This window comes from Osmerus eperlanus, chromosome 1 (genome assembly GCF_963692335.1).
Source record: "Osmerus eperlanus chromosome 1, fOsmEpe2.1, whole genome shotgun sequence".
Taxonomy (NCBI): domain Eukaryota; kingdom Metazoa; phylum Chordata; class Actinopteri; order Osmeriformes; family Osmeridae; genus Osmerus; species Osmerus eperlanus.
The window spans coordinates 20,870,500-21,014,678 of NC_085018.1; the positions used below are offsets into that span (position 1 = coordinate 20,870,500).

The following is a 144,179-nucleotide window of genomic DNA, read 5'->3' on the forward strand; positions in this document are numbered from 1 at the left end:
TCACGCTGTTTCCTGCCCACTGGAGCAGACACCAGGGGATCCCAGGCAGACAGCCTGCCTATGGAATTAAAGATGGTTAAACGGAAGAGTTCATCTACACCTGCACACTGTCCCTACTGGATACACCTCAAAGGTCTACTTATATAACAAAGCATGGAAATGTCCTTTTCCACTCCTCCAACTTGCGGGTAACATCTTTCAATTATCTATTTTTACATTTACATTTAGTAGACGCTCTTATCCAGAGCGACTTACAGTAAGTACAGGGACATTCCCCCGGAGGCAAGTAGGGTGAAGTGCCTTGCCCAAGGACACAACGTCATTTTTTTGACACGGCCAGGAATCGAACCAGCGACCTTCTGATTACTAGCCCGATTCTCTAACCGCTCAGCCACCTGACTCCCTTTTTAACCTCTCATTGTTTAATTTCCTTGTGTGTCATTTCTAATGCAAGTTTTTTTCCGTATATATTATTTAATGCACAACAGTTAAAATGTTTTTGTTATGTTACGATGCATAACACATTGTGTATAAGTGAATTAATGTATAGGAAAAGGCCATCATTGATTTGATGCAACAGAGATTTCCCAGCATAAGAGAAGTGTGTCTTACTGTGTGGATCAGGGATCATACATGGATCAGCTCAGTGATGAAGGTCCATATCTGGGATACAACAGTCAGTCAGCATTTCCAAACAGCTGGAGACTGAAAGTAGATTGACACTTTAAATCAGGGCTCGGTTCATTTGATAAATAGCTTTGGTGGATTTACTTTGGAACATTGCCTTGACACAGTCCTTTGGGAAAGCCCTTTGCTCCATTATAAATTCTTGAGCAAGGAACAGTATATTCAGTCAATTAATTAAACACTCTCCTACTAGGTTTGGCTCAGGAGATTCGAAGAGAATCATTATCTGAGAGAGAAAATGAATGCCTCGGGTTAACACAGCCCTCAGACCTTAGTAGTAGGACGTTCTGGCTTCTTATCAAGCAAATAACAGACAATGGCCAAAATGTTTGAACCGTCCACAGAGGCACCAGTATCTCGCTCACACAATTTTTTCAGAAGTTGGTGAAACCGACTCGAATACGTGGTGGAATAATTGCATAGCTTTGGCCGTTTGCAATCTCTTGATCCATGGAACGAAGACACTTCCACCCATAATCTGTGATGCCTACCAATGTTGCCAATTAAGCATTTGTCGCTAGATTTTTCACCTTCCCTAGCAACAAAAAAATCTTATCTAGCGACTTTCCGCGACTCTGACTATCTCCGTTTGTTGTGGAGTAGCAGCAAAATAACCTGTTAGCTACCTCAGACATCCACCCTGTGCTAGCGATCACTTAGGATTCCCTCCAGTGCTATTTAGTGGCATTGACTACCCAGAGCACCTCAGTCCAGCAGAGGTCATTTGGAGGTGAGGAGCATTGCCACTGTGGCCCTGGTGTGTGGTTTACCGTGAGGGTAGAATGAGTGGGTAGCAACCTCCTCTTTCCACCACACTAAAATGAGTTTTGTTCTCTTGGGAGAATCTGTCATAGACAGGAAGAGTGCCCTGTGCTGTGTTGCTAGAGGTCCTGAGGAGCAGTTTTATTTCTTGTAAAATAAATAGATAGAAAAGTGCATCCTGCAATGCAGCTGGCCTGTTTGTGTCCCAAAGAAAATAATTGAAAAACGGCAGGCATAAATAATTTGAATTAAACATGATTAAACAGAGAAAATATCTATCAATTTTTTTTAATTTAAAATGGATTCTCTTTTGAGCCAAACTCCCCTCAGGTTTTTGGAGGGGAGAAGAATGCCAATTACACACCTGGAGAACTCTTCACCAATCAGTGAACATCATTAAAACACAGATTAAATGTGTGTTGACTCCCAAAGAATCATAATGATGGAGGAGCTGTTTGTTAGAATCTCAGGTTGTATTATAGAGAGCCGCCATAAATCTCACAAATGGGATTTGTAATTGAACATCTTTATCATTCTCATCATACTGTCCTTCAGGCTTTGATGTCCGTCACTTAAAGGCCTCTCAGACAGGCCCTCTGCCTTAGAACTGACTGGATCCCATTCACTGATTAACCAGTAAGGTTTTGGAGGAGTAACTTGATCAACGGCCACATTATCCAGAACCCCATGTGACGGTATCCTCCTCACTCTCCTTTGTTGGCCCCACCCTGAGTGTTTTCTTGCAGCTGGGTTGCACATGTCTGTTTGGGATGGCGTCAGGGAATGGGAGACATATGCTGTTCCACATCAGAGGCGGCATGGTGGAGGCGAGGGCACGATGACAGTACGCATGGCTTGTTCCACTGGTGACCTCGGAGTACCCACGCTCTGCCCACACACCATCTACCTCCAGGCTCTTTCCTCAACAACAATAGGCCATTTTGTCTTGCCAGGCTGCAGACGCTGTGGAAATACATGTTCTACTTTCTCTGTGAAAATGGACTGCACTACTTGTTTACAGTATCTTTTTTTTCTTTTGGTAACAATAATATGTGTACATCTTAGCATACACATAATTCAGGTACATGTACAGCTAGTTTTCACTCAGCATTAAACAGCAGAGTTTACACCGCAAACAAACTTATACATATATTTTACTGTGTGTCATGTCACATTAAACTAATTAGCCTAGTTTGAGCGAAATGTCAGCACTCTTTGGCACACATGCAGAGCTTGCACGAAGGGAAACTGAAAACATTGAGTGAAAGAGATGGAAGGAGAGTGTGCACAAATACACAACAACATCAAAATGATGGAACCAAAATGGAATCCAATTTAGAGCTAATCAGCGCTGTGCTAAAGTAGAGAGGATCAGAGGTGAAGTGGAACGGCATGTCTGATAAGATTTCGTGTGCACACATCACAACCATTCTAGCCGTTCTGTGGAGAAGATTGAGATTGTTTGCTCCGGTTTAGAAATCACAAAAAGGACGATCTTATGTGGTTATTTACCACAAAGAACTCATTGGTATGAATCAGGGATTACATTTCACACATATCTTCTTGGTGGCGTGGGTGTTATTCAATAAGAAGTGACCATGAAGTGTTCAATGTTTTGTTTGATTGTTTGATCATTTATGTCTGTTTTCTCAGTAACAGTACATTGTGGTATCATGATAAAAACTGATTGATACCAAATGTCTACAGTTTTACTATTTAAAATAAATAGTTAATGTCCATAAAAGCATCAGTTTTCCTACTTGTTGTATTCCTATCTTGACTTGGGATCATGTTAAACATGGCTCTGTGGCTTGTTGCTAAGGTGAATCAGGTCATCCAACAGCACCCTTGCCCTCATCGTTCTCTCAATAGCCCACTCACAGAGTCACTATTAATGTCTCCACTGTCCCCAAGAGGGCTCATACATCATTCTCATATTGGAAAGAGTGCACATTTAAGTTCATCATCACCTCTGTATTACACCAGGGGCCATTTCTCTCTTTCTATCCTGATTTATGCTTTACTAATCTCCACAGAAGCTGCTCCTATAGCTTGTAGTGTAGTACATGACCAGGATACCGAAGTGTCCTGTTATGAAACACTGCAGATGAGCTTCTCCTAGGGGTGGGGGGGTGGGGGAGGTTGGGGAGGTTGGGGGGGGTCTGCCTACCTGCTGCTGCTATGCCCTGGGGACCACTCTCAGGTGGGGTCCATTATCTTCCTCTCATCGTTGGTTTGGATGACTCCAGTTCACAGCGTGTTTGAAGGCTGGTTTGTTTCAAGACAGTGCTGATATCAGAATCAGAATCAGAAAGGGTTTTAATCACCATGAAAGTTTTCACAGACAAGGAATTTACTTTGGCAGGAGGGTGCATACATTCAACATATAGGGGTAAATCTTAAATAAGTGGTGTAAGTTTAGACAAGTACAACTATACTATACAAAAGGTGCAAAGTCTAATTAACTAATACTAACTAATACTAAGGGGACAGGTATGTAGAATAAAATACATATAAAGTATATGTGGTCCTGCTCAGTGGTGGTGCCTGGTTGTTCTGATCCACATGGTGGACCACATTGAATCAGGTCTTGTTTAATACCACCCATACACATCATAGGCTGGTTATTTACCATTGGTTAATTCAGATTGTAGAGGTAGCCTGATTGTGTTGCAGTGGCTCAGGAACATTTTGGTTAAACAATCACCGTTTAATGTGGCCTGGCAGTGTTTCGGGTCGGGGTTTCTTGTTTTCCTGTAAGTAATTTGCACCAGGAAAACAGTCAGGAATAAATCTCCAGCTGTGATGAAAGGAAGGGGATTCATAATTCATAGGGTTGTAAATGTAGGCACACAGGCTATGTGGTGTTATGTAATAAAATACAGAATAATGATATTTAGGAATATTTTATCATCCTCTAATAGAAGCCAAGATGTTCTAATGAAATTTGGAATGAATTGCTATACATAGAAAGTTGTCATTATATGTCATTATATCCTTATGCATAAGCCCTCTTACTCAATATACAGAGAGATAAAAAATCAAGAAACTAAAATAACAATGTGCTGATTTTTTGGGTAAGACAAGACGTCCATGTATCCAGTACATTTGCCAAATTTGTGGGGAGAGACAGAAACATACATGTGAAAGATGGAGGGAAAAGAGAGAGAGTGAGAGAAGCAATAGCACCCTGGGGAATAGGGAGAATATTCCTTTGTTCTTGTGCCACACAGAAAAAGGCCACATCAATGAAGTTGACTGTTTCCAGAATAAATATATGAAAAAAATACAGGGAAAGAGTGAGGGAGATCCGTTTGGGATTCTGGAAGGGTCTCAGCCCTCTCCACCACTCGACCATCCTTCCAGTGAACACAAAGAGCATTATGCATGAAGCACATAGGGTCTGTGAGCACGCACTCTGGCTGTCACCCTACTCTACAACACAATGTCATCCAGCCATCCTTTCTGCCACACAGTACTGCATAGCACAAGAATACATGTGGATCAATGAGGGGTTAAGAGGTGATAATCTCCCTCGTCCTCCTAGCAGTCATTGAAGTGTGATTAGAGCCAGTCACCTCTGAGGTATGACAGGGTCCTCTCTCTCACTCTCTTTGAGGATTCAAACTATGCAGAGAGTTTAAAAAGGAGACAGGATGTGATGTGTCGTTTCCTTTTGAAGTTTGAGGAAAGTGCTTTTGTCACATTTCTTAGACTACAGCAGTCTCAAGCTCAACATTTTCCCTGTGAATGTTCCTGGAGGTATGTATACGGAAGGGTAAAGCTTTGTTGTCACTTAAGGAAATATTATTACAGCTGTAGTCAAATCTGGCTGTGAACAGACTCCGATGAGTAAATAAAAACTACTGAAAAGGCGACAGGCACAAAGTAGTCTGAAAATGTTCAAAGCAGATATCGAGACCATGCAATTTGTGTTTGTTTCCCTACACCTTTCTCTGATTCAATAGACATCATCTCAACCTGAACAGTATTTCGCAATGCTTACAGTATCAAGTTCCCTGACTAGCTCATTGCTGAACGAGTCCCTGTTCATAATATGTTTGACATGACAGTCTTCAGTACCATGGGACAGTTGATTGTCTTGCTTTGTAAACTTCCAGGTTATTTACTCTTGTACATGAAGAAAGGGCACAGAGGCAACACCCACCTTTTCCACCTTGCTATAAACCAGCACCTGCCAGAACAAGTTTGCAAAGGGTTTCAATTTCTCAGCAGATTCTCAATAAACACCATATATCTTTGTAATACAGAGTCCCTATACAGATATTCAATAAACACCATACATCCTTCTAATGGATCTGCCAGGACAGAGCCTATAAGATGGGTGAGGTTTCAGAGGGGAAACACGCATGTCGCTTAGAATTCTGCCTCCTCCGCATCCAGGACTAGAGCCAGTTCAGACAAATATTGGTTTTGTGTCAAAAAGCCACTTGAAAGTTGGATGTGTTAATCTTCTTACTAATGGCCTTGTGAAGGGCTCCTTAATATTCTCCCCCCAGTCTCCTGCTACAGAGTGTGTCTCCACAAGGTTAATTAGTAGAGTGTCCCCTGAGGTTCCCCAAGTGATGTGGGCTTAAGATAGTGGAGGAGGTGCCTCCACACAACACTGGCAAACAAGGTTAATAGGCCCACCAATAACTATTTGTTTCCCTCACCATACAATGTGTTGCTTACTGTTCCTGCATCTGCTATCGAGGTGTAAAGGTTATGTCTCAGGGCAGGGGATTGTTAACCTAGACAGTAGCTATGAGGGGGACATTCACAGCTGTCAAAGTCAAAGTCCTTCAACTGTGACGTTCCTTAGCAAACTGGACCTTGATCACTAGCTTCATTACAAATAGGAATAACAGAGTTATTACAGGGAAACAGATTTTTTCTTGTAATGATCACTGCACACATTCTTCTGCTTCGTTTCAAACTAGCTGGTGTATTTCCCAAACATTCCTCAGCCAGGGACGGCAGCAAAAGGCGAATCAAAGAAATGACACAGAACAGAAGGACAGAAATGTGCTGAGAAATGTCAAAGGTCGTCATGTCACAAATGGCTTTGCATTCAATGTCCCACTTGAAATCTCCCCCTTGAATAAAGTGTGTCTGCTTGCTCTCTAAGGAGCTGTGCCCCGCAGGATCACAGGACTGCACATCCCCACCACCACCACCGGGATCTTGGTAGGCAATAGCATGGTTTAGCACACCAATATCCCCCACAGCACACGCCTAACTGCTTTGATATGTTGACTTTAATGTACTGTAACTACATAGTAAACCGTCTACATTTTACATTGCGGGATGGATGCAACATGGATCATGATAATCCAGATGGTACAAAAAGTCAAAAGCATTTGCTTCAAGTTTGACGTGCCGCTATCATGTTTACCATTTTGTCACTTAGCACAGAAGCCAACCTGTCACTCTCTCTCTCTCTCTTTCTCTTGCGTTCTCTCTCTCTCTCTCCCCTTCTCTTCTTTGGTGGCTGCTGGTACATGTGGTGTTATTCCCAGCCGAGAGAAAGGGATAAGAGAGATCCTGCTGCTCTGCTGAGGTCACAGGCAGGACTGAAGCTGGTGTGGTGCAGGTTTGTGAGGGAATGACAAGCAGAGGAGGAGCAGCTACAGTAAGAGTCTTAAGTATGACCCGGTCCCCCTTTGGTGATGAATGTAGCACAGCGTGCACTGAGAAGCTTGAGAGAGAATTTGGCTTTCTGACTTTCTCATATGCACTTCTAAGCAGTTTCTCTGCTTTGGCTGGCCTGGTGTGTGTCTCTGTGTGCTTGTTTGCGCAGCAGTGTGTGTTTGTGAATGTCTATGTGTGTCAAGGTATCATGCTTGGCATTGGTTCATGAATGCCTTGCTCCCCACCCCAGTAGGCCATGCTGTGTCTATGTGTGTGATATATTGGAGCCTAAAGGAACAGAGCCAACTCTTGAAGCAACACTTCAGATGTCACCTTTATACTTGTAATGTTGGGTTTGTCAGGTGTTTTTGCTTGTGACAAGAAAGCACACTTGGCACATCTACTGTCAAATAAGCTCCATTTCAACATCAGTCTGCTTGTAAGGTTTTGGCAGCAGTCAGGACATGGTTCCACTTTTGCCCACTTGTTAGCATCCACCTCCATAGCTAATCTATCCAACAATGCCCAAAATGACATCTTTATTTATTCACTCTTTTGTTTGCCCTATTTTTGACCCTACTCTATTCAAGGGTATTCAACACCAGATTTCAACTTACACAAAGACCTGTGACTACGAGAGTGTCAATCCATGGAAATGATCCTATTCTACAGGTGAACGGAGGGGTCCCAGCTGAAAGAGTATGGAGCTGTGGGAGCCATGAGGGTCTGGGAAGCACATCTCTGGGACATGCACATCTCTGGGACATGCACATCTCTGGGACATGCACATTTCTGGGACATGCACGCACCACTGCGGTATTGATTCACCCTTCCCTCAGAAGTTCACAAAGCACTCCCACCCTTTACCAATGCATGCTCCTCCTGTTCTAAGCACAATAGTGACAGTAGGTACAATAATGTTAAAGAAGGAATTCAAAGTTTGACAAAATCTTTGGAGAACTGGTCCTACAGTTGGGAGCTAATGAGAAGGGCTCGAGCTCATACACATGCACTACTGTGACATTGTGATAACTAGAAAGTAGTGCCTAAAAACGATGATTAATTATGTATGCCTTCTGTCATAGAATATCAGAAGATGTGCTAAGCAGGATGACCATGCGCTCTGCTGTTCTGATCTCTATCAGAGGTCTTAATGGTATCGCTCTCCCATTTTAATTTTTCCTTCAGGCAGCAGGTTTACTTTCCCTGTGACTAAGCTTCTAGATTCTCTGCCTGTTGACTCAGCAGTTAAGTGCATTAATTCCTTGTCTCCCTGACTCATTTGGTATTCAGGCGGACAGAAAACAAGGCTTTCCTCTGGCTGCCTAATGCCACATAAATCTGTAAGCAAACACATTATAAAACATAGTGTGAAACTGTAGCTTTAACAGAACCATAACAACTCTGGCAGCCATTTTGAAACTCTTATGAAGTGCTTGGAGTGCATATACATATATTCATGAAAGTATCATGGCACAGCCAAGTCACTGAGAGCAATTGGCAAGCTGAATCTTTTCTCTTCTTCACAGAGACAGAGAATGGGCACAGGAGTGTGGAATTAATGAAATAAAATGGATCTATTTGCATCGAGTGAGAGGAGACTGAGCGCTTTCCTGTGGACTGGGTGAGTGGAAGTTCAAGAGCAGAGTGTCTTTCATTGGAAAGAAAGGCTTTGGACAAACAGGGGGGCCATGATCAGAGGGGTTCATGGTGTCCAGCCGCAGAAAGGAGCAAAGAGGGATGGATGATTTTTGGTAAGCCCTCTCTCTCTCTCTAAACCTTGCTGGTCAGCCAGCTGAGGTAATGAGTTAGGTTGTCAATGTATCATTGAGTGCAAAATGTGGGACCCAAGATTATGTACTCTTTTTTTAACCTGGGGTCAGAAAATGGGGTTAACAGACAGATCAAATTGACAGTAAGAGAGAACAAATTGAAAAAGTGATAGATATAGGGATGAGAGAGAGAGAGAAAGAAAGAGAGAAATAAATAGACAGAGAGAGAGAGAGAGAGGGAGAGAGAGAGAGAGAGAGAGAGAGAGAGAGAGAGAGAGAGAGAGAGAGAGAGAGAGAGAGAGAGAGAGAGAGAGAGAGAGAGAGAGAAAAACTAAGAGTGAGATAAAGGGAGATACAGCAGACTCCACTGGGCAGGCCCAGAGTGTCAACCCCACGCAGCGAGCCCTGTGGGTTGTTAGTGAAGCCCCCCACTGCTCCGTAAGTGTGAGGGAGGGGGAGGAGCTGTGGCTCCCTGCAGCACTCTCAGTGCTTAAAGCCTGCAGAGTGGAAACTGACTATGGATTATTGAGGGAAACCACAAAGCACTTCAGCTGCCCCCACATTCACACTTTCCTCATGGGAAGGAACACGAGGAGTGGGAGAGATGGGATGTGCAACATCATTATCACCCTCTCACTGTTGGAAGGAACACAGGTGGAACAGGAAAAGTAGTTTCTAGGATGCTCTCAAAGGACAGGGTGAGAAAAGCTGTTAAATGTACACCAACTGTAACTTGTTGAAGTGTGTGCTACTCAGGAACTGAATGGAAACATGGGGTGGTATGCTCTTCAATATAGCTGTTTGTGGAATCAATGTGTTTGACTGGACATGTTTTGCTGACATACATCCATTTAGTTCATCTGTGGCCACTGCCCACATGCTCTCCAACCCTATACCCTATTCCATTCTCCCTTTTTCCTTGCACTCTTTCATTTCCACGTTCACTGGTAACTTCCTTCTTGCTTTATTTTCTTTTGATACAGTAATGATATGTAAAGATATGAAATGTGTCCTACTACATACAAATTAGGATAGTACATATAGGGTCCAGTATAACAAATACCACATTATTATAAATGGAATATTCCATTAGATTGATTAGAGAGTCAAATTGACTGTACATGCTTCCAAGAGAACATTGGTACAAGTGATAGCACAAGAACTTACAGAATTTTTCATCGTTCTCACAAACTGCACAGCTCTGATTGATAACAAGCATTGAGCTGGTAGGAGTTTGTTAATGAGAACGTATTTTCATCATGTGATTTGAGTAACATAGCATGTCAGGAGAAGCATGACGTTTTGCCCACCAGGGACAAAACACAGTCTTGTTCTGAAGGAGAGAACAACATCTAAATGAGAAATGTTGAATTGCATCAGTCAGGGGCATTGGTATTCTGACAGGCAGGTCCAACCGAGTGAAAAGTAAAAACCTAAAGCCTGAAATGTTCAAGTGAATCACCTGTCAATCACTCTAGTTGGGTTCGTCTGTTGAATTTCCATGAGTTAAGATCCCAATTTATAACAACATTGCGCCAAAGCAAAGGCATTATACTACATTAAACACCATTTGTTGATGGTCTCAAATATCATCAGTTTGCATCTTTACTTTGGTGTGACTCGTAACATCATTAAGTAGTAGAAAATGTCTGACACCCAAAAAGAAGAATTAATTTGGTAGAATGGATCACTGACGATCAAAGCCTCACAAAGAGTGCATAAACATACAATAAACATGAGGCAAACTCTTCCTTGTTTGCCATTGCAGAATGGTGCAAACTGACACATGTCAAATGCGGAATAGATTTCAATTCTTGAAAATCTATTTGTTTATTTGACCCAAACAGGGTTGCAGAAAACACATTCATCTTGTGTTTTTATCGTTCCCTCCTGCTGCCTTTGCTCTTCCTCCCTCATCTGCTGACACTGATGATTTCTAAGTGTGAGTGTCTCACTTCTCTCCCTCTCTGTGTGTCATAATCACTGCTCTTTATGATCACTTTGCCCTATTTGCCCTTTAAAGATGCCATGTGTAATGAGGGCTCTGGAGAACTGTGTGAGTGGGTTATTTGTCTATTCAGTCAAGCTCACACATCCTACGCATTCACTCATACACCCAGACTCCTTACATCTACTGATCAGTGTCTGTCTGCCTCACAAGGTCACTGTGGGGATTGAGCTGGATAAATGTGAGCAGATGTCTAATTCACCAATACTCAAACTCCAGGTTTTTCTGTCGCATGGCTGCTGATAAAAAATACTTTTGACCCTCAAAATTATGGCAATGATCAAAGTTAGATCTACACTAATATCACATTTGTAATTTTAGGCTACATTATAATTTTTGTATCTTTTGTATTTTATTACTTTAGCCTACATTTAAAATTGAACAATTTCTAAAGCGAAATGCTCGTGCTCTGTGGAGAGTTATTTGCCCCTGCTAGGTTTATAAACAATAAAAACGTTTTATCGTGCGTGATACACCTGGAACACGACTGGAACAGGAGCAAAAATCTGTTACAGGAAGTGAGCAATTCCATCAAAACACCCACTTCCGTCAGCCGACCTATGAGCTCTTTGAATTGGTAGCACATTTTTCTCCACTGCTTTCGTCGGCATTAATATGGCAGCATCCATGGCATCCCAGGCTGTAGTGAGAGCACTGCGTGAAACAACATCGAAACACAGACTATTTGACAAATTCAAGGTACAACTTCTTTTTAAAATATACAAGTTTTGATTCGCGTGTCACATCTGCTTGTTCATTTGGTTTTCGTTGGCTGTCATTGTAGCGAGCTAGCTAACTAGCACCATCTGCTTTCGTTTGACACTTACAGATCAAAGTTAAAACTGTGACGCAACCACATCCAACGTGGACGTTAGCTAACAGTAACAGTTCGTGCACACCCATACTGTACTGTTGTCTTGTTTGTTTTTATGCTAGCGTTGTAAGACAATATGCATTAATATTGTCCTCTTGGTCAAGTTTAGCGAGCTGAGTACAAAAGTATTGTAGCTAGCTTGCTAGCTGCCTACTTAAAGTTTACTTTTAATCTCTTGGATTGACTGATTTCTGGCTATGCAATCTGTGAGTCTAACTAGAGTGCTGCTTCCCACCAGTCAGTGCTGTATAGTGTGGTGACAGTTGAAAATGACTGTACTCAGTTAGTGCTTCTTTGCATGATTGGTAGATGCCATTGCACAGAAATCTGGAAGCTATGAAAGACAGGGGACTTTAGCCTTGTTCTGCCTTGCGTTTCCATCTAGATATCGTGTTCATCATGTCAAGGACAATGGGTTGCAGACAATGGGTTGAGGCTCAAAAGTCATTAGCAAGGCCAATAGTCAAGTTTGGCTATAATTTCCTCCACTGTTGCACAGTAGGTCTGCACAAACTCTGTTGTCCTGATAATGAAGGATCACTGACATACTTAGTGACAAGCAAGGGAGAGATGTTAAAATGTTATTCAAGTAGGTAAATCATATACTTTTCCTGTTAAAGTGCAGACATGAAACCCTTGAACCCAACTGAATAGTTGTGTTTTAGCTTGCTGATAGTGGCCCCGAGGACGAAACGCAACTCAGTGAACGACTGAGTAAAGGTCACAAGCTCACTGTAGCAGCTGAAACTATCCTCTCATGCAATGTTTTTTAGTATTTTTATTATTAAGATACATTGAAAGGTTTTCAAGTTAGTTTCTCTAAAGAAACATATTTTTTTTAAGGTAAGTTGCATAATCACAGACTACCATTTCACTTATACAACATGACAAACATTCCGGCAGTACTACTTGATCTTGTTGAACTGACTAAATAAATCATTAGCAGTAAAAAATATCCATATAATCAAGGGTTGTCTATCTGTTGATAGTCAAAACACATAACTTGTTTTGAAGGGATACAGAATGTCTGTGTGTGGTTGGACTTCAGTTTGTGAGACTACTGTGTGGTATTGTTCTTGTGCAAGATGATCTGCACAGTTTAGGCAAAAGTTAAACGTTTTCTGGTTGTAACAACTTACTTTTTGAAAAACTTGCCTTGTTGCATCTCAGAATCAGTTCTTAAATAAGGACCGGCCACTAAGCAAGTTTTTAAAATTCGACATAATTAATGGGTTGCACTATGATCCCTTACGTAACACAATCACCTGCGGTCTGCATAGACCCCCTAGTATGGTAGTTAGTCCAGAGTGCTTACAAAGCATATTTTTTCATCTGGATGGTATAATGAGACTGTAGTTGCTAGGGACTAGCTTTTAGAGGGTTCAGATAATGAGAAAGCACACAGTGCCAAGTTATATTAGGCAGCACACATCTTTATTTAAAATATCTTCTCTGGAGTTTTTTTTTGACATTTTTATGTAAAGATGATGGATGCATATGAGATTAAAGTGTCACAGAAGTAGCCTTTTGGTTAGCCTAAGGGTTCACCTCTTGACATAAAACACATGGTGTAGCATTGTATTTTTGCAGGTTTAGTGTTATAACATAGTAATGCTCTTTCTTTTGAATTATGTTTTATGTCTGCTTATGGGTTAAGATTAGTGTTCAGTCAAAGTGTTTCTCAGGGTTAATTTGCTCCTTGACACCTCCTGCCTCACTATTAGTGTTTCCACTTCATCTACATACCATCCTCAGTGCAATCTGCAGAAACCTGGCTGTGTGCCAGTGCTCCAAACAATTCATTGCTTTCCTCAGTGACCGAACGCCTTGACTTTTACGCCACCGCTTTGCCCAAGGGGTGAACAGTACAAAACCTCCAAAATCATTAACATTTTATCTTCTCTGGACAAAGCATGCGCTTCTGATACCGCCCTCCCGTATTTATGTGTTTGTGGCTGCTTCAGACAGTTATGCCTATATTCTTTTTCTGTGGCACACTATCGTAGCCTAGTTTGGTTGACAGACACGTATTGTCACAGGTTTGCTTAACAGGGTATTACTTTTGCTACGATTTTGTCAATAGCAATGTGACAAATATTTTAGATGGAAACTGAATGCTGTATGAGGTGAATCATATAATGGAATGTGCTGTTTTATTTCTTCCTAAAATCAAATCTGTAGAGTTCTTGTCTGCACAGCAAGATAATCCTCAGGGCTGTTTTTCGTCGCACCGCTGTACTGAATTTGTGAATGTTTGCTGCGATTTTGAAGGTGTCACAGCTCTGTGGCCCCATAGTGCTGCAGCCCTGCGTTGTGGAGGGGGACGGGGGGGACGGGGAACGGAGGTCTGCTCAATGAGACTCTGTCCTGAATATTTTACTGAGGGGGTGGAGGGCCTGAGCGCTGCGACAACTGCTGCTGGAACTTCAAACGGCAGCCAGCATCCCCATCTGTCTACAGCAAGAACACATTTCCATTTCCTCCCTGCAAGGGATACAGTAGACCAAGTTAGCTCTAACTGGATTTGAATATCGTTTCGCCAAGGTTAATAGTAATTTCTGTAGCTCGTAAGAGATGTTTAGGGTTTTTCAATCATTTAGACCGGATATAATCATCTGGAATATTTGGCAGCTTCGAAAGTGCGGAAGCAATGACATCAACCTTGGCAATCCTGTTCATTTTTCTGATGTGTGAAGTATTGAGTATTATGCTGCAATTACTCAAAGAAATGGCAGAATCGAAAATGTGTTCAGTTAAGAGAAAGGTAAAAATGTTATTTAGTTCTGGAATTTAGCTAGTTGGAGGTTAGGACTACCATCATATCGGTGCTTAGCAATGAGCCTTCTCACCTCACCTCGACTCCCCCAACTGTTATCTTTCCTCTAGACTTGGCACCTGTATATGGGGATTCCTACGATTGTTTCCTATTAGCTATGCTAATTGCTAAGGTACTATCTGTCAGTGACTCTGCCAGGGTTTGTTTTTCTCCTAAGCCTGTCTGCTTGAGATTAGGCCTCACCCAGCCGAAGACTTGCCGACGATGCGAATCACAGTGATCTTAATCCTTGTTCCATGCTCCACTGCTCCTGCCTCCCCTTTTAAGTTGACCACAGCCATGCACCCACAGGCAGATGTCACCCCTCCCTCCTCCATGCTCTAATGGAGCCTCTTAGCCCCCCTCTGTCATGGACAGAGCTCAGGCATGACCTTGGCTTCTGCTCATAACCAACCAGAAATGTGGTGAGGGTCGGGCCTTTCATTTATTGGATGGGAGGTGCAGGCAGTGAGTTAATTCATCACTCGTTGGCCATCCGTCCTCGAGAAATATGGAAATATCCAAATACATGGACTGCATGTAGGGTTGTCATTTCTTTCAGTGCATGGAGATTGTGTTTGCGAACTGTAACTCTTGTTTGGCGAATGAGTTTTGTGTGGTGCTCCACCTGCCTTGATTTGGTTGGTTTGGGCCATTCCATCAGCTCAGGACATCTGCTCCAGGTCATGATGTGGGTCCTGGATGTGACCATGGTTAAAGTCAGCAAGGCAGTCGACAGCTAGAGAAGCAGAGACGCCATACTGGGGAAGTGCCATTAGCAAATTGAACCAACTTAGAGTTTTTAATGAAGCCATCATCTGAGTTCAGATGGAGGAGGCGCATAAGGGTATCAGACATGTGAAGAAGTGTTGAACGCCACTTCTGTCAACAACTTCCAAATACTTCATTAATTGAAAGGAGCAGAATGTCTGGTTTTGTCCAGAATTACTGGAACTTTAATTTGAATTACAACCTAAATGTTTCATGGTGCATACTAGTGCTACTTTGGATGTTATATGCCTGTGGAGATTTACAGATGATTCACATTGGCCTGTTTGTGTCGCAAATTTAAATAAATTCTGCCTTTCTGCTTCCCATATCCTTAAGTGTGTGTGTCACCTCTATCACTACTAACTATGCAGCAGCTGTCTAATTACAATGCAGCCTATCTTTATGACTCAGGACCAAGTAGCAAACGGCCTCCTCATTAGTGGAAAACATTTTACTGCAGTCAGGACGGCAATGATTTTTATCTCGGAGTGTGCCAGTCTATGATTCTGGCTCAGCTTGTGTAGGCCTAAGTGGACACGGATTAAGGTCCTCTTTAAACTCTGCCTGGATGGTTAGCTAAATGGAGGGAGAAAGAGGCATGAGTTCAGAACCTGAATGGGAACAAATCAATTAGGTACAATCGGTGAACTGGCAATGTGTTAATTTCTTAAACATTTGATAATACCCCTTAAGGAGCAACCCGCTTAATTAACTCTGAGGCCATTCGTCGGTGCTAATTAGGTGGAGTCATTTCAAAGGGGTTAGGGCCTGGCTATGACTAGTAATGAGGATTTTAACCCTGTGAGACATATGGGGACGATACACCATTAAGAGCTATTCAGACTTCTCTGGAAGCTGACAGGTTTTTATGTAATTGGGGTAAAGTTCAGACCTACAGACAATTTATCTGTAAAGGTGTTTGGTAAATATATAAAATCACCGAATGTGCTCCTTCTAGGCTAAGTGGAGAATCGCTGCACAACTCGCCTAGCTTCTAGCATCATTCCCAATCAAAAAGTCACTAGATTAATTGAGAGAGTAGAGTATCTTTTCAAAAGGCAACTTTTTAACAAAATACATTGATTGTTGTCCAATAAGCTTCTCTTCCTCCTCCCAAAGCAAGGCCTAGTTCATACCGATTTGTGCATAACCCTTCATGAATACGCCTGTTTACAAGGAGATCCCCTGTTGGTGGAGAGCATCTGTATTTTCCAGTTATTTGACTGACGAATCAATTCTGTATTGAAGGTAGCGAGTGCGTTTGATGATGGTCTCTTCCTGATAAGGGAGTCTAGTCATCCACCCTGGCTGGGCTTCACTGTAGCCTCTCCATTACTGTCTCTGCTGCTTTGATGCAGCCCACGGCTCAGTATGCGGCAGGTGAAGGCATTTCTTATTCATTATAAAAAGTTAAAGCTAAGCACTTCATGAAATACTACCTCAAGATTTTGCATGTGAGGGGTGAATGAGCGATGAAGTTGGCCTCTGTCTCGGTATTCTACGAGGTATTGATTTTTTTCCTCTGCCGTTTTGCATGGTTCCTTTACTTCATCTATCAATGCTCGGTGTTAAACAGGTCAGTGTAACTGTATGCTCTATCCTCCATAGGTTTATTAGGAATGCCCTTTCCTCAATAAAACCATGGCTTTATGCGGGGTATCTCCAGATTGTCCAGGCCTGCTTGACAAGGCCACCATTATATGACATTGATAAGATGCTTACTAGGCTGTTTGTTGATTAGTGGTAGCACTCCAGACCATGGCAGTATAGCGTCTGTCTTACTGAGAGCTGAACCCACCTCTCTTGCTGTGTCAATCCTTTGTTTTGTGTTAATGTCACTGCCTGAGTAGCAAATCAGCATTGCCCTAAAGTTCTAAGGCTGATCGGTGAAGGTGATGGGCTGCTTTGTAAGCTTGTTCAGTAAATGAAGGCTTATGACTCTAATAAACGTCCCTGGGAATCAGAGAAGCCTATCAGAGTTAAATAAAACGGGGGACATTCTGACATTGAGCCTTCTTTTTAATAATAAATCAAGCTCCTCCAGACTATAATTTGACTCCATAAACCTTGAGAGGGACAAACTCTGAAAGGTGGGTCTTTTTCTTATGGTCACTTTGCACTGCACTTCCATCTGGGTGTGTCAGTAGGCAAACACTTGGACTACTCATTGACATTGTGTGACTCTCCGAAACAGAAACATACTGTGCATGGTAAGCTCTAGTCTGAGCCTCTTGAGAGTAGACCTGATGGTACTTTTTTCAGAAAATTTGACTTTGCTGAAAGCCATATGGAGAAGTAGGAGAGAAATCTAAGAGATGGGAGGGAGGGAGGGAGCGTTCTTCACCCGGTGCATCAGTGACACTGAGGGTGCAATGTGATGTAGCTGCTACCACAGCACTGACTGTCCTCTCCATGTCTTTGTGTACGACACTCTGAGCATTCTGTGGCCGTATGGCCGTGCGAAAAGACAAGCCTTACTCAGCGCTTTCCACTCCTTCAACAATAGTTGACTATGACTACTTTATTTAATTTTTTTTATCACTTTTGAATGTAAGAGCATGACTGAAGAGGCTAGCTTTTGTTAAAATACTGAGAAGCTGACGCTAAAATAGACGTTTGCTACTTATCCTAGATTAATGTAATTTATACGGTGTTTCCCACAGAATTAGATTATATTTGTGGTGGTAGGCAAGGGCGGAGCCAGATGTAGTAAACAGGCTTAGCCCAAACCTAGGTTCTAGAATCGTTTTGATGTGAGTGTAAATAGAAACCTCTACAAGTAATGCAAGCGAAATGTTCTAGTTTCACGTCACAATTGTGAATTGTGGACAATTCCCTTAGCTAAAGTCTGCAAAAATGCGGACTAACAAAAAGGTTGCATAAAGGGTTCAAAATGTCTGCGAAAGAGCCCTCGCACATTTGACAGGTGAACAGTCCTAAGTAGGGCTGTAGTCAACCAAAGAAATGCTTAGTCGACCAAAGTCTTGTCCTGCCCAACGATCAGTCGACAAAAAAAAAAAAAAAAAAAGACGCGATGTTTTGCATTTTGATTGACCATTTATTAAACAATTGTCATAGAGCTTTTATAAAACAACGAAAAAACAGCAATAATACATAAAACTATAATAATAATAAAAAAAATTGAAAATTAAGTGATTTTTTTAACTGCAAAGTGAGGAGCTCTGTCCTAGGTCTATAGTGACCGTCACAATCGCGCACCTGACCACACCACACGCTACAAAAAATATAACTGCTAAAACTGCCAAATAATGAAAAATCCTAACAAAAGCTCTTGTTTATACAGGCTGTATATTCTTCTTTACTTTCAAAGCTATGGGTTAACTTTTGTCCAGCCGATCTAAGCGTTTTAAAACAAACACAAAAAACCCAAATAGCCTAAAAAAACAATCCTAACAATAATAGGCTGTATAGTAGGAAGGCCTATAGGTTTATTTTCGTTTTGTTACATTATTAAGGCTATTTTCAAACACGTCAAGTGTACAGATAAAAACAAAAACACGTCAAGTGTACAGATAAAAACAAAAACATAAGAAAACACAATCTATTGAGTCAGCATAATAAAGCCGTTAAGGCTACTTACAGATCTGCAGGCCTAGTCCACCTTTTTTATGTTGTGGGCCAAAAACACTAACATGTCCACATTCTTGGGTAAAAGACAGCTCCTCGACTTGTTAACAATAAATCCTGAGCTATGGTAAATTAGCTTTAGGCCGCATAGCTTGCACTCCACAGTCTTGTCGTCTTTTTTTGTAAAATGCAGCCAGACAAAAGATTTAGATTTCTTGGACATTTTGTCGACTAAAGACAAAACACGTAGTGTTCTAACTGAATGAATACAGCAAAACTACCCATATTCCTTAGGCTACTGAGCGCGAAGCAGCAGTGCAGCCAGCCACGTGCGGTTCCCGAGTGTTCTACGTGGTGCGCTAAACTGTGGCGCTGTTACGAAATAGCCTAAATTAAAGCATTTAAAGTTGGGGATAAAACATAGGCTAATTATATTTTGAATACAGTAATATATAACTGCTTATAAAGGAATAAATATAAAAGAGTAAATCAATGAAAATTTCTTTATTGTTAAAAAAATAAAAAATAAAATGCAACTGGTCGACCAATGAGAATGTCAGTCGACCAAGACGAAATCGACCGATTAGTCGACTAAACGACTAAAGTTGACAGCCCTAGTCCTAAGCCCTCACAGACTTGGTGAGAACGTGCCTCAAAGTCTGTTAGGGTGGACATTGGGATTGGGCCTAACTGTTCGTAAAATCCGTGTTGATTCAGAGCGTGCACGGAGAGAGGGGGCTATTCACAGACGGGTCCGTTGTAGAGAGAGAGAAAGAACGTCAGGTGTCTGAGCCTGACAGGGAGTCAGGTGGCTGAGCGGTTAGGGAATCGGGCTAGTAATCAAAAGGTTGCTGGTTCGATCCCCGGCTCTGCTAAATTACGTTACACCCTACTTGCCTCGGGGGAATGTCCCTGTACTTACTGTAAGTCTGGATAAGAGTGTCTGCTAAATGACTTAATCTAATGTAAACGTGAGCAGGGCAAGAAGGTGCTGAGAATCCCCTTCCCATCTATGCTTTCTCAACATTGGGTTTGTTACTGATGATGAAGGCACTTCTTAAACCCAACAAGCTTTGTCAGTTGGATGAGAAAAGTGTATTAGTGGCCCGCCGCCCAAGTGATGCAACCTTGTTTTTAAAATAAAAAATAAAAAAGGTGTTTGCCATTACACTGTGCTCTTAACATTCTGTGATGACAGACTTCAAATCATTCAGCTCACTCCCATGAAAACAGGAATTATGAAATGCTTCAGAATCTTCACACCCCATCTGGAACCCAGTGACAAAATATTAGCGGATACACAGGACTGAATACTAAAACCTTTACAGTAAACATTTAGAATGTAATTAATCAAACCTAACTGTGGGGGTTTGTGATGGGGACTGTCCTACATGGAGGATCCTGTCTGAGTGTGTGGCAAGGCTGAAGACAAGGGGGTTTCTTTCTTGGTCCAGTGATATGCCTGGTTTTGGCAGCCCGGTAACTCGGGGTTGGTGCACCCCTTTGGGTGCACAAATCGTCATTAAATGTGTGTTGTTGTTGTGTGTTCTCATTTGTAATGAAGCTCATTTCAAGTTTTGTAGTGAGAGGAGAGAGGGGAGATGGGTTCACTGATGCATATCCTCAGAGGTTAAGTCTTCCAGTTGTAATTTCCAAGAGCAGAGTTATTGCCTTTTATGTTTTATGACTCTGCCGCAGAGGAACATTCTCAGAATGAATGAGACCTGCTCCCCGTGCTCTCCCTTTTGTCGCGCCACTTAATGAAGAATCTAGCACAGTTCCCTCCCTCCCTCCCTCCCTCCCTCCCTCCCTCCCTCCCTCCCTCCCTCCCTCCCTCCCTCCCTCCCTCCCTCCCTCCCTCTCCTCTCCTCATATGAACTGCCTGTGTGTGTTTATGGCTGTCCCTGTGTGAGGATCCCGTGTATGGCATCAAGCCGGCTGCAGACTGGTATTTAACGTTTCTGGCTAGGTTGCCTCCTGAGCGCTGATGAAGATAATTACTGTGGAGTGAAAGTCCCAGGGGACAGCAGCTGCCTGCCTGCCACCACTTACTACTGTCTCCTGGGGCACGCCGGCAGCACATCCCCCCCCGCTGCCACCGCCTCACAGAACTTATGACTTACACAAGTTCACCACTACCAAGGCCGACTACCGCTAGCTACCATCCTGGGACCATCCTGGGACTCTGTGCGCTTTCTTAAGAGATTTTAGCGCGAGGACAAGCTCACGGGTTATTTTTATTCCCCAAATAAATATAAGATGAATGTCTCTTTCATGCAGGTGATGTTCTGCATCCATGCTGCCTTTTGCATTGTCTTGTCAAAGTCTCGACTTGCATTTGTGAGATGAGATGAGCGGGAAAATTGTCAATATCTTGTGTAGTTGGTGTACAGTGTGAACAATCTGCATCTTTTTTTTTTTATGTCAAAAGAAGGCAAACTTATGACATATGGATAGGAAAACCAGCGTTACTCTACCAAATCAAGATGTGCTGCCTGTGATGACCTGTTTTAGTCTAACAGTGCATGAGACTTCACTATCACTTCAGTGAGCCCAGAATGTATTTTCAGCTTAGTGCGAGCAGAGTGCCTTTAACCATACCTGTCTGCATGTGCCCGCAGTGATACAAAAGGCCGGCTGAGCAGTGGTCCCGTGGCGAAAAGGCAGGCTAATCCAGATGCTATCTGGGAGTGTATGACAGTTGGAAGTGCTGTATCCGGGTCTCTGCACTGTGTTCTAAAGTGCTGTGGGTGTCTCAGTCCTCTATTGTTTGGCCCAAGGTAACTGTCAGTGCCTGAAGGGATGCCTGTAGCCCCATTTCCCATTCAGAAGCTGTTATTTTCCCAGCTTTTTCTTATCTCTCCTCCCCTTTCCATCCTTCTGCGCGCTCTTTGACAGAATAGCAATTTTTGATGGACCTGAACTAAGTGTAACCTGCCATTTCTTCTCCAACTGTTTAGTAGGTATGGCTGTGGAATCCGGTCTGGTGCTTCAAAGTTAAGGAGCATTAACTTCCCGTCTCTCCCACACTGTGGCAGTGCTGTCAGTTCACAGTGTTTCCCCTACCATTATATTGGAATGGTAGGCCCCTGGAAGGTCAAGTTAATAAAAAAATAAAAAAAAGATTTTTAAATAAAGCGCCAGATCACAAAATAAGGTTACCTTTCCTATAAAACAGGTCTATAGCTTGCTCTTTTATTAAACAAACTAAATGGCCTTATGTTATTTATCTTATTTACACAACGGCATGTCATTTCTGTCTCTACATGGTCCCCCCCCCCCAAAGCTGTAAACCGAGGGGAAACACTGGTTCAGATTCATGTGGACTCACTGCCCTGCACTAGGGAATGACTAATTGCTTTCCAAAGAATGCTCCATTTAGTGAAGCCCAAATATCTTGACATTGGTGGTGGTAGTGTTTCAGGATTGCCTTTGAAACAGGCGGGTTAGGACCCTTTCTCGTGGCCTGGGCTGGTGGCATTCTACCTGTCAGTCAAGTGCCACATCACGGGGCTAACCCCTGGCTGGTCCAATAGGCACACAGAACAGGGGAACTTGTTCCTGCTTGCCTTCGAGCTGTAGGATATGTTCTGCTAAAGTGAAGTGGACAAGTCAGGAAGGAGGGAGGGGAGGATACTCTTTGGTGCAGTTCAAGGAGAAAAGAAGGATGCACACACACAATAACTCTCAATCACACCCAGAAACACAAGCACACACACCCACACACACTCGGCACAACCCATAGAAATGCCCCCTCACTATCAACACACCAATTTACAATCCTCAATGGGAAATTCAGGTTTTTTGTGTTTCTTGCCCGACTCACAACAAGGTCAAGTCTCTTGTCTTTTCCTTTAAATAGCTTGAACGTCTTAATACGTACTTACAATACGTGCTCAGGAGGACAGCAGACGGCATTTCAGTGGAAGCGATGCTGAAGAAATTCATTTTAAGTGCTTAATGTGGGGCTATTTTAATTTCTGCCCTGCTATTGAACTCCTCCAGACTCCCAAGAGACATGCAGGTTGTAAACGTTGGCTGGCGTGGGACGCCGGGTAGGAAAGCTCCAGTCATGCACTGGGAAGTTTCAGAGAACGGAAAATGTTGGTCAAAACATGGTCTTTCAAAACATGGACAAAGTCAGGCCAAACAACATGACTCACTGATGGCCTACATTACTGTATTCACTAGTGAGAGAGAGAGAGGTCCGATCTGTACAAGCAGTCTCCCCTTTCTGAGAAAGCAGGGCATTTTGGTATGAAGTCTCTAGTGCTGAGTGAGTTAGAGGGGCCTGTTATGGGGAAAGCATGCTAAACAGACTGACAGCAGGAAAGGCAAGACTGTTTTCAACATTAGTGGATTACCACACAATGCATCCCACTGTGTGTTGAACCATCAGAGATGCGCAAGCCTTTCTCGCTTACGAGGAATATTTCCTTTTAACGAAGGACTACAATGGAGGATTGGCCTGGATGTAGGCACAACATATCACTGATTATTACTCATTCATGGATAACTGCCACGCATGCATTTATTAGGAAGGTTTTTATATGTTGGCCTCTTGTCAGCGCCAGGAGGTTAAACAGGGTTAGAGTTCCCAGTACTTGATGACAATGCGCTGCGCTACATTTCCTCATCCTCCCTCTCTCCCTCTTTTCTCTCCTCCTCATGAATGATGGAGAGCCTCCCTGCTCCGTTTGAAAGGCACGTTGTGGCCTTGTCAAGACCCTGGCACCCCCCAAGTCAGACTGCAGCCCCCACCGCCCTCGCTCCCTATCTGCCCTCCCTCCCCCCGCCCCCCTTCTCATGTCACCATTCATATTTAAAAAGGGGGACGTCTGCAACAGGACTTGTTGGAACAGCTCCTCAGTCTTATTTGCACTTGAAGACCTTTGCCTTCATTATTCATGGTGAGGGGAGGGGGGGGGGGGCAGTGGATCTGAGGGGGATTAAGGTTGCTGGTGTCACACTGGCGCTTTTATGTGGTGTTGTTGTAGTAACTACAATGGCTTTTAATTGACACAAATTACCTTTAAGTTGTAAGAAATCTGATTGTTTACACAGGCTCACGCCGCTATATGTTGTACAGCGCTGAAGCCGACTTAAGCTTCTTATGAGGACACGTCACCAGAGTAACAGTCCAGCCAAGAAATCTCCAGACTATTGAAATGAGACACACAATTAAGGACAGCACCCCAGGAGGTGAGAATAGATGAGGACTGTTGGCCTAATTATTTGGTATTAATTCCTGTTCAGACTGTGTTCCCCTGTCTGGATGTGCATGGTGCTCCTACATCAGTGTTTCAGTATTCCACCTCAAAGGCTTTCTAATCTTTTGACAGATGAGCTCAACACAGACCCACTTTTTTTATTTGTTGTTCATGTCGAGTGATGGCTGAGGGGAAAACCAACCTTGAACCCTGCTATTTACTTTGCATTCCCTGCTTCCTTTATGGTGATGGCTTTGTTTTCCTTAACGATGTCAGTATGCACTGTGAACGCTCAGACTGGAGGTAATAGGCCCACCTGACTGCACAGGGCAAGTCTAACCTTAACACAGGCACTGCACATTAAAACCAAATGTCTTTTTAATAGTGGCAACAGCTGGAGCTGACAGCCACTGTGTCCGCTGACTGAGCAAACGGCTTTAAAGAAGCCTGCTGTAGGCCTGTCTGACTGGAGCTCATTACTGGAGAAGCAGAGTGTGGAGGAGAACGAGGGAGAGGAAATGAAGTTGGAGGACGACAAACTGAAATAGAGCTGTCCTGACAGCTTTTATTTAGGTCCAGGTTCTACCACATGCATTTCTTTGTCCCCAAATTCTTTAGGAACAAGTTCTTAATTTTTCTTCTTCTTTGGTCTTTGTATAACCTATTCTACCCCCCCACCCCCCCCCCCGTGTGCTTCCTCCAGTGTGCGAGGCTGAGCTCCAGACGATGGCTCAACCTGCAGGAGTACCAGAGCAAGAAACTGATGCAAGAGAGCGGGGTGACGGTCCAGCGCTTCTACGTGGCTGACACAGCCTCCGAAGCCCTGGAGGCTGCCAAGAGGCTGGGTGAGTACCGGACAGCGGCCATGTGAGCACGTGCAATAGATAAACTATGTTTATAGCTCATTTGCTGTCCCCAGTTCTGTGATCGTAGCAATGCTCCACCCCCACATAACAGCTGTGGCTGGGCCTAATCCTGGCTGAAATGTTATCAAGTGTAATCAAGTGTTTATATGGTTTGTTTGGGGGGGGGGGGGGGGGGTCTTGTGACCATGCCCGTCTCATTACTCCACTCAACCACATGACTATGTTTCACACCCTTTCCATTTCACTTTCCCTCTCTGCCTCTGTTTCCCCATGTGATGTAATGGTAGCCATGCTCGTGCGCGCACGTACACGGTACACACACAGTGATCCTTGTGTACCAACACATGCCTCAGCCTTATATTTTATTCAGTGCTCTCACAACAACAAACTCTGCCTGGTGGAATCCTTCTTGTTGCCCAATGAGATGCGGGGCTCTGAGGGGCTCTGAGGGGCTGCTGGCTGGGTGTTGCACTCAGTGCCCTGGCCCTGATGCTGGCCAAGATAAACTGAGGAGGATGGGGTGATGCACTGTCTCTCGGTGACAGTCCTGCTTGTGACAGAAGGCTGGCCACGGCTCAGACCACACTTCCAGTCCACCACAGACCCCCTCTATCCTCAGCCTGTGGATGCTCTAATATCTGCTTATCCGCATGAGTTCACAAAACGGGACTTGCTGTCCTGTTGTGGAAATATCTGTGTGTGGCAAAGTTCTTTACTGCTGATTGCTCAATATGAAACTAGTGATTGCTCAGTATGATTGCGAGAGGCCCTGACGATGCCTTATTTGTTTATGCTTGTGTTTGGCTCTCTCTGTCCTAAATCCAGTCATGCTGTAGAGAGATGGGGTGGGAGAGAGAGAGGGAGAAAAGGATTGTAGCTTTTAAAATTTCATCCGGAGCCAACACAGGGTGGTCCTGTAGCTCCCTGTAGGGGCAGGAGAGGGGCAGGAGAGGGGCAGGAGAGAGGCAGGAGAGAGGCAGAGGGGCAGGAGAGGGGCAGGAGAGGGGCAGGAGAGAGGCAGGAGAGAGGCAGGAGAGGGGCAGGAGAGGGGCAGGAGAGGGGCAGGAGAGGGGCAGGAGAGGGGCAGGAGAGGGGCAGGAGAGGGGCAGGAGAGAGGCAGGAGAGAGGCAGGAGAGAGGCAGGAGAGGGGCAGGAGAGGGGCAGGAGAGGGGCAGGAGAGGGGCAGGAGAGGGGCAGGAGAGGGGCAGGAGAGGGGCAGGAGAGAGGCAGGAGAGGGGCAGGAGAGGGGCAGGAGAGGGGCAGGAGAGGGGCAGGAGAGGGGCAGGAGAGGGGCAGGAGAGGGGCAGGCTGGCTGTGGCTAAGAGCTTGGTCTGGAACGCCTCTGGAGAGGACCTGGGCTGCTGCTGCTCCACAGGGGGGTGGTGGAGGTGACCAAGCGAGACTCAAATGGTTTTATGTGTGATGCTGATATACCACTGCGATCCCTCCGTCCCTCACGCACGCACGCACACACACGTTCACACACATACTTCCTCTGCTGGGCTCAGTTAACCATGAAGCAGTGAAGCTGACAGCTCAATTGGGGCTGGAGGTTCTACAGGTTCATTCTATACACCAGCACAGCCTAGCAGAGCCTCCAAATAGAGCCTGATTGATTAGACCATTAACACTCTGGAGAAGTAACTTTGAGGGGCTTTTTTTAATATGAAGCATCAACTGGCTTCAATCAACCCCACGGCCTTTTGTTATGTGCTTGATTCAACAGCGGTAGAGAGTAATATCATCACAGATGGCCGATTCCTAACTAGCCAATCTCTCATATAAAGTGGAGCCACTTAGTGGCTCCCATACTGGGAGTGTTGAGTGCCAGACGCTTAAAAGGCCTGTTTGTTTGTCTGTGGACGGACAGACAGCTTCTCGCCTGCGCCGAGCTAATGACCCAGTGACACCTGTCCGATGCCGTCTGTGTGTGCAGGGAGAACAGAGGCTTCCCAACACCCCCTGCTTAGCCAGAGTATGGAACTCTAACTGTCCCACTGACAGTGGCTCGCTCTTTCTGTCTCTTTCTCTCAAACTTTTAAGCCGCATGTACGTCTTTCGAGGCTTTAACTACCTGTTTCCCATTTAGAGTTTGAGTGGCTTCAAGTCATACAGGATACACCTCCTGATTGGAAAATAAGGTGAAAACTTTCACAGATTCTCTTAAGTGTCTCAATGAATCAGACAGAAGGGTCTCCATGGCTTGGTAAATATGACACCTCATTCAGAGTCAGCAATGCATCACCTGGTGATGTTTGTCATTTGAAAGCCTGTTTGGCTCATGTCGCCATATGAATATGAAAGAGAGTGTCATCTTTTGGCAGCTTCAATAGACGAAATGCCTTATCGATAATGATATACAGTGCCACTCTATGGAAGGCTGAGCTATCGTTTCCCGCAACTGGAAATGTGTTTTCCAACAGGCTATATTCAAAAGCTGTGCAGTGTTTGATATCTTACAATTTTTTTTATATGATCGTACGTCACGCAATAAATATAGATTTGTTTGTATACCTCCTTTTCTTGATCTACACACACACACACACACACACACACTGTTTTCGACAGCCAATGAGCATGTGATTAAACAGGCCACTTTTTATATCATCACCCAGTTGACAGATGCATCATTGAGTAAATCTTGATGGATTTTTCTTCAGAATTGTAAATAAAACTAGAAGCCTAGCTTAGACACCTCATGGGCTGCTTGGCTCCAGTCCCCAGAGCAATGATTGACAAACCAGAGATTGAAGTAGAACATGGTGTGATTTATATCTCCCCCACATTGTTTAATGAATGAGACATGTTTGTGTATGCGCACCAACATACAGTATTACTTTTAGCACCAATCACAAATTTCAGCTGGGTTTCATTGTGGGGAGAAGTTCAGCCTAATGCTGTGTTCACACCGAACGCGAAGCAAGTTATTCGCGCGGCGAGATTAAATGTAAAGTCAATGCAAACACACACATTTGTGCAAATGAAAGTTTTCAACTCAAGCGAAAAATTTGTGTGACGCTGTATCGCGAAAGTTGATCAATGAAGAGATGTCACTGACGTTTTAGAAGAAATGGAGGGCAAGAGTATTTTAGCTGTCTGTGGGCACTAATTCCTCCGTCAAAAGACGCTACTTGGATAGTCCATAACAATATAAAATGCATACACCAGTGGTTCAACACCTTTAAACACAAAGCAGGTGAAACATATCATCACATTTACCTCGATCTTAAAATTACAAATAAACTGTGAACAATTTATTTGTATTACAAGCGCTGCTATGTGTTATGTGCTGCTCTACGGTGCGCGGTGCGTGATTTGAAAATATTTTAAACGTTTTTTTTCAAAACCTTTTGTAAACCTTTTTAGAAAAAAATATATCGATCGTTTTTTTTTAATCTATATTTTCTTGGAACCTTTAAAAAAAGTTCTATAAACTTTGTTTTCACGCACAGTGAAAGGAGAGGGGACAGGAGAACGGAGAAGACTAAAACAGAGTAGTGTAAAGCAGAGCAGGGTACAATAGAGTACAGTATAGTTTAGTAGAGTCCTCATCAAGTACTCATTAATGATGCAAACCTATTTTTGAAAAAGAAATCGCACATATATTTTCAACCTAAGTTTTTTTTCCCAAAAAACTTTTTAAAAACCTTTTTAATCCATTTTTACTACAGCCACACCAAGAATTGTTAGCCCCACCTTGAATCAACCTGGAAAATTGGGTATTCTATTGTGGATGTATTCACATTAAAATTCAGACGTTGATTTGAGCCCCACAACTGTCTGGATTACTTAAATAGTGTTGCAAATAACCTAGACCCATGTCAGAATGTCAATGCAAAAACACAAGAATTTACATTTTGTGACAGGTCAAGTACAGTTTGGGACAGTTAATTTTGCACTTCGGGACGGTCCTGTGACAGTGTGGAAAAAAGTTAGTTGCGAGCCCTGGGTTGACGATGAAAATAAAACGGTTGGCTATCAATTCTCGCAAATAAACGAAAATCAACGCCAAGCAAAAATTTGCTTCATTCGCACAAATAATTTGCTTCGCTTTCGGTGTGAACACAGCATAAGGTATACATCTTAATTCAGCACTGCATAGATTATTCTTGACATTTTATCTACATCTGTATTCATCATAAATCTGATGTGTATGTGAAGTGTAGGGTGGCTCCTCATTGATAGATTGTATTGTCCTCTTAGGGAAAAAGTGTCTGCCATGTGCATAGGGTCTATGTAGTTTGGTCTTTATCAAAAAGTCTAGGGTCTGGATTGCTGGTAGGATTCCCCACACATCCTGTTCTGTCAGGAGCACCCCAAATGATATCAGAATACAGCCATCTGTCTCCACTAACGTCATTCCTTCCACTCTAGATCCTGACGCCTGTAAGAGCCCTCCAGCGCTGTCTCTGCATCTCTCTCTTGCTTTCTCTCCATCTTTCTGCTTTCACCCTCTCTTTCTCTTTCTGTCAATGTACTTATCTTTCTCTGTCTTTCATCTCACCGCTCCCCACTACTCCTAACAGTTTCACTTTCTGGATTATTCTAAACAGGCAGAGGGGTAGAATCACAATTAACAGAGGTGGGAATCTTAATTCATTTTCACAGGTCTATGAATATTCAGTGTAAACACACTAGGTTTATGCATGCCAGGTAAATCTCATGTGTGCTTATTAGAAGGGTGCTCAGTGTGATATTTCTGTGTGTAGCCTACGAGAGAGACGGCTTGACATTAGCTAAATCTTTGATGAGGCAGGTATAATGTGTACACACTTCAACCCACTCAGCCATTGATGTGGTGATCCAGTTGTCTGGTGTGGTTACTTGAGTCTTTACTGTCGTCACATGGCATGAAACATCTTGTGTTCTTACTTATAGGGAAAGATTCAGGAAGTTACACAGCGAGGTTTGCATCAGTCCTTACATGATGGGCTAGGTCCAGATATACCGTTCCATGTTTTTATATAGATACAACTTCCATGTTTAAAGAATGAAACGGTTCTGACTAGCTCTGGGTTAGTTCCCAGTGTTCTGGAAGCCTGTCTGTTTCCTGAGGTTGATGATTCTGCTTGCCTCTCTAAAATCTCTCTAGAAATACCTTCAAGTATCTATTTTGAAGTTAGTGTTCGAACCTCGGATGCACAATGCATCAGTCAATCTTACTGAGCCATCTTGGTCACTTTTAAAGATGACGAATGGTTTGTTGTGATCCTAGTGCCTTGGGGGCAGTGCTAATATTTCTTGGAATAGTCTGTGGGATGGTGCAAACCAAAATGCTGGTTGGTTGGCTGGCTGGCCGGCTGATTGGGCGGCTGGCTGGCCGGCTCATTGGGCGGCTGGCTGGCTGGCTGATTGGGCGGCTGGTTGGTTGGCTGGCTGGCTGATTGGGCGGCTGGTTGGTTGGCTGGCTGGCTGGCTGATTGGGCGGCTGGTTGGTTGGCTGGCTGGCTGGCTGATTGGGCGGCTGGTTGGTTGGCTGGCTGGCTGGCTGATTGGGCGGCTGGTTGGTTGGCTGGCTGGCTGGCTGGCTGATTGGGCGTGGAGCATGGTTTCCACCCTGGGCCAGGCTGGGGCTGCCGTGTGACATCAGCTGGAGTGGACCATATGCTTCTCTTTCGACCCACCACTCTGTGGAGCCTGCACCATCTGTCACGTCCCTCTAGCACCACCACAACTTCCATGCCACCCTGCACTCACAGACCCTCCTCAGCCATGCGTGACGCTGGCGTAATCACATCCCTGTTGGTCCATGTTCAACACGTCTGTACAAACCACCACCATGTTCTCCCTGCATTATATATTTATTTACACCATTATTTTGAAATCACTTCCTTCGTGGAGGAAGGCAAAAGTCTTTTGAAGGCAACTAGCTGCCGTGTAGATGTTGTCTGGTGTCAGCTGGTTGGTCCCTCTTTTTTGCTCTGTGGAGAGATGAAAGACTTGCGGATCTGATAACTTCTCCCGTTTTTCAGCGACAGTAGAACATGTGCTGTTAGGCTTAACTTGGCAGTCCAAATGTGAATGTTTGTGTGAATCCCGATGTGTTTGCCACTGTGTTTGTCTTCATTTTCTGTTTGCCAATGAATATTCCATTTGTTCCCAGCTTGTGTGTTTGTGTATCTATGTTTTTGTTTGGCCTAACACTCACAATCTTTCATAAAGCTTGCAGCTGCAGCCAGCTACAATAACCAAACACACCCAGGCCTCTGAATCTTAATAGCATGTGTTTGAGGGAAAGGCAAAACAACATCCCACCGCTAATACAAAAATCTGTGACTTTATGGATCATAAAGGAGCCTAATTACCAGCTCTGACTTGTTGTTTCTGTGGTAGAACAATTGGAATGTCTCTCAAATGATTGTGTAAATCCATTCAGTGGAGTATGAGTTGAGTTTCAGGGACCTCACAAATCAAAATGTAATTTCAGTGTGCTGACGTCTGGATGGTATTGATATCGCGGGTGGCACATTACCGTCACTCACACTTTGTCCACTGCTTTGCCGATGCAGCACTTGTTCAGCCAGAAGGTATGGCACCATTATTTTGGTAATGTTGGCGCTAAATTGCATGTTTTATTAGAGCTATTCTATGCTCCATTGAGTAGTAAATTTGTAAGGAGGAATACAATGTTTTATTTTCATCTCTTACTCTCTGCAGTGCATTTTGTCCTTGTTTTTAAGTCCCAACATCTGGCCTGTTGCGCCCAGTGAGGCCCAGCCCCATTCTGTATCTCTTCTATTGAGGCCTTCTCCTGGGCATAACACAGGCTGATTAGGAACCATGCCTGGATCGTTTCCCTACAACACTAGAAACACAGAGGAAGAACTGGAGTAGTTGAGCCCATCTTGTGTGCATTTCTAGCACCACAAAGCCTTCATGTTGACTGAAGTGTCAGACCCATTCTCCAACCGTCCCATTCAGTATAAGTTTGAAAACGAGGGCAGGAAGACCTGCCTCTCGCTCTTCAGGGTGGGCCAAGTTCTCCTTCCAACGCCACCCTCCTCCCGAGGAACCCTCTCCGCCAACACTGCCTCATGCTTCTCAACACTTCAGCATTGATAAGCCCACTTTCATCTCCCCATCCAGAAAACAAGCCAAGGCCGCCTCTTGAGAAGTGCTGACAGTGGCAGTTAGCTCTGAGAGCCGCCCGAGTGTTGGCTCACTCAGGACCACTCCTCGTCTGCCTGAGCCAGAGATGTGGAGGGGATGAGAGGAGCTCCTGTAGCCATGTGCTCAGCTGGGGCGAAGGCTGCCTCATAGCTGGTGGGAGTAGGCAGGAGTGGAGTGTTGCACCAGCTGCTGTCACAATGGTGGAAATTAAATGGATCCTTGATCTTCAAGGATACTTTCCCCATGTCCTCTGCATTGTTCTGGGTAGAACATGACTGACAAAAGGGCAATCCTGTATACAGATCCTTTCTGTTGAATTGTTTGGTCTGTCTCAATGTGTTTAGAAGAAAATACACTGACGTTGGAGGCATGTGAAGTTTTTGCCTACATAATTGGCTATCCTGGGGGACTTGTATAACAGAACAGTTGAGATATTCCTGAACTTCTGTTAGCATCCAGTTCTGTCTAAACAAGTTGAGAAACTTCTGAGATGTTTATCGCTCCAAGAAAAAAGAGAGAGAGAGAGAGAGAGAGGGGGAGGGAGGGGGAGAGGGAGAGGTAGAGGGGGAGAGGGGTGTTTTGATTGACATGGATGTTGACAGCTGGTAAAGTACTCTCTCCTCAGGGTATACTGTGACAGTCTTGGTTTTGGGTCACAGACAGCGTGCACCCAACGCTCCAACTGTCCCGAGACTCAGATGGGACTTCCCTGCACGGGGAAACGTGTGTGTGTGTGTGTGGTATTCCTTTCCTTTATATTGGTATACGTTGACAGAGATTGTTATATTTTATCAGTAAGAATGCGACATGGAAGCTAGTGAACTCCTGCTGTCTCTCTCTAATAACCTAGAACAAGTAAAAATGTGTTCTGTTCCTGGAGAACCGTGGTGTTGTTGTTGACATGTTTAGGAATGCCGTACTGGAACCATCAATGTCTTACAGAGGTTTGTCCCCAACCCCCCCCCCCCCTCTCTCTCTCCATCTCTCCTTACCCGTCTGTCTCTCTATCATACACAGTATATCGGTGTCCTTTTTTGCGTCTCCATCAGACAGAAGGTGAATAAATGAGAGCAGCCAGTTTGTGTGGGGAGCGGCAGGTATCTCCGCCACGCTGCCCTTCTCCCAGCATGCCTCTGGGTGATGGACAGACTGACTCTGGCCCCCCAGAGGACCGACCTGTCACACAGAAAGACGGATGGTGTTAGGAGGTTTCTTGGCACCGTTACCTGCCAAGAAGACATGCTCCCGGGGAGAAGGAACTGAGGACGGGGCCGGAAAGGGACTCATTTAAGCACAAGGTCATTAACACAGACAGGATGGGGTGTGATGGCCACAGGAATAAATATGCAGTTATCTTGCACTTGCATGCACCTTTTTGGATAGCGGTGTCTCTGGGTATGCATACAAACACAAGCAACATGACTGTATCTCTCGAGCTGTATTTTTGTCTAGCAGTTCTAGGCATCCCCTTGCTCTCTCTCGTTCTCACTCTCACGTGCCGCTTTCGCTCTCTCTCTAAGCCTTCATTTTGCCGCCATCATAGTGGAGCTTCTTGGGTCACACCAGTATGGGGAAAGCTGCAGCTAAAATGAGTCTGAACAGCTGTAAATAGGCTTTCGCGGCGAAAGACTGTCTCTCAAAAAGCAGATTTCTCTAAGCAGCTTATAGTATTTCCACCTCCTCATTACACTGCTTAACCTATTCATGTTGTGGGGTGATACACGGTATTATAACTCCACTATTCACTATCGTATCAGCACGCTAATAGGCTGCTTGGAATAATGTGCGTTGTGATCCTCAAACTTCACTGGAATAGAACATGCTTGGAGACACTAGGACACTTGTGGACAGTGGGTCAAATGGTTGAAAGGAAATGAATCACTCCAGTAAACACCGCGTCATTCCTCCAGTGGGTTAGGGAAGGCTTGTACACATCCAGGGTGTGCTGTTGCTCATCACTGCTTCCTCAGGCATGGCATGGATGTAGACATGTTTTGGACAAAGATGTTTTGTAGTATAGAATTATAGTGTAGGCTTACTATTTACATTTAGTCATTTAGCAGACGCTCTATTTAAAATCAATCAGATAAAATCATCCATTGGTTGTAAATAGGAGTTTCTTTTGTAATGTGAATCTCCCAGAAGTGCTACCATTGTTCGATAACGGTGCCCTTAGAGAGAAAATAGTTATGGAAAACGAAACCATATTCACTTAGATGACCATCCATCCTTCCCAGCGCTGCACCCTTATCGTGACCCTCTGCCTGTAGTAAACAGGTGACCGCTGACTCTGGCAGGGCAGGGCCCTCTCGCAGTCTCCGCCCCGGCGACCCAGGATGTCATTAGTGGCCCTGTGTCTGGCGCTAGGTGGACATGCCTGTCTAACGAGGAATCAACTGTCATGCGGACCGTGACGGGTAGACGGATGTGACACAGTGGTCAACCCCCTTCCCCCCCACCGCCCAACCGAGCTTCACAAAGACAACATCATTAGGCCCGGCCACAGAGACAGTCTAAAGACACACAGAGGAGGTGGGTAGAACACAGCGAGGGAGAGCGGAGCTTAGCCGTCAAGATGAAACGAGTCAAATGCATCTTAGACCAGGTCTGTTCCTTGGTATATGTTTATCATTAGAAGTTCTGGAATGTCTAGGGGCTCCAGTGGCTGAGAGAGTTGGTGACCTGTGTTCCTGCACACCGTACGTCATGTTCTCAACTTCATTATAACAAGCCTACAACCTGCACAGAGAAGTGAGAGCAAATGGTTGAATATTTTTTTTTGCTTGTTTGTGTCAGGCTTTAAGACTGACCAGAGTAGAATGGATGACTAGTAAACAGGTTAGGCTGTTACACATTTCGTTACATGAATTGCAGTACCTTTTACAGGCATTACGGTTTTACCTTATTTTTCACATTATCAAACTGTAAGATGGGTTAACACATTTTCATTTGTAAATGACAGTTGGGTCATGCGATATGTCGCCTTGCCGTTCTTTTTGACAGGGTTGTGTGGTCATGTCTCTCCAGAACCAAACCCAGCACCTTGTGGCAACAGGTTAGTGTGGAGGTGAGCAGATGGCCAGACCTGGTCCAATAGTGTACTGAGATGAGCTGACAAACCTATCCAAGCTTTATTCATGCAATATAGCCTACAGGTTTTTTATAGTCTGTTGGATAGGCAGATAGGGGCTCAATAGACATCATCTCTATGCTATGATGTGAGTTGTAATATCATTAATATGCAGCCAAGTTCTTGGGTTTGTTCTAACTAAGCTGACCCTTCTAACAATAAACACGTTTCGCTGTGTATATCCATCCCCACTCCTTCACAGCATCCGCTGTGAGCTTTAAAGATGAACACCGGTGCATGGGTTTTTAGAAAGTCCTTTATCTTCCATCTGCGTTTCACAGTACTCAGAGGACCAGGCTACCTTCCTTCTTCCACAGCGGCTCTCTGTGTTTGTTTTCTGCCTCCCGAGAGACGTTTAGTTGGCCACGTTTAGCCGCCACATTACTTGAATTACATCAGGCCCACCGGGAGTGGGGCCTGGTCGTGTTTTTCCGTGCAGAAAGAGAGCCCGTCTCGCTGTGTCAGGGTCGGCTTTGGATTCGCATCTGCCTCGATCTTCCGTGGCGCTCCGTGCAGAACCTTTCCCACGTCATTAGATCTCTGACGAACAGTAGCACTGCTGCCGTCGAGCCCTGGGCGGCGGCTGTCCATGAGTAGGAGGAAGAGGAGGGAGAGGAGGAGGACTGTTTAGAAAGGGGAACAGACGATGACATGAAGCTTTGGAAAGGGGACAGAGGGAGAGACTGAGGCAGAAGTAACAGCTGTGATGCTGACTGCCGTCATTGGTAAATACGCTTCCAGTTCATTTGGGCTCATTAAGGGGAAATGAGTTAGCCCGGGGATGGCCATGTTACTCACATTACAGTTGATGCGATGGAAGATGTTGTACAATGTTCCTCTCCTCCCCTGTGTCCCCTAGTACGAACGGAAATGGAGAAAAATAAATTCTCATCTTGCCTTTTTACAAAGCCATGATTTAGTTATAAATGGATATGGATAGCTGGTTATGCAACAACAACCCCATTTCCCCTTCAGTAGGAGTGTTCTGTGATTTTTTTGTTTGAGACTAATATACTGTATGCCTGCTACCTTTAAGCAGGTTATTGTACTAGTTTACAAGTCACTGACTAGCTCTGGTAGAGAGCTGTCAAAATGCAATGGAGGATGGTCAACAAAATGGTATCTCGGATCTCCTGTAAGTTTGGAGTACCCGTTGTGAGCAGTATATCACCTTTTATCTCCTCAAATCGAACACTGGTAACTTTCAACCCTGCGTCAATACTCTCCACAAGTGACAGTGAGAACAGCTACCGGCTGCTCAGCACACAAAACATCAAACGCTATCCGGTTGCTTGGGAACTGAACCATAGACCATGCTTTGCTTTCCATAACAATATCTCACCCTTTTGTATCACATTTTTGTCAGGCTTCTAAAACAATATCAGTTGCACCTCCCTGCCTCCTTGTAAATCTAAGAAATACCTTTTAGTTATCAGTTTACAAGGCTCTTGAAGGCATGTCGTCCATATTAAGCAGTCACAGGGAGGTACTCGCGCTGAAGACGCACCTCATTTCACAAGGGATGTAGGAAGCTCTCCCCTACATGGAGCGGTGCCTGGGTACAAAGTCCTCCTACCACTCCTGTCCTGGTGCTGTCTCCCTCATTAGTGACCAGACCCTGTGTGTGTGTGTGTGTGTGTGTGTGTGTCATACCCCACACGACACTGTTGTCTATCAGCTCCGCTCGCTCCTGTGAACTGGAGTCTACGCATCACCATGCATCATTATCTGTTGTAAGATCTTCGTGGATGACTGGCCTACCAGTGGAGAGATGGAAGTAAAGGAAAAAAGATTTGCTAAGAAGCTATGGCAAAGGTGTGTGTATAATTACAGGCTATTTTCCAAGAGAGTGGTTTTATTGGATAACTGTTCATTCGTGAACAGGCTTAGGCTTATCTCCCTCTGCTGATAAATGTGCCTAATATGTTCCAGCCTATGTTCAGGAACCTAAGTCTGTCAAGGTATTAGTTCCCCGCTGTCATAAATCTGGGCTAAGTATTAGCATTTTGAGTGTGTTATCAGTTCTAGCTAGGCCTACTTGATCACCATTGTCGTGCAATAGGAATGTATACCTATCCATTACCCATGCATTATGAAGTCTAGGCTGCATCCCTCCTCTCAGGGGCTGTTGGAGTGCAGTCCTTCCAGCCAGCGTGTCTAGTCTGTGTTCAAGACTACGCTGTGCATGCTTCTGCCTGATACCCTGGAATGAACAATAGCTTCTGTCAGCTACAAGTGTAGGCCTCCCTATGTCAGTCCATAGTCTTCCTTATCAGTCCCTCCCTACTTCTCATGTAACCTCCCTGTACCTCCTCCTTTCTGCCTCCTTCATCTACTGCCCTCTCCCCAGTGTTTCACCTCTCCCTGGCTGGCATCACACCTCGCATGACTGCCTCTGCCCCTTCTTCAGCACTCCCCACCTTCCTCAACCAGTTCTTTAACAAAAGTAATTTCCTCTGTTCAGTTCTGCCCCCCCCCCCCCCTCCTCATGCAAATGCCCACAGGACACTCGACTTCATCTTGCTTTGAACTCATTTTTAATTTTGTGCAGTAGCAGTTTATTTTTTTTGTATTAACATATTTATTCATTTAAGAATTATGCACTCTCATTCTCTCTCTCCTTTTTACTCAATCCCTTCACTCTCTGTCTTCATCCTCCTCTATCCTTTTCTCCAGACAAAGCTCTGCTCACCCTTAAGAATACACTATTAGTTTAATCTCTGCCACCTTGTCAGAGACTATTTTCTTTGGGTTCCACTACTCGTATCATCAGCCAGCTGGGGTCTGGAGCCTTAACCATGTCTAGCAAGCTCATGTCTGGACACCAGTCTGATCTCCTCTCCGTCTCAAGGTCGAGATGTCTTTCCTGACGTCTTCAAAGGAATCCCTACGAATGTCCTTCACGACACACACACCACACACACACATCCCCATCTGTACACATCAATGTACCCCTCGATTGTGAATGGTTGAATTCCCTGTCTTGACAATACTATTTGGAAGGTACTTCCAACCCCTGCCCAGTGCCCCTGACGCTCCATTTGAGTTGTTCTCTCCTCCTGTCTGAGCGGAGGTGGTTCTCTCCTCCTGTCTGAGCCGGGTTAGGGGAAGGACGACAGGATGGATGTCCCTTTGTTGACGTTGTCTACATGGGCTCATCAGGCGCACGTCCTTGTGTTTGTGACAGATGGGGAGGATGAGGCATGATTCACATTGCAACCGTCCTGTGGTATAGCCGCTGTATAATTTAAGATGCTACTGTGAAGAGCCTGATGTTCATGCTGTCCTCCTGTTACTCCGCCTCCCCACCACTCTACCTAAGGGCCACAACGGGGACGGGGATCCAAGGTTTCAGAGAGCACACGGCTCTCAGGCGGATGCTGGGGAACACAATAGGCCTCCATGATGATGTGCTGTTCTGATTGGAGTGCTCTCATTGCTCTCCCTTAACCTGGCTGTCTACCCCCCAACTACACGCTATTCTGTCCTCTCTTACAATTATCCTTCTCTTTCCGTCTCTCTTTCAGAAGCAAAGGAGATAGTTCTGAAGGCCCAGATACTGGCAGGGGGGCGAGGGAAGGGCCTGTTCGATAGTGGCCTTAAAGGTGGAGTGCACTTAACTAAAGAGTGAGTATTCCTGGTTCATGATTGGCTGTCTCGGGGCAGGGACCAGAAAATGGCCTCTCGGGCAGATGACTGTGCTTTTCCCCTCTTCAGCTGGAGCTGCAGAGAAAATGACTATATGGCAGACTTGTCTTATCCCGGGCAACAAAAAAAAAAAGAGTACACGTAAATCTATTGTGGGTCAGGTGGCTGAGCGGTAAGGGAGTCGGGCTAGTAATCTGAAGGTTATCGGTTCAATTCCTGGCTGTGCCAATGACATTGTGTCCTTGGGCAAGGCAATTCATCCTACTTGCTTCGGGGGGAATGTCCCTGTACTTACTGTAAGTCGCTCTGGATAAGAGCGTCTGCTAAATGACTAAATGTAAATTATATTGATCTTTTTCTACAATCGGAAACGGTCTTGGAATGTACTGTTTTGTACTTGTAGTTGTTTAATGGCCACGTTAATGTCATGTTTGTGTACTTATACTTTTATAAGTGTACTTTTTTTTTTGTACCTTTACTGAAGGGGAGTCTATTCTATTTGATGCATGGTTTGTCAGGTGAAGTCTGCTGTCAGTTTTGCAGCATTCATGTTAGTTAGCGCCTCATTTATTTTAACGAATCTAATTCTTACCACCTATAAAAGCTTATCCCTGTACTGACACTTGGTACATTGTAAAAGTACATTAGTTGGTAAGATCCACCAAGATATATTGTGGCAAATGTACTCTACAATACAGAGGGAAACAGAAAGGTGTGTACTTGATTAAGGACAAACAGCCACGACATGCATCATTGTCACCCTACTTTGGAATAACGGGTAACTTGGTGAAAGTGAGACATCAGAAGTTTGGCCTCCCCAGACAGTGACATGTGCACACAGTTCATCCTCCTCTCATCTATCACGGGAGAAACACAACCCAAGGCTTCATTTGTATTCTGTTAAAAGGAGAGCGAGATGAGAGGAGGATGAAGAGACGTTAATGCTTTTAACTTTGGAAAGAGGGGCAGACTCATTCAAAGAGAAGTGCAGACATTGACGATTTGCACCAAACAACTCCTTTGTCTGAATGTTAGAACCTGGCAAGAAATGTGCTGAAGCACCTTTTTATTTAAATGAAAATGGTTACAAAAGCTGGAAATAATGAATCTCTTTGTACCTTCCCACACAATTTGTGATGATATTCTCATTTTTTTCCTCCCCTACTGTGCATAGTCTCTGTTTACAGATGCTTTATAAGAATGTATTGGACTGAACCAATCCCCTCTCTCCTGTAGCCCTTCAGTGGTGGGTGAGCTGGCCAATAAGATGCTTGGCTTTAGTCTGACAACCAAGCAGACACCAAAAGAAGGGGTGAAGGTGAAAACGGTGAGTCACCTCTGTAGTTAAACAGATCTGTTTAGCCTTTGTGTCTTATTTCAAGGTCATTTTAACCGTGTATTGTAGTTCTGTTAAACAGTATTTTTGATATAGGCGATGTCTAGTCTTATTCCTGTCTTAGTGCTGGGTGGTATGCGACTGTTCATTTATGAAGGCTCCTTTTTTCTTAGTTTTATTCATTGTCATTGTAAAAATAATACATGTTTTTCAGGGGCTTTGAGTCCAAAGTGTTAGTAAACAACTATTTGTGTGTCATTATTAAGATGGAATATTTCTTTCACTTACACACGGCAGACCCCTCCTTAAAAAAAACAAAAACAAAAAAAAAAAACACATTCCGACAAAACTCATTTCCAGGTAATGAAGCCATGTTGGCCTGTGGCTTGTGTATCTTTCTTCCTCCGTTTCCTTCTTCCTCTCTATCTGCCCTCCCTCTCTTTCCCTCTTAGTGATATATTGCCTTGAGCTCCCCATTAACGCTTGCCTTCGTTCCTGCCAGACAACCACAAAGTTTAGGGAAAGAATCAAATGAATGTCATATTTGCCATATTTTTTTTTTTAACGCTCCAGGAAAAGGAAGTTCACAGCTGTAAGATCAAAACGTAGTCACTCAGGGGAAAGCACAAACATACACACTGAAAATGTAGTTTACGAGATAAAAATAAACACAAAATGACACGAAAAAGTGTGATTGTTTGGAAGACATGCATCATATCCAATTGAAACTTCACCTATGAAGACCTAATGTCTTCTCTAACGTGATTGACACAGTGATATGGTTAGACTTCTAGACATGCACACAACTTTCACACTTGAACATGATTGACACAGCACATGACAGTGAGACCAGGTCCGGTCTGAGGTGAGAAGAGCAGAGTGATGTCGATGGTGATGGTAGAGAGTGAACAGGACCCAGCCACTCTGCAGCAGCTTGAATATATTGTCAAGTTCTGCTCTCCTAGATGAGAACCCCCCAGGTGAGCTGTCTTCCTGTCGTACTGAAGCCTTCCTCCCTGAGTTCTGTCATAGCAGCTACGCTGTCGGCTGCCAGGGAGGACAGTCGTATGGATCGAGAAGGAATGAGAGACGGGTTAAGACACATTCACCCTGCTGGCTCCGCATGCTTCGCTTTATCCCCAGTGCTAATTCTAGCTGTAGAGTAGAACAGTCAAGTTATTCTGTGGGTTGTAATGCAGTACATTCCTGTCAGTGTTGAGGTCTGTGGCTGGTAGTCAGTGGAGGGAAGGTGTTGGTCCGCTCTGATTGGGTCTGTGCTGTTCCAGGTGATGGTGGCGGAGGCTATGGACATCAGCAGAGAGACCTACTTCGCCATCCTGATGGACCGTGCCTGTAACGGGCCCGTCATGGTGGGCAGTCCTCAGGGCGGCGTGGACATCGAGGAGGTGGCTGCCACGACCCCTGAGCTCATCTTCAAGGTTCGCGCCAAACTCCTTATATATAAAGTGACTTCCATGTATGCATTTTGTATGACTCTTATTACGGTAAGAGGGGCCATAGTAAAACCAGCGTCAGAATTGTGGACAGTAAAGGCAGTCCAAGCTAGAACAGCTTGTCCTGCCCGCAGGCCAATGTCTGCGGGGTAGCGCACGATCCAGGACATTAGGATGCGCTCTCTGTCTCAGCCTGCATCTACTGCTCTGAGCTTTGGGCTGCTCACAACCTCCCTGTCTGCTGTCTGCAGATGTTATTCCATTATTAAACGGTACAGATGTTTCTCTCCACTCTCACCGGTGGCTGCTACATCAATTCTGCACAGTAGCATACTGGAGGATCCTGCCCAGTAACTGGCTGGTGATTCAGTCACTTGTGACTGCAGATGTTGCAGCTGCACATGGCCCTCTATTTCCTGACGGTAGTTGATAGGTGTTTACACATCATTTGATCCTTGTTTATCTCATATTCTGTATAGTCCTACAGTTCCTACCAGACTCATTCTACACAGACACATCTGTCAGTGTGGCAACACCGAATCACCTGAGTGGCAGTTAGGCCCTTTTGTTGCTCTTAAGATGGAGACAAGGAAAGAGGGAGAGGTTTTTTTTTAACTTCTTTTTTTTTTTTAGAAGGCCAGAGTTTCAGTTTGTTCTCTCTCTCTCGCTCTCTCTTTCTCTCTCTCTGTCTCTCTCATAGCCGTGCTTCTGGCAGCATGCCACTTCTTAATCTCAGCGATGGTGATTTAATGAACCTCCACTTTGTCACATTACCGTCTGGCGTTCAAGTTTCACGTTTTCTCTTCTCTCCAATCACAGGAACCCATAGATATTTGGGAGGGAGTTCGAGATGACCAGGCGCTGCGCATGGCTGGCAATTTGGGTTTCAAAGGACCTCTGGAGAGCCAGGTAATGGGGCCTTGAGAAGTTGTCAGACGTGCAGGGCAGAGGAGCAGCACTGCAGACACAACCCAGACCAGTCTGGATGGGCCCTGCACAGCCGGCTGTCTGGGGCTGTTCTGACTAGTTAACTAGGTCGGGGACACGGCATAGATAAATACACGCTTCATTTTGCAATTTTGATATTAATTTGATTTTAGGGTCAAATTTTGAGACGATTGTCTGGTAGCATCATATCTTTAATTAGAATTCCTCTCCACGAGCAGAGACGCATAAATCATTTTATTAGTACCGACTGTTAACATGCGGAAAAAGTATAAATCAACTTAATGAATGTTCTTTTGAAAACTGAAATGAAACATACTTTCCCTGGAACGTGAGCCTTCCCGGATATTGATTGGACATTTAAACAGCCTGGAGGAAGGGATAAAGATTTGCTGAAAGGTTTCCCTCTGAGTATTTTGTCAGACCTGAAGATTACCAAAAGTGCCTGAGTGTGGGTTCTTTGTGAGGAGCAGTTCTTGTAATGTTTTCTGTCAGATGAATTGTATTATAAAACAAGTGGCTTGGTTGCAGGCATAAAAAAAACAATCAATTAAGTGACCATGTTCTCTTAAAGGAGGGATTTTTATTATCCCTGCCGCTCTGAATAAGAATGGTTCTATAACAGAAGAACTAGAGAGAAAACGCACAACGCCTGCAGTGATAATACTTGTTGTCTATATTTATAATATATAGCACAAAATGAAAAAAAATGTTTCTTGAAGTTTAATTTGTTATGCATATTTTCAAAACATTCATATAGAAAATTAAAAAACAATTGTCTGTCTTCCTGTATACATAACCTCTGAGCGTCTTGTGCAGTTATTTTTTTATTCGATTATTTAATTCCAACACCTGTGCACACATTCTGTGTGTGTGTGTAATTTGCCATGTTTTATTTAGTGTAAGAACTCAGCTGAGTGGCCTTGGCGGCCGGCTGCTCAGAGCTGTATTGTCTGATAATGACTGCCCTCTGTGGATCTCACAGGCAGCAGATCAGATTAAGAGGCTCTATGATCTCTTCCTGAAAGTCGACGCGACTCAAGTTGAAGTCAATCCTCTTGGAGAGACTCCGGAGGGACAAGGTACTGTTGCTTTCTGCTCTTTTGATAATTCCATTGTAGAGAATAAATGTTTGCTTGCGTGTGTGTTTGTCTTTGTGTGTGTGTGTGTGTGTGTGTGTGTGTGTGTGTGTCATGGGTATGCTTACATTTTCTTCTCAAGCAGGGCCCCCTAATCATGCCCCCTCGTATTTGAACACAATATGAAGAACTATTTAAATATACTTGTTTTACTGTCCCTTACTTTGGCTGGTGAACCTAAAGCCTGAATACAAATTTTGAAACAGTCTTTAAACTGTAGTTTTCTTTTCATGAAAATTCATTCTGTGTTGTCTGGTGTTGTGAGATGAAATGGCCTCCCAGACAAGAACACAGCTGGTTTGATGTACAAACTCTGGTTCTTGGTTTGGTTTACGAAAGATTGACAAGAGAAGAAAGTTTTGTTGTCTGATAATTGCTTATGAATATTAATGAGGAAGCCATCTGAGAGATCTGTAGTGAGGAGTGCATGTTTCCTTGTCATGGGTGAGACATGGCCATGGTGAGACTAGCATACAAACACACACATACACACACACACACACACACACACAGTGGGACCAGCATCACATAGTCTGAGGATCACAGGGAAACGGGTGAATTAACATATTTGAGATTGTGGTTATTCTTCTCGCTGTCATCTATTTTCTGAAACTGAACCTACTTCATGACAAGATGTATTATAAGGCCAAATATTGGATTAATTAGTTGCCTGTATGTTTCTTTTTGTAGATCTTCCTTACAGTGGTTGGTCCAAGAGTCTTTTTCAGAGAATATTAGTTGAAGGATTTAAGCAGCCTAGCATTGGCGTTTGTGATAGCCTTCAGAGGACAGTTAATGTAGAGTGCTCAGTAAATACTAAAGTAAATACTGATGCACTTAACTTGCTGTGAAGGTAGTGCTCTGCTTAGTCTCTTTGAAACGCATGCACTTGTGCAGAGCAAAGGATGTGTCCATTATGCATAGCAGCTTCTGCCTCTGAGGCATAGTCCAATACATATACATGAGCATCAATATTCCAAACGTTGAAAGAATTAAGACTAATAGGGTGAGGTTACATCCTTCATTTCATTTATTTAAGGTGTTAGAGATGTTAATTACTTTCCACTGCCATATCCCTTTTAAAGTTCTAATGTGTCCTCTTGTTCACTTTCTCTCTCCCTGTCTTCGCTTTCCTCTCATCTCCTCGTCTTCCTCTCTTCTCTCTGCCTCTTTCTTCTTTCTGCTTCGTTCCTGTCCTTTCTCTTCCTCTCTCCTCACTCCGCTCCTCACTCCATCTCTCTCTCCTCTTCCTCTCCTCCAGTGGTGTGTTTCGATGCCAAGATCAACTTTGACGACAATGCAGAGTTCCGTCAGAAAGCCGTCTTTGCGATGGATGACATGTCGGAGAGCGACCCAACTGAGACGGAAGCGGCCAAGTGGGACCTTAAATACATTGGACTGGATGGAAACATTGCCTGCTTTGGTCAGTGGTGCATGTAGTAATGGAAAGAATCTACATCATGTTAGCACACCCTCGCTGGAGTTGGACCGGAGTGTTTACCTACAGTAATAGGATAACTGCAATGCTGAGACAAAATCCTAACTTTGTCAAACTAAGGCAGACTGGGCTTCTCTCCAGGCCAAATTACAACCAGCTTTCTAACTGCTCCAGGAGGAGTGCAGCCGTAACCAATGCTTTCTAATTAGTCATAATCCGCCAAAAAAGTCTCCAGTGAGCTGGATTGTTAGCATTCTCATTAAAACCCCCTCTCGTCATAAATCACAGCTTTACAGTGAGAAGCAGGGGAACCTGCTACAGTAAACTAGCTACCCTGTCGCCTGGTGAAGCTAGAGGACACTACCGCTCTATACCCTCCCGGACCCAGTCCTCCCAGACCCAGTCCTCCCAGACCCAGTCCTCCCACAACAGCTTCAGTCGAAGCTTTGTGACCCTTCGAAGTGACAGCTGATAAAGCGTGTTTCCTTTTATTGAGACTTCTGGTGGGTAACTTGCCAGAACCCAGCCTCAGCTCCGCGAGGTAAGGCGTGTAGAGGGAGGCGCGTTGGCTGCAGACAGGAAAACAGGCTAAATTGTTTGGCTGCCTCAGCACACAGCGGGGTAGCAGTCGCTATCGCTGTACTGGTTGATCAGATGAACAGCTAGTAACGCAATAGAGACTTTCTTTAATCAGCATTCCCTTTCTGAAGTCAGGAATGCATTCATAATCATATTTTCTCATGTCGCTCAACTTCCAAGTGTTAAATATCCTGATAAGATGATTTGGAGGCATTTGGAGGCGTTTAGGGCGGCGTGTGCCTCTTAAAGCTGTAAATCCTCCACGCTTTGGGATGTTTGTTCCTTCCTTAGTAGATCATTTACTCATTGATTTTACTGTGTGCACTTTTATATTAGATGTATTTATCCCTTGATACTGGTAATGTTCATTTTAATTAACTCCAGACTAACTATATATATATATATATATATATATATATATATATATATTTTTTTTATCTCAAGTCTTTTCTTTTAGGAATTTCTGTTTCAATTAGGATTCTAATGGAAAAATCTAGCTTCATTATTTCACAGGCAGGAAACCATTAGTAGAGCACCACAATCATTAATTGTCATCAAACTCGGGGATGAGAGAGAGAAACTGTTGTAATGAAGTCAATGTTTTGGGGAAAGCTTCTTGGTTTTCTGACTGCATGGCCTCTCCCCTATTAATATAGTGAATGGGGCTGGCCTGGCCATGGCCACTTGTGACATCATCGACCTCCATGGAGGGAAGCCAGCAAACTTCCTGGACCTGGGAGGAGGCGTCAAGGAGAACCAGGTGTACCAGGCCTTCAAACTGCTCACTGCAGACCCCAAGGTACCTCTGCACAGAACTGAACACAACCCCAGGACGGCCTCTTTCGGCTCGATAGAAAAGGATAGTTTTATTGAAAAACAGTCAAGTATTAGTCATAATCAGACACTACTCGAGCAGTTAGTCAATGTACACACATTCCCTGAAATCTCAAAAGCATCTCTGGTCTTGTTATCCTTACAGAGATCCGTGTCAAAGCTTAAGAATCTCTGCGACAGTCTCAGTGCCAGCACTCATTAGACCGCTAGCTGTAGCATCCAGTCTTGTTGCACAGAGACATGGGGTCTTGAAGAAGATGATTATACGCCGTCTTCTTATTGACAGGGGCATGATGAATCGCAGCTCAGCAACCACAATGAAATCACCCTTTTAATGACTTGTCTCCGCAGTCGGTCTCCCCCATGTGCACACACACACACACACACTCGTTACTTCTCGTCCCCTGTTGTATTTAAAGTCCCGGAGCGTCACAGGATGTGGCAGTTTGGGTCTTTTACAAGTGTGGAGTTGTGTGATCAGACTGGCAGTGACTGTAAACACTCTGAAGCTGGTGTCGGTGCTGCAGTGCTGCTTACATGCTGACAAACGACACACAGCTAATTCCCCCTCCACTGCCACTTCCACATCCAAGGAGTTACATGATTACATTCTTTCTGGCAGTATTTGTGGTTTTATGTATTATGTATAGAAAGGGGTGAATTTGAATCCCATGTGTGGATGGAGACTGTCGTATGTACGGGCTAGTGACAATCTCCTGCTGCATCAAAGGCAGGGAGGGTGTGACACAGATATATCAAAGGACCTGTTTTCCTGGTCATGATGATGATGTGGGATGAGTCGCAGTTTCTTCTAGATGTGTTTTCCTTCCTTTAGGAAGCAGAAACCCATGAACAGGATTCAGTTCAAGTTTCAAATCGAGCACTCTAGGTGCTCCACTTGATGTCGTCACGGTGACCTGGAAACAAGCGTGACGTAAATATTCCTCATCTCTTAGTGGCCGACTTATTCAATAAAATCTGTCCATTATCATGTTAAACAGGGTTCTAATAGAGATGTAAAGGGAACCGTTTTTAAAATCTGCTTTAGCTGGAAACACCTGGATGATTTCTTGCTCTGGAGAGTGAGGATCAGTGTGCTCTGGAGAGTGAGGATCAGTGTGCTCTGGAGAGTGAGGATCAGTGTGCTCTGGAGAGTGAGGATCAGTGTGCTCTGGAGAGTGAGGATCAGTGTGCTCTGGAGAGTGAGGATCAGTGTGCTCTGGAGAGTGAGGATCAGTGTGCTCTGGAGAGTGAGGATCAGTGTGCTCTGGAGAGTGAGGATCAGTGTGCTCTGGAGAGTGAGGATCAGTGTGCTCTGGAGAGTGAGGATCAGTGTGCTCTGGAGAGTGAGGATCAGTGTGCTCTGGAGAGTGAGGATCAGTGTGCTCTGGAGAGTGAGGATCAGTGTGCTCTGGAGAGTGAGGATCAGTGTGCTCTGGAGAGTGAGGATCAGTGTGCTCTGGAGAGTGAGGATCAGTGTGCTCTGGAGAGTGAGGATCAGTGTGCTCTGGAGAGTGAGGATCAGTGTGCTCTGGAGAGTGAGGATCAGTGTGCTCTGGAGAGTGAGGATCAGTGTGCTCTGGAGAGTGAGGATCAGTGTGCTCTGGAGAGTGAGGATCAGTGTGCTCTGGAGAGTGAGGATCAGTGTGCTCTGGAGAGTGAGGATCAGTGTGCTCTGGAGAGTGAGGATCAGTGTGCTCTGGAGAGTGAGGATCAGTGTGCTCTGGAGAGTGAGGATCAGTGTGCTCTGGAGAGTGAGGATCAGTGTGCTCTGGAGAGTGAGGATCAGTGTGCTCTGGAGAGTGAGGATCAGTGTGCTCTGGAGAGTGAGGATCAGTGTGCTCTGGAGAGTGAGGATCAGTGTGCTCTGGAGAGTGAGGATCAGTGTGCTCTGGAGAGTGAGGATCAGTGTGCTCTGGAGAGTGAGGATCAGTGTGCTCTGGTGCAGGAAGCAGCATACCTGTTTCCCCCCCCCCCCCCCCCCCCCCAGCAGTAGGGGGAGGTATGGGGAGACCTACATGATTGGTAGGGGTAGGGGGGTTGACATTAAACTGCTGTGTACCATCATTTGCATTTCATACAGGGATCTAGAGACTCCCAGCATCTGTGAAGGGAATGTTAATTATTAGATTATTGGCATGGTAAAAAGTCCCTCATTTGCATTGGCTGGTTTTCATGAATTCAAAAACTTTTTTCAAACCGAAAGATTAAATGGGTTTTAGTTTATGCTAGCTTTGGTTTAGGAGCAAACAAGCATAAGTGATGGACTTATGTAATATATATGAAATACTTGGATGTTTAATTATGAATAGTTATTCTCAAATTGATTGCTGTCATACCATACTAAGCACTCAGAAGATTATGACAAATTATCAACAAGATTGAGTTTCTCCCTTGAAATACTTAGTTTCTGTCCAGTATTTTGTCTCTCTCCCTCTCCCTCGCTGTAATGTTTTCCTCCTGTTTTGTTACCTTCTCCCCACCTTAACATGTACAGTTGGAGAGCAGAATTCATTAGGTAAATTGGTTGGGTAGACAAAGATAGAAGATGGAATAGAAAAAGGCACATGAAATTGGCACAAGGAAGATGAAAATGATGAAAGGAAAATGATGAAAAGAAAAGCAAAGGACAGTGGGAGGGGGCAAACATGTGACTGCTATTCAGTGAGAGCATAACTCCTGAAGTCCCCCCCCCACGCTACAGTATCCTTGGGAAATTCGGCAGGATTGCAGGCTTGTGTTGACATGCTAAAATGTACTAACCTGCTTTTTCATGGTCACATAAATGACAGCTAACATTGACAGAATAGTTGTATTATTTTTTTATTTATTTTTTTACCCCATATAACCTGTGAGTGGAAGGCTGTGCTCAAACCAACAACCAAATTGCCTTCTACTTAAGCCTCAGAGGAAATGGTGGATCGAGGTAGTGCCTTATTTGTTCATACATTTGGTACCGAAGGCTGTATTTTCCAGGTGAATCATGGACATTTCTTAGAAAGTGCAGTGCTGCAAGGCTCAGCCTGTGACGACTGTGTCTGTGTGGAAATGGCACCCGGGACATGGTTATCTGATTAGCAACATTGTAAAAAGGTGTTGTTTAAAACCCTTGTGCTGCCTTCGGGTCACAATGGCCCGAAGGCAGCACAAGTAAGCCTGGAATGATAAGAAACATGGGCAGTAATTGCTATCTGAACTGTAGTTGTGATCCTGAAGAAGATGGGCACAGTAGCATAGGCTTACTCAGCTGTTTGAACACTTAGATTGATCAGATATTTTGCGAGGTAGTTGTTTACCTTCTCTCTCTCTCTGCTCTCATGCTTCCCCCCTGGCCTGTATGTTCAAGGCACATGTGTACACTGGACAGTAGCTCCTCTGAAGGCATAAACATCTACTCAAAACCTCCATCCTCACCTTCAGTACACATCGAGCAAATGTGTGTGTGTGTGTGTGTATCGTGTCTTGTGGGCAATGTGGGAGCACCTTGCTGGTAGCATTACAGGAACCCTCCCCCCCTGCCTCCCTCTCCCAGGCCTGCCACGCTCCCCCACCAAATCACCTCCATTACCTCTGAGTACTGATGAAAGGTGTTATTGTCCACTACCTACCATGGACGGATAGATACAGCTCAGTGCATGCCAGCTCTCTCTCCCCTTCCCTGTGACTTTGATCTCCCAAATCCTGTTAAGGCCAAGGAGAGGAGCTCCCCTTTAGCTTCACGCCTCATCCACCCAGTCCCTCAGGAGCAGGGTCCAGCCACTGAGCCCGTTGTTGGCATATGGAGATGTCTGAGCCTATGGCGACTGTCACCGCTGCCTCTTTAGACATGCTGAGTCGCTGCCCAGGACAGGCCGCATTGTGACCAGTCGGTGGACTCGGGACGGTGGTAGGTGATTGGCGGTGACGGGTGGATCGTCTCGTCTCGTTGGCCACTCGGAGGAGCCGGGCCCTGCGGTCGTGTTTCCTGCGTGTCCTTGGAGCTGTTTTCATCCTCGCCTCCACCATCGCACATCTGAAAGCAATCACGCACCTTTCAAGCACTGGAGTATATATGTGTGAACACACATGCTCGTATACACAGACACACACACAAGCAGTACACACAAATATGAAACCCATTCACATAAAACAAACACCCATAACCTCATACCGAGGTCTGGTCCCCAAGGGACTCAAACCACCTGTGATCATCAAGGCGCCTGTGACGTCACACCTTGGCTCGCTGCTGGAATGGAAGTCCCTCCCCTGCCGCCCCCCGTCGAGGTAGCTGCCTGTCCCCAACGTCGTAAACACACGCAGCGAGAAGCCAGCGAGCCCAGAGCCTGGATCCTGCGCCTTAATGGAGTTCATCCCCCCTCAGCGCCCTGTTTTAAGCTGGGTATTAAAGAGGGTGGGCGCTTGAGGAACTGGCACCTGAGACCAGCGCAGTGGGACCTGGAACCAGAGGACAGGCGAGGAAGGAGAGGGAACACGGTAATGGCAGCCGTGAGGACTGGCTGTGCTAACACTCGTGTTTGTGTTTGGATAGGTTCAGATGGATTCTCATACTGTGGCTCTTGGGGATTGTTGGGACCTCATTTGCACCCTGGTCTGGTGTGTGTGTTTTTCATTATAAGACCAAGGCCCTTGGTACAGAATAGTCCTGTCAGAGGATTTGCTTACACTGCAGCATATTCCTACACAGCAAAGATAAAGCCAGGCTCAGACTGCCACATATTGTGGCGACTGTTCCACTCCAATGCCTAAGAGATCATTGCAGCCATTATGGCAATTTTTACTGCCAGAGCGTTTTTAGTTTTTTCAAGCTGCACTGCCCTCACGCCAGGCCTTGACATGTATCATGGAAATTAAAAACTGCGTGTGGCGCATGTGTGCCAAGATTTTAAAGCCAGCAGTCTAATGGAAGCAGAGCAGTAGTTGAGATCAGAATATGAAAGTGGTTTTACAAGCTAACGTGGAAGCAGGGAGAGGATCTGGTGCAAAGTTGGCGTCAGGTTTAGCGAGCCATTCAACAGTCCTCCGTAGCTGGAGATTATTTCATAGGAATTGTGGAATGTTTGTCTGCTCAGTCATATTGCTGCTTGACTCTAATTAGTTGGGCCAGAATGTTTTTACGAGATGAAAAATAGTACTAAACTGTAAGTAAAAAAACAATTCCCCCGTTTTTGTAAGACACTAAATATAACTTGGTATTTGCTTACTGTTTGCACTAGCGGGATGCATAATTACACTACTGAATGACAGACAGGTTTATAAACACTAAGTAGACGCTGGCAGTTTTCTCACATTGTTCAACATATCCTTGAGGAAGTTTTAGAGAATGAAGCTTGAAACTGAGCATGTCTTAAGCAGTCACAATGTGTTCCTCTGACGGGCAGCTGTGTACTGTAGCCCATAGCAACATGCTGCAGCAGGAGGGGTTTGTTCTGTTTTTCTCGCTCTTTTTCTCTTTCCCTCCCGTCCTCTCCCCTATCAGACACACACAAACTTTTCTCATTTCTGTCTTGAACTGAGTCTGAATCTGGATCAGGTCCAGCCCATGAGGCTGAGATGCAGGCAGAGGCTTTCTGTACAGCAGGGGAACCAGCTCTCTCCTGGACACACGCACTCTCCTGGACACACGCACTCTCCTGGACAGACACACTCTCCTGGACAGACACACTCTCCTGGACACACACACACTCTCCTGGACACACACACACTCTCCTGGACACACACACACTCTCCTGGACACACACACACTCTCCTGGACACACACTCTCCTGGACAGACACACTCTCCTGGACACACACACTCTCCTGGACACACACACACTCCTGGACACACACACTCCTTGACAGACACACACGCTCCTGGACACACACACTCTCCTGGACACACACACTCTCCTGGACACACACACTCTCCTGGACAGACACACACACTCCTGGACAGGAGACATACAGTATGAACAACCATCAATAGGCAACATTTTACACGTGCACACACCATGCCATAAAAAGCTATCCAGAATGAGAAATGGAGTTGTCAGCCTACATACATTTTCCCGGAGTCTGTTGAAGGTTAATTTGAAGAGGTGTAGAATGGTCCGGGCCCCTCTCTTCTCAGTGGACCTGACCATGTGTCAGATTGATGTTTCCTTCTGGGGCCAGGTGTCTCTCTATCTGATCCCTGTGGCTCTCATCACTTGACCTCTTGGTACTTGTCTTATTCACCAAGACCATCGATAGACGGGGCTATTACTTAACGCTCATGTATGTATTCGTATGGATTGGTAATGTATTCACCTGGTCTTAACACCATTCATCCCCCCTGTCCTGTCTCCTCTCCCCTGGGGGGTTCTGATTGAACAGTCTCCTGTCTGCCGTTTCTCATCGAAGGGAGATCAATAGAGGAACTGGGATTGGATCTGGAGCTAATTGAGCCCTCCTCACACATATTGCAGTGAGAAGCGTTCTGTCATTGCCAAGCCAAGCCTGCGCAGGGCCCTTTACAGCAGCCACAGAAGACCTTCAGAGCTAGCGGCCTCTGATTGACTGACCTTCAGGAGTTCAGGCAGTGGTCACTCGTCCAGAGGAAACAAAAGTGCCATCTGTTTTCCTGTACTGCTTGAGACTGTGGGGTAGTTTTTCCCTAACCTACATGGTGCGTTTAAACGTTTAAGTGGAAAAGAAGACTAGTAGCCCTGGCATGGTGAGAGACCAGTAGCCCTGGCCTGGTGAGAGACCAGTAGCCCTGGCATGGTGAGAGACCAGTAGCCCTGGCCTGGTGAGAGACCAGTAGCCCTGGCATGGTGAGAGACCAGTAGCCCTGGCATGGTGAGAGACCAGTAGCCCTGGCCTGGTGAGAGATCAGTAGCCCTGGCCTGGTGAGAGACCAGTAGTCCTGGCCTGGTGAGAGACCAGTAGCCCTAGCATGGTGAGAGACCAGTAGCCCTGGCCTGGTGAGAGACCAGTAGTCCTGGCCTGGTGAGAGACCAGTAGTCCTGGCCTGGTGAGAGACCAGTAGCCCTGGCCTGGTGAGAGACCAGTAGTCCTGGCCTGGTGAGAGACCAGTAGTCCTGGCCTGGTGAGAGCAAACGGACCCTGGGTGAAAGGACCCCTACTCTGGTCAACTTCTGGCCGTGCCATGCCTGAGAGATTCATGCCCCTTCACAATACAGCTCAATTTAATGGAAGAAGATTTCCTCCATCTGGACAGGCACCAGGGGTTCACCCAGCCGTGCCCTCCATCCCGTCATGCCCCTCCCCCGGCCTGTTGGTCAGCAGAGGCGTGAGGAGGGGGAGGGGCACTGGGGCGTTGCGTGTTGTGAAACATGGAGCTGATGGTGGGGCTGCTGAACGCCTCTCATTTCACGCGTCCTGCTTCCCATGTACACATGCTGGGGCCTCATCTGAGGCCACCCAGACACTGGGATGGAGTTGATGAGATCAGAGCCGGCTCTATGAGGCATGGAGCCTGAGATCAGAGCCGGCTTTATGAGGCATGGAGCCTGAGATCAGAGCCGGCTCTATGAGGCATGGAGCCTGAGATCAGAGCCGGCTCTATGAGGCATGGAACCTGAGCCCAGCTCTGCCTCCACTCTCCTGTAGTTCATGTTTCCTGTGGATGGCTGCAGGACCACGGATAGCTCCGTCTGTGTACGCCCACGGTGGCAGTCGATGCCAACGTCATCATGATAGAAGCCCAGGTTCATTGCGACACAGAGCCATGCGCAAGTAGCTTAATTGTACCGCTAATCATTAAAGCCAACTTTAACTGTGCCAAAATCTTGAGAGATTTTCTTATAAGGGGGAATCGGTGGATGCTGTCTATCATTAGCCGCTATATGACTCATCCCTAGGCACACTATCCACAGGACACGAATGGGGACTCCAGTAATTCAATAAGCGGGCATCCCTTTGTTTGAAATATTGAGGAAAACATGGAAGCTAATTTACCCGACACTACCAAGGCGAGCAGAAGATGAACTGTGTGTCTGTGCGTGTGTGTGAGTACTCTCCCCCTCCATGCTAATGTCAGTTAATATTCTCAGTCCTTTGGTGGTGAGGCTGTTTGTGTTGGACATGATATACAACACTCACACTGTCCTGTTGTCATCTAGATCCCCCACTACCCCTATGATCCTGGGCGTGACGTCAGGAAAGAGGCACCCGGACTCTGTCCTCAACCCCTACGCCTCTGCGGGCAGGGTCCATGCTTTAATTACTGTGATGAGCGAATGCCTGTCTGATGAGAGAGGAGGTGGCTCTCCCTGCATGCTCGCTCCACAGTGTCACTTCAGGTTTGTCTTCTGCAGGGGCATGGCTCAGAATGGAGAAGATCTCCACTGGAGAAGATCTCTCCAGTGGAGAAGCACATCTGGGCCCAGCACTGTTGTAACTGACACCCCAGGGCCTGCTTGGAAACAGCTCTGCCCTGACCAATCCACTTGTCAGTGTCCGGCAACATGCTCTCTGGAATTTGGACTAACCAGCTACCTGAATACAGGCCAGTAGAGTTTCAAGACCTGCAGCTGAAAAGGAAATCGGTTCACAACTGGTATTAAACGATCGTGCCAAAACCTCAAAATAAGGCTCATTCTACATGAGAAAGAGGTTGTTTTCTAAGGCTTGCCGTATCTCCATGCAGCGTATCTCTCCCCGTTACCTGTATCTCTCCCCGTTACCTGTATCTCTCCCCGTTACCTGTATCTCTCCCCGTTACCTGTATCTCTCCTCCTCCTCTTGTCTCCCCTGCTGAGGGATCTGCAGCTATGTATTCTGAGACGGGCTGGCGGCGGTTCAGAGAGATTATTGTCACTGTAATTGGCTTTTCCAGGCCTGATTTGATAGGAGCCTCTTGTCTGATCCCTCCACCTCTTTACCGTGGTAATAGAAAGACGACGAGGCCCACATGAAATGTTCGCCTCATCACATCTCTGGTAGAAACGGTCCGTCTCGCATTTCCCTGGTCAGGGTCGAGTTAGAAAACACAGAGCATGTGCTGCTGTTATTGCATTATTTCTACCAGTGCAGCTTGCCCAGGAGAAAAAAGAAATGTGGGGGAGTGAATGTTGGTGGAGCCATAATACTGTTTAGTGTTCATGTGCACTGCTGTGATACACGTCTTGCAACTGAGGAAAGTTCAGTAAGTAGATTTTTGTGTGTGCAAAAGTTTCAGTTCATCTGTATAGCCAGTACTGTACACATTTGACTTTGACTTTCAGACTTGAGTCCAAACCTTTTGTGTTCCCTGCACGAGTCTTTCATTGCTGCTCTGACACTGTTACACATGAGATATCATTGAGAATTAGTTTTTGTTCCACCCTGGTTTCTATCTGCAAGCTGTCAGACAGTATCTTATCTAGTGTCACATGCACTCCCCCACAAGTAAATATACTGTTGGTGCCTTTATCCTCCATGTTGGAGAGGAGAAACCCTACATGTCCTCTCACCTCCCCAGCATCTGCTCTGCTCAGATCAGATGAGAGCAGCAGTGACCAGGAGATGGCTGCCTGGCCTATCTCCTGCTCAGATCAGGACAGCAGACTCATGCGTGTCCAGCTAGCCTCTGATTTAAACATTGTTTTCGATTTGCTTTTGAATGAACGTCCACATCCTCCACTGAAGAGAGCGCTTGATTTAGGGTCTGACCCGACTGGTGTGGAACACATTTAAATCACCCCCAAATCTATAAGCTATCGGATGTGTAATAAGCACTTGCAAATAATGAACTTGTTAATCTTTCTTTAAGAAGATCTGGATGCAGCTAGTGTCTGGGATTTATGCCTTATCCACTCTCCCTCGATCCATCCCCTTTCTCTCCGTCCTCCTCCTCTCTCTCCTCTATGTCTCCTGGCCAACACAATCTGCATAGGGAGAATCGGACTGATTGTGGCCTAGGTCGAGGGCGCCAACCCAGACCTACTCACACATTAACTTTCACCTACTACAGATATCACCACCCCCCCACCCCCATCCAACGCCTTCGCCTGTTTTTGTAAATGTTGTTGTACTTATGTGCTGAGGTTTTTGTCTGTTCCCACACTGTACTCCTCTAGGAGCATTGTCTGGGTGTTGCCTTTTTTCCTCCTCTTTCCTCATGTTTACCTTGTCTTGTCTTGTGTATTAGAAACTGCAAGTGGCAGCTCGGATCTAAGATGGATTTGAGAGACCGCAGATAGTGCGGCTAGTTTAGATCAACACTTGTATTATTGTTTTGTTGATTTTATGTAAAGCACTTTGAGCTGCAATTCTTGTATGAAAAGTGCTATATAAATAAAGTCTTACTTACTTACTTACTCTCCCTATTTAGCCAACCCTGGATGAAACACAGTGAACAGAGAGTTATTTCAGCGTTGGCATGTCTGCCCTCCAGCCCAGCACAGGCCTGACTAGATCCGTTCATAGGTGCTTTTCACATTTCTCATTTTTCAGACTTTCTGTCACTACCCTGTCTGCGGGAGGGAGGGAGGGCTCCATTTGAAGCCCACTAGTGATTACACTGTCCATCAGCCACCAGGACGACCTGCTCCAGCCCAGAGGATTGATGTTTGACAGAATAATTAGAAAACTGTCTCAGGTTGTAATCACTGGAGCTCATCTTTGGGTGCGAAAAGCTTCCATTCGCCAACTCCCCTACCACCCTTCCCACCCCCTACACACACACACTCATGTGCACACAAACGCAGTACTGTAAACACACACATAAACACACACGTTCCCACGTCATTCGTAGCCGTCCACATCGGAGTGCTGTAAAGGAGAATGAGTTGTAGAATGGTGGAGGTGGGGTCCATGTGTTTAGTCTAGCAAAACTGAGGACATGTTTGAAGGACGGGGGTGGGTGGGGGTGCTTAGACAGCTGCAGCTGACGCTGTGGGAGCAGTGCTATGAAGATTACCAACGTAGCCAAACAGGAGTAGAGAGGATGTTGCATGCAGCCTGGGAAAACATTAGCCGTCTCTGGTCGAGGTGGACATGGTGTTCATTAATGTGGCCCCCAGCAGCCCTCCAGGCCCCCCCCCGGCTGGAAATGAGGCCCTGGAGGACGGCAGATCTTCCCTGCCTCCCGCTCTCCCCTCTGGGCTTTATTGGCTCTTCTGATCCTTCTAATACCTGAGCAAACCCTTAATGGCTGATTGATATGCTGCACAGTTCACCAGAGCAGCATCAAAGCAGGGAGGTCTAAATGTCAGCCTTGGAGCAATTGGTCATCCTCTCTGGAAATAAAGAGCTCAGGGGCTTTATAAAGATCAGCCTCATCTGTACAGGTCCACTCTGCCTTTGGGGGGAGGGGTAGGGGGGAGGGGTAGGGGTAGGGGGAGGAGTGGCTGTGTTAGCGAGGAGGAAAGACGGTCTAAAACATTCAATCACTGTATGTATCCGTGCTTGGCTTTTTGGAAATTAGACACTGATTGCGGCCATCTGTTTTGCCCTAGTTTGTTGGTTTCTGTCCGTTTAACGCCCGCTCCCCAGACCCACAGAACCGGGTGAGCAGGGGAGGGAGAGGGAGTGTGCAATATGTCTATTCTATCAATTTCTAAATTACTCATTTAGCCAGAGCCGAGTCGAGGATAGAAGTAGTAATCGCCTTTCAATAACTGCTGCGATTCATGCATTCTCAAGGATAAATAACAAATTAGTGGCATATATAAAGGGCCTCTATATTTAGAGCAGGGCGTGGCAAGGGGGAACATGTCATATCAAAATACCCCCCCATCTATCAAGATTGAAGCTTCCAGGGGTTATTTCATCCAGCCTAAATAGCCTCTCGCAACACTCAACAGAGCCAGGGAAACTGCTGCTGGGATCCTGGGCTCCTGCTCCACCACTGCCTGAGGGAGACCAGCGGGACTCTCCGGTGTCTCACAGTATTTCAGGATTCTAGGCCGTTGTGTAGGATTGCTACACAACGTCTCTCATGATGGTGGTGTGGTGTCAAGTTCTTATCCAAAGTGATATCACACTATATATATATATATAAATGCACGTAACACGTACAAGCATTTATAAATTTAGAATGGTGTTCACTGATCAGAACACCTGGAGGCAGAGAGCAATAAAGGTCTGTACATCCTGTTTGTGTGAAATCGTTTTTGGGAGGTGAAAATGACAGGCTGATTTAGTTATTTATATACGTTACTTGCATATTCTGTGTGCTTCATTTGGCCTTGTATGATTTTTCTTCTGTTCCTGTCATTTTGTTGGTCCAGTCTGACCCAGGGAAGGCTAAAACACCCAGTCTGACCCAGGGAAGGCTAAAACACCCAGTCTGACCCAGGGAAGGCTAAAACACTCAGTTGTTTAGCCATTAGCAATATACACTTTACTAAAGACTAGGGGTGTGTTTATGCAAACAGGGGTGACAAAAGAAGTTGGGGATGATTTGCCTTGCAAAACCAGCTGCCCTTTAGATGGCTCATTGGCTCCCAAGATCAGGTGCAATCTGAACTAGAATCATTTGGATAATTGACCTTCTGTGTGAATACATTACAATAAATTAATGTTGATTGGCCCATGTTGCATTATGAACAAAGTCAAAATGTTGGGTCTTTTATATTCAGCTGCCGGTTTGTTGTGCTAGGTCTCTGAGGTGATTATGTATGCCATTCCCTACCATTATGCATTTCTTCAATTTAATAAAAAAATAAATTCTTGCTTGGAGCAGAGCGCAACTAGGCAGAGCACCACAAGTTTACTGGCTGAGATTGGCTATGGGGAGAAATGTTCCTTTTTTATTTTTCCTCTTTGAGTAGCCTGTGTTCTTTTTTTGTTCTTTCCCAGCGAGGTGTGTGCGTGTGCATGCATATGTGTGTGAGCAATCCTTCCACTCTCCCCTCATATCCCTGTGAGAAGTGCAGTGCTGTGCTCGTCAGTGGACTCTTCTGGCCCTGCCTGTCTCTGTTGGGCCTGCCTCATCCTTCACTGATGGACAACCATTAACCCTTGGTGAAGGGGTTGAGGAATATTTATGTCTGCCTGTCAGTGGTGACGCACAACCCTCCTGGGATGAATAATATCTCAGCTCTACACGGTGTGCCATTGTCAACTGTAATGTACAGTTATCCTGGCAGCGTGCGTGCGAGCAGCGTGCGTGCATGCGAGCATGCACCAGATCCCGAGGAGAGCAGCAGGAGATGAGATCTACTTCCCTGACTGACACCTGACGGCACACTCTTGATAGCATCAGGAGAGGCACACTGTATAGCTGCAGTCAACTCCCCGCTCCGAGTTCTAGCCCTCTGTTTTCCACGACCCTGTCAGCTCCAGGTCCTGGTGGGTCTCTGTTTGTCAGTGAGGTCTTGCTGCTGTTCCACCTTCCGCTAGGTTCTCCACACAAAGCTGACTGAAGTCAATGCATCATGGCGAAGCTTAGACCAAATGGCACAGATGTTACATTCTTTAGGGGCCTTCATTTATTGCTACACTAGTGGTTCTGTCCGTGACAGGAACACACACTCTTCTCTGTGTCTCTCTCTCTTTCTCTGTCTCTCTCTTTCTGTCTCTCTTCTTCTCTCTGTCTCTCTTCTTCTCTCTGTCTCTTCTTCTCTCTCTTTCTGTCTCTTCTTCTCTCTGTCTCTCTCTTTGTCTGTCTCTCTCTTTCTCTGTCTCTCTCTTTGTCTCTTGCTCTCACAGTTTTCTAACTGTCTTCCTTTGTACTGAGGCCCTCTAGCATGAATGTGCTGTTCCCATAATGAGTCAACACAGATGTGATTCTGAACTGGACTTTAGGATTAGTTATTCTACTGTACTTCCGTCTGATTCCCAGCCCTGAGATGTAAAGCGTGGCGACGCTAGTCAGGCAGGAGGTTCTATCAGATACAGTATCTTCCACCGCCTCTGAGCTCTAATAGCCACTTCAAACCCAAACAACAAAGCCTCCAGCCAGCACACCGTGCTAGCACCATGGCAAAGGAAGAAGTGAAGTGCTCTTCACAATCTGCAACAAAGTGCACTACACAGCCTGTTCCAAAGTCTCCAAACTCTAGTGGACCCTATGGGCCTTCTGTTGGTTACCTACACCCTCAAACACACACACACACACCCCCTCAAACACGTTGTGCATGCTGTTGACTGCTGATGGGGCTCATGGTGTAGTAAGAATATTAAAAACTTGGCCTGAGGGGCGTTGTGATTTCATGTGTATGTGTGAAAGAGGGGAGGTCTCACCATGATGGGTGTGATGGAGCCATAGAAGTCTACCATTCACCTGTGAACCAATTTGTTTCTCCTGAAGCAATTTCTTTTTTTGAACCGTTTCAGATTTTTCCCCCTCACATGCTGGCTTCTGATGTCTGAGGCCTTTGTGTTGTGCAGGTATTATTTGTTTTCAGCTTATGCAGATATCGCCGTGTGCCATTTTGTTCTGACAAACAAATTGGAGAAATTGTCTTGATACTTAGGATGAAAAGTAATTTTGCATACCTCGCATTCCTCCAACTCTTTTGGTGTTATATGTATGGGTACATTTGGGTGTATTGGAGGCTGTGTTTCCACAATTGTAGTGTGTAGTATGTTTTTCAATGTACCTGTTTAAGTGTGTGTCTGTGTGGGTGGACTTGGAAAATGCAATCTCCTGCCATGCTTTTGTGTTGTCGATATAAGGGTGTGATGTGGGGGGAAATGGAATGACGGTCTCCGAGTGAAAGGACAGGGCGGCGATGGACTGGGAGGAACATCGCCGGGCAGCTGTCACAGAGCACGACCCCGTCACTCGCTCACAAGAGAGGCAGGCCTTGAGGCACAAACGACCCTCTCCAGTATCAATTCATAGGGACATTGTCCTCCCCCCCTCCCTCGACGCCTGAACCTCTCCTGGCTGGCAGCAAAACCATCTCTTTTTATGATTGGTTTCTATTCTTCTTCCGGGAGAGAGAGGCGTGCATGTCCTAGCTGCACACTGACCAGCCTCCTGGCCATTTATGTGGCCGGGAGACCTGAAGAACTCAGGGACAAGACGGTCGTCAAGGTTACATCGTCAGGGCCTTTTAGCGATGCGAGAATGTGGGCGTAGGGACACTGGCTGTGGAAGGTCACTGTGGAAACTCGAAGCAGGACAAAACAACAGCTTTGTTGTTATCAAATTGGCATTGATTCGCTATAATTATCTTCTGAGGATATGGGTGAATCATGTTACTTGGTAGAACAGCATTAAGCTGTTATAGAAATTTGATATATTTTCCATCTGATTATATAGTTTTCTACTATAGAATAGCTATCTATAGCTATCTAATAGCTATTGCCATCTGTCGTTGAAGGACAGTGTTAGCCATCAGACTATCGTTCTTTGGATTGTGTCTCCCACCCACCCCCGCCACATCGATCAGGCTGACAGACAGCCGTCAGGTCTGGAAGGTTCCTTAACATGAAGTGAAACTCCAGATGGCGGTGTCAAGATGGGTCTGTGTTTGTGACTCGACGTCTTTGACACCCTGCTTCATCTCTTTTACTTTGCCCGCGAAGGAGCTGTCATGCTTCAACAGGCTGGATAATTATTTCCCTCTTATCCCTCTACACCAGGCCCAATCCCAGTCTTCAATAGCAGTCAGGGAGTGTGTCGCAACCCTTCTCTGTCCTCTCCTTTCCTCTCTCAAAGCCTTTCTGTCTCCCTTGGTTTCTCACGTAGCCTATGTCTACCCATACTCTTATTATCCATTCCCTGACCTTCTAAGCTTATACAATTTAAGTTTCACAACTTTTCTAAAGGTTCTAGGAAAACGTGAAACTGTGTTGGTGCTCTGAGGGTTTTCCATGAAGTCAGACCTGGAGGGTTCTCCACAGAGCACACTTGTGACTGGAGATAAAATGTTATTACATCTCTAGCGGTTTTCCATGTATTCAGAACGAGTGAGCCTTAGCCACAGCTCGCTTTCTTCTTCTCTGCCCTTTCCTTTTGCGTTCACTCTTGAGGAGGCAGGGCTCGACATGAACTCATTTTTCTTGGTAGCACCAACAAAAGTGTAGGAGCACCCACCGAAAATGTCATATTGTCTTTTCGGCTCTTCAGATTTTGCACGCTAGTTAGCTCTCTGTCACGTGATAATGGAGCGCAGTGACGAGGAGTGATTGGGTAATATTAGCCGTCAATCTAAAATCTGCATTAAAGTTTAGAACGTAACGAAGTTCAGTTGTATAGAACGGTGGACCGGTCACCCTATCAGCTCACAGCAGGCACTGTGCCGTAGGCTAATTAGCGAGCGTTTGGTAAAGAAATGTAAACAGGTCGCACCATAACGATAATTTGCACTCGCACAAATGGTCCCGGATGATATGCGACCAATTTCGAGCCCTGCGCGCAGTCTGCAGTGTTGAGAAGTTCATCGCCTTCAGGGATCTTGCTAAATCTTCCAGCTAATCTCTTACACATCTCCAGTCCGGACTTCATCGATTCATATGAATGGACGAGGAAGTGAAGGCAGGTACCAGAGATGTCAGTGGAGCCTCTGTTTAGAAAACTGCTCATCTGAGATGGATGATTAGAGCCAGAGGACCTGTCTGGGTTTGGTAATGCTGCGTGTTAACCTCTGGTCCTGGGGCAGGGTTGTGGGGACTGGGTAGCCGGGCCTTGTGGAGGCGGTAGGAATAAACAAGTCCAACCAGGACAGGCGTTGACAGCCTGCCTCCTCCTGATAAAGCACAACAATAGTCCTAATAGGCCGCCGAGAGACACCCATTTCCACACAATCTGCTAGCCGCCAACAAAGGAGGAGATGCCTTTCCACAGACAGATTTAGCACTGGTCAACAGAGGTACCGTGTACGTTGCTAGCATGAAGCGCGACGCTAAATGTGTGTGCAGGTGATAATTGGGACGCCCCCCAGGGAGCCTGGCAGGATGGAGAGGAGAAACAATGCGATTTCTCCTGGGTTTTGATAATGGTGTGGAAATCACTTACTCTAAAGGTGGTCAAATCTTGTGGAACAGTTGGGTTTCTAAACGTAATCATGTACGTTTAGCTAGCCTAATACAGGTGATCAGTTTTATAGATGGCCGTTTTAGCTGTAACTCGTTCATTTATTGTATTCTGACCTGCTCGTCAGTGTTCACACAGTAATAATAATGTGTCCTCACTGCTGGAAAGCACGAGGTAACATGTTGAATGAGATGCAGGAAGAATCCTTTGGGGATAGGGCCAGTGAATGTGTGCATGGGGAATGGTCTGGGCTGCATTTCATTGTGTCTTAAATGCAGTTAGTGGGGTGGATAATGGAGGCAGAAAAGCGTGTTTCTCCAGTGAAGGCCCTCTTTGAGTTTGACGTGAAAGATGCTTGACAGGGTTTCGAAGCAATGACTGCTATGATCCTATTATGTGAAATTTGAATCATTCACTAGGGGCCAGGTATAACTCTGCGATTCCTTACACGCCAAAACACACAATGATTTTTCAAAGGCCCTTAGTACATTAAACTTGCTGCCTTTCTGTTCCACTCCAATGGATGGTACAGCTCTTTCAAACATTTATCCTGCCTCAAAATAGATGTGTTCAAAAAGGCACTCAGTTCACAACAGGCAACATTTTGAACCACATCTCATTGAGCGTTTTGAGAAGAAACATATTTCACCGTGCACTGCGATTGATCTTGATGTGATTTTGACACAGTCATAGATTAAATCAACTGTCTAAAGATTGAACTTTGGCTGTGGATGCATTGGAGCAGAGGGTTGACCCTGACTCTACCTCCTGTTCTCCCCTGGCTCTCAAGACGCACGTAAAGACTCTGGGCCAGAGAGGCTCGTCTGAGGAACATGCAGGAGAGCCTTCCAGCCATTTACACCACCAACATGGAACCCAGCTGTGATAAACACACTAAAGCATGACATAGTGGACGCAGTGGAGGGAAGGAGGGGAAGGCCTCCAAGTACCTCTGGGTCCTCCTTATCGGTAGTTTTGTTTATAGCACCTCGCATGTAATCACAGACCCGGGTTAGTAGCATGACTGTTATTCACTCAATGTCCACATTTTTTGTCTTGTTTCTTTCTTTTCATGACTGTAGTACATTGCTACAACTGGTAACCATTTTTCCTACTACTAGTGTAACCTGAGCTAGTGGGGAGAAAGTAGCAGTTGAACTAACTTTGCCTGCATGCGTCTAACATTTGTGCAACCCCCGTTCAACCTTAAAAGCTCTGAAGAATAATACAAAACTCCACTGAAGTGAAACCAGCTCTGGCTCATCCATATTTCTCTAAACTGCGTTTACTTGGGCGCAAGCATACATAAATCATGACTTATGTATCATTAATAAACATGGATGTCAATAGGAGACGCATGAATGGAAGAAATATTGGGGCTCTCAATAGAGACAGGATTGAAAAATGTGCTGCTGATAGGGGCAGAATAGGGCTTTTGTGAGCCGCTGTGGACCTAGCCTCTAAATCTCTACTGCCCCCCAGTGGAGGATCTCCAGTATGTCTGTCCATCAACTGGTTTGCCTTAGATCTAATCACTGGGCAGACTCACGCTGTTTTGAATCTGTCTGCCTGTCGGTGTATCCTGTTCATGAGCAGATGTTGACACTCTCCTCCAATTGAATGTCTCATGTTTGTGTTGGGTAGGCTCTCAGTTTCCAGCTGTAATTGGTCCATATATATCAGTATGGTACTGGTTCCTGTGCTGGTAGTTAATATTGATCCAGTCTTGAGAAGCTGTCAGGTAGGTCACTGTACCTACACTACAGGGCTTTGGAATACCCCAAGAGCTCAGTTGCAAGGCTGTGTTCAGAGGTACTTGCAGGATTGACAGATGTGTCTGTCTCTCCTATCCTCTCTTCTCTCCTCTCCTCTCCGCTCTTCTCTCCTCTCCGTTCTTCTCTCCGTTCTTCTCTCTCCTCTCCGCTCTTCTCTCTCCTCTCCGTTCTTCTCTCTCCTCTCCGTTCTTCTCTCCTCTCCGTTCTTCTCTCCTCCCTCCATCCCTCTGTCTCTGGGATTTTCTCAGTTTGTCACACTCGTAATTGGGTGGAGTTAGAGGCTGAGTCTGTGTAAGGAAGGGCCATATGTCTGCCGGGGGCGATGGGTGCCAGCAGGGTATCCCCCAGGCTGGCTTGTTAACACGCCCTCCTTTAGGAAGACCTCCTCTGGTCCTGCTGGAGATCACACCTCGCACGCTTCTCTCCCAACGAGCCGGTGCCAAACCGGGAGGTGTGGACTACGAGACTGGGTGCCTATCCTCTATCTCTCTCCCCCCATCCTCCATCCATCCTGTGTGTGCGTGTGTGTGTGTGTGTGTGCGTGTGCGTGTGCGTGTGCGTGTGCAGGCTGCCGTGGGTTTGCAGGGAGCTCTAATTGTGTGGCATCAGTCACACATGACAGTGATGAAGTGCACACGGCCACCTGAGCACCGTGTCTCCTCTGAGACTGACAGCTGCTCCACATTAATATGGCTGACAGTCACAGTCGGACAGACGCACACAGAGAATGTAGCCTATCGATTACATCGTCCCATCACAAGGACACGCGGTACCAGATTTAAATTAACAATACGGTTTTCAATTTGAAGCCAAATTGACGCGTACATGAATGAATGGCTTCTCGAGAGAACTCAATAACTGACTTGTCATTGGAACATTTTAAACTGCATTACATTTATTGCATTAGGTTGAATTGAACATGATGATAAAGATCAGATGGACAGAGATACGCAGTGTTTCTCTAAGCCCATCCTCTGAGTGTGTAAACATCATTACCACATTCTATTGGTACACACACACAAACACACACACACACACATACAGTTCATCCACAGTGGCGCCAGCAGATTAGCAGAGATTATAAACAAACAAGCAGGATTAATCCTGTCTGCTCTCACTCAACTTTCCACAGCAGTGCCCAGGGTAATTACTCTGTGTTTGACGAATCACCCTGGCCCTATCACACACTGACTGGCTCGCGGCTAAGCCGCCAGAACCTTTCTCTATGTTGGTATTCTTGTTTTAAAAGCAACTTGTAGACCTGAATTAGCCACTGTACAGTATCCTGGCTCTAGCTCTCTGACTGCATAGGTTGACACTCCTGTCCCCTGCTGTCCTGTCCCCCCCTGACCTCTCCTGTCCTCTCTCACCCCTGCCAGGTGGAGGCCATCCTGGTGAACATCTTCGGGGGCATCGTCAACTGTGCCATCATCGCCAACGGCATCACCAAGGCCTGCCGAGAGCTGGAGCTCAAGGTCCCGCTTGTGGTCAGGCTGGAAGGTGGGTACGGCACGCCGCCTCTCTGACGCTGTGAGCCGCTCCAAGCCTCTCACCCTGGTAGCGAGAGAGAGCTAGGGCATTCCTTGTCACATTCTGCTGGGAGAGTTTGTTAGTGCAGGCATTCAGACGGGCTCGCGGCCGATTGCGTCCCCTCTCACCTGCGTATGCTAATGAGGCGATGTTGGCGTGCGGGCTGGCCAGCAGGGGGACTCCTGGGCGCGGTGGCAGGGGCCAGCTGGTCATTAGGATAATTGGCAGGAAACAGCTGAGTGGCGTGTCCTGAGGAAGCAGGAGAGACTCTCTCCATTAGCCCTCAGCCCCTTCCTCCGTCCCTACGCACCCCCACGCTTTTTAGGCCAGGTAGCTGCCCCGTTTCTAGGACACAGTGCAGGATGAGAACATGTGCATTCAGCCACGGGTGACGTTATCAAGGTCACAGATGCGGTACGGACAGGTGAATGTATCGGCTCTCAAAAATAAACCCCCCAGCAGGGGGCCCGAACACTCGGAAACACCTGGAATCTTGAATGGAACATCCCTTTCTTGTACATAAGAACATCAGACAGTTTCCTGCTTCCATCTCCTGCAGGCAGCCCAGAAGGACAGAGCAGCCATGGGCTGTGGCTGTGTGTCCTGGTCGGGTCTTATCCACGCTTTAGCTGTGGTCATTACCTCTGGGGCTGCCCTCTGAGGGATTAGTCTGGATCAATCAGCAGTGGCAGCCAGCCTGACCACAGGGCTCCAGAATGGCCCAACACTCTTCCTCAGGCTCGGCCGGGATTAGCCCTGACACTTTTAATTGGCAGCTCCTTTTTGTGAATTCTTTGGGCTTGCTTGTCCATACACAGGGGGCTGGGGGACTGCTCGGGGAGTTCTCCACCCTGCAGGACCTCAGGTTTGGTGTTGCCACTCAAACACTCTTCCAGTCACACAGTTGTTACTAGAATGTGTTCTGCAGGAAACTGCAAGGAACTGCTGCCCCTCTCGGCCACTTTGAGAAAGAGTGTGTGCTGAGTGTCTTTAAACACCCCGCAGGGTGCAGTGATAAGGTGATTATATTCCCCTAAAGCCATTCATATTGATTTACAGTCATTCCACCACTGTCTGTCTCAGAAGCCAGTCTGCTTGCTGCCTCCTCGCAGGCAGGTTTGGGGTGTGGGGGCTTGGGGGGGTATAGTTGCTTTTCCAATGTAATTAAAACAGGACGCTGAGTCCTTGAGAGAGGTAGAGATGGTTCCCTCAGTCCTGACAGAATCATTATAGCTTAAATAGAGCCATCTAACTGCCAAGCAGTGGACCACTCGCACAATACTCACACCTGCCCACACACACTTGTTGGACGCACAGGCACATATCGCACACACTAGCAACCATATGGCATTGACAGAGTCATTACAACCCTAATAGAGCAAAATGCTGCTTCAGTGGGTCTTCACTCTCCAGCCACACAGACACACAATGTACTCACACACACACACACAATGTACACACACACACAACATACACCACACACAAACAACATACACACACAACATACACCACACACACACACACACACAACATACACCACACACCCAACTACAAATACTACTACCATGTTTGTGCTCAAAAACCTCTATTTGCCTCTGTCTTTCTCTCCCGTCACACACATTTTCATACAGTTTAAACATGCACACAAAAGAAGTCATTAGAATTGTAGATGTGGAGTGTCTGATCGCAGGTCCCTCCTCCTGGAGGTCCCGTACAAGGGTGCAGTAGTGCCGCCCCCCCAACCCCTATCATCCACGGCCCCCCAGGGCCCAGCCTGATTTAGAGACATTATCATAAGCAGATGGCGGCTCAGGGAGGGCTTGGGTCTCTGGCTTCAACAGCAGCTCCTCCCCACCCCTCCAGGGTCTCGCTCGGCTCCCCCTGCTGGGCACTTGCTGGATTCTGGGGGCCCCGTCCAGACACTAAGGTTAGACGGTGTGGCCCCCCGTCCAGACACTAAGGTTAGAGGGTGTGGCCCCCCGTCCAGACGCTAAGGTTAGAGGGTGTGGCCCCCCGTCCAGACACTAAGGTTAGAGGGTGTGGCCACCCGTCCAGACACTAAGGTTAGAGGGTGTGGCCCCCCGTCCAGACACTAAGGTTAGAGGGTGTGGCCCCCCGTCCAGACACTAAGGTTAGAGGGTGTGGCCCCCCGTCCAGACACTAAGGTTAGAGGGTGTGGCCCCCCGTCCAGACACTAAGGTTAGAGGGTGTGGCCACCTGTCCAGACACTAAGGTTAGAGGGTGTGGCCCCCCGTCCAGACACTAAGGTTAGAGGGTGTGGCCCCCCGTCCAGACGCTAAGGTTAGAGGGTGTGGCCCCCCGTCCAGACACTAAGGTTAGAGGGTGTGGCCCCCCGTCCAGACACTAAGGTTAGAGGGTGTGGCCCCCCGTCCAGACACTAAGGTTAGAGGGTGTGGCCCCCCGTCCAGACACTAAGGTTAGAGGGTGTGGCCCCCCGTCCAGACACTAAGGTTAGAGGGTGTGGCCCCCAGCCAATCATGACCATCAGGACCAGGACCGAGGAGTCCATCCCACTAAAGACATGGGGAGGATGTGTTCTTGTTGTGAGTGTCGTGTGGCCATGAAGACACCGTTCTTTGGAGCCGTGCTTTCTGTCGTCGGGCTGAGAGTAGGTCTCTGGCAGCACCTAGTGGCTGCATGTGGACTAGCAGTCTCTGGTACCTGCTCCTCACACCAGTCCAGCGCTCACCTCACCGGGGAACGCCGTCAACAGAAACACCCTGTTCCACAAAAACACACGCATACACACTCCTCTGTTCACTCACCTCGCGCGTGCCATTAATATTCATGGTGAGGGGTTCTTAGAAAGTGTTTACGCCGGTCATTTGTCCTGCGGCGCTGTATGGATTATTGATCTTGGTTTTTGCCTTGTAGCTTTCTATGTTTTTCACAGCCGCCCTCGGTAAGAGCGCTGTTATATCCACAGTGAGATGGTCACAGAGCACACCGGAGAGGGAGGTGTTCATTCCTGCAGACAAAGCTGTCCACTGCCTAGGAGCAGGAGGTCTGGTATGTGTCGATCCAGATCAGATTGATAGGTCAGTGTATCGAGCATAGAGTTCTCCTCTTTTGTCTGAGTGGAAAAGATGCCCTTTGAGATTATAGATTGGGTCGAGGAGAGCAGTGCTGTTTGATTAGGAAATGACTCCAGATACCTGGCTGCCACATGTGCACCTAACCATCGTCTTACTTTACTCTAATTAGATTATGCAATTGATTGTTTGGTGCAGCAGCCCAAGCAATGTGTTTAGAATGACTTATTATCTCACTGGACAGAAGCGATGAAATATTAGGAGCTAAGTGGCGGCAGTAATAGAATGCCTCGTGAAGCTACTATTGATTAGAACATTCAGGACTCCTGAGATTTCACATATCTTGTCTTAATTACACGCCAGGCAGGAGAGCTGAGCCCGCACACACACACACGCGCGCGCACATACATGCACACACCCCACTGACACCTTTGGTAAATGGGTGATAGGGTTGCAGCATATGGATGCTACACACAAGAGGCAGTAATCACAAAACACTGGGATTCAACTCATCACAATACACACACTTTGTAGATATGATTCATACGGGGACACCTGCGTTATGTAAATTGCCTCGTCCCTGCAGTCTTTTCCTCACCTGTGATATCCCTGAATCAGTGAACACCACTCAGACAGCTGTGCTCTTATGTTTAAGCAGTGTTTTTTTGTTGTTGTTTGTTTCCCTTATTTCAGAGAGCGCTCCTCTCTCTCTCTCTCGCCTCTTTGTTTTTCACTCTACTTCACCTCAAAAACATTAATATCAGTGATACGTGTTAGCTTGGTGTACATCACCTTTTATGGCTGACTAAAACCTTTGGGTCCTGAGTGTCTGCTTGGTTACAGCTCCTGTGGGTCATCCCCCTAACAGATGCCTTCCTGTGAGCCTGCTGCAGCAGGAGAGCCTTATCCTTCCAACCTGCTCCACCTCTGTCCATGTTCCACACCTGCAGCTCTCAAGGCTCAGACTAGAATAGCAGTGGCATGGCCATGTTGTGCCAAGTTGGCCATAGTCAGCGCTTGTTTTACACAGGAAGTTGCAGGCATATAGGATTCATTGTCAGTGATGGTCTTTGTTGCTAATGTTTGAAGTGTGTGTGTGTGTGGGTGTGTGGGTGTGTGTGTGTGTGTGTGTGTGTGTGTGTGTGTGTGTGTGTGTGAACCAGGGACCAATGTACAGGAGGCCAAGAGGATCTTGTCAGAGAGTGGACTGCCCATCACGTCGGCCAGTGACCTGGATGACGCTGCCAAGAAAGCTGTGGCCAGCATCAGGAAGTAGAGGATCACCAAAACTCCTCTGTTCAGTCCTACCCTCTTCCAGCCCCATTCCCCCACCCACCCCTCCTCTCCTGGCTTAACCGCCCCGCAGCCCTCTGGCCCTTATATCAACCTCTGGTGATTCAAGAGGATTCAGCAATATCGTCCTGGTGCTTCCTCCTCGTAAATGTCAGGTCATCATGTTTCAATGTTGTTTTAGTGTTGGCCATACTTAAATAGGAGGGGATATCCTGTTCATGTCGCAGATGCCTTTGTGTGCCATCACTGTGATTTCTGTAAAGGACAGTTTGTCAAACATCTCCTGACAGCAAACCTGGAAGGACTTTCAAAGAGCATAAGGCCTTGCTTATCTCTTCTGGTTTTCTATTTTGTTTGTCATCAGTGTCAAAAGGTTATTGGTGCTTTAGGAGAAACTTCCTGGGTTTGCCTTAAAGCCAATGCCTTAATTCCATGTTGTTTGTAAGGCAGTAGAAATTATCTTATTCACCCGATGTCTATCATTATTATATTTGAAATCAGGTGTATGAAGTGGGCAATCTTACAGTATTGCACTCTGATTTTGTAATTCCATATTTTATTGTGCTGCAGAGAAAGTTGATTTAGCAGGATATAACTTTGATAAACACTGTGCCTACTCCATGAAGGAAAAATGGTTGACAGGTAATCTAGCCAACACTTGACTTATTCATTCATTTATCAAATGTCGTTGTAATTACTATTTTTATAATCATGATTGTATATTGCCAGTTGAGATGTTGCTGGTTAACTGTGTGTGTGTGTGTGTGTTTATAATTTGAGAGAGAAATAAATGACTATTTCAGCAATCTTGACTTTGATTGATCTTTTGTTTATTTGCAGCTTCCCCTGTTTTATGTGCCTAGCATATCGGTAAAGGAGGAAGGAAAGAAAAAAGTAATCAGGCTATCAGTTCTTTTGAGGTTGAGTTCATTTGCAAAATAAATAATGTGAGAGGGGGAAAGAAAGCACTCTGCACTTATCTTTCCTCAAAGCTCTGGCCTTAAAGTGGAGTTTTCAGAAGTTTGTGAGAAATGCAGTTAGCCAGGACAGAGATAATCCTGGTTATACAGCACCAAACCTCATCATGTAGTACGTCATGAATGAACACCTCCCACAGCCTTAGTTAAGGTCTGTACTCCTTTAATAAAGCCCTGGAGTGCGGTCACAAGGGAGATGGTCAGGGGTGGGACTGTCCTTCATGGAGCCAGTTGGCGTGTGTGTCAGAGAGGGAGATATCAGTGAAATATATCCCTGTCAGACTGGCTGACTCTGATAGATTATCTGTCAGGGGATCTGACAGGACACCCAGACCCATTGGATCAACTGCCACCTTTACAAAACACACACACACATGTACAGTCACACTCGCATTGCCCAAGCTGATTTACTACTTTGCAGATACACTGAGACACGGCATATATTATGGATCAACTGCCCTGGAGCTACAATACACCCGTTAAAAACGACAAAAAGACCCTGTGATTGTGAATATAGGCTAGGTGTCCAATGTGATTCATTTCTTGTCATGTTTCAGACCAATCAGGAAGGCCCAACCTCTGGCTTTAGATATAGGAATATCTTGTGTGTTTTGGCCGTCGCAGGCAGTAATTGACCTCCACCTGGCATAGGAAGCTCTGGGTCCTCCCAGCTGGGTGTCATCTGGCAACAAACAGTGGAAGTTCTCCCACGCCCGGCCGACAGCCCAAGCTGTGCAAATGGGCTGGATGGTTCAATAATTGCCTTATTTCATGCTCTTCCTCCGGTGTGTCAGAAATACCCTCACTGATGGATTGGACGGTGGAATTTAAGGTTGTTAAAGTGGCCTTCTTTGGCGTTGACATTGTTTAATTCAGAACCGAGCTGGAGGTCAGTGGGAAAGGTGTGCGCTGATTTACTCGCCAAAATTAGTGACACTCTGTCATATAAATATAGATGAGGAGAAAAGCAGTGGAGGTCACCCACTGGCTTCCATCATTTACCCTCTGCTTTTAACTTGGCGAGCACCTCTCCTGGAGACCCTGCACTAGATAAGCAGCTAAGCTGTTACAGAGGATATTACCATAGTTTCTCTCTTTAATTAAGCTGAATTATTATGCCAGGAGTGTGTTCCTCCCTTTGACTCGCTTTATTTGTCTCTGTAATTGTCCCATTTCAGTTTCTAAAAGCTTTGCAAATTTTTTTTTCTTTTTTTTTTATCCCTCAGAATTGATGTCAAAGCGGTAATTGCCACTTTATGAAGCTGCCTTTTGTGTTTAACATGGAGCTGAGGCCCAGCATTTGTGAAAACCATCTTTAGACAGTAGGGTCAAGCTGGCCTCTCAGGAAACATTGGTTATTTATTGAGTAATTTGGTGGAAACAACTACTAATATATTAGTTCATAAAAAAGCAATAACATTTTAGATTGCCTACAGCTATTGTAACTCTTCTGTCGGGGATAAGACCTGTTCAGTATTTACAATTTTCTGTTGTCTTGCCTACTGACAAGATGGATGGACTTGCAAGAAGGCAAAGGTGTCGACTGGTGTGTGTGTCCTATTTATTTATTTTTTTTGATGTCGTGTTTGCCTTTATTGTGTGTCTGTTGGATGTTATGAGTCCCTGCAAACATTCCTCATGGCTGTGTCCTGTCCTTCACTTCCTAGACCATTGTCTCATTACAGGCCAGACACTTTAGAGTGCACCTACTGTATAGCCCCAAAACACTCCATAAACAGTCCCTTTCACTCCTGCACTCTAATTGTCTTTCTTCTAAATCAAACCATATAGAATTGGCTTTGACAGTTTTCATGGTCAGAAAACAACAAGCGGTTTAAGACTGAGTTCTAACATCAGGGGAGAGAGGGAGTTCTGAGACTGGTGATTGTGTGTTTGTCTCACCGGCTGGTGCTCAAGTCTAAACGTTGGCCTTGGATCACAGATGGGAAGAAAAATCAATTTCCCTCTCCTAGAAGTGTTTCTGCATTTGAAGGTCTTAAAAATCAATCTAAATTACCTCCTCTGCCTTTTTAACAAAAAACTGAGTTAAGAGGAGGCAGATTTAAAAGTTGTGATGAGACTGTCTGTTGAATCACCCTGTTGAATCATATATATAGTATATATATATATATATATATATATATATATAATCATATATATATATATATACACAATGTATACATGTGTATACACAAGGGGGGTTGAGGGGGGGGTGGTTGTCAGGTGGCTGAGCGGTTAGGGAATCGGGCTAGTAACCAGAAGGTTGCCAGATCGATTCCCAGCCGTTCAAAAATGACGTTGTGTCCTTGGGCAATTCACCCTTCTGTGTCCTAGTGTCCCTGTACTTACTGTAAGTCGGTCTGGATAAGAGCGTCTGCTAAATGACTAAATGTAAATGTAATATATGTATATTAGGCACAGAACATTGTGAACAATTTAGAGTAGAACATCCTTCAGACATTGTTGGGGATTCTGTAAATCCTAAATATACACACACAAAAAAAATAACATTACCCCCTGACAATAACTACGTAGTCTGCATGTTTCCCACTCACCGAACAGAAAAAAAGGAAAAAAACTAACTCAAAATAATAGAAAACTACAGAATACAAATAGTGTCTCTTTCTCTCTCTCTCTCTCTCTCTCTCTCTCTCTCTCTCTCTCTCTTTCAGTCCACTGTACCTTTTCACACACAGCTGTGTGTATTAACAGTTCACACACAGCTGTGTGTATTAACAGTTTACACACTCTCTCACTGTCAATGAGCGTTTAATGGTCCTTTATTAATTAAAAGAGAGAGATAGAGAAAGCAGAAGTCTGAAATGAATGCACCCCACCATTCAACCACGCAGCCTTTTCAAACATTTGTTAGTTCCCCTTTGTTTGATAAACTTTCTCCTCTGCAAACTTTTGACAGTGATTTGTATGTGTGTTTGTGAGCTGTCTCTGATCCAATTATCTACAAAGAGGTATCGAGAGAGCAGGCTTCAATAACGGAGGAATCTACTGATAACCTGACACTAATTAAAAGCTCATTTGGTGTGACCTCTGAAAAGCCTTCCTAATTAAAACAGAGGCAGAAGCAACATAATGCTGTTTCAGATTGCTGGGTAATTAGGCGGCAGGGCTTCCTGGTGGAGTTCTCAGCAGGTGTGTCTAGGACACGCTCCGGCACTCCACAGTCCCACAATGCACCCCTTTGTGCCACCCGGCAAATGAAACTAAAGGCTTAGAAGGGATGTACTGTTATGATGATAAAACAAAGCAGGAATACAAGACAATGTTAACCGTCAACTTTGACAATGTGTTGTGTTGCTTTCATCCAGCAAAAATTCTGCATTTAGTTTTAGAAATAATTTGGCCGTAACCTAATAGGTAAGTACACATGTTTAGTTAGGAAAGCTTAAGATAATAAATGAAAGCAGACAGATGTCAATCATGTCCAACATGGAATGACTTGTAAATAGTGTGGTGAGCCTGGAGGAGGTTAAACCAGTGTTAAGGTGACTTTGGTAGTTAATAGCTTTAACAGGCTCTTTTCCGTCTCCTACCTCAAACTCAGGGTGAATATAGGAAGCCTGTGTGTGTCAGGAACTATTTGGCATCAAATGAGTTTGACTGCAGCATGCAGCGTCAAGAGTGTGTGTGCGCAGTGCCTGGAAAAGTGGCCTGCCACGGGTGATTTTGGCGACATGATAAAGCAGGGCAGTAATGAGGAGATGAAGGCTACACACTCACAAACGCACACACCCTCGTTCCACAAGGTGATGAAGTTTGGCACCCTGGCTTGTGTGGAGATCTGGCCTGATGCTGCCTGCTTGATATTGCAGGCATTCTCTGTAATCACAGCCTAGATGTATTTCTGTTTTGTTTGTGTGGGCTGCGTTTGTCTGTATGCATGCGCGCAAGACAATAAAGTGTGTCTGTGTGTTTGTTTGGAACTGCAGGACATCCTGAGGTGTTTGTGTTGCAAAATATGTTCCATATGTTTGTTTGTATTTAGACGAGGAAATTATAATGGTGTTTATTAATTTAGAGAGCGTGCTGATTGGTTAGATTTCAATCAGTACGGTGCAACTACTGCATCTCATCTGTTAGTTTTTTTTCATTTCTGAACAAGCAATGAATGAACTTCATAAAAATCCTTAACACACACATTGAGGGGAACGGCAGGAAAAGCACTTCAAAAAGTCTGAGATATGTGTAATAGCATGACTATTGCAATTTCTGAGGCCCTGATTGCAGGAAAATTTGTTCACTTTTGACGGTAGTCAAAAGAACAGTTTTTAAATTGAAACAGCAGAGTATTCTGGGAACTCAGTTGGTTTTGTCCCATTTATATTCCACCAAATACAGGATTTAGGTCCCAGAATATATTTGTTAGCATCAGGACAGTCAGATAAAGAGTGGCATCATAATAAATGTGTGTGTGTGTGTGTGTGTGTGTGTGTGTGTGTGTGTGTGTGTGTGTGTGTGTGTGTGTGTGTGTGTGTGTGTGTGTGTGTGTGTGTGTGTGTGTGTGAAGTAGTCAGAGCACTGTGGGAGCAGTCTGGCCTACTCTCCTTGCTGAGGCCATTACTTATATTCACTGGTTATTTCAAACACTTCCAGTAGTAAAATTCTCCATTACATGGGTCAGTAGAGGGCAATGGGGGAGGAAGGACTCCCTGGTCTCTCGTGGAGATCCAGGCCCCACCTGTACTTCTGTCTTACTGACATGTCTGTCAGAGCTCTGATTGCCTGTTAGAAAGACTCATTCACAGTGACAAGAACCCCTTTTTTCCGCGGGAGCCATTTTCTCCGCCATGTCAGATATTGGGATATTAATGAATTCACAATGACAGTCCTCTGGGAGCGAGGCTGCCTGCCTGCCTCTGCAAATTTATCCGCAGGTCCGTTGTACCACGGGAAGCCCTGACTATGAAAACAAATAGGTGCGGGTCAGAAACTCATCTCCTCCCAGAGATTAAAAACTCATCTCTCAGAGCGGAGCGGCCTTATTGAGGCTGATTCCGCGGCCCTCTATGCAAATGGAGGTGTGATTAGACGAGGTGTTGCCGTGGTGAGACGCAGCGAGGCCGAGGACGTCATGTCCCTCTGTCCAATTACCACTGTGTGCTTCACAGTGCACCCAGGAGCCCTGGCCCAATCAGCTAGAGACAAGCTTTCTCACATGCACACATACATACAGTACACACACACACACAAGCGCACACCTAAACACACAAGATTCAAGACTCCACAAGTAATGTATGCTGGCCTCAGAGGTCCAAACATGTTTGAACTGAACTGCAGTGATATACACAGTGATATCCCATATGTAAAAAGAGTGTTATTAAATCATTTTAAAATGTAATAAATGAGCGCTTAATACATTTTCATTACATGTGTATTTCTAATTGGAAATGTTCTTAAAATGACCTGATTTTGTATCTTCACTTATTTACGGAAACTTGAACATACCTTATGTAAGTATGATTGTACTTACACTTTGTAAGTATGCCTGATGTGTGATATGTGTTCACTTGGGATACACAGTGATGTTTATAATGATATCGCTGCTAGGATACTTCCGACAGGCCCTGTCTCAGTGTTAGGCTCAGGGTCACATGAGGGCTCGCTCAGAGTCACATGACGGCTTACTCAGGGTCACATGACGGCTTTCTCGGGGTCACATGACGGCTTACTCAGGGTCACATGACGGCTTACTCAGGGTCACATTAGGGCTCGCTCAGGGTCACATGACGGCTTACTCAGGGTCACATGACGGCTTACTCAGGGTCACATTAGGGCTCGCTCAGGGTCACATGACGGCTTACTTAGGGTCACATGAGGGCTCGCTCAGGTATCACATGACCGCTTACTCAGGGTCACATGACGGCTTGCTCGGGTCGCGGTGATTTCAGCATAGTAAGAGGAATTCAGATACATCCAGGTTTATCTGTCTCATATTAACAGATGGGCTAATAGTTGTATATCTGTTGTTTGACTGGCTACATGGCATTCAATAAGACTGAGAACTGTGCAACACTACTGAGTTAGGATGTATTCATTTCTTGAAACTTTAATGATGTTACAAATCATTAAAAAGTGAAGCCTGATTCCTTTTTAATGAAGGCTTCCTGGCAGCTCTGGCTGTAGACTGTGGCTGTGATATTCATCCAGGGTTGTTTCCTCATTAACCTTATATTATGCAAGCTAATGCAGTTCAAACTCTAGTTTATGGAGAGACATCCTCGTCTTACTCTTCTTGTTTTTCCCCATTTGATTCAGTCCTTTCATGTTGACCAGAACCTCTGAGGGTCGTGGATGATTTTCATTCGGATTGCTTTCACAGCAACTTTCCTCTTTAATGAGCAGTGTTTCTCCTCAAGGTCGGGCTCTCGTGCCTCAACCATACTGTGTCAAACATGTGTGTGTTTGTGTGTCCTCTACCAACCATGTTATTGAGCCACACTGCTGACATGAGGTCAGTGAAAACAAACTCCCATCAACCCCCTCACTTCCTCTTGTTAAGAACTAGAGTTACCTGACGATGACTACCTCCACGACTTGGGCCTTCACAGCGCCCCAGGGCCATTGCTTTTAATAAGGTACGTATATTTATCTCATCCAGCCTGTCGATTGCCTTACCTGGATCAATAAGGATTAGTATTTCACACCGATTCAGATGTCCCCCTCAGGGGCCTTTTGACAATGAGGCCAGGAGACATTTTATGTGAGTTTATATTACACACACCGTATTCATATCTTATTACTATATGGTTGTTAGTGAGAACAGTGTCTGAGTACTACTCAGGACTCCTGCACATGCAGAGGGACGCTCTCATTTCACACTTTGTTCTCATCCAGTTCAGTCAAGACACTCATGTATTGATTTAACCATTTATTGATTACCATAGACATGGAAATAGGTTTGACTTTGGTGCAGTCGATGTGACATCTGACTCCCAGATGTATCTGGGAGTCAGATGGCTGAGCGGTTAGGGAATCGGGCAACTAATCAGAAGGTTGCCGGTTCGATTCCTGGCTGTGTAAAATGACGTTGTGTCCTTGGGCAAGGCACTTCACCCTACTTGCCTCGGGGGGAATGTCCCTGTACTTACTGTAAGTCGCTCTGGATAAGAGCGTCTGCTAAATGACTAAATGTAATGTAAATGTATCTATGGGAAGCGTTCCTTGCCTCTAGCATTAGCGAGCAACATACATCCAGTATGAGGCAGGGTGCAAATAGAGTCTAAACCTGATGGACAGTAACATACAGACAACACGGGGGAGATGGGGATGGTGGAGGGCTGCAGCAGCACAGAATCATAGAACAACCAGGGGAGAGGGTACGTGTGTCCATGCTGCATTTGTCTTGCCGCCTTATTGGACATGGACCCATGGGGTTGAAGTAACACAGGTGTAGTTGATGAGTGAGATGACGCGCTCTGCCCGAGTGCCATGCCTGAACTAGGCTTCGCTCATCTGTTGCATCATTTACCTTCTACTCCTTCTTGACCATGGTACCTGGAAGGCGTATTCTGAACAACTGAACATTCTCATCTCTTTAATTTGGCAATGATAGATCATAAAAGAACAATATTTGCACTGTACTGTAGATTAACAACATGCTCCTTCAACAATCCCAATACTGTGTCAGTCATTCTTCTCAGTTCAACAGAGATTGAGAAGACAATATTATGAATTTTGAAACCAGTCACTCAACTAACGAAACAGCTGTCAATTTGCTACGTTGGTGGAGCCGTGAGGTTCTCCTTTGAGCCCCTCCTGCCAGCCCACCTGGATGTGTTGCCCTTGACACGTCCTTCAGCTGCCTGAAACACTCCATGAACGACTCAGCTGTGCGCGTAACAACACCGAGGAGCCTCGTTCTGCAGCTGCTGATGCATTCTCTTAGGTGCCCGTGTGTGTGTGTGTGTGAGTGTGTGTGTGTGTGTGTGTGTAAAAGTTTCAACTCCACCCACCCACATCCCTCATTTCTCCTCTCCCCTCCCACCACCTTGCACCTCAGCTCAGCAGATGACATTTAATAAAATATTTATAAAAAACAATCTCTGAACAGTGTAATTAGAAGCAGGTTTAATGTCTGTATAATCCTCTGGCTCCTGTTTGGCCCTCATCCTCCATGTGCATGACACAGGCTGTGCCGCAGTGCTGCACTCAAACTGGTGCTGTTCCACCAATAAGCACTCTGCTGGGTTTAGTCATGTAACATGCACTGATGAAACCTCACCTTGGATCAACACTGGACTGCCTCCCCCTCCCTTTTTGGAGGTGCTGTTTATACCTCTCCAGTGTGAGGCCAGAGCCCAAGAGGTGCAACGTGCTGGAGAAAGAGAGAGAGAGGGAGAGGGAAAGAGAGAGAGAGAGAGAGGGGGGGGGGAGAGGGAGAGAGAGAGAGAGAGAGAGAGAGAGAGAGAGAGAGAGAGAGAGAGAGAGAGAGAGAGAGAGAGAGAGAGAGAGAGAGAGAGAGGGGGAGAGGGAGAGGGAGAGGGAGAGGGAGAGGGAGAGGGAAAGAGAGAGAGAGAGAGAGAGAGAGAGAGAGAGAGAGAGAGAGAGAGAGAGAGAGGGGGGGGGGGAGAGGGAGAGGGAGAGAGAGAGAGAGAGAGAGAGAGAGAGAGAGAGAGAGAGAGAGAGAGAGAGAGAGAGAGAGAGAGAGAGAGAGAGGGGGAGAGGGAGAGGGAGAGGGAGGGAGAGCGGGGGAACGAAAGAGCAAAATACATTGTCAGATATCGAAAGGGAGAGAGAGACAGGCCTATCTACGTCAAACACACACAACAACATCCTCTACCATTTATTCTTAATGACTTGTGGAATTAGAATGGCTCTTCACATTATTGAATTTCAGGTTATTAATTACTTTCCAATTACTTTAACAAATATGGTACATTGAGTACCTAATTGTCCAGCTAACTCTGAACAGATGGATAGTGCTGTGCTAGCACAGAGCAGTAGCTAACGGAGAAGAATGGAGATGGGGAGTGCTAACACACTCCACTAGCTGTAGACCTGCTGCCTCCATGCTAGTTCAGACACCTGTGGCATGCTGTAATTGGCTGGTACATTAGGGGCCTGGTGAACCTGGAAGTGCTGGATCATGTCTTGTGAATGTTTTATCAGTCGCCCTGTAAAAGTTTGCTGCCTAAAGTCATTCCTTATTTACAATGGAAATAAAGTTTTGCATACGTATAAAACTGATGACTGTGTTTGTGTATATGTTTGTGTGCATCAGTAAACAGAATGGTTTTCAGTGTGTGTTTGTGTGTGTGCGCCTCACATGCGACTATATGTGTCACGTGTGCTACTGGACGTGTGGTGAGTGTCGAGCCTGCCTCCTCTGTGACAGTGAAAACCCTGATGGGAAATATCTCCCTAATTAAGAATAATGAATAATTCAAGTCATCCCATGCTAATTAGTATTCCATCAGCTACCGTGGCGATGACGGCCTGTCGGAGCTCAGCTCACTATGTTCCACGCCCGACCAGGGAGTGAAGGAATGCAGACAGACACTGACAGTTGGATGAGATGGCTCTGTAATACACCAGCCTGGTTAGCTTCCTCCAAATCCACAGCTAGACCGTAAGACAACAAAAGAAGCTGATGTTTTCAAATGTGTTACTCTATCGTACTAGCCAAAGAAGGAGCAAAATATCAAGCTAATGTATCCTGCACTCCTTCACCACAAATGAGCAATATTGTACTTAGCCAACGTTTTACAGCAATGTGGCCCTGCTGTAAAACGTAATTGCTTCCTCAGAGATATCCGATGCTAATAAACACAATAATTAAGTAGGCAAGTATGTTTCAGTGACTCACCGAGGTTAACAAGAAGATAATTACTGCGAGGGCAAATAACCGCTTCTCTTTATTTACTGCCCTGACATTAGTTTGTTGTAAAATTAATAACTATTATTACACCATAGTTATATTATCATAATAGTTATACAAAATATTACTATCACTATTCAGCACATTTCTGAATACCATTCGTAGATGTTAGAGAGCTCTAATCCTAAGGACAAATGTTTGCTTGTGCATGGTTTGCGTTTCACTGGTGTATTACTGACATTTCAGGACCAATCCTGATGTTCTAATGCTGTTTAGGAATAAGAAACAAACTCTCCCACACACATACACACACATACACATACACACACATACACAGGGGAAGCATACACCACACCCATGTGGACTCAAACGTACCACACACACACACACATTCTGGTGCTCCCTGGAAAAGGCAGGCGGTCTTTGTGCTAGGTTTAACCTTGGCTCTGGAGTAAACACAGAGGGGATGTTCTGAGAGGACCTTTAGCCAGAAGTACTGGCTTTCATACAGTCTTCTGGGCCTCAGGGAGACCACCACAAACACTTCTATTGATCCACTGTCATACTCTCAGCCTTCACTCTGCCTCTCCGGCCATGGACCTGAGGCAGGGATCTAGTGTGTGTGTGTGTGTGTGTGTGTGTGTGTGTGTGTGTGTGTGTGTGTGTGTGTGTGTGTGTGTGTGTGTGTGTGGGTGTGTGTGTGTGTGTGTGTGTGGGTGTGTGTGTGTGTGTGTGTGTGTGTGTGTGTTTGTGGTATTACAGTAGTAGTTATATACTTTTTTTTTTTTTTTTTAATATATATTTATGTATTAATTGTATATTCCATGTGATCTTGAGGTTTGATTTAATGCGTGTTTGTGTAATTATACCATCCACAGTTTGGATGGGTACTGCTCTAGAGTTCATCTTTTATATAGTGGCTCTTCTACTCTATAACACACAGGCATCTCATTCTCTTTGATGGGTAATGCACAGCATGTAGGGTATTTATACTAAACTGTGTGCTAGGGCTGGGTGATATATCGAATATTAACGATAATATCGTAATAATTTTGACCATTTACAATTTTAAAATGTCGTGAATATCGATTATAAAAAAAAAAAAAATGCGTTGTGTTACTTGTATTTCAAGATCACTGTCTGGCTCCTCTGTGTTCACACACACAGACACACACAGACACACACACACATAAACACACACAGACACCGTTTGTGCACATGCTCACAAAGAGCATGTGCACAAACTGAAAATTGCATGCGCACAGGCAATCTCTTTTGCTCTCTTTTTGTCCTGTCACATAAGGACTTCTGCATGAATTTTTCCATGTGAGGTCCATTTTGTCAAGTTGCAAGTACCATGTTATGGCAACTGCTTAAATTTGCACTACACATTTTGTACTTTGTAACAATAGCTGTTCTATCTAAATTGTTTTTGTTGTTTTCTAAAAGAAAATCATGTTTTTTTATTATTTAAATGCTAATGCAAACATATCGAGATATATATCGAATATCGTACATTTTTTGACAATATCAAGATATGTTTTTTTTTATATATCGCCCAGCCCTACTGTGTGCTTAATAAATAACGTGTGTTTTAGATCGTTGAGGTCTTTGCATAGTGGGTTGTTGTGGCTACCATAAAAGTCAGCTCAGTGAATTTTTGTGGGGTGTATTGTGAGCTAGGGGAGGGGGAGCAAGGAGTCGTGATGAATCGTTCCCAATACTGTGTGCCTTGAATAAATACCAGGCCATTTCCACATCATAAATATCAACCCAGCCTAATCCGCTCTCCAAGGTGGGCCTGGACTTGTTAGCCCTGGGGGTTTGGAGGGTAGGAGGGGCAGGATCAAGGTCCCCCATGTGGATCCCCCAGGAGGGGGCCAAGGGCAGCTTAATCCCTGAAGCGGGAGCTCCATGTGTCTGGTCCCCACGGGCAGATGTGCTACAGATGCCAGGATAGACCGTACAGAGCATTAATCATTCTCAGCCTGATGACTCTCCCCTTCAGAATGTACCTGTCTCTATGGAAGAGATGTGTGTGTGTGTGTGTGTGAGAGAAAGAGAGAGAGAGAGAGAGAGAGAGAGAGAGAGAGAGAGAGAGAGAGAGAGAGAGAGAGAGAGAGAGAGAGAGAAAGAAAGAGAAAGAGCAAGAGCAAGAGCAAGACAGACAGACAGACAGACAGACAGCTATAAAGATAGAGATAGATGATAGAAAGCAAGATAGGTTTTATAGTATGGTGTCACTGTAATAGCCTATATTTCATGTCCCGTGCCTTACACTAATACCCTTTCACTCCACCAAGAAATTTACACAGAGATTTGGATGCATTTTAATCTAATCATGTCCCCCTCATACTGCGAGCCCTTTGTGTTGACTAACTCAGTGACATTGGGCTCCAATCTGGCCTGACGTCTATAGCGGTGAGCTCATTTTTCTCTGTGTCAGACGATGTCCTGTCTGATGAATTCTCCGGCCTCACCCGGGCGGATTGGCTTGCACTGCAGCTACAGGCAGGTGATTGATGACTGGGAGAAAAGTCCTCAGCTTGCCTCTGATTTCCCCAGACCTGACATCCTGACAGGCCCAATCGTCAGGCAGACATCTGAATTGGGCCTCTGCCCAGTGGCTGGTAGGTCTCCAGCTTACAGCACTGCCCACTGTCACAGTTGGACAGAAGCTACATCGTAAGGAACCCATTTCAGCAGTGGATCTATTAAACTGCAAGAGATTGTGATTTTTTACATGATACACTCATAATGAACTACTGTGATATAACACACCCACACATGCACAGTCGGCCACTTTACAGTGTTTAATATTTGTTTTACAACCTTGTATATTCTTCTTACAAGACGGTAATGAAACTGATACTTCAGCTGAGAACAGAAGGATTCCTCAGTATCCGCATATGAAATGAAAGTGGCTGTGGAGAGCATGACGTCCCGGTGGAAGCGTGATGTTACTGCATCAGCCCTGTAGGGGAGGCTTTCAGATGGACGCCATGCAGGCTTGGTGCTCTGCCTGTTCAATTAGCCACTCATCCTGAGCCCCTCCGCCAGTGTGGGGAAAGCGTGTGGAGCTCCGTGCGCCGGCAGGGTGGAGGGAGCGCTCGTTCGCTAGCTCGCTAGCTCTCGCAGGGCGAGCGCCAGGCTGCTGAGGCAGCAGATTGTCTGTCAGCATGGCGGCGAGGGGCGCTGGCATCACCGTGCGGCGGGTTATTGGGGAACCACCAGCCAAAAGAGACAAGACGAGGCCTTAATGATGAAATTAGAGGCATCGCTTTTTGAAGAGTCATCAGATTTGCGGTGCCACATGGCCTGTGCCGGTCCTGCCAGTCTTTCCTCCCGACGGTCCTCCCCCTCCTCTCCCTCAGTCCCGTGGAAGCCTGCCTGGCAGCTCAAAGTGGCGCTGGGCAATTACCGCCCACCCACAGGGGAGCATGGGTAAATGTCTGGCTGATTTGAAGGGGTGTGAATGGCTCAGGCTGTCCCAGCTGATGGATGGCAGCTTGGACGCCTGTCTCAGGCCAGAGGGGAGCAGGTGAGGGCGGGCACACACGGAAAATGGATTTCTTTAAGGCATTCGTTTTTTTCTCAAAGTTCCAGCTGCTATCGTGGAGTGATTAGTTTCTCTTTGTGGAGACGATTGGTCAATAAGACTGGGTTTGGAAGATGATGAAACTAAAGGAAAAGCTTCCAACTGTGGTTTTGTAGGGTTCCCATTATTCCATTTATTTTGCTGTGCTGGGATCAGAAACATAAGAAACCAAAATATCTGAATGGATGGTAGAACATAGCGTGAGAAACAGTGGTGTGTACTGTTTTTGCATTTGTGTGTGTTTGTGTGTGTGTAACAGTTAAATTGTCCACTTTCAGTTTGTGGCATTGATCCAGCTGATCCCAATGTCCCAGGCATGAGTTATTCATTTACCCAGCGGTACGTTATGTCCACATCACCAGCATTTCTGCCCCACCGTTAGCACCTTCTGACAGGCACGGGAAGTGCATGGCTCTTGTTTCCTGGGCCTCAAACCCAGGGCCGAGCGCTGAGCTGCAAACAGCCTGTTATTAAATCACAAGCAGGAGGGGGAGGGATGCCCAGCCTGGCCCAGCCGAGCACAGACACATTACTATGGCAGCGTTCCCAGTATCCTGCCCATCAGAGCCCAATCAAATATTCTATTACATTATCCTCCAATTTCTGCCCCTGTCCGCCTCAGGGCCCGAGGGCCGCATGCACACTGACGGCGGAGGAAGTGTTTCCTCTTCAGCCATCTGTCCTGGTGGGTGGACATATTGGAAATCAAAGCAGGAACAGGATGGGGGCACAGGGAGCAGTTCCCTCAGCTCTGGAGAGTCTCCTCTCTGGCCAGGATAACATACCTCCATACGTAGAGCCACACACACACACACACAAAAAAAAACATACACACATGCACACACACACATGCACACAAGCTTACTGGATGGGATGTCTGTCTGCCGTCTATCTGTACAAATGTACCTGTCTAAAGTACTGACTGTATAAAACTCTGGCTCTCTGTATGGATAAAACTGGGGTTGAAAAAACTTGTACTCTGAGTGAGTCAGCACAATCCTACTGGAACAAATGTGTGGGGTGGTAGTGGGAGGGGGGTGTGGGGTGGGGGGTGCAGGGGGACAGAGTAGGTTCAGACAGGAGGTCACCAGAGAAAGGTGGTCAGATGGGGATAAGAGGACAGATGTCACCACGGAAACAGGGGTCGGAAGGGTGTGAAGAAAAAGAGCTTGGGACCTGGGAGCGATACAGACACGCTAAGAGCATGTAGCCAGAGAGAGAGAGAGTGAGAGAGGGGAGGAAAGAGGTGACTTTGGCCTGGAATGCAGAGACAAGCAGTTCTACACAAGTGGTGGTGAGATTAGAAGGGAGTCAGGTGGCTGAGCGGTTAGGGAATCGGGCTAGTAATCTGAAGGTTGCCGGTTCGATTCCCCGCCAGGAAAATGACGTGTCCTTGGGCAAGGCACTTCACCCTACTTGCCTCGGGGGAATGTCCCTGTACTTACTGTAAGTCGCTCTGGATAAGAGTGTCTGCTAAATGACTAAATGTAAATGTAGAAGGCCATAGACAGACAGACAGACAGGTGTGGTGGGGGGTCACAGGGGCATGGTGTGTTGGCAGAGCCTCTCACCCCTGGACATCAGAAGAATGTTGGGTCTCTGAGGACATCCTGCCCTGTCCTGGCCAGTCACCACGGCCAGGCTGCAGATGCACAGAATGTGACGTGACAGAACGCCAGTCACATGAGAGTGCTGAGACGAGGGCTGCAGAGTTGCCCTTCATGAATTATGCAGCCCAAAACAAACTTACAAGCCCCATATCACCAGAGCAGAAGGATTTTCACCCTGTGGGTACACACTGGGAGGTGAGAGAGGGAAAGATGGAAGGGGGGAAATAGATACAGAGAGGGGTGAGGAGACAGAGATAGAGAGCGAGAGAGAGAGAGAGAGAGGAGAGTAGGCCATCATCACAGAGAGAGGTGGATCTGTAGAGAGCCTATGTGTTACCCCCTCCTCTCACCTCACTCTCCACTTACAGAGCTGCATTTGCTCACAACATGAGTCGGCGACTGCCCCCCCGACCCCCACCTACCTCCCATGCTCCCAGCAGGAGGGTAGGGGGCATCTCTGAGCACTCTGACAGGACGGCGGGGGAGTTGAGGTGGGGGGGCTGGAGGACAGCGGGGGGGAAGGGTGGGGGGCATTTGGCCAGCATGTCCATTAGGAGTGGCCAGGCCTGAAGATCAAACCAAGGGCACGCTCTCCAGCCATTGTAGCCCTGTCCCTAGTGACAAGGAGTGTATGTGTGTGTGTGTGTGTGTGTGTGTGTGTGTGTGTGTGTGTGTGTGTGTGTGTGTGTGTAGCTGTGCGACCCACCTGTGACCTGCTGCGCTTGCTCAGAGGCAGCTCTTTGTCTTGATGGTGACAGGGTGAGCATGATAGAATGCTTTGGCTCTTCCAGGATCATTCTCTTGTGGATTATTAGGTAGAGGCCTCTTTTGCTCTACAGAAACTTAGAACAATCTACTTACTCATTACCAGAGATGGTAAAACTACACACATCCTTCACTCAAGTGGAAGTACAGATACTCACATTTAAAAAGACTCTGGTAAAAGTTGAAGTACTGACTACAATTTTTCACTTAAGTTAAATAAAAGAAGTTCTGACATATACTTAAGTAAAAAGTAGTTGTTACTTCTGTAATAGAATTTTTGGTATGTAAAATTAATGCGTTTTAAATGTAGTTCGAATTGTAAGCATTGGTAAGAAACATGCTGGAACAACTTGTTTGCAGGAAGGGGAGATCATTAAGTTCTGAAGAGGTCCTAAAGTGTTAGAAACTGTTGGGGGATTGTTTATGGTAGGACAGATGGCTATCTGTATTAACTATTTCTGAGGTTGATGACCCCACAAAGGACAGGTGACCATTTGGGATGGTCATCTTCTGGAGTTTGAGACAACAAAAAAATAATGACAGTGGAACACCAGTGGAACAACAGTGCCAAGATGGCAAGTGAGCCTGGTTTTAAAATGTAAGAAGTACGTGTGTACAAAATGTAAGGAGTGAAAGTAAAAAGTTGTCAGAACATTTTATTGTGAAGTAAAGTTCTGATACCTGAAAAATCTACTTAAGTACAGTAACAAAGTATTTGTACTTCATTACTTGCCATCTCTGCTCATCACTGATCTTTATTACTCTGCTCAACCCAAAATGAGGCAATCCAGTTGTCATTTATGTTTTTTTTTTACAGTTGTTGTTAATGGTGGGCTGTGAGATGGTTTTCAGTCAGTAGAGACCAGATGGTAAATAAGTGATTTGCGAAGCCAGTAATCAGGCTGCTGCTTGTGTTCCAGTCTGCTGGAGAAACATGAAACGTGTGTGTGTGCTGGGGCTTGTCATCACTACATGGCTTGATCCTCTTACTGTGTGTGAAGAATCAAGCCCCAGGTTCATGCCCACTTGCTTTTTGTTGAAAACACCCATGCAGGCACACAGACAGGTGCATGGATGCACATGCACACATGCAGCAACACTTTAAACAATAGAGCTTAATAAATTCGACTTTCTCCCCGAATCCCATCTCAGACCTCTGTAGCTCCATCAGTATTCACCTTCAGTCTTCTGGGCTGGTGAGTCTGCAGTCCCTGTCCCTCAGCTCTCCTCCCCAGTCAGAGAGCCACAGACTGGGCTGTAATTAAGACCTGCATGGGGCTACAGGGACTGAGAGAGTGTGTGAGCAGTCAGCCCATCTGTGGCCTGAGAGGGTGGGAAGTAGACACGGGCAGTGCCCAGGGTCCCTCGCACCTTATGTGGGCACTGGAGGAGGACTTAGATGTGGCGGAGATCTACATTTGGAACGAGCTTGTCGTTGAACTTTTTCATTTCCGAACAGCCTGAGGTTACTCCAGTATTTGCTGTAATGTGCGCCTGTGTCTTTACAGTGTAGTGTCAAATGGGATGAGAGATCTTTAGATCTGCGACAAGTCAGACATCAGCATTCTACCGTGTGTGTCCTGCCAGCTGCAAGGCTCTTTGATGTCTCAAAGAGGTGAACTAATGGTGGAGCTAATGACAGACAAGCCTCATCCTCTCCCTCCCTCCCTTCTCCTCCTCCCAGTCCACTGGACGTCAGGGGAAGGTGAACGAGGAAGATGACAGGCCCGACTTCCTGTGAACATGCTCATCAGGGCGGCGGTATCGATTACATTAACATTCCCTCAGTCTGCGATCAATGGCTCGCTCCAAAACTGAGCTGTGCTTAACGCGAAACGCACAGGAAGTCATTTCTCATCATCGTCATCATCTTCCCGCTCCCTCTCTCTCTCTCTCTCCCCGTCGCTCCCTCTCTCTCTATCTCTCCCATCTCTTTCTCCCTCTCTAATAGGGACCCAGGTGTGAGCTGGGTGGGATGAGATGCAGACAGTGGAGAGACCTAATAAAGCAAAGCAGCAGGATCTCAATGGAAAAACGGAATTGCTGTTGTTGTTCCCCCCCCCCGAAACGTGATCCATTTAAAGGTTTGACACACACCCGCATGCCCATGCACCCACACACTCCCTGCTTTAGATAGTTAATGTGCACTTCCTATTTCCGGTGTTGCAATTATGTCCAATGAAGATGCAGTGCTCTTGGGTTTTCAGAGGAAACAAAAAGATACATCACCAGGGAATGCTATCACCCTCTTCTTGCCTCTTTACAACCAGACCCCTTCAGAGTCCCATGGCAACTGACCTTAAGACATTTGGGATGTATTCACATTCAAATACAAGACGACCTTGTAAAAAATATAGCTCAGTACCTGATCCTTAACTCTACACGCTCCAGCAGGTCGTCTGCAGTATGATATGAGAGTGACCTCTTTTAAATCCCCTCCCTCCATCGGCAACACAACGACAAACAGACCATGCGAACACTGTCTCTTCCCCCAACAGAAAGATTACTGTCAGTGGCTCACCTTCGGGCAGAGCATGTGGAAATCCTCCGGAGCAACTTTGGTTGCCGATGTATTAATATGATTTACATAAAGTGAAAGTTCTCTTTCAGCCAAGGAGGCCACTCTAAAATAAGCTGTGGAGACTGAGCCCATGCTTTATGTGTGTCAGGCCTAGGGGCAGTGAAGGGGCCCCGAGGGGAACATGGCCTGGAAATGACACAGAGTGAGGGAAGAGCCCCACTACTGGGGAATCAGTCATCACATCTGCAGAGGAAAGGGGAGGACAAAGTCGCATCACCACCAGGCATAAATGCACACACACACACGCACACACACACACACACATATAAAATGGGAATATTAAATATGGGTTTAGAGAGGGATTATGCAGGTGCAAATGTAGTTATGCTTTCACCATAGTGAACACATTTGATCTTGTCTAAGCTTAGTCAGGCTAGAGCCCACAGTGTCCGATATGGGATAGAGACGATTATTCATGGAAATGACTTTGTCCATTGCTTTGCCTGCTGCACACAGCTGCACACAGCTATACACAAAATTATGTCAAAAACACACAAAACAAAACGTGTTAACAGCCATCTGTCAACAGTGAAGATTTCTAATATGATCGCATGTCAAGTGTCAGTGATTAGCATAACCGTGTATACCACAAGGTCAATACTTTCTGCCAGCCTCTGACAGCACTCAGATGCGAAGTTGACCTGACGGGTTTTTGACGGAATGATTTAAGAGAAACCACGACGGAACCTCTGGAGGCATCAAGTGATAGCACAGGGGGAACACAATCCAGTGAGGAATGAAAGAGAAGGGTAAGAAGGGGTCTTCCCTCGGGACACAGGCAGCTGAGAGAACACACTTCAGCACGCAAGAAGCCCCGATGCCGAGCTTTAAAAGCTAGGAGTTACTCACACGTTCACTGACTGAAGGCCACTTTCCGAAGAGAAACAAGTGTCGAGGGTCTATAAAACAACGCTGGCTCTCCCTCGACACCCCGTACTATTACCAATCCAAACTGTGAAATGTCTCCGATGCACTTCCTCAGATCTGTGCGAAGGCAAAAAAGGCTAAATGTCAACACATAGTTTTTCCACAAAATTGTGCCTTCGGGAGAAGACCACCGAGTAAAAAAATAAAGAGAAAGAGGGTATTCGTTTAAACATTTAAAGACGGTTCTCCCTATGTGTCTTAATTACCAGAGTGCTAGCCATGCAAATCCGATTGGCCATTTATGTCTGGAAATTCATAACCACAGTGCGATATTAATTACTCCTCGAGGATCTCTTCTATATTTAATATGCACAGCGCATCGCTGCTATTACCAGGCTGTGTTTCAGCCCCGGCCTTCGTGTCAGCAGTAATCACACCTAACCGTTGACAACACGTTCACCAATCAATAGTAGGGGGGGATTTATAGCTGAATTTAAATCTGTTGTCTCATACGTGTTTGTTAAAATCAGGCAAGATTAGTGCTTTTAATTCTAATGTAAAGTTTATATTCTCTATTACAGTCATAGTTGTCCTTGTCAAGTACTACTTGCATCCAGCGTTTGGCACGTTTTACACAATGTGTAAATTATGAGCTTGACTTTTAGAATCATTGCTACCTTTTGTCAGTATTGTCAAACCCCTGCTTAACCAGCCTGACGGAGATATATTGGGTAGAAGCTTCATACCACAGTGATACAGAGACTGAGACAGACAGAAAGTGTGTGTGTGCGCGTGTGTGCGTGTAAGTGACCCTCTCAACAGTGGAGCAACACTGACCTCTAGTGTTTGCAAAAAAAATACAAAAAAACAGAGTGACTGCCTGTTGCTCACTCTCCCTCAGTCCTCTATAGCTCCTGGAGCTCTCAGATTGCTTTCTTAAATCATTGACAATATGAGAGGGAACATAGATCAAACCGTAGAGAAATAATAAAAATACAAAAAGCACTGTGCCAATAACTGGCCAACGTTTTACTTCAGATGTATAAAAACCGAATGAATCACCTCCAACAAGCAGTCTGTGGTCCACCCAGGTAGTCAACCAGACTGCTCCATCCACACGAAATCACCAGCCTGTCACGAGGGGACAGTAACCCTCACAAACTCATCTACCACCGACTCCCGCCTAGTGACCTTGGAGAGGTGGGCGTGTTAAACACAGGTCTCCAACATGGTCTGGTGCCCAGCCGCCCTCCTCCCACCACCCAGATCCCATCCACTCTGCTGAAATGCTCCACTTCATGTCTAGACAGGCATTGAGGATGTCATCTCCAGCTGTCAGCACTCAGTGTGTCTGTAGCGACCCAGGGCTCCTCGCAGGCTCAGACAGGCTCACGTATCGTAGTCACTACGTGGGGAACCACCCCACCGGTCACTACGTGGGGAGCCACCGGGAACCAACAAGAAGAGCCAGGGCTGCCAAAAACACACCACCCACACAAATCTGAGGCTCCCATGAACACACAGACACACCATACAGACCACAGGCTACAATACACACTTACAACTGCTGCCCTCTTCTACAAACTTTATTGATCAGTTTGTATACGTAGCAGCACTATCTGAGCAGCCCGACAGTATATTCACAAATGAGCCTCGCATGCAAGCAGCTCGCAAACACGCGCATACAAATACACCATGCATGGACACACACACACACACACACACATACACACACACCATGCATGGACACACACACACACACACATACAAATACACCATGCATGGACACACACACACACATACAAATACACCATGCATGGACACACACACAATTCCTTTGCTTCAGCTAATGATGTTTGGTGTAAATGTCCACTGCTCCATGCTCTAACTGGGTGTCTATCCGCAGGGTTGGCAAGTGATAATAGCACTGGCACAGTGAACCCATGATGAAGTGACACGTCCAACTGGCACTACACACAAGCGGGCAGGATGGAACAGATGCCACTCCTCTCTGCTGGCCAAAGTGGTCCCCAGATCAGCTGGCATTCTAAAAGCACAAGTAAATAATGAGTGAAATAATTACTACTGGTGACCAATAATGCAAGAAGGCACAGAAGGAACCACACCTAAGTCTCTCTCTGTCTCTCTGTCTCTCTGTTTCTCTGTCTCTCTGTTTCTCTGTCTCTCTGTCTCTCTGTCTCTCTGTCTCTCTGTCTCTCTCCCTCTCTTCTGCAGGCATGTTGGTGGTGGCAGGTCGCTAGCTGATGTGCTCCTATGACATATTGAGGTAATAAAAAGCCCCTCCCCAGGGCTACTGGACTAATTAAACACCTCCTCTGCGACCTTATTGCGGGCGGCAGTTTCCATGGAATCATAATACATCTTCTGGGCTCCTGTGTCACACTGGATCTCCCATCTCCAGTTTATACAAGGGAGGAACGCTGCAAGGTCATTTACCTTAGAAGATCCAATTACAACAAGTAATCTCTTCACCCAGCAGCATTGACCACCAGCACACAATAGTGGATGACAATATGATCAAAAATAAGTGGTGTGGTGTCATCGTACAGAAGTTTTGGAAACCATCTGAAAAGATAAATATGGTTGGCTGGCCCTGAAGAATTAGTAATTATAAACCTTGTTCTTCCTGCATAATAGAAAGGTGCATGCATATTAATGACCATGTCATTAAATGGTAGTTTTAGCGGTATAGGTTGTTGCAAAGGTGTAAGAACGCACAGTAGAAGGGAGGGGTGTGAGGGGTGAGTGGATGTTGTAAAGAGGCAGTTGAAGGTTGTGTCACCAAAACAAGATCAATGTTAACATCCACTTACCCCTGGAAAACCCAACCTCCCCCATACCAAGTTTCACTTGTGTAATAACGTGTACATTAGACTGTGATGAAGTGTAACTACATAGCAGTGCCTTTGTAATTACAATGTTGTTACTACAAGTAATGCTAGTTACATGGTAGTCAATGTACCTTCATGTAAATTGTTTCTGAGAAAGGCAGCCCCAGGAAAATATATGAAGAGTTACTTACTCCTGAAGTAATAATCCAAAGTTTGCTTTGCTTTGTTTGTTTACTTGCTTTATCATGTCTGATTCACCAGCGAGAAAACCAAAAGCCTTATGAATGTACCTGTCGTAACCTAGAAAGTGCAATTCCTGTCAATAAAACCAGACTGAGATGATGTTATGCATGTCACTATAATTATGCATGAATGAGTGGGCGTGTACATTATCACTGTTACAAGCTCAGAGAAACATGAGGGAGCCAGTGACAGTCTGTAAAAGTGCATGTCTGTTCACGTGGACAGTGGGGTGAAAGTTAAGGAGGAAGGTGTCCTTTGATTTGGCCTCTTGTGCAGTAAGGGTCAGTGCAACAGACGACTCAGCACCTGTCATGGGATGAGCCACATTCATCAGTCATACGCTCCATATGCTGCCCATTAAAATGTGACGTGTGGCCACCTTCCTGGCAAAGTCCACCCACCTACTGCCCTAGTCCACAGCTGTTTACAAAGCCTTAATCACGTCCAGATATGGAGGGATGGAGGACAAAGAGATTGTATGTGTGTGTGAGGGAGAGAGGATAGAGAGAAAAGGGGAGCAATGATTGAGAGAGAGAGAGAGAGAGAGAGAGAGAGAGAGAGAGAGAGAGAGAAAAAATGTGTGTGTGTGGGGGGGGGGGGTGTGAGTGAGTCATTCTGAAAAAGAGATGCAGAGGACATTCTCTTCAAAAAGCCTGGATTCAAAGAGCAGTGAGTTTCAAAAGGAGACAGCACTGAGGGCAGTGGGGTTTGAACTGTGTTTGTGTGAAGCGCTCTGGGTAAAAAACGGATTCCTGAAGTGCATTAAGTGGGTTTTCTCAAAGATATTGGAGAATATTATGTGAAGAAAAGAAAGAATGAAAAGATACACAGATAAAGAGTGGAAAGAGGGAACGAAGAAGGAAGGGATGGGCGAGAGAGGGGCAGGAGAGTAATGCAGAGGAGATTTATAGAGAGAGAAGAACAGTACGCTCACAAGGAGAGCGAGAAAGGGAGAGGTAGAGAGTGAAGGGAGAGGGAGAAAGAGAGGGGAGGGGGGGCCACATAGTGAGAGAACATTGGCCTGGGGCGGTCCTACGTGCTGTGTGTCTCCAGGAGTCTGCAGCAAAGGAGGAGGGAGAGAGAAGGGGAGGCCAGCTGTGGCCCATATTCCTGCCCCAGCCCAGTGCTGGAGTGATGGCTCCAGAATCACCGTGTCACCGGCCCTCTGCCCCTCCATGCCAGCTCCTTCACACACACATAATAAACACACTCCATCACCCGCTGCAGCCCAGCCACATGGGCCGATCGCCAGTAGACGCCAAAAGAGAGCAAATTAATTATAGATGTACGTTAAATTACTTTCATTACCTACCTCGCTCCAGGGACGGGACAGAAAGAGAGAGCGAGGGATGACTGATGAAAAGGGGTTTCCTCCCCAGCAGTAAGTGCGCTCTTACTTTCTTTTTTTCCTGGGGCTTTCACACTTTTTCCCCCCTCTCCCTTTCGCTACGTTTCTTCTCCTTCCACCTAGCTTTGTAGTTTTCCCTTCGTTTCTCCTTTCCTCTGACACCCCCCTTCCTTCCCTCCTTCCCTCCCTCCCTCCATCTCAATGTGCTTGGTTGCTGAACAGTGTGAAACCAGTGCCTCTTTTCTATTCCTCGGAGAGCTGTGCAGAAAAGGCAATGTCAAATGTTGGTGTGAATAGATAATGCATGAAGAGAGATCTGTGGGAGGGAGATGGGTCGCATGGAGGGAGAGGTGGATTGTACCAAGACCAAAGTGACCCAGGATCTATCACTGCTGGAGGGATGACAAGGCCAGCCATGAAATAGCCGCTGTCCGATGCAGAGAGAGAGCGCAGATGTGGACAGGAGAGTGATAGATTATGGCCGCAGCTTTACTATTGGCGTTTTAAAAAAGAACCCAGTCCACAGAAACACTGAGAAAGGAGGAGTTACAAAAAGATTTCCTATCCAATTCTAAGAGACTTTTTGAGAGAGATAGAAAGAGAGCGAGAGAGAAAACTGTTGGAAGGTTATATCTCTGTCCACCAATGACATTGATTTATTTTCTGTTTCCCGCTGATTTAGCTCATGTGTCTTCTTTCCTAAGCAGCAAATGTACTGTGTTGATTTCTGACACTCAAAATATTTCAAAAAGCTTTCAGAGGACGTGTCTGTGCTGCAGGAGCTCCTGTCTTCATGGTTGGTTCTTCAGTCAGTCTGCTTGACTGACTTTAGCACTGTAATAATGAGTGGCTAATCTAAGAAGAGTCTCAGCCTCAGGTCTCTGACCTTCCTAATGACAGTTGGTGAGAAGTAACCTACACACACAACTCACAACACCATGTATTGTATTTAATTGCTGATTTAAAATGTCAAATATGCAGTTTCTGTCAATTAATCTGTTATTTTCATGTCAAAGTACAGGGAAGGGGTAGAGTTTCTCTAAATGCTTGCAAAATTTATTTCCTTCCCATTTTTTGCATACCCTTTTATGCAAAGTGACATTCAGAGGTTTTCAAACCCACAGCCTTTTGATCTACCACTGTGGCAACCTCACAAAGTTGTTGTGGTGCAATTTAATGTCCTGTACATGTACTGAATGGGTTAGATCATTTAAATGGGGACATATTATGACATATACAATAGTATAGTGTATCACACATTGACTCCTGCATATCACGTCTCTCTCCACAGTCATACAGACCATAGATGACAATGGTTCTGATGTCGAAACAGCATAGGGCTGTCATCATCCCCCAGGCAAGGTCAGAGACACACTGCTGGAACAAATAACAAGGTCTACAGGTTAAACTGAAACCCCCAATGCTGAGAATGTGTGTTGTCATGCATACATACAGCTGTGTTCATTTGTGTTCTGTAGGCTTGCAGGTTTGCTGTGAAGTTAGCAACGTGGCAGGTCCTGATTGAACACATGGATCTAATCTGAAGACATGCCTCCTATTGAGTGTCTGGGGCTGATAGACGGTGCTCTTTGAGCTGTGAGCCTACAGGGACCACTGTGGGCGATCCTAAGATATCAGTAGTGTTGAAGTAAGACAACTCAAAATTCATCCAATTAACCATTGTTTTTAAACCGTTCTGATATACCAGGTTCCAGAGGTCAGAAGGTCCATGTTAAGGATAAAGATCCATTATCTTACATTGTGGCCACTGTTAAGATTATAGATCTGCAGTTTTCCTGGAGAAGAGCAGTACTGGATGTGGCAATACCATTCTTAGCAAAGAGTAAGACTTGATTTCCACATAGCATGTTGGATCTTAAGCAGAACTGACATATCATTCAGAAGTCAGTGTTAATTTGAGTTTTGTGAAGAATAGTAAAATAATGAAATCTAATATCGCGACTGAAGATTACACCAACATATTAAATTAAATACCAGCCTTTGTATAACAGATTCATCCCAACAGTGTAAAGGCGCAAGGTGGATATTGGACCTGACGTGGGGGAGAGAGGGGTCACGCAGTCATCTCAGCGGACCCAAACACTAGAATGTCTCTATGACACCATGAAGGACAATGGCCACTGGGCATTGTGGGAAAACCCAGGGGGCAGGGGACATGAGGTCAGCAAGCTGGAGATATGAAATACATAAGAATGATAAACATATCTGGCGACTCTGCAACCATCCCCTGGTCTCACGAGCTTACCCCACCTTGGCTCGTCCTAAGACCTTACATGGGGTGTTCTGGTTGCGCTGTATGTGTGTGTGTATGTGTGTGCATGTGTGTAATTTATTTCCTGAGACCGTGAGGGGGTGCTGGGCTGGAACATCCGGGTCTTGCTTCATTAGGTAGTCACACCCTAGCTGCTGACATTTTCAAACTTGTTCCACCGTTTTCTAATTGGTGTGAAAAATTGGACACGGCCACAAACAGTGAAAGCTGCATGGTACAGATCTAGACCTGACACCATTTCTCTTGTTGAGTCCTATTTACATACCTGCTCTGTTGGATATGATGCAGACAGGCACTGCTTGGTCTTTGCTGGAGCTAAATTGCACACACACAAATCTGAAAAAGTATTCAAGTTGTCCTAACCTTTCTCATCTACTTTAGACAAAATCATGCATCAAAATATCCAAAGTTAAAAGAGAAAACTGATCTGTTGGGGTAAACTGTATTATTAAAGACTTTACATGTTTTTCAATATAAATCTATTTAGGATGTTCAGTTTGTTCATAAAAAATGCATGCCATGAATTGGCAACAACATCAACAAAAATATTAACACTGCATAAAAATGAAGTGTTTCACTTGAGAGACCCACCACTACAATGCATCTGTGTCCATACGTTCAGTTATGTGCTTTAACTTAACACTTTGAAAAATACTCACTGTTCCTCAGAATGATACCAAATACTGGGAAAAAAACAGTACAATACACAATGTCTGCCAAGACTACAACTGAATGCATGAAAGAAGTTCCCTGAGATTCAATGACATTACAACCACCTAAAAAGGCATATACATAAAAAATATATGCATGTGAGGTAGGTGAGGTGACAGTAGACAGTACCTTACAAAAGCATTAAATAATCTACTTATTAACTGGAAAATAATGTGCTACTTAGACTCGTCTGCTTTTTGTTTTATTTTGATTTCCTCCTCTTGGGCAGTGGTCTCCTCCAAGGCCTGAGCCTGAGTCTGTTCCACTACTGCCTGTCCTGATTCAGATGCTAAGGGCTGACCTCTCTCCTTCACCCCCAGCATGAGGCCCTTCTCCTGGGACTGTTCATCTCGGACCTGCCCCTGGCCCTGCTCCCTCTCCAGGACCCTGTAGTAGTAGATGTTCAAGATGAAGTACAAGACACCTGCAGTCAGATTGATGGACCCACAGGTCAGGTACAGGTACTGGTAGTCACCTGTGATGTCCACTAGGGCTCCTGAGCAGAGAGAAGATGGAGACAAACAGAGAGTCATGCTACAGGGAACACTGGACAACCAGCACACTGATTAAGGGACGGTGACATTTTCTGGAAGGGTATCTGTTGACATTTCCACAAGGTTTAACAAATCGTATCTGTGTAGAAGAAAAATGTCTCCCAGCAATGGAGATGAAAGAACAACAAGAAGTAGAAAATATACTATAGATGCAAATGGCTGCTATACAACAAACAGTCCACCAATGCTGCAGTGGCGACACCATTTAACAAACATACTGTCAAAAGTAATGGTGCTGCATGTACGCATTTTCACTGCCGAGGTGTGTGAGATGTATGATGGCTGATGCTCTGGTGCCCCTCTCAAACTGCGGCCCAGCCAGAAAGGCCAATCCTGTAGGAGTTGTGTAGGAAATGACTGGGAGCCATTATGCCCTGCCTCGCTCGCCAGGGAACCCTGGGAAGGCAATTTGGCCTGCTGCAACTAGAACGAATCAGGAGAGTGGCCTATTCTCAGAGCGATATATATCTAGCTCGCTTCTGAAGAAAAGTGACAAATACAGTTTATATCAGATTTGAGAATTTCAAGCCTTCCCACCCACCCATGACTGCCCCCCCCCCCCCCCCCCCCCGCCCCCCACCCACAGACAGGGATTGATCTATGGTCCCTACCAGCTCCTCTACACAGTCTTTCTGCCTACATGTTTTGGGGGTTCATGCAATTTGTTTGCGTGTGTATCATTAATTCGATGCCGTTTCAAATGAATGAGAAACAGAACTCAATTTGGAGTGTTTTGTCTTTTCTATAAATTTACTTTCACAACAGAACATGAAGGGATTTGTATACTAAATTATATCAAACACCTTTGTGTGGATTATTGTCTGTGATTTAAGTCACACTGTTGTTGATTGCAAACTTTCCTTTAACAACTTATGGACTTTTTTTCCCAATTGCTCTGAACACAAGGTCATCATGAGCCAAGGTTCAGTTATATAGGGGGATTGTTTTCAGGTTAAGAAAGACAATTAAAATCTTAAATCTCAATTAACATTTTTTGGGGGGGTCCAATATAATTATAAGGGCATGTGTTATCCTTTGTGTGTGTGTGGGCCTGTGTGCTGGGAGGGGTCACTTTGCCCCTGGGTCATAAGACAGCACCATGCGGGCACCATCTGATTGATGGTGCTTTGTCCTGTGGGCGTGTGCAAATGACCATCACCCTCATTAAGACAGCCCTTGATTGGCTGAACGATAATGAAGTCCATCTGTTCGAGTCACCTCCTTTTTTTAGCATATTCATGGTTTAATTATGGCCCAGGTACAAGCCTATAATGAGCGAAGTCTGAACTGAGATTCATTAAACACAGAAAGCAAAAGGCTAATTATGGCAATTAACTCACTTCCTCCTAATTGGGCTGACCTGGAGGTTTGGGGCAGTGGCGCAGAGTGCTGTGCAGTAACGAGGAGACTTGTAAGGGGAAATGTAGAGATTCTACCCCCTCCAGAAGTACGCTCAACGTGTGGGGAGGTACTTATTTACCCCCATTAAAACGAATGCCTCAGAACAGGGTCACACGAAAAACAACCAGCGGGCCACCTCATTAAAAGTCAGGCGGGAGAAAGAGGAATATTTCGACCTGCCAATTGATTCCCATACAGGGGAGCCCCTCCTGCTGTCTCCAGTGGTGTCTGCCATTGTACTTACACTTTGGGGTGATAATTGAGCCCGAATGAAAGGAGATAGTGTTCGGTGTTCTCTTGATTATAACAAGACACTCTAGCAGAACGATTAGGTGCTGTGAGAGACAGATGCTGGCTACAGTCAATTAAGAGCAATATGGAAAAGGAAAATTGCTGCAAGGACAGTGAAGAAGTTGTGTGACGGTAACAATCTTTCCATGAAAATAAGAAACAAATAGTTCAGTCTTCAAGCGTTGAAGTAACCAAAGGGCATATAACAGCTGTGTAGAGAAAGGAACTTTGCTCATGTTGGGGACTGCAGTGCTCAGGAAGCTGCCGTGTTGTACACGGCGCCTGTGCTGCAGTCAGCAGCAGTAGGCCGAGGGGAAATAGATAAAGAGAACGAGAGGCGCGTAGAGACCTTCATTACCCTTACGGCTTCTTAGCTCCAAAAAACGTTCCATAATTTGTGTGGAGGATGAATCCTCTAGCGGGCGTGCCCTGAAAACCCAAGCGCGCCCGGCTTATTTACACCAGTAAATAACCGTGACCAATTACTGCCTTTCTGTGGGCTGGCCATGCGCTCCAGGCTGCCCTGCTCACCGATGATAATCCAATTCTACTGGAATGTCTTACAATAATGACACCCTGGGAAGCTGTTCCAGCTCCACAGTGCGGGACCCGTGACCAAGAACCTGAGAGGGGAGGGGGACACTGCCCACACTACCTCAGCCTGCACTAATTCCATTTACAGTGTCATTTAGGAAGTCTTAGTCCTCCAAAGTCGAACTTTTCCTCTACTTTTTGAAACCCAAGATTGGCATTGTGGTTTGATCAGCACCCTGAGTAGGGACGGAAGTGGAGGGGAGTTATTTGTGTGTGTGTGTGTGTGTGTGTGTGTAGGTCTTACCTCCTAAAGGTGGCCCCAGCAGCATTGGGCAGCTCTCTATGATGGTAGCCAGTCCCACAGCACTGGAGAAGCGCCGGGGTCCTACCATCTCCATCAGGCACTCAAAAACAAGAGCAAACAGCATGCCAAATGCGACGGCAAAGAACACAGTGTACACCACCAGGCCCCAGTACCCACGAGCCAGGGGGTAGAGCAGGTGGCACACACCATTCAAGACGATAGCAAAGCTGAAGAAATAGTGGATCCTTGGCCTGACAAACTTGGTGTTGGCTATGAACCCGGTCCCTGGGCGAACAAACATGTCCACGAATCCCATGATGGTGAGGAGGAGGGCGGAGGAGTATTCATCTGCATACTTGCTCCTTGCAGCCTGCGCCAGGAACACCACAGGGGCGTACAGCCCCAGGAACAAAAGCACATTGGGCACAATGTAGATGAGGAAGCCCTTGTGTTTGAAGAGGGAGAGGTCCAGGGCTTTGTTAACACTCCTCATGAAGCCTCCCTTCAGCTGTGTGGTGCTCTGTCCCATCACAACAGCCCCTGTCTGCTTCTGGTACTGGGCTGCTCCGGCTGGGATGCCATTGGGCTGTGTGGTAAGGCACCTTGGTTGCGGGTCACCCAAGGGCCTCATGAGGGCCCCAGCTACACAGCAGTTCAACATCAGAGCCCCAAGAATGAGGAAACTCCCCCTCCAACCAAAGTGGTCAAACAGGAACCGATTGAAGGGTGCCAGGATGCTAAGGAATACTGGACTTCCGGTCATGGCCACCCCATTGGCTATAGGTCTTTTGACCACAAAGTACTTCCCAATGATGGTCAGTGAGGGTTGGAGGTTAAAAGACAGTCCAAAACCTGTGGGTAATGGAATAGAGGAGAGAAGTCACGTTTCACACTCTCCATTCTCTGAGGCAGCATTCTGAGCTTAAACGTCTGGAGGTGCTAGCAGGATTAAATTAAGACCAATTCTACTTTGTGCACATTAACGCTCCATCTCATTTCACATTGCCAACTAAAATCTCATTACTGGAAGCTGGAATAATTTCAGAAATGATTCCTCCATTTAAGTGGAAATAAATTAGAGACTCAGGGTAATTCATTCACTACAACCTCCATTCTCCAAAAAATCCAATTTAATAGCATTTCACCCTGTAAATGAGCATCTTATTCTTTAAATTAGTCTACATTTGAAGATGAAGAGCTACTGGAAGCTAGATTGACTGCTATATTTGATCATTCACGTCTGTTAAATGTCTCCAGATCACAATCCCCTACTGAACAAGGCCAACTGAGATACTTTTATAAGTTGTATTCACTTTATTTCAAGAGGGCCTGTATGTAAACATTGGACCTTTGCAAAGTAAACCTATCTGCTGCATAGGAGAAAAGGTTTGTTTTTAATTTGAATTTAACTGAGAAAAGGTCTGGTAATTTAGGTGGTTAGGTAGGTAGGTACAGTTCTCAAACACTGTATATGTCTGAACAGAGGGAATAGCTGATGGTCTTCAGAACACTGATTTAAGAATTGCAGTTCTTGTTATAAGTCAAACACATTGTGGCAAGATGCTACACAAGTCCTGTTGCATCTGAACTCAACACTGAAAAAGTGTTCCACATAAGTGGTCAGTTCAGTGAGTGTGAGGGGAAGGGCATGTCCCAGCATGTTATAGAGAGAGGACACTGGGGGATGATGACAGAGATAACTTCATGGCCCCACACTTGGCCTAACAGTCCTCTCCTGTCCATATTAATTCTCCCCACTAGTCCAAGGCTGGGTAATGAGCATCGTAGGGTGGAGGGCACTCGAGGGAGGGGACCAGGGTGGTAGCCGAGGGGACAGGACCGGAGGCCACAGAAGGCCACCCTCACTGGGACAGACTACCCTGTCTTAATTACAGTCCTCCTTTCATCCCCCCAGAGCCCAGTGGCACGGATAGACGTATTGTCCCAGCCAGATAGCATGCTAGGTGAGCCAGGGGAACCAGAGCTGGCAGCTAGAGACCAGGAGAGGATGTGGATATCTACCCCAGAGAAGCATCTCCAGGGCTGGGAAAGGAAGGGCCAGTGGTGGGGTAAACAAGTCTAAGGTCTGAGAGGATGTGGATATCTACCCCAGAGAAGCATCTCCAGGGCTGGGAAAGGAAGGGCCAGTGGTGGGGTAAACAAGTCTAAGGTCTGAGTGAGACTCGGGAGACTGGTTAATTCACATTTTACAAAATTGGTATGTAGGTACCTGAATCTGATCCTATATGACTTTAGGTTTTGTGAGCGTTTGTCTTGTTCCTATACAAATAATATGCTGTTTACTGGTCTTAGTCACACTATATTTCCATGTGCCTTTATCTGAACTAACTAGTGTGGTGTCCTAATCAACCAACAATTGTATTGTAGGTTCTTACTAACAGTTAAATTGCATGTAGTACATATAAAACACAGGAAATCAAAAGAATGGATAAGAAATGGATGGGTACCTCCGATCACTCCTATGCATATGTACAAATGTGTAATGGAGTTGGCAAAAGAAGCAGTTATCATGGCAACACTACACATCAAGCCGCCGACCATAACCACTGGGCGGCTTCCAAAACGGTTGACCAGCATGCTGCTAATAGGTCCTGTGAAAGAAAAAATGCGTAAGAGAGAGAAAGAGAGGGGGGGGGGGAGAGAAAGGGTCATTGTGAGTGTGGCTGATTAGAATGGCTCCATTGCACTGTTACACACAAGCCACACCTGCTACAGCTCGAACATTAGAATAGCACATCACTCTGTCTCAATTTATATGAGAACATTGGGAAACATCCATCACACAAACAGTCATGCCATGGTTATTGAAATGGTAAGATGTTGCCTTTCAAAGCTGTGCTGAAATGGAATTCTGCGAGGCTAGTGATAATTGAAAATTCTTTGTAAACAATAAAAGGATTACAAATGTTGGCGGACAGTTTTTTCTCTTTTTTTTCTCCAAAAGCATCTTTACAAAAGATGATTAATTTATGAGTACACATGAAGGGAAAAAAGGATAACATGTGGATTTGTTTGCCTAAAATCCATTCTTCAAAATTGATTACATGTCTTGCGCAAACCCTATGAATCCTTCTTGGTGATTTACAAAGATATGGAATTATGCATTTTATAAAGACAGGACAGTTAAACAGAATATGTAGCTAAGTGGGAAGCTTTTCACATTTACAGTGGAAAAACAAATCATTTCACTAGTCTAGTGGATAGCATGACAATGACCTTGATGCATAATGCATGCTGTTTCCTTAATCATCTGAATGCAGATGTGCACCGCACCGTTCCACAGCGGAAAGTCCCAGTTTTCTAAAGCAAACATTCCTGACTACCACTCAAAGGGCCTTTGTAATAAACGGTATTCTCTGACATAACCTGAACACAGTAGAAGGCCATCTCCCCTAGCGAGGAGGCTGTACTTGCAGGGTCACATATACATCACATCCTCCCTGTGACACTGGCATGGGGAGGCATCCAAGACCCCATCCCAATTTCCTCTCCCATTATAGCCATCACAGTGAATCCTTAAGTCATAGGTCTTCTGAAGTGGCTGTCACATGTCGTCCATGGGGACCTGGTGTGTGGTCCAAATGTGGTGAACCCACCCCCTGATATATTCTCTCTGTCTCTCCCTCCACTGGGTGACATTGCAAAAGCCAAGCCAAGGACAACATGATGAAGCCGCTTGCCTCTGAGTCTGTGTAGGGGGATATTTCACGGGCTGGGCTCTTTGTGTTAGGGACTGCAGGTGAGTCAGGAAGCTATGTCCTGTAACCTTGCACCCACTGATTGATTTCCATAAATCTTATATTATGAATGTTCTTAATGTAATGACTCTATATCATTTTGTAATTCATACGAGGTATCTGAGAACTATAATTTCTTGAATCAGACTAATGTACTCCTGACATAAAACACCACTTTTGGCATTTCAGACCACTGTTTGAGCCTGTGACGACACAGTATGCTTGATCTGGCTACGCTTTTTAGCCTTGCAGGTCATATGAAAGCATGGAGAGGGCGTGAAACCAGTCAGACTAGTGCCTATGAGTGCTTCTACGTTAAGCTGCCACACCCATGTTCATGTTTGGTGTAAAAGGCATGCCAGTCCACCACTTCGGCAAGAGACTCAATGAGACATGAGGTAGTGTCTTCTTCACACCCTAATAAAGAAACTAAACTGCTGTCGCACATTATCAACAAACAAACTTTGGGAAATAATTGATCGGCTTTAGTGTGATTTGTCTACTCACCACCAGCATACATAGACGACAGCATGATGGAGGATATCCAGGCTATCTCACTGGAGGAGACTGAGTAGTAGTCCTGAATGTCCTTGAAGAACACTGTGATGGCTTTGGGCATAGCAAAGGAGAAGCCAATGGTGATGAAGGAGCTAAAGACCACAACCCAGCCCCAGCCTCCATCTGGACAAGCCCCCTGGGTAGATGGTGGTCGAGCGGACATGGTTCTGCAACATAGAAGACACAGCCATGTCACAATCTGCCAGATCTGTAAACTGTCTTGTAACACTTTAAATCATACCAAGCTGAATGCTTTACTCCTGTTGCACTGCAGGCTTTCTTAACAGTGTGGAGTGATACTGCTCCCTATTTAGAGCCTTGTTGTGATGTCGAGAACTACTGGATGTGACTCCGCAACTTCAGTGATTGGATTACCTAGCCTCAAAGTTCAAACAGCATGTGACCATCATCTTGGAACTAATTTAGCCCTTAAAGTTGTTGTTTAAGTAGTTTACGTAGAGTAGTTTGCAAACTTAAATAATTGATCTAAATGACTCCTGCATCATGAGAATGTATATAGTTTTATAGCCTTACTATACTGCAATTTTAACTTTAAATTATTAAGGTATTTAATGTTGAAAAGTTTTGTCTTAATGATAGAACAGGGTTGCTGACTGGCTCTTCAAGGATGCAGCTAACAGTATTTTGCTCATGTTACCCTTACTGTATGTATGACTTGAGAAATACAAACATTTAACAAAAATGACAAAAAGGTGAGCTGTACGTTACGTTTAAGTCACATACCATACAAAACCATCCGAGCCTCTGTGAGGTCAATCAAATAGTAGCACGTAACTTCCAACAGTTAAACATATGACCTGATTTAGTGCAAAATTCTTTCTAACAGCATTTTACACGTGGACAGTCGCAGAGTAGTGTTGCACGTGAATTCCTATGCATATTTCTAAGGAACGCCATTTTATTAGTGACTTACCTTAAGCAGTTCCTCTGTACCCAGTTGCCCTGCAAGTTTTTTTTCGATTTTGTTAACATAGTAGTGTTTTAGCCTTTTCTATTGACTTTTATACGTCACGTGTTGCCTCGTTTGCCCCCTGTGTTACGTTACTCAGCGCTCGTGCTTCTTGTTTGCATAACCACAATTATCACATCTTAAACGTATTAGGTTGTAAGTAGCATTGTTTACAATAATTGTCCCCAAAAATACATGTTTTCAGGTTAGCTAAATATTCTTAAAAAGATATACGGTCAATCCTCAATAAATATGGCCAAGTAGGCTACCATTCCCATTGTCTTTATACATGCCTGTCCGGGTATATAACATCTGTACTTATTCTATAGCCTTTGTGTATGGAATACAACAGTTTAATAAATAATGGTCACAACTTTAAGTTTAAGTTTTATTCTCAAATTATGTGCAATGTGAATTTCACAGTTGAGCTCAACCACCACCCAAACCCTATTACAGGCAAACCAGCAACAACAAAAAAATAAAAGGAAGAACTGCCTGATGCCCATTCAAACGAATCTATTACCCAAGGCCATTAGCTCTTGCACATAGACTGACTTATTCTCTGTAAGCTTTGTGTATTTCACATGACTGGTATGTGACATAATATAACATTGTATGTAGTTATCTGTAATGCTTGACTTCAATTTGAATGAGAGGTAATTGCTAAATTAAAACTACAGAGAAACCAAGTATTAAAATAAATTGCTCATGTGCAGATAATCACTTGTCCATGACAGGGCAGAATAACACTACCATAACAAAATCAGTAAATAGAAATAGAAAAACAGTAATTGAAAACAAAACAAAAAATCACATCTATTTTTCAAGTTATAAAACAAAAATAAGTTTAAAAAACTGTGCAAGTACAGCAAACTTATAGTACAGTATATTACACATACAACATTTAAATACAGTACTGTGTATCAATAGAAATCCTGAGAGTTGTCTATTCTTGGTTCCCAAGTGGCATTTGGGCAAAGCCCCTTTCTCCATCCCCCTGACAGGGGATCTGGAGGGCACTGTTCTGACCAGGTCAAATGAGAGCCAAATGATCTTCTCAGCAGAAGTGTATCATGTCCACAAAAAAGAGTTCACATTTTACTCTCCAAGTCAAAGTCTGATGACATGATTGCTTTATGGTTCATGACGGATTCATTTTAGGGAACGCCCTTCTTCAAATATGAAATAAAAGAGGGCAATATGTAGTGCAAAGATGACACAGGAAACTGCTTTTGAGAAACTTATTGACGACATTGAATGTTGCAGTTTAAAAGGGAACTTCACTCAATGGCTATTATTAATTCTATACAAGATTGTCCAAAAAAAACAGCACCAATAGTCATCGTGTCCTCCAGGTGTGAAGATGGATTCATGCGATTCATGAGTGAACACAAACACACACAGGGTCACATGCACCTCATTAGCTGCATTTCCAGGAGGGTGCTCTGTAAGATTTGCAGGTAGAGACCATTGAAGTGGAGAGTGATTCAGTGCAATGATGAGTAAGACTTCAAGGACACTGTATTACCTTTCACTGGTACAAACAATTGTTTCAGATGACCCTTTTCCACCCATAGGCACAACGCCATCCCAGGGGATCTCTGCACAACGTACATCAGATTCCCACTACAGAATTCCTTGAACTACATAAACTAGACTGTCACAACCAAAAAATAGCCATTTAAACTAAGCAAAGAATGCATACTAAGTGAGCTTAAAAAAATAAAATAAAAAGTTAATGCTTGTCTTAGTTTATCCAAATTAGAAGTATCACAGTTTCATGAGTTATTGCTGTCAGAATTTAAGTAACTTTCCAGATTGACCAAAATGTGTTTACCAGAGATTTAGGAGGAACGCCGTTTTAGATTATTTTCTCAGGCAGATTGTAATAGAAGGCCAAACAAGATCCTTAATAAGGAAATGTCAGTGCTTGACAATGCAGTAAGACTCTCACTGTGGCCACATCAATGCATTGGTCTGCTGAAGAAAAGAAAAAAAAGAGAACTAAAAACCTTCACTCCTTTTCCAATGTCTCTTAAGATGTCACTGTGGCAAAACGTACAGGACATATAATTGACTTGGCCACACACACACACACACACACACAAACACCATCCTTATTTCTCCAATGTGGAGAGTGAATAATGAACCCGTTGTTGAAGTTGTCATGGCATATGACACCTGTAACCATAAAATGGATGCAAAATCTTGATTGGTAAACAGAGCCAACAGCAAACGGCATCTACATAAATAACTGCAAAGTCCAAATTTAAACTTAAAACTGCCCTGAGGCAAACCAGCACAGCATATACTTTAAACCTTTAGCGAAGTGTAGTTTTTATAAAATAGCATCATCCAAGCTTCTAGCTTAACAGTGATACTGAATACATGTGGATCACTAACACACTTCACACAAACTAATAAACACTTCCACAAACTAAGCTGTGAGGAGCACTGAGCATAGAAAATGAAGGAAGTCGACCCCCCCCCCCAAAAAAAAGAAACTACAAAAAGGACAGAAGACCGCCCCCCCTCCCCACCCACTTAATCTGAGCCACCCACCAATGAGCACCTGAGCTCATACCCGTATGGATGTATAGTATATATAGTTATATATATAAAATGTTCACTTTATGCTGAAATGTGGCTGTCCATTTCCAGAGGGCACTATGTTGCATGCTAATCACTTAAAAATAAATCCATAGCTATGTATGCCTTTCAAAGAAAATGGAACATGGCTCAACAACAAGCAAATAAGATGATAATTGCACTTATGATTCATTGTAGGGTACGGTAAATAAGCATCAGTGTATTTGGTACTGACTGAAAAAAGAATACTGCAATCTTTAAAAGCACCCCAATTTGATCATATTTTAAAGTTAACGCTTTAAGACTAAACCAAAGATGGTCCTTGTGGCGCAAACCCAGAGCTGCACCAGGCACAAGGAAGGATTGGGTTCACAAAACAGCACCAGCTCCCTCAGAGGACTTTCTGTAGACATTGAGGGTACAGTTTGGCCACCGCACACTCAAAATGGCGGCCTAGATCCCAGAGCCGGTCGGGCGTCTCATAGACCTTCGTCCAGCTGTCTGCCTCGTCGTCATACTGGAAAAGGCAGTTCTTGCGACTGGTGCGAAACACATGCTCTTCAACCATGACCTGTGTGGCTCGGACAAACAGGTGCAGCCGGCCCTGCAGCAGCATGGCCTTGATGTAGGGGCTGGTAGCCTGCTCAAAGGGCAGGTCTTTCTTACGGCTCCAGGTGTTCTGCTCAATGTCGTAGACCTCGACAGTGAAGGTGCGCTGGTGGTTCCTGCAGATCCCCGCAATGTAGTAGAGGCAGCTCTTGTGCAAGGCTGCCAGGCCCTGGCTCCTAGGGACACCCATAGGAGCCAGGTGGCCCCAGTAGTCCTTGCGAGGATCGAAACAGAAAAAGAATTCCCCTGAGAATAGAAAGAACAAAACATGGTGTTAAAGGTATAGAAGTCTCCCATGTGTGTCACTCAACACACCCAACACAAGCCACGTGGCTCCCACGCTCTCCCATCACACGCCAACCCACCCTGGAGAACGTAGATGCGGTCTCGGTACTCCACTGCACTGTGGAACTCCATGGCCACGGGCATGGGGCTGACAGCCGTCCAGCAGTTGTCCCTGGCGTCATAGCACTCGACCGACTTGAGCGCATTGCGCCCGTCGCCCTCGTACACACGGCCACCCAGAGCGTAGAGCTTCCCACAGCAGTGCACCAGCCTGCAGCCGATCCTGGCCCTCAGCAGGGGGGAGAGGGGCAGCCACCGGTTCCCTGCGTGCTCATACTGCCAGAAGTCGCTCTCTGCCCTGTGGTCGATGGACACCTCGCTGTTGCTCGGGCGGTAGCCTCCTGCGATGTAGATGTCGTTTTCCGAGGACACCAGGATACCCACCTCCCGAAGGTCATTAGGGGGTTTGCAGAGCTTAAACACCTTCCCGGTAGCGGTGTCCAGACAAGGCACTGTCTGCTTCTTCCCTGAGTGTTTGGGCGCAGCGTCGAAGCAGAGGACCATCTCGGAGGCCGTCATGCCCAGGCGCTGCGGGCAGCCATTGGTGCCGTTGACGTGGGCCTTGGCCTCGGAGGGGTCCCTAGATAGGGTGAGCGCGTAGACGAAGGAGGGGGGGATCTCGCTGAGGAAGGTCTCGTCGAGGAGCGGCAGGCGGATACACTGGCCGAACACCTCGGTCAGGTCCGCCTCCCGGCAAGGCTGATCATGTTCCAGCCAACGGATGATGCTCTGGAACACATGTTCCTCCTTCTCCACGTTCAGGTCGTCGCTGTCCAAGATGCTGACCAGCTGATCCTTGTTGAGCTGGAGGAACTCCTGTTCACTTGACACACACAGGAACTGCAACAGCAATACAAAGACGGGGCTGGTTTCATTTACGTGTAACATACAGGTCTGAAGAGAACTCATTAAACAGGTCTGATGTTCTAGAAATAAGTTGTCTCTAATGAGTCATCTGCTGATGGCATGCCCCCATAGGCCAATGAAAACCCACCTTCTTGCGGATGTAATCCTGGGAGCGTTCCCTCAGTTCCTGGTGGCCGTAGGCATCCGCAAACATATACACGCCGATGCAGTTCTGAGGGTCCAGCCGGCTGATCATGAACTGGGCACACTGATCCTGCAGGGCTGGGATCTGGAAGATGCTGGCTGCCGTGAACAAGGCCTGGACATTAGACTCAGACAGCGTGACCCTGGATGTGTAGGCATAGTCCAGGACCAGCTGCATGGACTCCGACTCCACCCCGACGATCCGAACCTCGCGCTGGCTGCTCTCTGTAAGGCCACTGGTGAACATGGACCTGGAGCAGATGTGAAACATTTACATTTAGTCATCAAGCAGACGCTCTTAACCAGAGCGACTTACAGTAAGTACAGGGACAATTCCTCCCGAGGCAAGTAGGGTGAAGTGCCTTGCCCAAGGACACATCATTTTTGCACGGCCGGGAATCGAACAGGCAACCTTCTGATTAATAGCCCAATTCCCTAACCGCTCAGCCATCTGACCCCCCCCACCCAGCACAATAATAAATCTATGGTTGATGCAGTTGATTAAATTCCAGAAATGTTCCTGCACAATAGTTTCCATTTAGTCATTTAGCAGACGCTCTTATCCAGAGCGACTCACAGTAAGTACAGGGACATTCCCCCCGAGGCAAGTAGGGTGAAGTGTCTTGCCCAAGGACACAACATAATTTTCTTGCACGCCATTTGTTCATTTGAAGCAGCAGTGGTTGCAATTAAAACACACATTAGGAAATAAAAGGATCACATAGAAAAAAGAACAAACGTGAAGCACTATCATTAGGTAATATTTCAAAACAACCTGTACACCCCCATCAGGCTTCCCTTCCTACCTAAAGTAAGGGCTGATTGCGGCAAGGACATTCCGGTGACAGGAGAAGGTCTGGCCATGGTCCACTTCTACGACAATGTCTGTGAGCTGTGCTTCATCGTACAAGGCTTTGAGTTGCTGAAGCACTGTACATGCATGGACAGCATCAACACCATTGTAGTTTGAGTTTACAGGAGTCCCATTCTGTACTTGTAACAGCTTGCCTATTTCTGTAAAACAGAAACAAGAGAAATGTGTCAGCATAAGAATCTATAGCAAGAGACATTAAATAAAATCGACCTTAGTGTCTGCAATGTTTATGATAATTGATGTGCGCTGGCGACCATGCGTCTTGTTGTTGTTGTACACTAAAACACATGTTGACGCTTGTGATCTCATGAACAGATAGAAATAGAATGTGACCAACATACTTGACACATTACTTTGAATATTTATTTATTTTACTTGTGGTGTAAGTGGTTTGATTTTAGGCAGCTAGATACAGCTACCAACTTGTCACGGAATACACCTATTCATCAAGACTTGCTCGACCAGATTTAGACAGAACAAAGGCGCATGGAACGAGCTTACCGAGTTGGCTGGCTACTCAGCTGGATACCCCTCCGTAAGCTCACTAGTTGGGGTTCGACAACAATGACCCGAGTTGACTAGCCTAGCAAGCTATAAGTGAGCTAGTAGTTAGCTAGGTAATGTTGCCCACTTTGTGGCACACATGTTGCTCGTGCAAGATACTGCTGGTCTCCACCTGCCTAGCTAATGACGTTACACACTACTAGTGTTTCAATAAGTTGACTAGTGTCACTAGTCAACTTATTAGTCAACTTATTGAAAGGCCAGTAACGTTAGCCAAGTTCGCTGTAAATCGTTTATGCTATGGTAGCCAATTCCCGGTAGCCAGCTATGCCTGAGCTATAATCACCCGAGTACAGGCCAGCCAGTTTTCCTAGTAAAACAGTAATCTAACGTTAGCTAGCTACATCCAGACTCAGAGCGGTCTACAGTATCCAGCAACCAGCTAACAAATGTAGCTCTAGCACTAAGCCGTCTACAAGTTGGCTTATACGATAGCTAACTACTAAGCCTCATATGACTCCAAAAAAAAAACGTACAGTTGGTCAGTTAGCTACTGGGTCAATCAAATATCTTGATACGAACTCAAAAAAGGCATACTGTAGCTAGCTAGACACACTCGAGTACCCGGCTAGATGAAACATTTTCAACAATACTGCTGGCTAGCTAGCTAACTTGCTTAATCAATTGTTAGCTAGTCTGGCTGCCTACACCACACTTTAGAGGCTTTCGCTAGTTTGAGCTAAACGTTTTTTATCGAGAAAAAACAACCTACAAATTGTCGCTTTTGTAATCAGGTAACCGAGGAAATCATTATTACTAGACACATTCATTAAACAACTTCAAACGTACATCTTTTAAGTTATAAACATTGAGACAAACAATCATGAGTTGCTAACCTCCACAGGCAGCCATTCTCCCCAGTCTGAATCAGACTAGACCAAGAAACGTCATCAATAGTCAGAGCCCCGGAAACAAGCGACGTCCAATCTTCGGCACAGGGAAACAGACATCCGGACCAATAAGATTCTCAGTCTTCTTGAGATTTTGCAACCAAATGAATTTGATGATAAACTAGGGACAGCTATCGATAGCTATTTGTTTTCTCAAATCAACCTACTCAGCACAATATACTACCTGCCTAATGACTATTGTATGCATGACAAGGTTGGCGCACAATACAATGAAACAAAAACTCATTTTTGTTTCATTAAATTGATTGCATTAAATTGATTGGTACAAAGCGTCTTGACAGTCGTCATTTGTGGTGGTACTGTGAATGCTTTGGTAATTGCCTTGGAATAACATACTGTGGTATTTAATCTATAATGCTATTAATTGGTTGTCAGCATTATTAGAGTAATTACACTACTATGCAGAGTATAATATTGGATGAGTGGGGACTTGACACTGAAGGTTTTGCGATTGTTCCTCTTTCACAACCTTGAGGTCAAGTCAAGCAAAAAACTACGCATTGACCTGACCTGTCACTTCAAATGAGGGGTGCACTGATTAACACCATTGATACAAAGAAAATTAGGTCCTGACCCTGTAATCAAGAAAAGGTATTTCTCCACAGGTTAAGAAGCTGTCACTTCTCAGTCCCATCCTGACCTGTGTGGGGCTCCATATCCTGCCCATGGTGACACTGTGCTGTAATCCCAAAAGTAACAGCCTGACTACTCCTATAGCTATTATCAGCACAGTGCAGACTGGAAATGGACTCTAACACTGCATAACACTGTAAAATTATAGAAAGAGAGTCAAATAAAATAGAACTGCAATCCAGGCAATCGATTTCCCAATTTTTTCCCAATTTCTTACCATTCAGAGGCTGAGCAGCCTGTGAAATTGGGCCTAGCTGCACTGAAATGAAGAAAAGAGGCTTCCTGGGATTTCTGTTATTTAATGATACCTTTAGCTTATGTTTACCCCATGATGGCTGCCCTTTCTGATACATTGAAGAAAGTCTCCTGTTATATGCTGACCCCCCCACACACACTCCCATACAGCACGGCAGAGTTTAGTCACAGCAACACTAAAAGGGAGATTTATTATTCCGATGCACTTTTAAAATGTAGCCTGCACTGTTTCAACTTTAAAAACAAAAAGAATTGCTGCAACCTGTGAAATATGAGGAAATGTCTAGTGAGAGGAAATAGGGATGGATGGGGTCATTTTTTGTTGCTTATACCTTATATTGCACTCTGAAATTGCTGCCCAGTCTTTTTTTTCTAAAGGAAACAGTTTCTATAGAATTCACAGTGTAAGCTTGATACAGTACAGTACACTGTCAAGCTTTTATGGAGAGTTACATTACTTTGTACGGTACAATGCCTGAATTTATATATATATATATATATATATTTTTTTTTTTTTATCTAATAAAGTGTTAATGATACTTGACCCAGTCGGATTACACATCAAATTTAGAAAGAAATGAACAACGTCAGTCGAGTCAGCCTACCAACAATTTTATCTTTGTGATCAATATTTATTTCCACGGGTGGGTCCGTGTGTGTGAATGAGTGCATGTGTGTGTAAGAATGTGTATCATTCGCAAACAGAACATAAAGGAAATGTGATGTATAATGAATTTCCACATATTCCCAAAAAGGCCCCTCTCCAGTTGTGACACAATCTCAAGGAGTCTGCCAGGCAGATGAAAGAAAGAGGGGGATAAATGTTGGAGCCTCGGGTTGGTGGCGATTGAATTGCAGAAGAGAAGAGAGGATGTGATGGAATGCATGAGGGAGAGGAGGCAGGGGGTGTAATTGTAGTTTAAATGTGTGTTTTTGTCAAAGATGGAGGTAATGGGTTATTATATGCCTCTGGGGACCTGTGGAAGAATGCCTGCAGATGTTGTGAAGAGCTGCTTGCTCTCCTCCACCACCCAGGAGGAGACAAATAGGAGCACCATGGGAGGCGGCTGTAAATACAGACCTAGTGTTCCCGCCTCATGTTTGAAAAGTATATTCTCTCTCTCTCTCTCTCTCTCTCTCTCTCTCTCTCTCTCTCTCTCTCTCTCTCTCTCTCTCTCTCTCTCTCTCTCTCTCTCTCTCTCTCTCTCTCTTCTCTTTCTATCCCTTCCTCTCTCTTTTTCTTCCTCCGTCTTTCTTTCTAGCTTGGGGTCTTCCCTGCAGCAGCCTCCGTAACAATCTCACTATTAAAACAGCTGACATGAACGTTTCTTAATAATGGTTATTGCTCAAATAATTCCTACATATAATTTGTTTCGTTTTGTGGCACAGTCAAATAACAGTTTTTTGCCCAAACATGGGCTTGTCCTAAACACATGAAGCAAACACAACAGTAGTAAGCAGATGATTCTGTGATACATGTGTATGTATGAGCAAGAGTCCCGTCGTTTTCACAGATTAAGCCCAGTTTAGCATATGAGGACATTTTACTGGACCAAGTGACCGCATGCCGTCTGCCCTTCAAGTTGTAAAAGCAAACAAATAAGGCCACAGTCTCCCACTGTGAGGTCGAGTCATTTGTTCCAGTTGTCCGGCTGATGGATTTGGTTTTGTGAAATGTGTCTTTTTTTAGCCCCACGCTAATTACCGACACACACATACACACACGTTTTTGGCCACTTTGAGTTTTCTTTTATCTCTCCTCCGTGGGTCTTCTTCACAGGCTTGTGGGTCCAGGCCATGGCTGAGTTCCCCCTGTGAGAGGGAGAGCAGACAGGAGACACCCAGCTGGGAGGTCTGGGGCTCTAATAGTGGAATCGGATTAGAGGACTCCCCTGGCGTGCGTCGCCGTGCACCCGTGTGTGAAAGCTCTGCCTGTCATCAATATTGAGGCGGTGGCACGGGGAGATCCATCAGCAAATCCGATTGCACACTGAGAATTCAGAGATCCCGGCAGAAAGCAGGGATGGGCTTTTTTTCCTTTCCTTTTACATTATTCCTGGCCCCGGGAGAGTATTCTCCATCATGTCAATGTAATGTGGCACACAGAGGCAATCATGCAGCCTCCCCTGCCCCCAGGCTGACTGCTCTGAGGAGAAAATGCAACTTTAGCACTTAATCATCTCACCGATACACACCACACCAGTCTATGTGATCATTTTCACCACAATATGGTACCAGATCCTTCATCCAAGGCATGGCCGTGTATTCCCCTGCTTGTCTGAGAGATGTTGCCCCTCCATTTTGCCCCTCCATTTACCCCAGGCTTATTTGAAACACCAAAATCAATGCACCACTGCCTTTTCTTAGAAGTGCAAAGGTTTGTCATGCGGAAAAACACCTTAGCTGGATGTGATGTTTCATACATCCTGCAACATTTAGATTCAACAGTCTGTTGGCTGACTGCTGGGCCTTGCAGTCAAAACTGTTTTTTTTATGGATGGATACAACACTAGATGGCACGTAGGTAGGGGACAGCCAAGTTGTAGTGACTGTGCATGTGCGTGTGCCCGTGTGTGTGTGCGCGTGGGGTGAGGTCGTGAATAATGAGGTGTGTATTATCCTGTGATTGATCTGCTTTATGCTTGGCTCCAGGGGAAGACACACTGAGAGGTCAAACAAGACTGTTCCAAATAGACCTGTCTGAATCAGCCTCAGGGATGCCTAACCAGTTGGACAAGGGCGCTACTTTTTTTTTACAGCAAGTGCCCTTGGTTTACTGTGTTTGAGCTGGACAACCACATATTTCATTCACAGGCCTCAGAAGGTGACAAATGGACAACCTCCCACACGGTCCAGTGCATGCTGTGGTGCTCTTCTGGTCATTATACAGGACCATGCAGCACCAAGTTTGTAACAAATAGTTATAAAGGTGCTATCAGCAAAAAGATGCGACTTCAGAACTGAGTTGCAGGGAGATGGTAAACAGTTTGCAGGACAAGTTTACCTGTCCATCAAATACTTTTTACAGGCAATGTCACAGAAGGCCATATAACTGCCAACCTTAAACCCTCAATGTAGACAGGAAAACTCCCAGGAAAACTCACAGTTTGTCTTCCACAAACTGGAAGACAAACTTGGGGGAAGAAATGTATATTAGGATCCCCTCCTCCAGATACAGTTGGTGATATAGAGATGCAGACCATGGTCTGGAAATAATTATGCAGTAAGAATAGAGATAAAGTAAACAAGCTCGAATTCGCATTAGCTGCAACCTCGTACACGCAAGCAGTTTTTGTGGACCGACTGAGCTACAGAGCTGCTGGTCACAGCTAAAAACGTGCAAGAATGGATGGCGAAACACAGATATTCTGAGTTTGGAATTAATCGAGCATTTGCAGCACTCACATTGATGTTTGTCTAGATCTACAAAATGACATTGGATGTCCAGGACCACAGATGGTCAGAAGGGACCAGGAGGTCTGCGTGGTCTATCATAAGAGACAATTTACCGTATTCCAGGCTTATATAAAAGCACAAACTCATTTGTTTATGTTCCTACCAGCATGACATTAGTCCTTTGTCTGGTGAGGTAGAAGAAATCCACATTCTATGCGTGGAAAAAGCACACATTGGTATTTAGGTTTGGGTATTGAGCATGTCCAGCCATGCAGAGACTATTAACATGGCATTAAGAGCTGGGAACATTCATTAATTTAGCTAAATGCCACTCAGTTGACATCATGACAGCTTAGCGATGGTTTGTATGTGTGTGTGTCTGTGTGTGTGCGTGTACCCTGAGGTGCGCTATTCCATTTTGGGATTTTGACCATGTGAAGAGATAAATCTCCCTAAATTGTCTTCAGGAATAATTCGGCAACTGTTAGAAGGATAAATGTATTTGACTTTCTCTCCCTGCTCCCTCTGTTTCCATCCCTTGCCGGGGTGTGGTATGATCATATCACAACAATTGGGAAGCGAATCTTACAAAGACACCAGCCTTTGTTTTTTCCCCCAGATTCAGGCTGTCTGCTGTGGAGCTAGCTGGAATACTAATGAGGGTGCTTAGTGAGTCAGAGTCACTGACCTGAGGTTCAGAGAAAGAGCACAGACCCAGGAGCAGGGAACTGTTCAGCCAGACAGCGCCTGCCACAACCAGACAGGAAATGTCAAACACTATCACCTCAGTCACTGCTTTCCCCCAACATCTGAGGCTAATCATAAACTATGCCCACGCCCGATCCCAGTGGTGCTAATGAGAGTGGTTTGGGGTGCACGGGGGCAGAGTCCTTACCAACACACCAATACACACCCTGACACAGGTGGAATGATGCAATACCCCACCTGGTGGAGATAATCTGTGTTTGGCAAACTGGCTCTCCTGTGTGTGTGTGTGTGTGTGTGGTGTGTGTGCCAGTGTATATGTGCGCACGTGCACATGTGCACGTGTGTGGGTGTTATTGTAATGAAGTGTTCAGCCCCAGAAGCGGCCCCCACACCAGGGACAAGTACTGGAGTCTCCTCAGTTTAGATGGAGGGATGGAACAGCATCTGGAGCTGTACTGAGATCATATTTTCAGTTTGTCTATTCCCTCTCTCACTCTTTCCTCACTGCATTTTTTTTATTATAGCCCCACCCATAGCTTTTTCTCTCTCAGTCTCAGTCTATCTTTCAATCTCTCTTTCCAATGTCTATGTCCCTTTGTATTTGTCTCTGTTTTTGTCTCTGCATCTCCCTCTCTCTCACACACACACACACACACACAAACACACAAACACACACACAAACACACAGAGACACACACACACATGCACACATGACCACAGGCTGTATTGCATACAACAAAAGACGGAGTGATTTCCTGTTGTCCTGTCTCTGTGGTGTCCGCAGCATCCTGGACCCCTCGTCTCTGTCGAGGAGCGTGGTCAGTGCGGGACTGGCAGGCGATTAATGCAGCTGCCTTTGAGCACAGCGCCCCAGTCAAACAAAGCCTTTTCAGTTGCACTGAAATGAGACCCAGGAATTCATTTGAAAAATAGATAATAAATCACCCAGGGTTGCAACATATATCTTCTCTGATTGATTCAGTTTATATATCTGATGATGAGGCAATCTGTTAGATAGAATCCAGTAACTTTTTTGGACCATGTTTGAACCGTTATATTTTACACTTGATTTTTTACATAATGGCTGTAAATCAGCCTTATAATGGTCATTATGTTGTCATTCTGACAGTGATATCATTTTATGCCAATGTGCAACTTTCATTGTTGAAACGTTTTCTCTTCGAGGTAACGTAACGAGCTGATCTTAACACAACAATATCCCACATTTTAAGGGACTCTAACTATTGTCTCTCAAAAAAAGCTAATTTGAATGATCAAAGTGATTTACGAGGTCTCATCATACCCACACCAGTGAACTGGGTTTTATGGAAGAGCAACATTGCCATCTATCATCAAAAAAAGCAATAGCAGGCTTTGTATCAAGCCTCTGGGACAGTTTCAACATCCACTAAGAGAAGGACAGAAAAGGAACGACCTCTTCCATCCATTTAGTCACTATGAACTTGTTTAGATTCTCGATCCTGCAGCACACTTGAACAATCTGTCAGTCTCTCACCACACACACCCGTTTGGTGCCACACCTTCTGTCCTGACTGACAAGCTGGTTGGGAGTCAGAAGTCCAGACGGCTGAAATCCCACCTTGGACCAGGCTCATGAAGCGGACTGGGATTTATTCCTGTGGCCTGCACTGAGCACACACTACCAAGGTGGTAGATTTGCATTGGGAGCTGAGGCACTGCCATAAAGTGAAATAATAATACTGCTTGGCTCTGGGTCCTGGAGTCCCACTGGTGCCGGGTATGAATCTTATTCAATGTGGACAGGCTAATATGGAGGAAGTGTAGCTCACAGTGGTCACACTCAGTGAGATATTATTAAGGAGCTCATGTAGAATATAGAATACCACCGGTGGTGCAGATAATTACGCAGTTGTCAGTTGTGTGTGTGTTCAGTTGCAGAACACTACAAAATGTGTGCAACACTCCCCCCTTTTTCTCAGACTCTTTCATTCACTCATTCAGACATGTACACCCTCCGTACACCTGCTGAATACATGCTAAGACATACCTAGCGAACACACACGGATTGGCATCCGTCTGACTCAAACTAATTGAGAGAGAGTTCCGTTTTAAACGTCATTTCATGCATAATGTCCCAGATCTGCATGATCCCCGGTCATGCTGTTCTCTTCTGAATCGTAATTCCACATTCAGATCGGTTGATTCAGTGCCGCAGCGGCAAATATTGCCCCTAATTAATCAGAATGATGCATCGATTCTCACTTCCTTCCTCTCTTTCCCTGCAATCTTCTGGGCTCTTGAGGAATACATGTGAAAATAACACAATCAAGTGAAGGAAAGAGACAATAAACAGAAACAGGATCATTGGTAAAAAAAAGTCATTAAAATCAAACTCTTCGTTAATCAAGCTTTCTAGCCCCTCTTTCCAGAAATAACTCGATCTCTATCTCTCTCTTTCAGCCCCATGCACCATCTCTCCCTCAGTGAGTTCTTCTCCCTCTATTCCTCTCTTCATCCTAACAGTCCTTGACAGCTGAAGATGAAATAGACATTTCTATATCAAACACCTACACAAAGAAGAGCTGACCTTTGATCAGCTGAGCGTTTGATGTTGTGACATGAAATTTGCATCAGAGGGGCCGGGGCGTGGATGACACCGCAAGGGGCTAATGCCTGGCCCTGTCAGCCAGCCACAGAGGTCAGGGGCATTTGAGGAAATAACAAGCCCTCTAATCCCACAGCAAGAATCAGCAGCGTATTTGATGTTAGACACACACACATGGGGATGTGGTGTTCAGTCAGACAGAGATAACAGGAGTACTGATCCGTGTGGGCTGCAGGGACGACTGTGGGGATGGAGGTGTTGGAAAAACAACTATATCACTAGAAGAACAGTTACATCACAACAATATCAAGACACGTGCATTTGAGAAGAAGAAAGACGATGACCTCACGATATGTCAATAATAAAAATGCAAGTAATATAATATGATCAATATAATAACACAAATAATATATATATACAGTATACCGAAAACAGCTGTAATTGACTTGTATTGGTTTGTGTTCATGATGTGTTTATCACCCTCCTTAACCAAAGCATCTCTCACCAGCAGGTGAAGAGATCACCAGGCTGTTGTGGTGAACCTTTAGAGGACATATGGCGTGCTCCATCTGAATGGTGGCTATTGATCTCTGGACGAGGGATCAGTAGAACTGAGAGCTGTTTAATTATTCAGTCTGGCACATCATTTTTCATGCCTGCTTCTGCATAATGCCTCCAAAATAAACCTGTCACTCCTACAACCAATCTTTCATCTGGCCATCATCTCTCAGGCTCATTAGCTACCTCACAGCCAGGTGGGAGAGGATAGGACACACAAGCACGCTTGCACACGTACATCCACCCCCTCTTCTCTCTCTCTCTCTCTCTCTCTCTCTCTCTCTCTCTCTCTCTCTCTCTCTGTCTCTCTCTCTCTCTCTCTCTGTCTCTCTCTCTCTCGCTCTCGCTCTCGCTCTCTCTCTCACTTTCTCTCTCACTTTCTCTCGATCTCTCTCGCTCTCTCACTCTCTCACACACACACACCCATAAATGCACACACACGTGTATATACACACATTAAAACACACAGACACACAGTCTGCCACATGGATCATTGTCTGCTGGCCAAACATTTGATCTAATTGTTGGCAAAATCAATGTTCTTCTCATTCTTTTCTGTATCAATATTTCAGATACCTTTTAGACAGAAATGCTGTATTGTTTGGGATAGCTATTACTATTTAGTCTGATAGCTTAGATGTCTATCTAAGACAAGGTCATATTAGAGTGGTGTTGCTTCTGAAGTCATTTGAGTCACGTGAGTATCAGTGCGTATGGTTGGCCTGAGTTTGTTTCACTCTGTTTGTGCATTTCCTCTCATTGATCGTGTCCAGTGTGAGAGTACATTTCATCAGTCAAACAGGAAACCATGGGTGCTTGTTATGCACAAGCTACGGAGAGTTCACTGAGGACTCTCTCACAAGTCCACGGTCACCACAGATTCAGACCCTGAAACTTCCTAAACAGCTCTACTGTAGTGCTCTTTATTCATGTTCATTTGGCCATTTCAAAACTATAATGGCATCTCGTAGGTTGGCTAAATGGCTTTTGTCACTCTCAAACAGTAATAATGTTGCTTGTTTACTATTCAAAAACAGCAATCATTTTGGTCAAAGACAGATATTTTTTCATAAAATCAAAACAAGTAAGAGTTCACCAGAGCCTGTCACTTCCCAGAGTGAGAACTCTCTCTGCATATCAACGCTCCTCCAGGCCTTAAACCCTGCGCCGGAGACAAATGTCCAAATATGGTCAGAAGCATTGCATTACCTCACACCATATTTCCTGAGGCCAGTATGAGGTAACTGCTGATTGCAGCGCTGCCTTTTCTGCGACTCAGGGGTTCACGGCTCTGATCAATATTTTTGTCCTCAGTAATTATCTTACCATTAGAGTCATTAATTACACTTTCAAGGCTCATTTCCAATGTCGTTTGTTGAGGCTCAGTTGGAGGGACCCAGAGTGGTTGACACAGGGTATGCAGGGGGAGGTCTGATTAATATGTTGTCTCTGTCTGAGGAAAAAATCAACCCTCTTGTCATCTGACACTTCTCTGAGAGGGAGACAAACAAGGTCCAGGCGGCTTCATCAATAAGCTCCTGCAAAGAGACAAATTTAGAGACACGCTCACTTTAAACCACTCCTCAGACACCTCTGTGTACAACTTCTCAGTAGACACTGAATAAGTTGAGTGGTGTGTATTCTGCTGAAATTATTACATATATTTTGGTGGAATTGAGTAAAAAATAATACTTAAATGAATGCACACTGTCCAAACTCTGTTATAATTCAGTGCAGGTGTTGGGAAGAACGTAGCCGAGAAGGAATATTGACATAACGGTGATAATAAATTAATGGTGATGTCATTAATAGATTAACATTCAACAGGCTGGCCTGTACTCTGGGCTCAGGGATGGCGAATGCACAGTTATCTGTGGTGGTGCTAAGTTTGATCACTGCCCAGCCAACTCATCCATCTGGAGACAGGGCTGAGCTGCCAGCTTGGCTGAGTGACTTTAGTCTGCCACAGCTGTCAAGCCCTTCTACCCACTACTTTCGCACGTGACAGCTAGGACACTACTGTATGACAACACTTGGGCCACACGCAGCACCAAGCTTCCTGCAGTAAGAGGAGTAGAGACAGTTTTATTCCACTAGGGGGCAGAAACAAGTCAATATCAGGATTTGGACAATGACTTGCACAGAATACAAGTCTCCAGAAGATCAAAGACACAGTTATTTACCAACTGTCAACAAAGATCTCTGTTAGCCTGTTTCTTCTTAACAATGCTCAAACACAATCTTCAGTGAGTGTTCAGTTATTTTCCAGATGTGGCTAATGTTTTTCATATTCAAATTGTGGTGCACTGATGCCATCTGCTGCCCAAAGTGGCCAAAGGTATCATTATCGACAATCTGATGAGTGCTACACTGCAGATGTGGACCCGTGTCTAATGGTGTTTATATGCCCATTAAGTCATGAGGTTTGCCTTGGAGATACATGTCAATGCTGTGTAGTAATGTTTGTTCAAATGCAATGGGTAAGCCTGTTCTATTTTCAATGTTCAAAATTAGTAACATGTGTCAGTCTGTCTGTGCAAGTAATTGTAAGCAGAACATGAAATGAAAAACTTTCACCCAGTTTTGGTCTACATATGGAGGCACTCTAAAACCATGTAGAGAGAGAGAGAGAGAGACCCATTTAACTGCTGACACAGCATAAGTGATTTGGTCTGTAACAAACAACTCGGAAGGAGTTAGAGATATAGACAGGGTTAGAGATATAGACAGAGAGAGGGGAGGGAGGGAGGGATTGCACCCTGAGTCACTGTGCAGCTGTGACATGGCCTAGGCTAACACAGAGCAGAGTTTCATGCCTCACCTGCAGAGAACTGAACTAGGAAACAGGGGTCTAGTAAAGAGACTAGGACCAAATGATTTTCTCCTCTTTTACTGCGACTGTTCCCAACACAAACCTGCCTTTAGGGTGTGCAACATAGCATTATACAAGACCATATGGTAGAAGTCAAACTCTCTGACCATGACAACAGAAAACAGATGGGTCTGTCTGCCTGCAGTACACATAGGTATCTTCAATACACATTAACATCATAGACATAAATTCACACTTAACCATTTTTATCAGATGTTGTTTACACTTCTTTAGAAAGTTTGATCATTTTGATAATTGATAATTTGATAAGGATTTACTGAATTAAGCTCATCAAAAATTGCATATGTAGAAAACAACTGTATTCTGTGTTTAAGGCCCAGTTTCCCTGACATGGTATAAGCTTAGTCTTTTTCAGTAGAGATCTTCATTGAATTTTTCACTTACTTTAGGAATAAAACCATTTCTGGGAAGCTGGACATAATTGTTTGTAGGTGCTTCGACGTTCCCCAAAGCTAGTGTTTTCACCCGGCCCACAAGGGGGCAAACTGTCTCCATTCGTACATGTAATAAACTGTGCTGTGTTCGAAAAGGAATTAATTCAAATTAGCAAAAAACGCTTTCCCTTTTGATGTTTCTCAAACGTTACCATAAACCTAATCCGCCTTCTTTCTCTACAATAATCGCCGACTGTGACAAAGAAAGTGGACAGTCATTCATGTTCATTGTGCTTTCATGTCAGACGATGTCAGGAAGCGATCTCAGAACGATTTGAGACAGAGTGGGTGGGGGTTAGGACCCCTGTAGAGGCTCAACTTGACGTTGTAGATGAGACGGGAAGCAGGTGTCACCCATGACCTTCAGCGCTAAGAACAACTGACTTTACAATAGTTTCTCGTGCACTCCTACCGGCTGTATACCCCATTATGTTTGTGGTTGACCGCTAAAGAGGCTACTTGTACGTTTACTTTTGAAAAAAGAGTACTGCAAAGCAGAAAATTCCCCTAACATGCTTGTCATCGCAGATTATTCCAATCAACTAAATAAGTGGGATACTGTGCTAAACAACAACTCGACATAGCAGTAGCCTACATCCCTCCATAGTTCACCTCACAGTCACCTTAACCTCGAAAGGTCACCAGTCAGTCCACTCAGACAAGGCAATAACCTCTAAATCCGGACGGTAGGATTATGTGTAGCTGGAGACGATTGGGAAGCCTGCAGCGTGATCTAAAGCCCAGGCTGCAGTGTCGTATCCTTACCCGCGTCTGTCAGCGCCCGCTCGTATCAGTCTCGAGCGCTTACCGCTGTTTTCTTCATAAGAAAAAGATTATTCTTCAGATTATCGTGGTTTCAATAAAGTAGGCTACTTACTTTAAACCAGTAATTGAGAAAAGTTTGATGCCTTGTCTTGGTAAAAAATATCAAATGAGCCAGTCAATCAGCTAGAGCGCTGATGGTTTGATGTGAAGTAAAGGCTATGGTCTACTTGAACACTTTGCAAAATAGCACAATAACATAAATATTTAATGGTGTAGTAAACTACTTAGAACATTGCCCATTATAGCGTGACAGTCCAAATCAGTCATGTTCCTATGGGTTTAAGGACTAAACAAAGTTGGAAAATAATGATTATCTCCTGGCTGGTTGAGTGAGGAACAGCACACAGATGCCTCAGAACATATGAAAACCAATTGCCATGTACTGCCTCTGCCACTTGTGTGTCCCCGCCACTTAAGTTATATGGAACTACCACACATCCTCCCCTGTATTTAGAATCCTAACCTTCCTCTTCACACCACCGAGCTCCGCCCTATTCCTTACCCTTCTAATGATGCTGTAATCATGTGATCAATGATTTAGGAGGTAACACACTGAATGTGACTTAGGGGTCTGATGCAAGATTGTGTAATTGTGTGTGTGTGTGTGTGTGTGCACATGTGTATGTGTGTGTCAAACAGTGTCATGTTGCCAGGCTATGTGCTGACACAGCGCTGAGAGTTACAGGTTGCACCTGGTGTGTGAAAGGAGTTCACCAGCTGCTGACGCTCCAATGTCAGAGGCAGGACACACACAAACACATGCACTGCATACTTATGCATCTTATACATTTGTTCACATGCGCACACACACACATGTGCTTTTCGTGATGATAGTTTGCCATCCAGAATGCATGAACAGAAGATTCTCAATACACAACTGCAACAAAGCATGAGGCTCAAAACGGAGATGTGATATGAGTGCTCATGAGGGACATTGGGAGAGCCTGTTCTGCAGATGAACTGACTCATAAAAAGCTGCATTTGGAATGTCTCAAGTGTGAAATGTGTTTTGCATACTATTGCCCTGAGGGAGTTCATACAAACTGTAGATTGGAAAAACACACACTGAGACTTCAGTCAAATATATGGATCTACTTTGTTTCCAAACTCGGGCAAGTGTCAGATAGGCACACTTTTACAATGCCTTTCACAGTTAAATGATCCACAATGCCGTTGTGCTGCCTAACTTGGTCATGTTGCTCTAGTTGTTTATTTAGTCCCAAGCCAGAAGTGCACACTCTGAGCTTCTGATATCACTGCAGGGGACACATCATTCTGACCCGTTTAAACAAGGTCCAGAGATGAAAGAACGCACAACCTTATAAGTCCCGCAACACAATAAAGTGTGAAAGAAAAAAGACACTTGACATTTCATTCAGATGAAATGTATACGCCGTGAAGAGAGAACAAAAAAAAGGTCACATGTTGTTGAACTTGGAGATAAGAAGTAAAAAGTTGTGAGTTGGCGCAGGTTCTGTCGCTGTATTGTGGCCACGGTTGATGAAAGGTGACGCCTGTATACCGCTATCACTCCTGGCCAATAGAAGCTATCTAATCAGATTTCAGAGAGTTCCGAGAGACTGGAGGTGAAGGTTTATAGACGCCAGAAATTCAACAGTTGAGACTGGGCTTCCTGCTCCGAGGCTGAAAAGGGAGAGTAGATTAAAGAAAGCATTCAAAGCATTATTTGATTGTCACTGATATAAACAATAATTTTCTTTGGTTGTTAACTATCAGGTGGCTGAGCGGTTAGGGGATCGGGCTAGTAATCTGAAGGTTGCCAGTTGCCAGTTCGTGCCAAATGACGTTTAGTCCTTGGGCAAGGCACTTCACCCTACCTTCCTCGGTAAAATGTCCCTCTACTTACTGTAAGTCGCTCTGGATAAGAGCGTCTGATAAATGACTAATGACTGAATAAATGTAACTAGGTCTTATGATATTTGTTTGTTGTGTGTGTGTGTGTGTGTGGGGGGGGGGGGGGGGGGGGTTACAAGAGGGATCAGGGTGAGTCAAGGAAACCATCAAACTCCTTCTGAGATAGACAAGCTCCTATTATCCCTTCTCTGCCCCCCCCCCCTCCCCCGCTCCATAGCTCATCCACCACCCCTCCCCTCCCTCCCTCCCCTCCCTCTCCTCCTCTCCTCCTCAGAGTGGGGGCTCATAATTGGTCCTTTGTGCAGTGTGTGAATTCTCCGCCTGCACACACACTTTCCCAAACTGTGTCAGACCACTAAACAGATGGGGTCTGTGTGCGTGGAGGACACACACTCTCTCACCCTCAGTCTGTATGACATGTCACACACTCTCACACACATTCTGTAGGACATGTCACACAGCCATTCCAGACCCCACTCATGGCTCATTCATGAAATCTGCACAATGACTAGAAAAGATCTTGCGGACCCCCCAAAAATGTTTTTTGTACCACTTCTGTTTAAAGTCACCCTGTAAGAATGCATTATTTTTGGAAGAAAAACCAAATAAAGAAAACCAATGGTGAATAGGCTATTGTTTGTATTCATCTAGTGTTCACATTATTGAGTTTGAAAATGGACATGCCTTTTTCAGAAACGTTGCGAAGGTAACCAGAGTGTGTTTGTGTAAGTTCTTTGCAGGCTTTGCAGTTGTAGCGTCTCCTCTATTGGGGTGAATGTACAGTTAAGGGTCACAGAAAGGAAAGCTTTACCCCTGTCTGTGCTTGAAAAGTCGCCCCCCACCACTAACCCTACCCACCACCCTGTTCTAATTCCCTCTCCTATGTGTGTAATCACTGTCAATCAGTTCCTTTCAATCTTTCACTTACTCCCTCACTCCCTTTCTGTTTGCCAAGTCTCACAACCTCTACTCTCACCCACTCTCTAATTCTCTTTCTTTCTCTTGCCCTCTTTCTCTCTTTCTTTCTTTCTTTCTTTCTCTCTCTCTCTCTCTCTCTCTCTCTCTCTCTCTCTCTCTCTCTCTCTCTCTCTCTCTCTCTCTCTCTCTCTCTCTCTCTCTCTCTCTCTCTCTCTCTCTCTCTCTCTCTCTCTCTCTCTCTCTTACACACTCTGTCTCTCTCTCTGTCTGTCAGGTAGCTCTGAATGAAAAGAAAGAGTCGAGTGTTGCAGCGTTCTATTATTCTAGAAGTTTCCAACTTGTTTGGTTTTCAGCCCTGCTTCATTCTGACAGTCTCATCCATTATCAGATATCCTCTCAGGGATCCAAATCTACTGACGGTGGTATTTCTGTTTCATATGATCAGAGATGCAGGCAAAAACATCTCCTGGTTATTCAGGAATAATGAGATCTATTTGTATTGTGCCTTGTGTGTGTGTGCATTCAGTTTATTTATTTTATTGTTTTTTTTTTATCATGACATACAGTACAGGAGACAGCTTTCATAGTTTTGGGGAATTGTGTTTCAGAGTAAGGCAAAAAATCAGGGTGTTCACTCTTCAAAGCAAACAGGATGATGGATCCTGACAGGCATTTCCTTCAAATCAGTAGCCATGCCTTACCCATGGTATGTGGCTGGAACATCTGTTGCTGATGGTTCTACCAACAGGTGCTGTGGAATGGCACAATCTCGTGAGAACGCAGAGACTGTCTGGAGCTGGCAAGGCCAGGTGCGGCGCACAGCCGGGTACAGCTTTAGGGAATCCGAGCGTTAATCCAAGCAGAACCATGAAGACCAGAACACAGAGGTTCAGCTCAGATCTCCCTTACCCAGAGTTTACCCATCAGGGGTTTTGTCCTGGCTGCTTGACCTAATCGACCTCTGCCATGACCTTATCGTTCCCTCAGATCAGCTGACTGATAACACACTGGCCCCACAACACTGCTACAGATGTGATGTTCTTAATGAGTGAAGGAGGAAATGTCTTCTTCATACCCATTGAAGACAAAAGAAAATTGTTAAAGCTGTACGTACGTCTGTATTCTCGCTCTTAAAGAGCGATTTCAATGTAGGAACAGCAAGGGTTGTCTCGTTTTACTTAGCTAGCCTGTCTGTATAATAGGGAAATGTACAGGGAAAGCCATTCAAGGAGAAAATAACTGAAGCGACACTTCACCCAGAAATGTTTGTTTTTCCCATTTTGGCTGTATTGACATAGCTGTTCCCTCGTTCCGGCCTGTTCTGTCCTTTCACAAACACACCCAGGTGCATGTTGGGAGCACAAGATCTAACCAACCGTGTTTCTGCAAGTCTTCACCACGGCAACAGGCCCAGTGGACCTGATTTTCAGCAGTGTTCCCCAAGGGAGTGGCAGGGCAGAGACCTAACCATGGGAGGAAGGTGTGTGTGCGTGTGTGTGTTTGACGAATGGCTAAATTCTACATGTTGAAGTCTGAAAAGATTGTCTTGTGAAGAAACCAGATTTGTTTGGAGAAGGCATACTGACCAGGCGAGAGTTTCCCCAGCTGCAGCACATTTTCACAGAACTCAGAAAATCAGTTGTTTCTGCAAACTTGGAACAGTGACATGCTGAGCGAATCCTCTTTGTTAATTTGAAGCCAGAATTGTGGTGTGATATTTCACACCACAATTCTGGCGAGAGAGGAGAGTGGAGAACTGCAAAGAACAGCTGTTGGTTGCTGCTTGAAGAGTTCAGCTGGTCTGGCTGTTTGCTCCTCACCCACTGCCCTGAATCAGCCTGATTCTCACAGTAACTGACTTCTACTGTAGTAGCTATACAGTCAAATTATTTACCGTCCTTTTATTTATGAATGATATGATTTCTCTCTAAAGATTTGAATCTGTGCTGTGGGTTTAGAATGACACATTTGCTGTCCACATCTCCCCACTGTTTTCCATTGGAGCTCTGTTAATGTGACACTTTGACGGGGGGGAGAGAAGCAGAGTTTGAGGGTGGGGTGGAAGATGGGGGGAGGGAGGTAAAGAGAGGGGGGGGGCTGTCTCCCTAGAGGGTAATGTACATGCCGGGATGAGCTCGTCCTCTGTGGAACTGAAAGACAGCCAGCCCCAGCCGCCTCTCCTTATCAGATCAGGCATCCACTCACTCCAATTTGCAATTCTAATGAAAATCAGACACCTGCACTGCCAACCATCGACTCTCTGAGGATCTCTGCAACAACAACAGAAAAAGAAGGGGGGAGGGGTGTGGGGGGAGGATGGGGGAAGAGAGCCCCTATCAGAAGAGGAGTATTGGGTTGCGGTTGGCTCGGTAGATTGGATTGTCAGATGGCCCAGGGAGAAGAAGAAAGAGTCTCTTTCATCCAGGGGCGCTGTGACAGAGGTCTTCTCACATGGTGAAAGAATTAGGAGATGATGTTGGCTGTTAGGACGTCCGGCAGACCTGATCACCCTCACGGGAGGTCTGACTTTGGGATGATTCTAGCCCCCCCACACCCGTCCCCACCCCCTTCATGTCCCTTTAGCTACCTGCTTTTAGGAGGCTCCCATGCAGTGATGCAGCATACAGCATATGACATATTACATTCATACATACTGATGTGGGTAATAGACATCCACACATCACATCCCAGCAAATGGAACACCATTTGCAAATTCCGAAAGACTAAACCAATTCAACTTTTCTAAAGTCCGTATCACAGAATCTACACCTCCGTGGTACGAGGTATCGGAACCAAAGGTTGAGCGTATCACACAACTATGTCAAAGAGAGGGAAAGGAGGAGAAGAAGGAAGAGGAGGTCAACATGATCCTATCAGTCCATTACAGGGACCCCTGTGGACAAAAGCAGCCTCTCTCTCTTTCATGGTGGCCTAGATGTGGCCCAGGTCGCTGTGCTTGCTGGGACAATGCTGAGTCAGTTCTTTTAGATGCACGTACGGGCACCTGGACAAAGAGGCCTTGGTGCAGGTGTCAGGAGATGCCACTCGACCTCACAGGCCCTAGCGTGGCTCTCAAGCCACAATCACCAGTGCCGAGGCCCAGTCCTTTCCCTCACCTCTTACTTCAGGTAGATGGAGGCCCCATGACATGGCACTGGGTCAAAGTTTTGGTCCTTCGAGTTGAAAATGTAATTTGTTAACAGTAAAGAGGTAAGATTTAGCATGAATCTATGAGTTGAATGGGAAATCCTGGAAAGCCAATCAAATCAGAGTCCTAACTTTCAAACTCCTTGACTCCACCCCCACATTTTAGCCCCGCCCACGACACCTCGTCTGTTTTTTCAGGGACAGAAAGAAATGTGTCTGCCACGTGTGGTCCTAGTGAGGAAGAAAGAAAAAAAAACACACACCTGTTTCTTCACCCCCCCCCAAGTCCCCCTTCCCACCAGTAACCCACCCTCTGTTCCCAGCAGCCCCTGGGGCAGGAAAGCAGCGGGTGTCAGGCGCTGATCCTGATGGGCAAGGACAGTGGTATTGTCACCCGTTTAGGGGGTGTCAGGAACACGTGGCTTACCCCTTAGCGCTCCGGAGGAGGCATGGCCAGGGGCACGGAGGCATGGCCAGGGGCACGGAGGCATGGCCAGGGACACGGAGGCATGGCCAGGGGCACGGAGGCATGGCCAGGGGCACGGAGGCATGGCCAGGGGCACGGAGGCATGGCCAGGGGCACGGAGGCAGGCCACAGGCTGGGGCGGCAGGTGGTGTGACGGATGTCCCCTGCACTGCCAAAGTAAACAAAGAGAGGCGAGGTGGTTCTGGGGCAGGGCGGGGTGAGCAGAAAAGACTAGCTCGGGCATGGGGAAATGAGTGTGCCACGGCCCTGTCCTTTAGAGGGTGAGGGAGAGAGAAGGGGAGAGAGACAGAGAGAGAGAGAGAGAGAGAGAGAGAGAGAGAGAGAGAGAGAGAGAGGTGCAACTGCACAGGGTCACATGCTTCTGAATCATGCCTTGCCTGACAGAGAGCTGATTGAGTGAAGCAGTTACTCTGCAGTTACTTGAAGGCATCACAACAGGACTAACCAGAAAGTGAAGTTTTATCTTCTTCATTTACAGGCCATCTGGTAAAGATAGTGAGAAAGATAGAGACAAGACAAGATTTGATCAACAACACTCAAAATGACTATGCCTTCAATGACTTCAGAAGTTAACTTCAGGAATGGGACGGAAATGTAAACGGGGTCGGGTTTCACCTGGCCCACGTCCTCTAACAGCCCACCCAATCACCAAGACATGAACACTAGACAGAACATGTGCACAGGAAGCTGGAGGTATTATGGTTACACAACAGTAACTAGATCTGCCTTGTTCGCTAACCTTGGGTCCTTGTCCGGACCTCACCCCCAGCACCATTATGAGGGTGACGAAAGAAGGGCACAAAGAATGCGTGAGCCTCAACCTGTTCTGGACCCCATGCCAGTGGGTCCACGGGAGATAATATCCGCTGGTTGCATGCGGACGCAAGGTTGTGAGAAGGTTGCAGAGAGGTTGTGGAAAGGTTGCTGGACGGTTGCAGGGGAGTTTCCGAGCTAGCAAAGGGTCCGAGGCACATCTGGAAAAGACATTAAGGCTGTGGTGGTGACGGCAAGCGGGCGGAATGAGGGTCGGGGTGGCTGGAAGGGGAGTGAGAGCGCATGTCCAGGGGGGGAGGGAAAGAGGTCGGCTGTTTGTCTGTGCTTTTGATTAGGCAGGTCCAGGGGCCCAGTGCGCCTGTCTGTAACCATGTCAGTAAAGTCTGTCTAGTTGCTAGGCTCATCATGGGGATCCAAGATGGATAGGGGGAATCAATCTGATCACGATGGAGGTATAGCTGCTTGTCTGCTATTGGCCAGCTGCTGTTGCTGGGCTGCTGTCATGGGGGGGAAACAGGAATGAGAATCGCAGGTGCCGACACCACTTCCTGCTCCCCAGACCTGGCCTCATGTGAGCTGTGCACCACTGGGAGATCCCAGGAGTCCTCAGCCTTCAGCCCAGCCAAAGCTATAAAGACCCTTTTCTCTTTTTCTCTCTGTCTGGGTCTGGCTTCTCTCTGTTTCCCTCTCTCCCTCTCCTCATCTTTCTTTTGCTTTCTCGATCCTAAGCCATGTCCCTCTCTATCTCTCTCCCTCTTTCTATATTCTGCTCTCACTCTCTCTCCCCATAATTCAGTCTCTCCCTTCCTCTCTCTGTCTTGAGGGTATTATAATCTATCCAAACACTTGCCAGGTCCATAGGGGAGTGAGCCAGCAGCACTTCAGCAGTAAACCTGAGCCATCGCTGCGTCCCTGATTCCCCGTCCTGGAATGTCGGCGAGAAGGTCGGAGGTCACTGGGAAGCATGCCTTGGCAGGGACAGAGAGACATAGCCACCTGGTCATCTGTGTTAATTATAAATGAGGCGGCCGCGAGGGGAAGATGAGCTGGACAGCTGTCTCTCTGGATCCCTCCTCCACCCCCCCCCCCACACTCCCCCCTCCCCCCACCCACCCACACACCCTCCGCCCTCATCCCGGGCCTACCCCTCCCCTTGCCTGATCACAGCCCATAAGCACTCCGGATCCCAGGGGCCCTCCATGGCTGAAAAGTCATCTGCTGCAGCCAGGTGGAACTGGGGAAAAGTTCACCGGAGCTGGAGCCAACCTCCCCTTGAGCGGGGAGCGTCTCACTCTCATAAAGGATGGAGTATGTTTCTGGGGTTCCTTTTTTACCTTTACTCTCTGCTGGTCACATACCAACACTGAGGAAACAGAGCGGGGCTGTGGAAAACAAAAAAACCCTGCTTGGTCAGTAATCAGACAGGTTTGATTGCGTTTGGAAATGGAGAAGCTAGCGAAGCACACTTGAGACAGGAACTCCAAATGAACTCTCATCAAGAAAGAAACATCTATTTTGTGTCAATCTCTGTCCCCATAAAGATGAATTGCCCCCATAACTGAAGGCTGGATATTACAGTCCCAGCATACAGTATAGCCGGCGATCAGTAAACAAACCTCTCAACGTGTATTTAACTGGCCTGGTTCTGCGTACAAATAGCAATTTGTCACCACCTCCCCTGAGCTGTCCCCAAGGGGCACTGAGCTAATAGGAGGCGTTCAGTTTAATTGTGAAATAAGTGCTTCTCCCTGTGCAAGCAGCAATCTGAAACCCCATAGGTAGAGCAGGCAGACAGGCAGACAAACAGGCAGGCAAACAGGCTGACAAGCTCACAGATGTGGATCTTTGTAGAAGAGAGAAGATGCAAATGTAGTCTGCTCTCCTCCCCAGGCATCCCACATCAGCAGAACGCAAATTAAGAGAGAGAGAGAGAGAGAGAGAGAGGGGGAGGGCGAGAGACGGAACCAGTCCGTGAGTGAGAGAGCAACACGAGGAAGGTAAAGAGAGGAATCAGAACTGATGAGTGGGCAGACTGGTTTACAGCACACAGCAGGTGATTCAATCTGAAGACATTATTACGAATTTGCATGTTCTACAGATACATATTTCACATTCATCCTACACTGTCATTTGATACACAGGATCAAGTGTTGCCACAGCGCTGCTTTATGAGGTGTTCAGCAGAGGAGCTGCGTTCACATGGATACATGTTTCCTTCCTCATGGACGTATGCTGCAGCTTTTAAAAATATTTTCGATAAAATATTCAGATTTGGTCATTTCCAGCAGTGTAAGATTGGCCTGTTCTTTGGGTATTGTCCGTTACTGCTGACAGTGTTGAACCAGGCAGGTATGAAAGGACAGTACTGTATGTGAGTCCCTGGGAAAGCCATCTCTGTAAAGTGGAGGAGTAAGCCCTTGCAGAGAAGAGGGCTGTCTTTTCACTTAGGAAACACAGAAGAATCCAAGCCCCAGGCTCAATGTCTCCCTGGGCACCCATATCTGAGATAGCAGAGGCAGCACAAGGGCCGTGTTTGAAATAAACACAGAGAAATGTCCACAGGGCTCCATAAGGCTGATCCTGGGTTGGACCCTCTCAGGGTATCATAACAGCACCAACTCTGTACTGTGAAGCTCAGATGTCTGAGAGCCTGTGGGCTGGCTTGTTTGTGAGTGTGTTCATAAGGACTACTTGCCTGCATTCTTTTTAACTGTGGTCTCATGTTCACACTTCACATTTAATATTAAGCCTTTGGGTCTGTAAAACCTTGATGAATGGGGGTTAAATCAGGATTTTGGGGATATGTTCTGGTTTATTTTATAAGACTCCATCATGCGCTGAGCTATTCATATCAGTCTAATACTCAGGATTCGGTTTCTGAGGAGATCAGGACACTTCTCTCTGACACGTCCTGTCAGGAGGAACAAGGGAACGTTGGTCTGCATATCTTCCAAACTCAGCCCACACACAGACAGGTCAATCTGAAATGTATCATCAACACTGACCATTCTCCTCACACACATCTGCCTTTGACAAACTGCAATGTCACCTGTCATTCAAGACAGCCATTAGGCCAATCTGTCCCCTGAGAGATGTGATTAAGCCAACTAGCCAGCGTTTCGCTCCAGAGGAGAATGAAACACACTGCTGTGGCCCATGTCCTCTGCTTATCATGGTTGAAACCCCCTGTCAACGGACAAGAGTTTTCCCAGATCCAGAGAGAGAATGAGGGCAATATTGGTACTGTAGACCCCACATGCTGCATAGACACAGGAAAGGGTGCTGTATTGCTAAGTACTGTTTATATTGCTTGTGCTATGCTGTTGTGATTCATACTGACACACACTTCTACACTTGGACCGGCCGATGATTTGCCCCCCTCTTAATGAAGACTGTAGTCTGACCGTGGCTCAGTAGGGTGGAACTTTTCAACGGCCTGTCTCAGTTCATCCACAGCCAAAACAAAACCAAAACTGCAGATCAGGTGGAAGTTGAGAACAGCAGTTGCTGGGGGGGGGGGGATGTGGGAGGGGAGTCGGGTGGGGCAGGGGCCAACTGTCCAGCTCCCGGAGAGAAGGTGGAGGGGATCAGGTAGGGGGTGTTGGATCGAGGATCAGGTGGTGTTTGGCTTGGGTCTGAGGAAGTATCACATGTGACACCTTCATGCGAGAAGGTTAGTCTGGGCGGAACCAGCCACATGGTCCAGGCCACAGGAAACGCTGACGGACACACACACACACACACACACACAAATGCGCACACGCACGCAGACACACACAGTGTGCTGAGATTGACTTACAAGCGTAGGCGAACACAAACAGCAGTTTTAAACAGCTTGGTGTAGGCTATAAGGAGTCCACCCAAACAGAGTTTAGTAGTCCACCTCAGTTCCACAGCAAGGCAGTCAGGGACCATGGCTTTACTGTAACTGTGCACCACTCAGACCTGCCGTCATTCACTGTCTCAGCAACTCAGAAACAGATCTTATTCCAGACCTCTGCACGGAGACCGTGCCGTACAGTACCTCAGTCCTGATTCTGTGATATTGTTCTGAGATTTAGTGCCCCGGTCCCAGTCACGGGTAATGTTATTTACAGAGCTAGCAGGAAGCCCCATCTGGAAGAGTGTCCAATCAGTACGCAGGCTGTTGATTGACACCCTGGTGAGATGTGATCACAGATATCCCTCCCTCTCTATTCCACCTGGACCCAGCAGGATGACTGACAAGGCTGGGCTTAATAATTCATCTGGTCCTGGGTGTCTGAAGGTCAGAAGATGATCTGCTTGGGCGGCCCTCAGCGCAGGAGAGAGGTGGCACTGTCATCAAATATTTATTTACTGGCTGTACTCCAAATACACTCTCAAAATCTCCCCCTCCCCCCCCCCCCCCCCCCCCCGCATAAACACATCCCAACACTCCTCACTCAACAACTCCCGGGACTAGAAGTGTCCGAGTTCCTTGTGTTTATGTATGTGTGTGTGTGCTACAGTGTTGTTTTTTTGTAATACAAGGATAACGAGTTACGTATGATTGGCAAAGATTTACTGTAGATTTACTGTATGTGCAATCCATAAATTGCATTTTTTATTATAATTTGCAACTAAAGACTGAACATCGTATTGTTCGACTGAAACATCTGTAAGATTACTAGTCCTCTCAGGTTCAACAAACGATCTGCCAGTAGCAGGCAGTGACAAGGAGCAGTGTAACCTCACTTCTGCTCCTTCCTGCTTTTCCTGGCTCCCACAGCAGCATGATAAACCAAGACGCACACACACACATGTTGCTTCATCTTGCAGGTGCTGTGGTTGTTTGCTGTTACTTTTGGCAGCCCCGTGGGTACATCTTGACACCAGAGTTTCGGTGTGTCTGTGCAACAGTGACTTCCTCATGAAGGTATGCTGCAGATCAGGCTATGTGGTGCAAAGGAAGGGCTTGGTGGAATAGCTAGTTCCATAGCCAAGCTATCCAAAGGCATCTGAAATGGTCATGTCATTCATCTTTTGCTTGGTTTTACAGATGCTGTTTTATCATGTGTCCAGGTGGGCTCAAGGTTTTGGGAGGCCCTGTGTCAGATCTGTGGGGTCCACAGGAGGGTGAGAGCATGCTGAGAACACTAATTTAAACTAATTTACTGAAAGAATTATACTTGTACGTGGCTCAGACTGGTGAATTTATATTGTGTGTGTATGTATGTGTGTGTGTTTCAGGGTAAATGGATAAAACATGTCTGTCGTGTGTTTCATTACTCAGCACAGAGATTAGGGAGCTTATAAATCATCTTTGAGCATTTTAACAATTGTATTTCAGGGACGGAGGAAACGAAGGGGGAAGGCAATGTTTGGTTTGTGTGGTTTCACCAGTGTGTCCTCAGTCATTATTGTGTACCAATGCTGCCTGGGAGATTTATGATTGGCTCGTATTTGATTGGAACACGCAGCACCTTAAAAGAGGATGTTTACAATGACACGGTTGGTTGGGCTCCATTCCATGGATGTGGCTGTGGATCAAAGACAAGTCGGCCCTGCACTAGATGTCCTTCAACTAGCTGCATCTCCACCCTCTAACCTCAAAGAGCGTAAGCCAGCCTTACTGTGAGGACTGTACTTTCCATGCATTTAAACGTGTATGATTGGAGAAAGAACTGGCAATGGGTAAACATCAAGTTCAGTCATTGTTGTTTCTGTGAAAGTATTGCAAAGGCAATAAAGAATTCCCTCTTGTCAAACTTGGCTTCACTTAGCCTAAATAATTTGGGACAGCAAACTCATCATAGCGTATATTTACTCTTAACTATGACAATATTCAAGTGGTTTGTCAAGTCAACCAAGTTCAAATTAGTCTTGGCTTGTGGTTTCATTTATGTTGGCCTTGTTGCCTCTGTGAGTGCATGTTTAGATGTATGTGAACATGATGGAAAAAAAAACATACCCGTATCCAAAAAGTATCTGAACAGAATATAATAAATGCCTTCGTATTGTTTGAGGAAGAGAACCCAACATCTACCCTTCAAGTGGAGCTCCAGAGATGGAGCCACAGGTGTTAAACAGCTAAGCACTTTAGCTGCTCGGGGAAAGATTTTATTGAACCAGAGAGACTTCACAAACACCCTGGCTCTGCAAGGCGACTCACACTGAGGTCAGAGGTCATTCCCTGCCACGATGGAAGCTATTTGTTTTGTTGTCGGAGCTCAACAGGTGAGCCAGGGGCAGGAAAAAACCTCTCAAAACATATCACCTGACAAAAAAATAGCACCCGGCTCAATGTCAGGAATTCCTACCACACACCGCCACTCACTCACCACACACGTCACAACATCCAGTGTTTATCTTCTTCCTCGAACATTCACAGAATTCTGTTTGCTTAGAAGCATTGTGTTGAAAAACTGTCCCAAAGCCAAAAAAAAGAAAAAAAGAAAAGAAAAGAAAGAACAGCCATCGCCACCGTTATATAGGCCAGTGCTTGTTGTTGTTTCAATGTCGTAGGGTCAGATTTGTTCTGTGTGGAAGAGACACCAGAACTGCACCTGTTCAGTGGGAGCCTGAGGCTAGCTTGTTAGCTGAGCTGAGCTGCCCTGTGGGCTGGTCTGTAGTAGTCCTTCGAACCAACATGTCCACACACACATTCCTTCCACTCTTACTCCATTGTGTTGGCTTGTTGGTCAAGGCAGCCATGTTCTATAGAACATCACAGCTCATTGTGTGGGTTTGAGTAAACACACTAACTGGAAAATCAGGGCTCATTCATCATTGTCTACAACTGCTTTGTGGTTAGCTTCAAATTTGGCAGAATGATTTGACTTGGTTGATTAATGTTACATTATTTGTGGTATCTGGAAAATTGTTTAAAATTGCAACAGTTCTGTCAATGCTTTATGAATATGGCCACACTACTTCATGTAGCCAAACTAAACCCTTGTTTCTAGAGGGCCTATAAATCCAATTAACAAGTGATTTTCATCACGCCACATTAAGTAAATGAACACGGAGCATTTAACTAAACCAAAGTTGTGAAAACATGGAAGGACATGGTACAGCATCTGTTGGGTGCAGGGGAGAGTGTGAGAGGAGTGTGTGGGGAATGTGTGAACATTTACAGATGAAGGATCATAGACGGGACCCCTATTCAATTTTCCATCACACCACAGAAACACACACACACGCACAAACAGATGTCTGATGTTGTCCTGTCTCGATAAACTCTGCAATAGAGATAATTGTGGTTAAATGCAGCCGTTTAAGGATAAATGAGTAATTGATGGCTTATTTCCCATCTGTTTGGGTAGCGCATAGCGTTGCAGCAGAGACTGCTGAATGGGCAATTGTGTTCTAACTGCTTACCTCTGTATCAGAGGCCCTGTTTGTGTGATCCATAATGAGGATGTAATATCAAACATTAGGAGCTTATTCAACTGAGTAATATTCATTATTCATTTGGGATGAACACAAAAAGGAGGTTATTTTTTTAAAGTTTTATTTCAATGCAAAAAAGGTTGCTTGGGTAAAGTAATAAAAAATGTATTATTTTATACATTTGACTGTTTTTCTCTGGTAAAGTAATAAAAAATGTATTATTTTATACATTTGACTGTTTTTCTCTGATACCACAATCCAGTGTTTCATCACAAGTTTGCATGTTGAAACAAAAGAGAGGAATTTCAGTTCCAATGAATTGAAGGTAGGGAAGTCAGATGGCTGAGCGGTTAGTGATTCGGGCTATTAATCCGAAGGTTGCCGGTTCGATTTCCGGCCGTGCAAAATGACGTTCATCATGTCTTGGGTTGTCCTTGGGCAAGGCACTTCACCCTACTTGCCTCTGGGGAATGTCCCTGTACTTACTGTATGACTAAATGACTTAATGTAAAGTTTGCAGGTTGATTGAAACCTTCCCATGTAGACCAGTTGCTGGAGGATGGAACAGTGCACTTAGGCCCCTATACCCCTGATAACATCATGGGCTCAAATTGCCTCTAAAACTTGTGATGTGAGTTTAAAGCCAAGGACCAAATGTTCACCCTGCTCTTTTTTCATGCATATCTCACATTATTAATGCAGTTGACCCCTGACCTTTTACGTTATGGTAGGGCTTGGGTTTGTGGAACTGTCAGTCTCAATGTATTGATGATATTTAAAAGCAATGAAGATAAAAGGTGTATTATTATGTTGGCCTGCGTAGTCCTAAAAAGAGATATGATATTTCAGGCAGATGTGTGACAGGTTGAAAACATGAAGGTCCAACCCTTGTGTGGGGTTTGAACACAGAGCTGGCACCAAATCAAGACACGCTCCACTCACAACATGGACTCTTCTCTGGGTAAAAGCAGCAGGTTGCTTCTATAATGTCTGATGAATGACTGTTAGGGCAGTCCAAACTGTGTTTTTTAAATTAGGACATGCTACCCCTACACACACACAGCCGCTGTGTACATAATGGAAACAGATTGTTGGCATGGTAGCGTAACAGGCTAGTAATTTACAAGCTTCTATTTGCAGCTGACTTTAATGTGTACTCATGTACATTCTTTGTAAAGTATATGTTTCTCATTCCCAATATATCAGATTCTGGCTGATATGTATGACCGTGATTAAGCAAAACAGACTGACATTAAACAACGTTATCAATCATGATAATGCAGAGCTTCTCTTCTTCTGGCCTGTCATGGTGAGTCAGAAATACTTATAAGGCAGCAAGCAGCGCAGCAGGAGAGTGTCTCCTCACCTTCCTGCCTCTCACAGTCTCCTTCAACAGCTGGCAGAAGCTTCACTAATCTTCCTAATTAGCCAGGCATTTCCTGCTTGTTCTGCTGTTTCAGAGGGAGAGAGAAAGAGAGAGAGAGAGAGAGAGAGAGAGAGAGAGAGAGAGAGAGAGAGAGAGAGAGAGAGAGAGAGAGAGAGAGAGAGAGAGAGAGAGAGAGAGAGAGAGAGAGAGAACGAGAAAGGCAGAGGTGAACTTGGGGTAAGAGAAACTGTAAGTTATAGAATACATATATATAATACCCTTTTCACATCACATGCATAAGCAAGGACATTGGGAGATATGGTACGCTATGCATTATCATGCAAAGAATCCTGGGAAGGACAGAGAGCATCACCCAGCAACTTGAATGGATCATACTCACATCTGACATTAGCTCTCACTGCAGTAAAAGCTACAGTCAATGAAAACTCAATGGGATCCTGGACAGAGAGTATGTGTGAGACACAGCACAAGCCTCTCTCCACACAACGAAAGATGAAATCTGAGATTGTGAGTCTTTCTCCAAGACAATCATCGTCTCGTCAGAGAATGCCAGACGTCAGCGCTCCACATCTCACCTCTGACGCATTCAATTTTCCCTGCAAATTTCCTGTTATGGTCAGATTTTAATCACAGCCTGTGTTTGACCTAAAGGGTCCATACAGGTGTGAAGAAGCACTCTCACCTGTGATTTGACAACTGAAATGGAACAGGGTTTAATGTGTTTTGACCCTGACTATGGAGAGGTTGAGATGGGGTTTGCACTTGCAGTCAAATTTCGATAGATGGATGGCTGGCTAGCTGTCTGGATAGATGGAGCTGGATGGATGGATGGCAGGCTGGCTGGCGGATGTGTCAGGTGCTAAGCAGTCTGTTTGGTCTGTATGTGTTCTGGTGTCAACCTGGACAGAGAGAGTCTGGTAGGAGTTAGACATGCGGAACTGTGCTGCATCTGCCTTGTCACGCTACTGCTGTCAAATAGCCTGAGGAGCCAGGGCTAAATAAGCACAACGAATCCAGACCAGAGAAAGGTTGTGTAAGTGTGTGTGTGTGTGTGCGTGTGTGTGTGTGTCTGTGTATGAGTGTGTATGTTTATGTTCCTGTCCCAGTGTATCTAGGCGTAACTGAAAGGGGGATAGGCAGGTTTGACACGTAGCCACACCGCCACGGCAACTAAAAAAATCAATGTGCTCATCATGTCTTGGGTTGAGAAGGGTAAAGGGGTCACAGAAAGGTTACAGAACTTTTTTTTCTTATGCAGAGCTTCAACATGTGCACTTTTAGTCTTGTTTGCACTTGGTCAATAATTTACTCCTGCTTAATGTTTCAGACATAGGCCCACTGTGTTATGTTTGCAATATCATTCTCAGGTGTACTTTTATTCTGTCTTGGACTGAATCCATTTGAGATTTAATCTATTTAGAGTTCCTGCCTGATACCAAGACACTTGTGCAATCGCTATTTGATCCACAAAAGAGCATCCTTGTTATTAGTTCCGTTTAGGTCCAAAATATGTATTGCCAACAGAAATACAGTCCATGTGTGATGCTGAATGCTGAAAAAAGAATGTTAATTTAAACAGCGTGTTAAATTTCTAGGTTTGTTTGAAGGGTTTAAAATTCACTCCAGTATGGAATTCCTATCCTTGAACTACTTGTGTAAAAGTGTGTGCGCTCCATGGTAGACCCTATGTTTGGAAAATGTGTGTGTGTGTGTGTGTTGGCATACTATACCTAAGCTCTAAATGTGAGATTAGAACACCATGTTTGATTTCTTGATCTCCAGCAGAATTCCTCATGGCCCAGATTTGGAG

The 144,179-nt window shown here is 45.4% G+C and overlaps 3 protein-coding genes across 4 annotated transcripts; 1 reads left to right on the forward strand and 2 right to left on the reverse strand.

The window, feature by feature from the left end:
• The first annotated feature begins 11,422 nt into the window (after nt 1–11,422).
• suclg2 (succinate-CoA ligase GDP-forming subunit beta) lies at nt 11,423–71,953 on the forward strand. The gene is made up of 11 exons (XM_062469743.1): nt 11,423–11,562; nt 24,825–24,966; nt 38,755–38,854; nt 40,112–40,202; nt 41,498–41,650; nt 42,485–42,574; nt 43,596–43,692; nt 45,011–45,172; nt 46,423–46,565; nt 66,651–66,771; nt 71,018–71,953. Exons 1-11 carry the CDS (start codon nt 11,479–11,481, stop codon nt 71,128–71,130), a joined length of 1,296 nt encoding a protein of 431 aa, XP_062325727.1. The 5' UTR covers nt 11,423–11,478; the 3' UTR covers nt 71,131–71,953.
• Nucleotides 71,954–98,539: 26,586 nt separating this feature from the next.
• LOC134026791 (monocarboxylate transporter 2-like) lies at nt 98,540–107,307 on the reverse strand. Of its 2 annotated transcripts, XM_062469766.1 has the most exons (6): nt 107,162–107,307; nt 106,177–106,394; nt 104,380–104,523; nt 101,912–102,763; nt 99,303–99,323; nt 98,993–99,214 (listed from the first exon to the last, which is right to left on the reverse strand). In XM_062469766.1, the coding sequence occupies exons 1-6, from the start codon at nt 107,218–107,220 to the stop codon at nt 99,138–99,140; spliced, it is 1,371 nt and encodes a 456-aa protein (XP_062325750.1). In that variant the 5' UTR covers nt 107,221–107,307; the 3' UTR covers nt 98,993–99,137. The 2 variants fall into 2 exon arrangements, with proteins under 2 accessions (XP_062325741.1, XP_062325750.1); XM_062469757.1 differs by having other exon boundaries at nt 98,540–99,323.
• Nucleotides 107,308–109,740: 2,433 nt separating this feature from the next.
• kbtbd8 (kelch repeat and BTB (POZ) domain containing 8) lies at nt 109,741–114,110 on the reverse strand. Its single transcript, XM_062469779.1, has 5 exons — nt 114,065–114,110; nt 112,597–112,804; nt 111,735–112,041; nt 110,761–111,580; nt 109,741–110,641 (listed from the first exon to the last, which is right to left on the reverse strand). Exons 1-5 carry the CDS (start codon nt 114,078–114,080, stop codon nt 110,178–110,180), a joined length of 1,815 nt encoding a protein of 604 aa, XP_062325763.1. The 5' UTR covers nt 114,081–114,110; the 3' UTR covers nt 109,741–110,177.
• Nucleotides 114,111–144,179: the final 30,069 nt, after the last annotated feature.

Coding starts and splice junctions, on each gene's coding strand:
- suclg2 (XM_062469743.1), top strand. CDS start 11,479: ATGGCAGCATCCATGGCATCCCAGGCTGTAGTGAGAGCACTGCGTGAA. Junction 11,563..24,824: donor GACTATTTGACAAATTCAAG/GTACAACTTCTT, acceptor TGCTTCCTCCAG/TGTGCGAGGCTGAGCTCCAG. Junction 43,693..45,010: donor AGAGACTCCGGAGGGACAAG/GTACTGTTGCTT, acceptor CCTCTCCTCCAG/TGGTGTGTTTCGATGCCAAG.
- LOC134026791 (XM_062469757.1), bottom strand. CDS start 107,220: ATGTTAACAAAATCGAAAAAAAACTTGCAGGGCAACTGGGTACAGAGG. Junction 104,524..106,176: donor GTCGTCTATGTATGCTGGTG/GTGAGTAGACAA, acceptor TTTCTTTCACAG/GACCTATTAGCAGCATGCTG. Junction 102,764..104,379: donor ATGCATAGGAGTGATCGGAG/GTACCCATCCAT, acceptor CATTACCCACAG/GTTTTGGACTGTCTTTTAAC.
- kbtbd8 (XM_062469779.1), bottom strand. Junction 112,042..112,596: donor GCAATCAGCCCTTACTTTAG/GTAGGAAGGGAA, acceptor CATCTGCTCCAG/GTCCATGTTCACCAGTGGCC. Junction 111,581..111,734: donor AGGATTACATCCGCAAGAAG/GTGGGTTTTCAT, acceptor TTGCTGTTGCAG/TTCCTGTGTGTGTCAAGTGA.